General features: G+C 38.5%; 1 protein-coding gene and 1 long non-coding RNA gene across 5 annotated transcripts; both read left to right on the forward strand.

Annotated features, from left to right (window-relative positions):
- Positions 1-1,510: 1,510 nt before the first annotated feature.
- LOC148973760 (uncharacterized) lies at positions 1,511-14,447 on the forward strand. Of its 2 annotated transcripts, none has more exons than XR_016146577.1 (3): positions 1,511-1,905; positions 3,842-3,892; positions 8,653-10,388. XR_016146577.1 is itself a non-coding variant. In XM_089119917.1 (3 exons), the coding sequence occupies exons 1-3, from the start codon at positions 1,843-1,845 to the stop codon at positions 14,044-14,046; spliced, it is 429 nt and encodes a 142-aa protein (XP_088976043.1). In that variant the 5' UTR covers positions 1,514-1,842; the 3' UTR covers positions 14,047-14,447. The 2 variants fall into 2 exon arrangements, 1 of the variants encoding a protein (XP_088976043.1); XM_089119917.1 differs by lacking the exon at positions 8,653-10,388 and adding an exon at positions 13,732-14,447 and having other exon boundaries at positions 1,514-1,905.
- Positions 14,448-30,318: 15,871 nt separating this feature from the next.
- Positions 30,319-70,479, forward strand: LOC120479143 (uncharacterized). Of its 3 annotated transcripts, none has more exons than XR_016146579.1 (5): positions 30,319-30,430; positions 51,370-51,509; positions 60,697-60,938; positions 61,094-61,188; positions 70,302-70,479. It is a non-coding gene; the product is annotated as an uncharacterized LOC120479143 (long non-coding RNA). The 3 variants fall into 3 exon arrangements; XR_016146578.1 differs by lacking the exon at positions 70,302-70,479 and adding an exon at positions 68,485-70,257; XR_005622845.2 differs by lacking the exon at positions 70,302-70,479 and adding an exon at positions 68,485-70,257 and having other exon boundaries at positions 51,373-51,509.
- The last annotated feature ends 73,700 nt before the right edge of the window (positions 70,480-144,179 follow it).

The raw sequence follows: 144,179 nt of genomic DNA on the forward strand, positions 1-144,179 counted from the left end.
GAAGTCCATTATATGGAGAAAATCCTGGAATGTTTTCATCAAAAACCTTAATTTCTTTTCGACTGAGGAAAGAAAGACATGGACATCTTGGATGACATGGGGGTGAGTAAATTATCAGCAAAGTTTTTTCAAAAGTGAACTACTCCTTTAATTATCTCAGAATTACGTTGTGTGTTCCACCACATCCCAAAGATGCTCTATTGGGTTGAGATCTGGTGACTGTGGCGGCCATTTTAGTACAGTCAACTCATTGACATGTTCAAGAAACCAATTTGAAGCCCAATTTGAAGTTGTAGCCCATCCGCCTCAAGGTTGTGTGTGTTGTGTCTTCTTCACAAATGCGTTGCTGAATACCTCGGTTGTAACGAGTGGTTATTTCAGTCAAAGTCGCTCTTCTATCAGCTTGAATCAGTCGGCCCATTCTCCTCTGACCTTTCGCATCAACAAGGCATTTTCGCCCACAGGACTGACCCATACTGGATGTTTTTCCCTTTTCACTCCATTCTTTGTAAACCCTAGAAATGGTTGTGGGTGAAAATCCCAGTAACTGAGCAGATTGTGAAATAACAACCATGCCACAATTAAAAATTGCTTAAATCACCTTTCTTTCCCATTCTGACATTCAGTTTGGAGTTCAGGAGATTGTCTTGACCAGGACCACACCCCTAAATGCATTGAAGACACTGCCATGTGATTGGTTGATTAGATAATTGATTAGATAGATTTACATTTAGACATTTAGCAGATGCTTAAGCGACTTACAACTGAGGACTAAACCAAGCGAGTCATTGGATGGATGGATGAGTGTTGTGTCATTTCTATGCAGGTGTTGTTGTGGTTTCTTACTGTCTTATAGTAAAACTACAAAATAAAGGCTATAAGAGTGGCAAAGAACAGATAATCAGTTTAAAGTCTTCAGTGACAAATGAACCATAGATGCATTATCCAGAGCATTCAGTGAAAGAGAGATCGATGAAAGGCAGCAGCGTTCTGGAGAGCAGGTGGACACACACACCCTAGTGTGTGTTTGCGTGTGTGTTTGCGCCGCTGTGCTTTGACTGGTGTCAGCGGGGGATCTGGGGCCTTATGCGTACGCACAAAAACACAGCGTACGCCAGTTTTCACGTTCAAGGACCAGATGTACTAACAGTGAAATTAACGTAAGAATGTGCGTTCCTCCGAGTAAACTTCATGTCTGGCGTAAGTACATTTGCCTTAATTTTTATCCGTTGGCAATAAAGTGAAGTGGCAAACATTACACCACGAATTGTTCTATCGCACCACCAGCTGTCAGATATTGCTTAATAATATGTCAAAAAATTTATAAATTACAAATTATGTCACACGAGTCTTATTAAAATATTCTATAATGTGATTAAGTAAGAACATAAAGCATGTGCAAACCCGTCTAGCAATGGCAGCGTTGGCTTAACCAGGAATAAAAAATAAGCTTCATTAATTCGGTCAGAAAAGTAAAAAAAAAACTTTTTATTCAGCAAGGACGCGTTGAATTTGTTTAAAAGTGCCAGTAAATGCATTTATAATGTTACAAAAGATTAGAATATTTCTATATGTGTTTGATTATTATGCCCCTTTCACAAGATGTAAAATTAGTCTCTGATGTCCCCAGAATGTGTATGTGAAATTTCAGCTAAAAATACCCAACATATCATTTTTACAGCATTTTTTTGGGGCTCAGAAAAACGCGCTGTGTGAGTGAGTGCCCTTTAAATGCAAATGAGCTGCTGCTGCCGGCACAGGGGGCGGAGCTTCATGAGCTCGCGCTCAGTCTCTCTTTATCATCTCACGCTATGAAGATAATATCAGAAACTCTCAGTAACGATGTTCATCTCGAGTCGGACAATAATGCCTACAGAGTCAGAGTGCTGTATAGAGATGGAACAGGTATAGTTTAGTAGTTTAATTACAGTTATTATAACGTGTTTGTCATCTGCGCTTGTATCCATTATTTATTAATAGCCTACAAGTCTGCTGTTTCGGACCGAATGATGATCAAACATATACTGATGAGTTTAATAAAGTTTATTGTACATCACACAAAAGATGAAGCGTCAGTTTTACTTCAGAAAATCACCGTAAGAGCTGAGTAAACATTGTAAGTTATATTGAGGGAGTGTTTCTGTGGGCGGACGTTAGTCAGAAAACTGTTCTACTGACGTCATTAAAGAAGGACGTCGTAGAGGAATGTAGTCCAAACAGAAAAAAAAAAAATAAATGTAGTCCAAACAGGCCTTTCGATGTAGGCTACTTCTGTTAAATAAAATATCTCGCTTGGCATTGAACTTTGAGCTTTATAATTTTACAGATATTATTTTTACTCTGACAACAACATTACACACTAACTCAAGTTTGAAACATGGGATCACGAAGAACGGGACCTTTAAGTTTTTATTCTTTAAAAAATCCTGAAAATGCTATATCACGGTTTCCATGAAAAAATATGAAGCAGAAGCACAGCTGTTTTCAACACTGATTTATAATCATAAATGTGTCTTGATCATCATATAAGTGATTTCTGGAGGATCATGTGACACTGAAGACTGGAGTAATGATGCTGGAAATCACAGGAATAAATTGCGCTTTACTATATATTCACATAGAAAACATTTTCAGTGAAATTTGGTTTCTTGCTGGCTTTAGCCATATTCTTGCAGGTTTATTTTGGCCAAATTGGACTAATTACCATATTTAAATGTTTAAAGGCAATGCTTGTACATGTGCGCTCAATTTTACATTTTAGCATGTTTTTACATTGTTTTAGCATGAATTCAACGCAAGTCTTTGTACATGAGGCCCCAAGCCTCTTCTCTTCAGCTCTTGGAGGTTTTTTCTGCTTTTCTCGATGACAATTACAGACGTGGACTTCATCCCATTTGGACTGTCATGTCGAACCCGTCCACCTGTCCTCCTGCGCACAGAGCTTTACTGCGCCATACGAGCCGCCAAATGTTGGACGTGGATGCTGTGCCACACTGATGGAAACAGCAGGGACGACAGGACTGTCATAATAAAACCAATGCCTCTTCATTTCATGACACGCACACGTGCCCTTCTGTCGCTCGCGCTGCTTTAAAGGCCTACGGTGCGCTTTTGTCTCAGGACTCAACTTGTATCATTAGCTACTTCATTAAAGATGAAGAAACTCGCTTTCTTGTAAGTGGCTAGGCTAATTGGTAACACTCTGTTTTAATGGTCCCTTTTGACTATAAGTAACTTTGCAACTACATGTCAACTTATTCTAACCCTAACCCGACTAACACCCTAATGAGAATTACAACATAAATGGACCATCAGAATAAAGTAAAACCGGCTAGTTAAATGCCTGCCATTTACTTGCCGTTATACAGTTAAAGCAAACAAACAGTAATTTAGTTCATGTTTAAACAAGTTAAAAAGTTTGGGATCATTACAATTTTTTTATGTTTGATATAATGTAAGCAATTATGAAGTAAAATAGCCTAATTATGATTCTGTTCTATTTCTACAGCATGGGACTAATCAAATAAGTATTGATTGTGCGACAAATTACCTATTTTTGCAGCATTTAAGCATAAAATTTCAATATTATAACATTTTGCAAATATTATCATTTGTATTCATAATGTCAAATTTGAAACCCATCTCTACATGGACATTCTTTGTTTTTCCAACATTGAATGTACAGTAGTTTACTAAATACTAAATTACTTGGAAAATCTCCCATGATGCACTTCTCTATAATCCTACAGACAAACGAAGAGAATCAGTGGTGATTTCAGCATGACGTATGTGTTACACATCATCAATATCCAAACTAATAATTTTTTTCTCCTTGTTTTAGGCCTCACCGGAGCCGTTTTGCTGTGACGTATTGTTTGGAGATGATAAAGAGGTCAGTTTCAAGTTAAATTGTGTTAATGCATATACAGGTAAAGCTTGAAAATTAGAAAATGGTGCAAAAGTTAATTTTTTCAGTAATTCAACCTAAAGAAACTATTATATAATATAGACTCATTACATCATGCAAAGTGAGATATTTTAAGCCTTTATTTGTTATGATTTTGATAATTATGGCTTACAGATATGAAAACCTTTTCACAATATTCTAATTTTGAATTCGGGTTTTCATAAGTCATAATTAGAAAGTTTATTAATTACATAATCATCCAATCAAGTCACTGATAAAAAAAAAATGCATTTTTGGCTGAATCGTTCATTCAAGAGATTAAAAAGTTTAAGTTTTAAAAGCACAAATGCTCGTCCATGTCAAAGAAAGACATGGACATCTTGGATGACATGGGGGTGAGTAAATTATCAGCAAAAGTTTTTTTTTTTTTTTTTAAAGTGTACTTCTCCTTTAACATTTTGTCAGTAAATTTTTGTACATTTTTAATGCATCTTCTGTCAAAATGATCCAACTAGCACGTATTGTACTTATTTACTTTTTCTAACAAATTAATATCTATCAAGGATGCATAAAATTGATCAGAAAGTGACAGTAAAGACATTTATAATGTTTCAAAATATTCCATATCAAATGAACGCTTTTAAATCCCATTCATCATAAAATCCTGTATCAGTTTCCACAAAAAAATACGAACCATTTTCAACATTGATAATAATCATAAATGTTTCTCAAACTAATGATTTCTGAAGGATCATGTGACACTGATGATGCTGAAAATCACAGGAATAAATTACACTTTACTATATATTCACATAGAAAACAGCTGTTTACATTGTAATAATATTTTGCTGTTTTTACTGTTCAAGTAAATGCAGCCATGTGACATCTTTTTTAACGGTATAGTGTACGTGACATTAACCTTCCATCAGGACACAAACACAAAGCTGAACGCTGTATGAATGTGAGGCGTGTCATATTACAGTATTAGAGAGCGCTCGGCTCGCAGGTTTGGCTGAATCATCCGCTGGTCGTTTATCAGCCTCTCCTGGCCCCGATTCACATCTAAATCACCACGGCCGACTGCTCTCATCACACACACTAAACCCGCCAGCATATGTGAGCTCAGTCCTCCTGACTGGCAAATTCAGCTGTGATTGAGGAGATTTGCTTTACCCCCGGTGTGTTAAGTAGTTCTCTGCGGCGATATGACACCCGACTGACCCTGAACCAACATTAGAACGACCTTGAAGAGCTTCTCAGCGCTGAGGAGAGGACGGAGAAGATAAGGCATTCGACTGAAGAAGTGACAAATAAGACCCTGGACAAAATCACACTGCAGACGTTTTATAGATGTCTTATTTGTTTCATTTAAACTTGTAACTTGAAATGACTATATTTACAGCAACACTGAAGCCAAACAGGGATTGCAACTGAATGCTATTCTTTTATTGTAAACCCAGGCATTGTGTGTGTGTCCTTCACAGTGAAGCGAGCACAGAATGCATTGCAATGAAAAAAAAAAAACCCATTCAAGACAGAAGGCCAGTTGAGGTAAATGTTAATAAAAATATACTGAATTCAGCACTTTATGTTATAAATTATCAAATCTTAGTAAAAATGTCAGATTTATATCATCAAATGCATTATATTGCAAAAAAAAAAAGACATTATAATTATAATATATATTTGCTGATAATTTACTCACCCCCATGTCATCCAAGATGTCCATGTCTTTCTTTCTTCAGTTGAAAAGAAATGAAGGTTTTTGATGAAAACATTCCAGGATTTTCTCCATATAATGGACTTCAATGGGGACCAAACGGTCTGAGGTCCAAAAGACAGTTTCAGTGCAAACTGTTCAAAGGGATTTAAACGAGATCAGACGATGAATAAGGGTCTTATCAAGCGAAACGAGCGGTCATTTAAAAAAATAATAGCAAAGTTGAAGTTTTATAAGCTCAAATGCTCGCCTTGCTCTTGCTCTGTGATGCGCGTTCGTGACTCTCCTGTTTCAAAATGAACGAATATTTTTCCGAGTCAATTCGTTCGTTTTGTTTGTTGAATGAACCAAATGACTCGGGAAAAATATTCGTTCATCGCTTTCGACTCGATCATATGATCCGCTCTGTATATCGAGTCTCTGGACCATTTCTGCGACGGTTCGCGTGACACTAACGACTTCATTCGCCTCAATGAGAAGCATATTTACACCGTCTGAATCGTTCACTATCACCTATTTAGTGCACTATGTAGGAATTAGTAAATGTGTGAACGATTGACCGATTTCAGCAACTATTTATAGTGTAGGGGCGGAGCTTCAGATTCTAGGGAGCCTTTGATTGGACAGAAAATCTGATGAGAAGCTGAAGTGATGTCATCAAAATCACTGATCATATCGGCAGAAGTGAGACGAGAGACTGTAAGATCTTCAAAAATGTCAATTTTGTCATTGTTTGGGAGCACACTAGCTTATAGATATCAGTAAGACTAACATATTCACTCTAAAAGCCCAATATATTTGATTTCATGGGGACTTTAACCCGGCTGTGCCTAAAGAGGGGCATATGGAGATGCAGATCAGTCACTAATGAGGCTGCATGTTAGTTAGGATGTTGCCTATGTAGACAGCAGGGTGTGAGTGTAGTGTGTGTCGTGGATAGTTACCCTGAAGGTGTGTATTGGTCCGGCACTGTCCGTCATCCGTTGTCAAGGAAACGTCCCGTGGACGACACACGTGCTTCACACTGACTCACAGATCTGGGACCAGAAGACTGGAACAAATTCAATGCCAGTCCTGCATCGTCTCCATGGAGGTAACGCTTGAACACCGGTCAATCCTTTCTGCTGGACACTGACTCGCTTTAAAGGCCCCATCCAATCAAAATGGACTGCAGTATTTATTAGGGGTGTAACAAAATATCGTGCCGCGATATATCGCAATACAAAATGCAACAGTACGTATCGTGGATAGTGACAATATGTATCGTGGATAGTTCCCCCAAAATAAAAATGGTTTTCAGAGTTAGTGTTAGTACTACATTAACCCCTTAAGTGTCACCCCCCCCCCCCCCGTTTTTGAATATAGATGAAAATGCACATTTCGAACTTAAATGGTTGTAATTCAAGAATGCTCTGGAATATAGACGTAAAAAATGGTCTCGTTTTAAAGAAGACATTTGGCAGATTTTTGTAGAAGTGAAATAAATTAAGAATGTGAAACAGTTATAGAAGTTTGAGTTTATGAAAATGTACAATATAAAAATTTTAATTATTCATATTTTATATAAAATATATATTTTCAAAACCTTGCAGCTCTAAAAATCTGAATAAGTTGTGTTTCAAATTTTAGGTTGATATCTCAAAAAATGAGCTTTTAGTGAGATTTTGTTTGGGCGCAGTACCAAACTTTTTCACTAGGGCACAACCAGACTCCATTACTGCTCATATAAGGGCGCCTCCATTTCGATATGAAATAATAATAATTATAATTATAAAATAATTGAATGGAGGCTTTCTTTTGAACTTTTGGCATGAAAACAAACAGGTTTCTACCCTTCTTTCATGATTTTTCATGTTCATCACAATTTCAAAATAAAGGTTAGAGTATGAGTATGAAAGTATGAAAGAGTATGAAAATATTCTTGTTGCAAATTGATAAATTACGGCTCCTCTGTTATATATTTTGAAAATCATATATATTTAAAATTATATATAGTTTGTCAAGATTAGTTTAGGTTTAGTATAGGATAATACTGTTTTAAAAATGTAATGGATTTGGGCCCACCGGTGGGCCGTGACACTTAAGGGGTTAAAATACTATATATAATGTTGATTATAATGTATAATAATACAATGGGGGAATATTTGTGGGTCCTAATAATGCCAAATATCTTATGTTACCAGTTTTAATTTAAATATATCTAGTCAAGATCAAGCATATTCGTCTAAAATAATTCTGTATTTTCAGCTTCAGAATCATGAATATTGTTATTCTAGTGTCTCTATTGTCCTTGGGTTACAAGCCTATTCATTTAAACCCACAGTGTAATACCAAAGTAAGCATTTTAATCAGCAGTGCATTTTTTGTTAACCTTTTATCGTATTTGTTAGTGTATCGCAATAATATCGTATCGTGATATTCAGTATCGTGATATGTATCGAATCGTGACATGAGGGTATCGTTACATCCCTAGTATTTATATTAGAAATGATTATTATTAGTTAGTTTGTTAAATTCCTGTAGTAATCTTGAATCAGAATAAGTTCCTCTTGCAGCGTCTCTTCTCTGATGATGTGGGCGGGGCAACCTGTCACTCACATGAGATCAGCCAATAGCAAACCACAACCGTCCAATCAATTCCACACAGGCACAATCAAGCCCCGCCCACATTTGTTTCTCGTTCCAGAAGCGTTTCACAGGGATATACGGCATAATACAGGAGAAATGATTACATCCGTTTAAATAAAACCATAATTTCAAATAGATATTTAGATTTAGATGTTCAACTCTGATTCTACAGAATGATGCACACACACTCAACTTTAATTGTTTAGATTTTTTTATAATTGTCCTTTACTTTTATAATAAGGATATGAACGAAAGCAGCAGAGTCTATTCTCTCTACGGTCCTTCACTCTCATGGCCGGAAATTCACCTGAATTCACTTTTATCCCGTCAAGGGTCATCAGAGTGAATTGAAACAGCATGTGATTGTCGTGTCTGACCGTTGGCATTATATTCCCAGGAACAAAGACCTCCTGGAGCGCCGGCCGTGGTTTTGTACAGTAAATGAATTGATTGGACATTCCCACATCGTCGACTCGACTGCAAACAAAAGCTGGTCCTGTTGGAGCCGGTTTGTCCCTGAAGTATTTACGCCACTGCAGAACCTACACACACACACACACACACTCGTGTGAAGCGAGTCGCTGAGAAGCTCAACAGGCCATTAGCAGATGGAGGAGGAGATTGAGTTTGAACACAAGACTTTAAATTTACTAAAAACTCCTGGAATTTATACTTTCAGACCATACTGAGACTAATATTACACTCAATACGCCTTTTTCACGGCAGCGCCATCTTTGATTTTTAATGAGAATGAAAGCGAGGCTGTGAGGGATAGTCATGCATCTCTTCAATGGGCTGTACTGTTATTTAATGTGTTTTCGGACTGTTCTGCTCATGAAACACTGGAAAAATATCTTTCCAAGAAATTTCAGTTGACAAAAAAACTCCAGACAATGTAAGTTGTGTAAAATTGTAAGTAATCTAGGAGCTTTATTTACTTTTTACAGCGGATGCCATTGGAAACACGGTAAGTCTGTCCCTCACAGCCTCACTTTCATACCTGTCATGGCACTGCTCTGAATAAGGTTTATTATACTCTCTCTCTCTCTCTCTCTCTCTCTCACACACACACACACACACACACACACACACACACACTCACTCACACACACACTCATACACACACACAATCACTCACTCACTCACTCACTCTCACACACACACACACACACACACACTTGTATTTGTTTGGCACAGGATGGTGATACTCTATAACTGTTTTTAATTTTAATTTTTAATTTTGTTTAATTTAACTGTTTATTGTCTTGTAGTTGTTGAGCACATCGCTGCGTGTTTCTCGTCTTTTACAAGCTTTAACTCGATGATTTTGCATATTTGCATTTAGCAGATGCTTTTATTCAATAGAGGGACAAAAGCGTAAAGTCACAGAGTCAATACAGTAATATTAATATGCAATGGCAGGTTTATAGGAACACTGTCGATTGGACGCATGACTTCTGAACAATTCTGTTTATTTAATTTTGCATGATTATATACAGTGTGTTGCATTTATTATTTGCATTTGACTGCTTTTAGAAGAGTTGAGAATCGCTGATGTAAATGTGCATTTATTTAGCAGATGTTTTTCATAATATCAGTAGTATATCATGTTATGCAACTATCATTGTACCGTAATAATTAATGCTAGTCCATAAAATGTTCAGTAATGTAAACAGGGAGGATCAGAAGGCTGATCAAGTGAAAGCAAACAGCCCTTAATCATCCACTGCAGTGCTTTACCCGTCTCAAAGCCACAATTAAACTAATTACAGGGCAGCGAGCAGCATAATGTGAAGTCTATTTTTAGGCGATTATCGAATTATTCATTAGACGCCTCCAAAGTGCACAGTAGTTCGATTCAGTTAATGCAGTAATGCTCCGGAAAATAAGACGCACTGAACCTGGTCGTTTGTTTCAGATCCACAACCAACAGACTTAAAAAGTTGAAATGACGACAATTAAAATTATGACATACACATCGAAATTGAGATTAAAAGGTCGAAATGATGAGACAAAAAGTTGAAATTATGACATACTAATTCAAAATCAAAATAATGCTACAAGTCAAAGTTATGACATAAGTTTTAGTATGTCAAAATTATGACTTACTACGTTATAATTATGACATACAAAGTCATAATTATGACATACAAAGTCATAATTATGAATACAAAGTCATAACTGTGACATAAACTTGAAAATGAGGACATGAGTAATACGTATTATTATTAGAAGTCATAATTATTACTAAAATACAACCTAGTTATAATTATAACACACTAAGTAATAATTATGACTTTGTATGTGTAAATTCAGCTTTTTATGTCATAATTGTTACTTAGTATGTCATAATTATGACTCTTTCAACGCTACCTCACGACCAATCTCACAAGTGATTAAAATGTGGCTAATTCGTACGAATTCGTAAGAGTGATTAAAATATGGCTAATTCGTACGAGTGATTAAAATGTGGCTAATTCGTACAAGTGATTAAAACGTGGTTAATTTGTATGAATTCGTACGAGTGAATAAAATGTGGCTAATTCAAAAAAATTCGTACGAGTGATTAAAATGTGGCTAATTCGTACGAATTCATACGAGTGATTAAAATGTGGCTAATTCACACGAGTGTTTAAAATGTGCCTAATTTGTACGAATTCAAATGAGTGATTGAAATTTGTCTAACTCGTACGAGTGATTAAAATGGGGCTAATTCATACGAGTGACTAAAATGTGGCTAATTTGTACGAATTCGTAAGAGTGATTAAAATGTGGCTAATTCGTACGAGTGATTAAAATGTGGCTAAATTCATACAAGTGATTAAAACGTGGTTAATTTGTACGAATTCGTACGAGTGATTAAAATGTGGCTAATTCAAAAGAATTCGTACAAGTGATTAAATTTGCCTAATTCGTACAAGTGATTAAAACGTGGTTAATTTGTACGAATTCGTACGAGTGATTAAAATGTGGCTAATTCAAAAGAATTCGTACAAGTGATTAAATGTGGCTAATTCGTACAAGTGATTAAAATGTGGCTAATTTGTACGAATTCATACGAGTGATTAAAATGTGGCTAATTCGTACGAATTCATACGAGTGATTAAAATGTGGCTAATTCGTTCGAATTCCTACGAGTGATTAAAATTTGGCTAATTCATACGAATTTGAACGAATGATGAAAATATGGCTAATTCGTACAAATTTGTACGAGTGATTAAAATGTGGCTAGTGTGGCTAATTTTTACGACCTCACTCGTCCATTCGTATGTTTTGTCTAAACCCACGTGATGGGTAGGTTTAGGGGCGGGGTCAGGGGTAGGTAATTCGTACGAAATCGTATGAATTAGACGAATTAGTCACCTCGTAAAATTCGTACGAATTACCGTGAGATCGGGTTGGACTTTTTATGTCATTATGTCAGCATGTTTTTTCTCTTATGCGGCAGAAATGGGTTTCCATATACCGTAGGACATCTGCAGCGACTGCATGAATGCGTGGACTCGTCCTGTGACTGTGAGGTCACTTCATAACTCAGATGTTCTCCAGCACCGCTTGATTCTCTCAGTCTCTCCTGATCAGAGGTTTGAGATAAAGGTCTAAAGGAACCAGCTGTTTGCAGATCTGTTAGTTTGACGGGACACTTTGAACGACCTCTCAGAGTCTCACTTAGCCTGTGATCGCTCCATCTGTCCTCTGATGGCATATGCAATGCGATTTCATACAAATCTGCTCGTCTCAAGCGGGGTCAGCTTCGGGGTCCTGAGAAATAAATTGCTTTTAAAGCTGTGCTTGCAGATGGTGGCCATCTTGCTCGGCATCACAGTGGCCAGTTTTCTGGCTTTGGTTCTGGCCGGTGCCGACCCGACCGCAGGTGCAACGCTTCATTTACTGTCTCTCTGGCCCACTTTACCCCACATATCTGCGCTGAAATAGTTATCACTGATGACACCCAATGTAATTGCTAATTACACGCCTCGACAAACACATTTTCTTGCTCTCCACACTCTTCTCTCCTGTTTTCCGAGGCGAAATCTCGAGTTATTTATTTTTCCACTTTATTCTCTGTGCTCGGCTTCTGAGACTCGTGTCATCTGGAACTTCTCTGCATGTATAACACTGTCTCACTCCGTTTGAGTAAATTAAATTTTCAATTTGATAAATGTGGGAATGCTCTTCTCCTCATGGAAGTATGAATTCATTGCAGCTGCTGGGAGAAAATATTGCATAAGTGGAGTTGGCAGGGTTGTGAACATAATTTTGGCATTTCAAAACAAATGTAGGCTATCGCATATTTTGGGGGTCGTATCTCATTATGAGTATAAAAAGATTCTCGCATAAACGTTTTAATTTTTTTTTTTTGCAAAAAAAAAAATGTATGTCTCACAAATAGTTGTGTAGGAGTAGTGAGTTTTATATATATTTATGTAAATGTGACATGCATTTTATTTAAATTATATTTTCATGAAAAGTATTCATGTTCTGTAATTGTTATTTATTGATAAACAAGAACAGTCAAGAAATATGGCTTCAAAACATAATATGGCTTTAATACTGTATGATATTTTACCCCGTGACATCTCAAAATATTTCCATTTAATACTGTAAATAAGTGGTATTTTCCATCCCCCAAAAAGCAAGAAAAACCTTTTATAAATCCTCATATTAGAGTGATTTCTGAAGGATCATGTGACACTGAAGACTGGAGTAATGATGCTGAAAATCACAGGAATAAATTACACTTTACTATATATTCACATAGAAAACAGCTGATTTACATTGCAAAAATATTTCACTGTTTTTAATGTATTTTTGATCAAATATATATATATATATATATATATATATTAAGTTGAAATTATGATATAATAGAAATGATAACTTAAAAGGTTCAAATTGACTTCCTAAAATTGTCTTAGAATGTAAGACATTCTCATAAAAAATTCTAGGGGTGCCAATAATTATGGCCAGAGTGTTTTGGAGAAAAACATTTATTTCATAGTGTGATTTCACTTCTTTTGCTTCAATGAAAGGTTAGAATTTTGCCAATTTTTTGAATGGAATATCAAAGGGATAAACAATGCAGAATTATTTTTTACAGCCAGTTTTGATCATATTTACCAGGGGTGCCATTAATTCTGAGCACGACTGTATAATCACGATACATTTACCTGAGAGAAGTAAATTGCATAAGATATTAAAATCATTTATTTTTTATTTTTATAGAATTTCTCTTCTTTTTTTCAAGCATAAACCTGACTATATTTGGTCATAAAACTATCATCCCTGTTGCCCGTCACAAAACACACGAGAAAACGCATATAAACGGAATGGAACTATAATATAATCTTATAAACTGTAAAATAAAGCAGAAAACAGAAACCTAGATGAAATAACAGTGTGTTCGCAAAAAAAAAAAAAAAAAGAACAAATCCTCTCCGAGTGTAAACTGAAACCAAACATTTGTGCATTTCAGAGTCAAGACGCCCAACACCGAGCAGCTCCAACCGCAAGATTAATAGCCATATTCACAGTTTCTTCTCGGAGATGTGGTGTGTCCGTCGGCACGTCGTTATGTTCTCATCCATCAGTGTCGGCGAACATTGGAAGGTATTCAGTCGACACACGTGAACCGAATACACCCCATCCATCCGGCAAGGCCTTCCCAAGACGTATCTCCCTTTCTTCCCACCTGAACGGCATCAGTGATCGAGACGTAGCGGCAATCCGTGCGGGATATTCCCTGGGAAAAGGAGAGCATGTCAAGCTGGACTTCTGCTTAAAGAAATGATGATACGCTGATTCAACACAAACCCAGGGCACAGAGAGTGATGGGATAACGCATGTCTCCTGCAGCTGTGTAAATAGGATAATGGCCACTGTCATCTCTTTTATTTTAGAGATTTGTTACCAGGAATACAGACTTTGCAATAACGAGCCGCGGTTAAATAACTCAAATGGAGTTGTTCATGTGAGCCGGTGACTTATGATTGCACATCCTCGAAAGTTCATCCGTTTCTGTTCAACCCACAGTTTAATGACACGCATCATGTATTAATACATCACTGTAGCCTATTCTCAATGCATATGCATTATTGAGCGGCACACACGGACTCAGATCTAATCCCTCATGCAAACATCAACATCAAGCTGTTCTAATGATCAGAGAAATATATGCATATTAATGGTTAATCCAACCGTCCTCCTTTCATAATACACATGCATGCCTCAGGCATCGGTGTGAGTGCAAGAGTGTGTGTGCGCCGACAGCTCAAGATGATCTGGGTTTGACTGACTTGACCTGACTCTTTGACAATCGCTTAATAGCACTGAAGAATCTTTGAGTTTCACTGCAAATGTGACTCTGAGGTTTAAATAATTGGTAACACTTTACAATAAGGTTCAGTAGTTAACTAACATGAATGAACAATTATTCTTCAGCATTTAATATTTTTATTTAATCATATTTAATTTTAATTAATATTCTTTTAAATATTTACTAATACATTATTAAATTCAAATGTTCTATTTGTTAACATTAGTTAATGCACTGTTAGTGTGAACTAACACCAACACACAATAAACTAGGGCTGGGTATTGAGACAAATTTCACAATTCGATTCAGAAGCTTACGATTCAATTCAATATCGATTATTTTGGATATCATTTACAATAAATGGCAAATTTTCTCAGGGAATCAAATCTCTTAACTAATGCTGTAAACTATGGGAGTCTAGTTGTAGCCTGCTAGGCTTCATTAGCCTAATATGAAGGTAATAATGAACTGTTTTGTAGCTATACAAACACTTAAATTACACTTTTATTTATTTTTATAATAAGAAGATTATATGAAATATAAACATTTAAATGGTGGCTGTCATAAAAACTTGCCATATTTATTCAAATATGCATTAAATATTGAAGAACATTAAGATTATAATGCATATGTAATATGGTGTATATATTTAGCAAAATGCTCCTCTCTAGAGTTATTTTTTCTAGCTGACTAACGAGTTTATCTGGGTTTTCTGAGGTAAATATGACGATACATTGATTACAAGCTGTTTAACTGATGTCTTTCCACGGTTGAAACGCTGATTGAGCGAATCAATGTGACATGATCCGGATTTGGATAAGTTGTACACTATCTTTAACACACTTTCAGATGCTCATTCATGTTTATTTGGCGCTGTGACTGGTATTATTAAGCCAGAGCGATCTCACGCCACAGCGCCAAAACGCTATTTATGTTTTTAAATTTCTAACGAAAATGGACGTAATTTGAAAATTGAGACTTTGTTTCATATCAATAGTAACAAAGGACAAAGATTATTGAGATTTTTTTGGATGTGCACAGCCGCGATACAGTGATCCATTCATTCAGATGAAACAGGACGACTAATCGATTCTTGAGATTAAAGAATCGATATCGGTTCGTAAAAATGAGAATCGATTAATATCGAGAAATCGATATTTATTACCCAGTCCTACAATAAACAGCTGTATTTTTATTAACTAACATCAACAAAGATTAATAAGTAGGCCTACTTTAACAAATGTTCTGCTTATTTTTAGTTTATGTTAGATACATTAACTAATGTTAAAGGGGGGGTTCATTATGATTTCACTTTTCTAACTTTAGTTAGTGTGTAATGTTGCTGTTTGCGTTTTATTTTACAGAAATTGCTTTATATGGACTACAACAAACGCCTTGTAGAGACTACACAAAATTCCTCACAGGTTAGTGACATCACCAACCCTAGAACGTGATTTATAGATTATCATGAGAGAATATGCTCATCAATGTCTAGCCTACATAAATTCATCAACTAACCATTCAGAAGTGTCCTGTTGCTTCTACATGGTGTCACTTCTTCTTAAGTCTCCATCTTTGACAGTTTGAACATGAAAGTTTTTGAAATGTTCATGTGTGTGTGTGGGGGGTAAAACGACACGAGCTGTTGTAGCTCCGCCCCCCTGTGGCGGGAGCAGCAGCTCATTTGCATTTAAAGAGACAGACACAAAAACGGTGCGTTTTTTCCTCACCCTCAAAAAGTGACAATTTTAACATGCTATATAAAAATATCTGAGCTAAAACTTCACATATACACTCTGGGGACATCAGAGACGTATTACATCTTGTGAAAAGGGCATTATAGCACCCCTTTAACTAATGAACCTTATTGTAATGTGTTGCCAAATAAATAATATAGATCAGCAAAGAAAACTGCACAAGGAAAGTCGGTCATCTTGGCTTGACAAACCCTGTCTTTAGAAAGTCTTGACTTTTGAAGGTCATTAAAAAAAATTGTTTTGAAGAAAGATTAGATGTTTGTGCACTTGCATTTATTTATGATGTCACAAAATATTATATGTCAAATAAATGCTGTTCTTTTGAACGTTCTATTTATCAAAGAATGTTGAAACATTTGTACAATATTTTTAATATTAAGATTGAATATCAGAGATTTCCTTCAAAAACATAAAAAAAATATCTTACCGACCCCAAACCTTTAAATCGTACATCCATATAAACATGATTTTGCCTAATAATCCTTCATATGCATATATGAATGACTCATATAGCACTGAAATAGGTGTAGATGCCTCAAACATGCGACGTCACGTCAGCTACTTTATGAATATTCAGTGATTGAGATTGTGAAGTTTAACTGAGCAATTACAATGAACGATGACTTTCAGAATTGTCTTATAATCTTAATATCACCCACATGGCCAGGTTGAAATGACAGATAATTAGATTCATAATGAAAGTGAGAATGCGACTGGTTAATTAAGCACAAAAGGTAACTTGTCTGCGTAAACAAGCGCTGATATCTCATCCGTGATAAACGCACGCTTCACCGTTGATTAATCGGCTGGAAAATGACTTCAAGATGCAGATCTCGCAGAGCAGGCGGATATGAAGGTGACATCTGCACAGGACTATATATTGATTGTTTTGGCGTGGAAAACACCATATATGTGTGTTTAATGACACAAACGGGGTTTGCATTACATCTATAACTTTTCAACACATCTGGAAGAGAAAGAATGTCTCGATGCTCTATTTACGGGAAGTCTGGCTGTGTTTATGCTGGGTGTGTTTGCTATTATCTTTACGGTTGGCTTCAGACTACAGGGCGTCACGGGTGGGTCGCTCTCGGGGTCAGAGGTCGGCGGCGGACGAACTTGTCACGGTGGCAGTGAGAGGGTGAACGCGAGGTCTTTTCCCGTGTGCCGATGGACGTTCGGGTCCTGGGGGATTTCGCTCGGATGTGTCTGGCAGATGTTGCGCTCTTCTGGTTTTGCTGTGACCTTTGACCCGTGACGCGCCTCCTGGACCACCGTCACGCCGCCGGGCTTGTGTTTATGGACGAGCCACGCTATACTTTAATACAGCTCTGGGAACTGCATGTATTTTCATTTGAATACAAAGGCAAGTGAAAGTGACTCTCTTTGTCTTTCCCATGACAGTTTTCATTGGAAGAGCGTTTTATAAGAATTAATGGGTGTATCTTTGTGCAAAGATTACATTCCTGCATTGTTGATCTATGATCGCTGCGTTCAGTTCAGTTCAAAATCTCACATACTGAAAAACACGAGCGAATCATTTAGAGGATTCCTGTCACAGAAATGGATGAGATGCTGAAAATCATTATGTTCACTTGCCAACGCACTGTTATGTTTCTGTTATAGATCTATTCATCTGGAAAGTTTGACGCTGGTAAGGTTTTTTCATGCGTTTATTTGATCAAAAATAGCGTAAAATTTTAAAATATTATTACAATGTAAACAGCTGTTTTCTATGTGGATATATAGTAAAGTGTAATTTATTCCTGTGATTTTCAGCATCATTACTCCAGTCTTCAGTGTCACATGATCCTTCAGAAATCACTCTAATTTGATGATCAAGACACAGGTATGATTATTATGTTTGTGGAAACCGGGATACATAATGTTTTTCAGAGTTCTTTGATGAATATAGAGTTTTTTAACTCTTTTGTAACATTATTAACCCTCTGGGGTTGTTCGTTTCAGAGTCACACTCGGGGTGTTCGAGTCCAAATGGACCCAAAGGGCGGGATTCATATTTCATGATTTCATGATTAAATCATGATTTTTTTTTTTACTCGTTTTTTATAATATTTTTTCTTTTCTTTTTTGGTGTTTTGAGAAAATTTCAAAAATATTTTTTTTTTATAATTAGTATTAATGCAATAATTATGACAAAATTTCCCCCATTGAACATAATAGAAAAAATATAAAATATATATATATATATATATATATATATATATATTTTAAAGCTGTATTTCATTTTAGAGTCAAGCCTAGGCCTCATAAAAGCAAATTTTTTGAAATCAGATGGATGCCATCTGGTCGGACAAACTGAGCATTGTATAATCTGAATTTTTTGGCGTGTTTGTGTATAAAAGTGTGTTTGTGTGTGTGGATGTGTCTGTTTTGCACTCTTGATGTTTTATAGATTCACCCCTTTACTGTTGTGTGCTTTTTTTCAAGATCGTGGCTGATTTGTAGATTGTACGCACAAAAAAACTCACTATTTTCACATTTTTGCCAATTTCCCATTCATTTTCCATGCGGGTCGAACACCCCAAGTGTGACTGTTTTTTTTACAACCACTTAGACTATTCACATCCCGTCCCCAATTTTTTTGGGTGTTCAAATACCAAAAACCAACAAAGTCACCAAATTTCGGACCATTCCGAGGAAGCTGTGATTTTAAAAAAAAATGATTTACATTTTTCGGGTCCATTTGGGCCGAACAACCCCAGAGGGTTAATGTCTTTACTGTCACTTTTGATCAATTTAATTTGTCGAATAAGAGTACGCGACCCTCTGAGAACAGCATGTGTTTATCCGGAGTAAGATCCATGAAGGTTTAAGATCTCACCATCTGAAACAAATCCTCACTCTGAAAAATCTGTGTCTTCACAAGCTCACGGCTGTTTGACGGCACGTCCGGTTGATTTACACTGATTACCACAGTAAACATGCCGCGCACAAATCAGCAGAGCAAAGCCGTAATGTATTTGTGTATGTATTTGATCTGGCAGACTCATGAATCATGGCTATTGATTGAGATGAGTCTGACAGAGATGGAGACACTCAGACCTTATTTACACCAACTGCACGAATCATTAAATGTTCTCCGCTTGGTTTCTGAGCTATTGTATGAATCATTGCTCTGATCTGGGATTTCAGTGACCGTTACTGAAGATGACGCAATGATTCATGTGAGCTTGTCATTGCCATCTCTTTGGTTTATTTCTGTTGCTACCAATGCTGGGCAAACTGGATTCATTTGTGTTTGGAACTAATTATGAGGAATACAGATGGCCTGTAATGGTTTCTCCAGAATATGCTGTGTGCGTTTGCCAGTGAACAGTTTCGTGTGTTATTGTTTTCTTTGGGCTCAAACAGCAGAACTTGAAACAGTGTATTGTTTGAAGAACTCGTTCTGCTTCTGTCATTAGAGCAAGAGAGACCGGCTCAAATTTGTTTTTTTTAATTAAAGAAATATATATAATTAGAAATGTTAAATGTTGTGCTGATAGTATTTTTAATGGAAAAAGCCATTAGCCATTAATTAGAAAAATGTGAAATTAATGAGTTTCATTTGTAAACTTTTGATGGAAGGACAGAGGGATGGATGATGGATGGATGGATGGATGGACAAATTGATGGATGGATGGATGGACTGATGGATGGATAGATAGATACACGGACAGATGGATGGATGGACAAATGGATGGATGGATAGATAGATACACGGACAGATGGATGGATGGACAGATGGATAGATGATGGATGGATGGACGGGTGGATGATGATGGATGGATGGACAGATGGATGGATGGGCAGATGGATGGATGGATGGACAAATGGATGGATGGACTGATGGATGGATAGATAGATACACGGACAGATGGATGGATGGGCAGATGGATGGATGGACAAATGGATGGATGGATAGATAGATACACGGACAGATGGATGGATGGACAGATGGATAGATGATGGATGGATGCAAGAATGGATGAAAGGATGGACAGATGGATTGACAGGTGGATGGATGAATGGATGGATGGACGGATGAATAGATGGATTGACAGAAGATGGATGGACAGATGAATGGATGATGGATGGACTGATGAATGGATAGATGGATAGATGGACAGATGGATGCATGAATGGATGAAAGGATTGACAGATGGATTGACAGATAGATGGATTGGATGGATGGATTAACAGATGGATGGATGGATGGAGGAATAGATGGTTGGACAGATGGATGGATTGACAGATGGATCGATAGATGGATGGACGAAAGGATAGACTGATGGGCGGATAGATTGACTGATGGATGGATGGACGGATGGATGGACGGATGAATAGATGGATGGATTGACAGAAGATGGATGGACAGATGAATGGATGATGGATGGACTGATGAATGGATAGATGGACAGATGAATGCATGAATGGATGAAAGGATTGACAGATGGATTGACAGATGGATGGATTGGATGGATGGATGGATTAACAGATGGATGGATGGATGGAGGAATAGATGGTTGGACAGATGGATGGATTGATAGATGGATGGACGAAAGGATGGACGGATGGACGGATAGATTCACTGATGGATGGATTGATGGATAGATGGACGGATGGATAGATGGATGGAGGGATGTATTCTATTCAAATGTATGTAAACAGATCAGAATGCCTGATTCCAGCTAACAGAGCGAGCTCATCCGTATGAGGAACAGGACTGTAAAATAAACATTTGTCGAACATCGTTAAGAGGTTACTACTTGTTTCTGAACCTTCACAGAACATTCAAAAGTAATATTCCTATAATATTTGCTGATAAATGGACTGTTCCTTTAACAGATTCGCAATTAGAAAAACGTTCAAAAACTGGATGCTTTGAATCTCAAGAGAACATAACGTTTTCATAACCTTTCCAAAACGCTCTAAAGATATACATTTCTGTTCGCTGGGATCCTCTTGTATCTGTGATTTGACTCGCATCTAAAGGGAATCGCATGAAAAAGCATTTCTCACTCCTGAGGAAAAACATTACACGGAAAGTTAAGTTACTCTGCGCTGTGAAATGATTCCTGTTCTTGCTCACACACACACACACACATACACACACTCATCTGTCAGAAAGAGGCCAGTTTCTGCGTCTGTGCTCTGCCAGTCCAACTGAAATGTGTGGAGCTGGAAGAGTGATCTGGAGGTCTGGGAGTGAAGGACTGGGTTAATGGAGAGAGAGTCGCTCGCGTCCGCATGAGTGATGCGCTTCCTCTGACACTGTTGTTTTCCACTGAAATGCATGAGATTATAAAGATGAGGGAGATATTGGAATCTAGCCAGGTCAATTTCAGACATCTCTCTCTCTCTCTCTTTCTCGTTGATGATGATTTCTGTGACATTTGGAGTGGAGAGTCGCGGTGTAACATTAAAGTTCCTCAGTGAGACGGATCTGTGCAACCGTTCGGCCAAATCCCATTTTGTTGAGAGAAAATGACAGTCATTCCCAGCAGACTGACGCTTGAGTTGGACTCAGGTTAGAGAAACTGGCAGGAGTGTTTCCAAAAAAAACGTGATTTCAGAAGTGTGTGTTCGATAGAGCTATCAGAAACGTCCAAAGCGTTTCTCAGCAGTGTTTCTGTTCTCTGTCCTAAATTTCGGTCCCGGATCCGCTGGGAGGCCATTAGTGAAACGAGAGAGTTTGAATGATTTTCATGGTGTGTTTCTGAATGTTCTCAGAGCTCAGTTGAGAAGCGCTGGGGGGAATCTGACACAAACCTTGTTTTTGTAGATCAGAAATGCCATGATTTTTGGCTTTGTACAGCGGTTGTATCATGGCGTTTTTGAAAAGCTGTGCTTGAACTGTTGAAACGTGGTGAAAAACGGCAAAGTCACAATTTCAAATCCCAGTTAATCATGTAGACAACAACTTTATAGTTTAATGCACTGCGGCTCGCTTTGGAGAAAAGCTTCTGCCAAAAGCATATTTGGGGTTGGTGAGATCCATTCATCCATATTTTCATCCGTCCATCTATCCTTTAATCTGTCCATCCATCCATCCACATCCAAACAAACATCCTTTAAGTTTAATCAGTCCATCCATCCATCCATCCATCAATCCTTTATTCAGTCTATCCATCCATCCATCCATCCATCTATCCATCCTTTATTCAGTCCATCAATCCATCCATCCGTCTGTCAATCCATCCATTCATCCTTTATTCAGTCCATCCATCCATCCATCCTTCAATCAGTCCATCCATCCATCAATCCTTTATTCAGTCCATCCATCCATCCTTTATTCAGTCCATCCATCCATCCATCCTTCAATCAGTCCATCCATCCATCCATCCTTTATTCAGCCTATCCATCCATCCATCTATCCATCCTTTATTCAGTCCATCAATCCATCCGTCTGTCAATCAATCAATCCATCCATCCATCCATCCTTTATTCAGTCCATCCATCCATCCTTTAATCAGTCCATCCATCTATCCATCGTTTATCCATCCATCCACCCTTTAATCAGTCCATCCATCCTTTAATCAGTCCATTCATCCATCCATCCTTCAATCAGTCCATCCATCCATCCGTCCATCTGTCAATCCAGCCATCCTTTATTCAGTCCATCCATCCATCCATCTATCCATCCTTTATTCAGTCCATCCACCCACCCATCCATCCATCCATCCTTTATTCAGTCCATCAATCCATCCATCTGTCTGTCAATCCATCAATCCATCCTTTAATCAGTCCATCCATCTATCCATCCTTTATCCATACATCCATCCTTCAATCAGTCCATCCATCCATCTATCCATTCTTTATTCAGTCCATCCACCCACCCATCCATTCATCCATCCATCCTTTATTCAGTCCATCAATCCATCCATCTGTCTGTCAATCCATCCATCCATCCTTTATTCAGTCCATCCATCTATCCATCCTTTATCCATACATCCATCCTTCAATCAGTCCATCCACCCATCCATCCTTCAATCAGTCCATCCATTCGTCCATCTGTCAATCCATCCATCCTTTATTCAGTCCATGTTTTAAACCTTTAAACTTTCAGATTGAGTCTTGTTAAAATGTAAGGTTTGTCCTGAAAAACGTCTTGCATTCAAACTTGTATTGCAATTATGCACCCGCTTCATTTAACTGCAGGACTTTAATTGGAATTTATAAAGCATTGTCAGTTTGATTCAGAATGAAGCACAGCTGATGTTAATACCAATGCACATGATCTGCTGTGAGAGCGTAGCGCTGTGTTCTCCTCACAGGTGACACCCGATCAGATGCTCTTGTTGAGGTGGATATTGTGGCCGCTGAAGGCTAAACACGATATCTTTATACTCGGCTCTTTCTTCCCGGGGGCCGAATAGTGGATGTCAATCACAAACTCCACCAACCAAATCCTCTGTACCGCACATGTCACCGGGGGCCTTTCAGGAGCTCAGGCTCTTATTGGCTTTTCTTATCTCCACAGTCCAGTGAGGAATCGCATTTCATTTGTCATGTGTTTTCCCCTCTCGGATACCATGAGCAGCGGTGCTTAAAGCCGATATGGTTTCTGCTTCGTAATGACAGCACAAACACATGTGTTCATGAAAAAAAAACACCACATGGGTTGAGGAAATGGAAATAAATGAAATTATGTTGATGAATTCTGACTTACACAGAGCCATCAGTCTTCATTTGGTCACCAGATACGAGTTTTCTTGGTTCTCCTGAGTGAAATCTCCATGATGATGATGTGCAGGCGTCCCGGACCGCGGACTCTCCCAAACATCTCCTCGTCTCTTATGGATATCAGGGGATCGGATATCCTACATTTGCCCAAGAAGCCTGAACATTGCACATAGCTCTTTCTTAATTTCCTTAAATTCTTCTTTGTGATAGATGTGGGTCATATTTCGAGCGTTTTATGTCCTCTCTGGACACATAAACTAGATTTCAGTTGAAACCCGATGCTCGACTCTGAGGAACCCGATAGGAAATTCTCCAGGATATTGATGAGTTCAACCCGACGCTCTGAACACATCAGTCGTGATTACAGGCTCCAGTCGCCTCATTACGCTGGTGTGTGAACGGATGCTGAGAGCTTCACTGACGCGGAGGCTAACCGGACGCGAGCCGCACGACAGCGGAGAACCGGATGCTTTATTATCTCTGGTGGAAACCTAAAGTGCAGGTCCATGCACACTCAAACAGATCATTTTTCCCACAAGCCATGCTATTCAATTAGAACTACAAACACAAATAAAAAGTGTTAAAAAACTACAAACATTGTCCTGTAGACTTCAGTCACTTTAATGCAAATGCAGAAATGCTCATTGAGATAGAGAGATGATACGATTCATACTATTCCATCACTCACTAATACATGTATATATATATATATATACACTCACCTAAAGGATTATTAAGAACACCATACCAGTGTTTGACCCCCTTTCGCCTTCAGAACTGCCTTAATTCTCCGTGGCATTGATTCAACAAGGTGCTGAAAGCATTCTTTAGAAATGTTGGCCCATATTGATAGGATAGCATCTTGCAGTTGATGGAGATTTGTGGCACGAAGCTCCCGTTCCACCACATCCCAAAGATGCTCTATTGGGTTGAGATCTGGTGACTGTGGCGGCCATATTAGTACAGTCAACTCATTGACATGATCAAGAAACCAATTTGAAATGATTCCAGCTTTGTGACATGGTGCATTATCCTGCTGGAAGTAGCCATCGGAGGATGGGGACATGGTGGCCATAAAGGGATGGACATGGTCAGAAACAATGCTCAGGTAGGCCGTGGCATTTAAACGATGCCCAATTGGCACTAAGGGGCATAAAGCGTGCCAAGAAAACCATTACACCACCAGCCCAACAGTGGGAACAAGGCATGATGGATCCATGTCCTCATTCTGTTTACGCCAAATTCTCAACAGAAATCGAGACTCATCAGACCAGGCGACATTTTTCCAGTCTTCAACTGTCCAATTTTGCAAATTGTCGCCTCTTTTTCCTATTTGTAGTGGAGATGAGTGGTACCCGGTGGGGTCTTCTGCTGTTGTAGCCCATCCGCCTCAAGGTTGTGTGTGTTGTGTCTTTGCTGCATACCTCGGTTGTAACGAGTGGTTATTTCAGTCAAAGTTGCTCTTCTATCAGCTTGAATCAGTCGGCCCATTCTCCTCTGACCTCTCGCATCAACAAGGCATTTTCATTTTAATATTTAACAATATAACATGCTATACTCAATATAACAGTCATACTCAAAATCACCATTCTATAGTCTAATACTCTCATGTTTTGCGAGTACATTTTCTACAGAAATGTAATATGAAGATTGTGACATATGTAACATTTGCAATGCCGGTACAACCATAGATATCAATACAAGTTTATCCACCTGGCAAAATTTGGAGAAACATATGCGTTTTCAGTATAAAGACACTAATGATCCTGCACAAAGAGCCAATTAAAGGGTTTGTTCATCTCCAAATTAAGATTGAGTGATCATTTGCTCACCCTCATGTCTTTCTAAACCTGCTTGACTTTTATAAATGCTAAAATAATTTTCTTTTCCGTACAGTGCAAGCAGAGAGAGAGAGAGGGTCCAGGGGTTGACAAGCTCAGAAAGCACGAGAAACAGCGTCATACGTGTGTGAAAGAACATGAGGGTGAGTGAATGATAACACTTTTCATTTTTGGCTGAACTTTAAATTGTGCAGGAAAAACCAACAACCCTGTGAATGTGAGGAGTTTCTTAATGATTCCCATATTCTGAAGCGTTCAGATCTTCTTTCAGCTCTGACGTCTCCAGTGATGGGTTGCTGTTTTTCATAGTCGTGCCGTCTGGGAGGTTTCTCGCTGTTATCTCACAGATTGTGTTTTTGGCAGCTTGAACTTTTCTAATGACTTTAAAAAGTGTGTTCAGGTCTCCATTCAAAGCAGGATGTGTTATCAGAGACGAGGAGGCCGAAGACATTGTGATATCCGTGCCTGTCCAAAATAAACATTCTACTGATTGAGTCTCTAAGATCTAATTAGTGCAATAATATTTGTGCTTTTCTAAGGCAGCATGTGAACGAGCTGTTGTCAGATGGGGGTCTGTGACCCGTTTTGGGTTCCACACATAAGATCCATTTATCAAGACGGACTGAAGACGCTCTGTCTCGATCCCCGGCACATATTTTACAGCTGTTCTCAAATTGCGTGACCTCGCTCGTCTCCGTGTGCCAAATGCCCGCGTTGAGGAACCAGGGAAGTGCCGTGGAGTTTATCGTTGAATGTGTGCCAGAACCTTTCAGATAACAGGAGCTCTGCCTCCATGACATTTACAAAGTGTTCTTGAAATAGTGTCTCGATTTGAGTCTAGCTGTGAGAGAAGGGAATCAAAACAAGCGCTAAATTGCTATTATTTTACAGATGGCTTCTGCTGGAGTCAAACCACATTTTTGGTTTACTTACTGTGATGTCAAAATGTTTCTCGAATTTGATTGGAAAATTGAACTAGTTTATTCAAACTTGAATAAAAGCTCCTGAAAACACACGCACACACAATGTAATAGTTCTAATAATTACATTATGTATAAAATAAAATATTTGAATATTTGAATATAATCATTTTATCACATGCACACACAATGCAATTGTCCTAATAATTTTAATATTACATTATATATATAAAATAAAATATTTGAATATATTTACACTTGTAAATGTTTAAATTATATATGTATATATATAATCATTTTATCACATGCACACACAATGTAATTGTCCTAATAATTTTAATATTACACATATATATATATATATATATATATATAAAATAAAATATTTGAATATATTTACACTTGTAAATGTTTAAATTATATATATATATATATAATCATTTTATCACATGCACACACAATGTAATTGTCCTAATAATTTTAATATTACATTATATATATATAAAATAAAATATTTGAATTTATTTACACTTGTAAATATTTTAATTATATATACAGTATATATATATATATATATATATACTGTATATATATATATATATATAATCATTTTTATTATTAATTATATATATTTTCAGCATCATGAAAAAAATTAAACAACAATAAGATATTTTATTTTATATGATTTATTGTTTTGTGTTTTTTTTATTGTATTCAGTTTAATATATTAAAATGTATAAAGTTATCTGAAAACATAGTGGGGCTGTATGGCAAACTTAAACATTGTTCTTAATTTATTTAAAAATGTAGTATTTAGAGAGGGAAATGCATATTAAGGAAGAAATAGGCATAATTTTCATATTTATAGCTACATTAAAGAAAACATAAAATGAATAATGTAATCATTGTGTCGCAGATCTTCAACTAATTAATTAATTAAGAATTTTGCCCAACTCTGCCATAATTGAATTTTGATGCCATAATTTAATTAAAATGCTGCTCAAGGTCACAGATCAGCATCTGCTTTGTGGACTCCAGCTGAAAGTGTTCTCTCAATCCCAGCATTATAATATAATTGACATGAACAATATCAGATAGCAAATGCAGGAGATTGAAAATAAATGAGTAACAAACAGCCAAACGCCTTAATCAGCATGATGAGGAAAACACATGTTCCTGATTCGCCAGCGGCAGAGACGTTTGTGTCGGTGGACCACCAGCAGTGTTTACCATATCTGTCCACGTGAAGTCGATGAAGAAAAAAACGTTCGTCCTGAATCCTGACGTCGATGAAGAAGAAACGCTCGTCCTGATATCCTGCACTCACTTCCTCTGAAAGCTCATTTAATTTCTTATTTCAATTGGCTTTTTTCAAATTTTTTTATTCATGTTCCTTTCAAGTTTTAATACATTTATCAAAGCATAACAATGTTGCAGCACACATAAGACCAATGATTGTGATGATTTTATTACCCAAACTCTTTGATTTGCCTTTGATTTATTCAGGGCATTAAAATGTTTGCCTTCATTGGTTCAAGGTGAAATATTCTCCCCAAAGAGGGCCAAACCACGAAGGTCCTCCAAGGTCAGCGTCATCCGTCATATACTGCGGTTTATTGATGTTTCCTGCTTGCCTTTCCATTCGCTCCTTATTCATTCAGAAAGTGCTGTTGGTATCTAAAGTGTCACACTGCGCTAAGCTCTGCTAGCGTCTAAGCTGTTTTTCTCTGTGAGGATGAAAGCATCAGCACTGCTGGGGTTCGGGTCAGCAATCCTGTCACGACGGGTCAGGGAGACGGGACGTTCTGGCCTGATTTCAGCCCAAAACTTGCAGCCCTGTACGCTTGTCCTTCTCGAGGGAAAATCACTTGAGTGAAAATGTCACTAAACACCAAGCGAACACATCAGATCTCAGCAACATTCTTCATTTGATAACATGGTTATTTATTGCAGTCTGTGCGTGTTTGCATTTGAGGGTTTGGGAAATGAAATTAATACTTTAATTCAGCAGGGATGCATTAAATTGATCAAAAGTGACAGTAAAGGCATTTATAATGTTACTGATGATTTTTTTAAACTTCCTAGTCATCAAAGAATCCTTAAAAATAAAATATATCAGGGCTTTAACTATTTTCAACATTGATAATGATTAGAAATGTATGGAAGCTTGTTTCCACCAAATAAAAAATTAAAAAGGTTATTGGGACTTTATCTCAGAATTGCAAGATATAAAGTCGAACGTGTCATTGCAATTCTGAGAAATTGTATCATATTAGAGTGATTTCTGAAAGATCATGTGACACTGACTGGAGTAATGATGCTGGAAATCACAGGAATAAATTACACTTTACTATATATTCACATAGAAAATCACAATTTTATATCCTAATAATATTTAAAAATTGTTTTACTGTTATCTGATTAAATAAATGCAGCTTTGGTGAGCAGAAGAGACTTTCATTCTTGCATTTGGCAGATGCAGCTCATATTGAAATCAAGATACACATTAAATCAGTTCATGCACTCCTGGGAATCAAACCCATAACCTTGGCGTTGCAAGCACCATATTCAGAGGCAGTGTGAGCTAAATTCATTCAACGCTGTAAAAAAAATCCTGTTGTTTTTATGAAAAAAAAAAAAAAAAGCTGTGGTTACCAGAACTTTACCGTCAAAAATACGGTATCAATGTTATTGGTTTTACCAAAGACTAGTCCTTTTAGGCTAACGTTAGTCATGCCACTCGGGCACCAACTTGGCAACGCCTACGGGCAGCTATTTCGGACTAACAAGACCATGCAGGCTCCTATCTTGAAAGGGTCGAGTCAAAACTGCACTTTCACTGGTCACCAGGACATAAAAACTGGATTTATAGAAACAACAGTAAAATATGATAAAAATCGCTGAAAAAGTTTGATTACTTTGCCCCAAAATAAGGTTTAAAAACGCCTTTCCCCCCACAGGTTATACTACTGCGCATGCGCAAGGGTTCTCTCGCTCTGTCGCGCGCGCGCTGTACAGTTGTACGTGCGCACTCTTGCTCGCTCGCTCTAGATTCCGGGAGATTTGAACTAATTTGCGGTCATTAGGGAGCCGCTATCAATCTGCGGACCTCGGGAGACACCCGGAACTTCTGGGAGACTTGGGATGTCTGATATTTACACAACAGACACATACACAGCATATCAAATCTGCCGCCTTTTCAAACAGTAACATATTTTCCGCTTTCGCGAGCCTCAACCGTGCGCATGCGCCGTCGGTGGAACCAGACGATAGGCTTAAACAGAAAATTTCCTTACTATTTAGATCGAACTGTACATTTAATATACTTTTACTAAAATTATATTAAATGTACAGTTCGATCTAAATAATAAGGAAACTTTCTGTTGTTAACCAATCAACAGTTTTGCATCGTCTTTTACCGTTAAAATCACGATCATTATTTTACAGTGTACCTGTTGGCTATTTTAAAGCTTTATTTTAGACACCTCGAGGCCTTTAAGGTTTTTCCCAAGATTTGACGTTTTGTATATTTTCCTGGTGTCACAGTTTCAACCTAGTGAAGGCCATAATGAAGCGTTTTAACAGCCTGTCATCATCAGATCTGGAACCAGCATCAGCCGTGAACCCTCCGTCACCTCAGACCGACTGGCATGTGAGTATTATTTCGCTTCCATATGTCTAAACGCCGGCAGCTGGCACTTCAGTCCCGCTTTACAGACCAGCCTGTGGAAATAGTGTCTTAGCTCATGTAGTTTGAGTCCGAGCAGGTCATAATGTGCTGTTTCTGCACCCCAACGTTTGTAAACATGCAGTCAGGAACGCTTCATGCTTTTCTACACACGTTCTCCATCCGTCATGATATTCTGAGCTCGAGTGATATTCACGGACCGCTTGAATCGCGCTTAATTAAGCAGATGTGTTTGCTTTCCCGACATGCACATGACAGAACACAACAGGTCTGAGTTTGGTGCAAACAAGCCAACAAACAGACGTGTGTGTACAAACACGGCGAACATGAAGCAGATCTGCTTTCATAACAAGGTGCTCCTCATAAAGTGTGCACTAAACATTTTCAATCACACAGATGTGTGTTTACAGTGGAATATAAACGTGTTTATCTCACTGGATGCCACCAGCAGCCTGTCGAGTCGACTTTACCTGACGGGAATGAAAATGAGCTCCTTTCCCCTGTAAAGACTGACGGGGTGAAATAATAGTCTGATTTTTCTAAACGGAATGCTTTACTAAACCTATTGACAAAATGAATTATACATTTCACCTACGATGCATCAGGCTCTTATGGCTCATTTAGTAAGATATAGTGAGAATATGGAGGAAAAAACAGCTTGATTTCACTCAGAGCAAAAATTGAGTAAGATTTTCAGATGGCTACTGATATATTCATAACAGTGCAGCAGATAATTTCATAAAATGCATATAAATATCAATATCTGCCAATAAAATGATATTTAAATCCTTAGTTTGATGATCTGTAGTTTTAAAACATAATACAATGCAATACAAAAGCCTGATGATCATATTTAATGATTTTTCTATAAAATGATGATGACTGATGCTTCACTGTAAAAAATATTTTCAAGATTTGTTATCACAACATATTTTCTTTTGTCAAATCAAATTTATAATAATTTATTTAGTTGCGATAACTTATTATTTTGAGTTTCTGATGATTAAATTAATCTCCTTTATTCTATTAACTCACTTTTTCCAGTTCAATCAACTTAAAATTTTAAGGCAACCAGTTTACTTACTTTTTTAAGTTAAACCAACAATATTTTTTTTTACAGTGAAATCAAATTTTTTCTTTTGTCAAATCAACTTAAATAATTTGTTTATTTCACTTAACATATAATTTTGAGTTTCTGCTGGTTAAATCATTCTCCTTCATTGTATTAACTCACTTTTTCCAGTTCAATCAACTTAAAATTTTAAGGCAACCAGGTTACTTACTTTAAGTTAAACCATCAATATTTTTTACAGTGCAGTTGAAATATTACACTATCAAAGTTATTCTTATGTTTATTTGAATAAATCAGGTCAGATTTGACACAGAAAGACTCGTGAAGCTCGAGCTGAAAGAGGACGTTTGTACAATTACGCTAAAAGACTTTTACTTGATGAACAAAGTCTAGAGGCCTTAGAAACTGCATGCTTATCATAATGCGATGAAGTAGCTTCAATATGATACTGTTTTTATCGGGGTAAAATTACATATTGGCGTTTTCTGATATGCAAATACATTAAAATGACAGCCGGTTTCAAATAAACAAAATCTGATTCAAATATTATTTCAATAAGTATTTCTCTACAAATCAAAGTTTGTGATTCAACTTTTGTTCATGGATTGATTCGATCTATTTATTAAGGAATGTTTTTAAATACTCATGTTGAAGAAATTAAAATACTTCCATAGCCAGATCTCTGTGAAGGTGAGCGGTCACAGTCGAGGTGATATTCGCATTACTTCGGATGTTCTCCTTCTCGTTTCTTCACTGCAAAGAAACACAGGCCATAAATAAGGAACAAATTAAAGGAGAGAAAATCAATAGGACCACATTAGAGCCCTAATTTGGTGTCTTAAAAAAGTCTTCCTCACACTGAATGTATGGAGAAATTGGCCCCGGCACTGATTCATGGAGGACGAGTCCACTGCGTGAAGACATCGCCATAAAGACATGCACATTAAAAGCCACTAATAGGCCATTCAGAATTAATAAAGCAGCATCCTAGTCCTGCTTTTCATAACCCTCAAACATGATGATTTGAGCTCAAATAAAAGCATTAATCTGTACACACACACACACACACACACACACACACACACAGTTCAGTGTTTAATGCTGTTAGCTGAATGATTTAGGATGCTTGACTAATGCTGCCTCACTCTCATTTGTTCAAAGCAATATTTCCCTTCAAGCTCTTTTAAATATATAATATATATAATATATAAATATATATATATATTATCAAATTATTTTTATAAATAGGACCATTGTTTGCATGGCAACTGTTTTTTTTAGAATGATTTACATTTTAATACATTTATTTTGCTAATATTTGCTTTTATGTAGGCTGATTTAATTTAAAAAAAGGTCATTGTATTACAGTCTAATGAAATTAACCTTTGAGAATAATGAGAATTAAAATGTCCAAATGCATCACAGTAATGAGAATACAAGGGAAGACTTAATTGTCTTGAAAAACAATATTATATTATATTATATTATATTATATTATATTATATTATATTATATTATATTATATTATATTATTATATTATTATATTATTATGGAAGCGTATTGCATTCACTTGAGGAAAAAAATATACTCTGTTTTTCTGAAATAACAAGTTAATTATCTCAGAATTAAGAGATAGAAACAGAGCAAAAACTCTATTTCTGTCATAATTCTGAGATAATTAATTTGTTAATTCAGAGAAATAGAGTAAAACCTTTTTTTCCCCAAAAAAATATCCCGTAATTCTGAGATAATTAACTTGTTAGTTCAGAAAAACAGAGAAAAAATTTTTTTTATGAAAAAATATCTAATAATAATGAATAACTCGTTAATTCAGAAAAACAGAAAACTTTTTTTCATGAAAAAATATCTAATAATTGTGTGATAATTAATAACTCGTTAATTCAGAAAAACAGAGCAAAACTTTTTTCATGAAAAAATATCTAATAATTCTGAGATAATTAACTTGTTATTTCAGAAAAACAGAGTAGCAATATGCTTCCATATTTTATTTTATTGTAACAAATGCACATTTGAATGATTGCGTTTTGTTTTCGGGGTCATTATTCAGAAATGCTCGATCAGTCTCCATATATCCTGAAATGAGCTCTACCTTTTCCAAACACTGAAGTGCGTCTGACAGGTGCTTCTCCATCTTATAATTAAAGATAAAGTTGGAAACAGAGGTCACTGTGGTAATGTGAAAGACACATTTGTACGTTCATTAAGGCCTTCAGCATTAGTCTTGATTGTAAATGTTTGTAGCCGCTCCAGCTTCATATAAAAAGCATCATTTTTTGGCAGGAGCACGGAGCGTCCGGGACTGTTAGAGCTGATAAACCTTTGGCTCGACTCCCTCGTTTTATCATTATTATTCCTTCATGCCACAGTGAAAAAAAAACTAATTTCAGTGGTTCAATAATAACAAATGTGCTTAATGTGGACGTTTCATTTAGCGGTTTGAGGCCTTTGGTTCGACAGCTGTAAAAACTTTAGGAAACATTAGGAAATGCTTTAGTTATATATAACACCTTAGGGATTAGATATATTGGTTACATTTTACAGAGAACAGTACACAATGCAGGCTATACGCACAAAAGCTTCTCCTGACAGACGGAGCCATTCCCATTTTGTCAGGACTTTGACACTTGCATCTAGAATGTACATTTCCAGAAGAAAATGTGACGTGGTGCTTGCAGTGGCAAAACTCACCACCCGGTTGCTAGGGTGTTCTGGGTGGTTGCAAGGCTGTTGTTAGGGTATTCTGGGTGGTTGCTATGCGGTTGCTATGGTATTATGGGTGGTTGCTAGGGTGTTCTGGGTGGTTGCTAGGTGGTTGCTAGGGTGTTCTAGGTTTATGCTAGGGTGTTGCTTGGCAGTTGCTAGGGTGTTCTGGGTGGTTGCTAGGCTGTTGTTAGGGTATTCTGGGTGGTTGCTATGCGGTTGCTATGGTATTATGGGTGGTTGCTAAGGTGTTCTGGGTGGTTGCTAGGGTGTTCTGGGTGGTTGCTAGGTGGTTGCTAGGGTGTTCTAGGTTTATGCTAGGGTGTTGCTTGGCAGTTGCTAGGGTGTTCTGGGTGGTTGCTAGGCTGTTGTTAGGGTATTCTGGGTGGTTGGTATGCGGTTGCTATGGTATTATGGGTGGTTGCTAAGGTGTTCTGGGTGGTTGCTAGGGTGTTCTGGGTGGTTGCTAGGTGGTTGCTAGGGTGTTCTAGGTTTATGCTAGGGTGTTGCTTGGCAGTTGCTAGGGTGTTCTGGGTGGTTGCTAGGCTTTTGTTAGGGTATTCTGGGTGGTTGGTATGCGGTTGCTAGGGTATTATGGGTGGTTGCTAGGGTGTTCTGGGTGGTTGCTAGGGTGTTGCTAGGGTATTCTTGGTGGTTGCTAGGGTGTTCTAGGTTGATGCTAGGGTGTTGCTAGGCAGTTGCTATGGTGTTCTGGGTGATTGCTAGTTGCTTGGGTGTTCTGGGTGGTTGCTGGGGTGGGCACAGAGGACTTTGGTGTGATCCTAATTTTTATTTATTATACATGTTATATCACTGTCTTCGATAAAGTTTTGTCTATCCATTTATGGTGTAATTTTTTATTTTGGGGGTATTTTTGAATTTATTTACTTCAAAAAGTACCATATTTTCTATGTAAATTATGCTTATTTTTATATTTTATTTTTTAATTTTTTTTAACTACATTAAAATATCATTCCAATAAGTTCTTAGAGCTAAAACCTAAAGATGAAGTGACTTTGCTGTCTTATTTTGGCTTATTTTAGAATGCTCTAAATTACCGTTTTTCCCATTCATTTCTATGGGTGCCCATTTTTGACCCAAATACAAGATTAAGGAGTTTTTTCTTCACCCACTTAACATTGTAGAATTGAGTCAAAAAAAAAAAAATGTGTGTGTTCAGGAGGCAAACTTAGGAACAGTAGCCAAGTCTAGTACCGCTCATATCAAGGGAAGTATTTTTTTAAAAAATTAATCAACTATTTTGCCCACATATGTCATTGGCCAGGTTATACTAATTCCCACCTGCAGTCCCCGGGCAGGTATTTCTCCCACAGAACTGACGCTCACTGGATATTTCCTCTTTTTCGGAGTCGCTGGCCTGTGATTGGCCGATTCGATGTTGTACAGGTGTACCTAATAAAGTGGCCGTTATGGTCTTTACAGTGACATATGCTGTAAGCTTGTACTGGTTTAATTTAGCGTTTGCACTGGTCCATCACAGTCACTCATTATTCAATTAGACACACTTTAATTTGTTCAGGGGGCCAAAGAGTTTCAAAGCTCTTAGTGTTTAGTGGCTTATTAACTGTTCTACATGCTCCTTTATACCGCGGATCCCCCCGACGTAGCCCCCATCCATCAGCACTATATGAAATTACATTTGTTGCTATCTTTCCTATCAGACATACCTCACCCGACCACTAACTCCTTCCCCCCGCAGCTGCGCGAGTGCTTTTTATCTGATGTCTTACCAAAACCATGTTTTCTAAGCAGTTGCCGTGGCAGTATCGAATGTATTTCAGACGTTTGAGGCCAAAAGTGATTTTATGAAACATAATTCACCTTTGTGACGGTGTTAGTCGATTCCCGCCATGCGTTTGTGTTCGGTGGTTCTTATCTCGCTCTGGTTGGAAACAAAAATAAAAGAAAGCATGGTGTTTTTTGTGGCACGTCAACTCAGATTTATAAGCTCCAACATGTCTCCTCTCTCCACAGAACGGGAAATACTTTGGCTGAGAAAGTCTGGCTGTCATACCGTAAAGAAATATGATATTAAAATGCAGTAGTAGAGACAACACACTTGACCGGACACGGCAACCTCGGCTTATGAACTGATATATCAGCGTGTCATCGATCTTCAGCGAGGACAAAAAGTTATGGATTTATGTCAGAATGTGAAAAAGGAAAAGGGTGCAAACATATCCCCTCCTCTAGGGGGCGCCGAAGTGCTCTGAAAACACAGGCAGAACTTTATGTTCAAACTGTTGAAATATAGGCCTGGATCGATCACGTTATCCATGACAGGATGGTAAGGTGAGCTAAAACAAAACTTCAGTTAATAAACACTCATGCATGATGCCAGCCAGTATCAACAGGTGTGTTTTGTTGAGTCGCACAAAATAATGTCCTTGACTTGGAAGGAGCGAGTTACCGACCACAGCATATATTTCACTCCCTCAGTGGTCAAAAGCAACAAATCTGATCTTAAAATAATGAATCAGTTTATGTTTTTAGCCTGAGGAATAGCAGGAGCCCTGAATGTCTTGTTTTTCATGGAAACACCTTGAAATAACATATTTCTTTTCTTGCCATTCTTCTGTTTTTCTTCACATTTCTCTGGTGTTCATGAGGTGATGTTTATAATGATCAGGCCAGCGGGTCAGGGAGGTCACGGTCTCTCGTGTGATGGATGAAGATGTCTTTGCCGTTATCGCTTTGTAAAGCACATCCCTCAGCCCTCGTGCGTTTACTCGCATCGACCTTCTTCGCGTCGGCTCACGTGTGTGTTGGAGAGAAAAGCATCTTTTTAACTCGTCAACTAAAAACTATGGATTTACTTTGAAACCATTTGAAATTTTGTATTCATCAAGTTAATGAGCTAAATTATTTAAGATATTAAGGACAAATATCTGCCAGTGGGGTCAGAAAAATAAACTTTTCTTGACCCTTTTATTAGGTAATTGTTCTTGTTTAAACTCACTTCATCTGAATACAATTTTCATTAAACAAGTCTTAAAGGAGTAGTTCACTTTAAAAAAAAAAAAAAAAAACTTTTGCTGATAATTTACTCGCCCCCATGTCATCCAAGATGTCCATGTCTTTCTTTCTTCAGTCGAGAAGAAATTAAGTTTTTTGATGAAAACATTCCAGGATTTTCTCCATATAATGGACTTCAATGGGGTCCAAACGGTTCAAGGTCCAAAAGACAGTTTCAGTGCAGCTTCAAAGGTCTTTAAACGACACCAGACGATGAATAAGTGTCTTATCAAGCGAAACGATTGCTCATTTAAAAAATAAATAACAAAGTTTAAGTTTTATACCATTTGGTTCCCATTGAAGTCCATTATATGGAGAAAATCCTGGAATGTTTTCATCAAAAACCTTCATTTCTTTTCGACTGAAGAAAGAAAGACATGGACATCTTGGATGACATGGGGGTGAGTAAATTATCAGCAAAAGTTTTTTTTTTAAAAGTGAACTACTCTTTTAATATATTCGGTTAATTTGCTTCTTCTCCAGTAAATGTATCTTGATTTAATAATGCTGGAAAACGAGACAGAAACACTGAGTAAATACAAAAAAAATGGCAAGTAACACATTTTAATTGAACATAAAACGCTTAGTATTTTCTTTATAAACGTACTCCACTAATATTTAATCTTTTTTTTTTTTACAGTGTAACTGGTGCAGTTAAAGTGTTTTAATTTTTCTGTTTGCATGACCTTTTAAAAGCATAATTAAGCGTTCGAGGAGAAACCCGGTTTAATAGACGCTAAATATCATGCAAGCGTGGACTCATATTTTCAGGCTTTTGTGGAAGAAGAATAAGATTCCCCGGCTACTCACGTCTGCCGCTTCTGTCAGTATAATGATGACATTGTGCTAAATCTTCTGTTGACACACAAAAGTAGCTGATGAACATCGAAGGCTCTCGTATTGCATACAGTAATCCGCTCATTATTAAACAGATAAGCGTGATCCTTTAAAACAGGTTCAAGGGCACAACAGTTTCCAGTGTCCTGCGTTTCTCCAGCCCAGTGTGGAAATCACTGCAGTTTTAGGTTCGTTAGTTTAGATCGGGTCTGCCGGCCGGACTGTGGTTTCAGACTTCGGCTCCTGAAAGCACATGGGAGTTTTGTGCAAGCTAATTGCTAGATGGAGTGTGTTCAGCGCAGACTGCATGTGTTTGAGTAGATGCACATACTGTAAAAATGAATGCGCTTTATCTAATCAAAAAAGCAGATTACAAACAATATTATTAATTCAATTTAACACGTTGGAATTTAGTAAGAAGTAATTCCTTAAAAGTTAACCATTTAAAATGAGTAAAACGTTTGTAAAAACAACAACAACAAAAAAGTACATTTAAGTCACCATTATGGTGATCATTGTTTGTTTTAGGCTTCGTTAGGATCGCCGTTTCAGTTTACATGTGTGCATTTTGCATTTATGTTTAAAATTATGTTTTGTTTTTTTTTACTTTCATTGTATTAGTTCATGCATTCCCTGGAAACTCAAACCCGTGGCCTTACTGTAAAAAAAAAAAATATTTTCAAGATTTGTTATCACAACATTTTTTCTTTTGTCAAATCAACTTAAATAATTTATTTAGTTCAGATAACTTATTATTTTAAGTTTATGATAATTAAATTAATCACCTTCAATGTATTAACTCACTTTTTCCAGTTCAATCAACTTAAAATTTTAAGGCAACCCAGGTTACTTACGTTTTTAAGTTAAACCAACATTATTTTTTTACAGTTTAGTAATCACAACATTTTTTCTTTTGTCAAATCAACTTAAATAATTTATTTACTTCAGATAACTTATTATTTTAAGTTTATGATAATTAAATTAATCACCTTCAATGTATTAACTCATTTTTTCCAGTTCAATCAACTTAAAATTTTAAGGCAACCCAGGTTACTTACGTTTTTAAGTTAAACCAACATTATTTTTTTACAGTTTAGTAAACACAACATTTTTTCTTTTGTCAAATCAACTTAAATAATTTATTTACTTCAGATAACTTATTATTTTAAGTTTATGATAATTAAATTAATCACCTTCAATGTATTAACTCATTTTTTCCAGTTCAATCAACTTAAAATTTTAAGCTGGCAACCAGGTTACTTAATTTTTTAAGTTAAACCAAAAATATTTTTTTTACAGTGTTATGCTTCATGTTCTACTGTTTACTAAATACTAGGTAGATCTATATCGGGGATGCTTTGTTAGATTAATCAGTAACACTACTATACATTTTTACACATTAGTGAGTTCGTGAACTAACAATTAACAATAATTCTACAGTATTTATTAGCTAAGTTAATATTAATTGAAACATTTTGTAATGCATTTTTTTTAATTAAAAGTTGTATTTGTTGATATGAATGCATTGTGAATAAACTTGAACAAACAACATTGACGAAGATTATTAAATGTTGTACACAAAACTGCACTGAAAAAAATAATATGCTTTATCTAATCAATAAAATTGTGGCAACAGATTACAAGCAATATTATTTATTAAATTGTACTAATTAGAATTAATTAGAATGTTAATTTGATTACCTATTACTCAATTCTAATTTGTTCAATTTAATAAATAATATTGCTTGTAATCTGTTGCCACAATTTTATTGATTAGATAAAGCAAAATTCATTTTTACAGTGTGTTTTACTCCATAACGCCGATCCGGAAGACAATACAATAGTGAATAAAGTCACAGTTTTTGTTATTTTTGGACCAAATTGTATTTTCGATGCTTCAAAACATTGTAACTAACCCACTGATGTCACATGACTACTTTGATGATGTCTTTATTTCCTTTCTGGACAAGGACAGTATACCGTACACACATTTCCAATGGAGGGACAGAAAGCTCTCGGACTAAATCAAAAATTTCGGGAGAGTCATTAATGACATCATTTTAATTTTTGGGGGAACTAACCCTTTAAATAACCTCTATTGTCCGCCCACTAGGAAAGGCCGAGATTGAATGTTACTGAACATCTTTAAATTGTAGATTCTCAGCGGTGTCGCCGTGAACCGGGATAAAAACATGACCCTGTGGCTTGTGAACTTCGTGTGATTTCCCTGCGGTTCTTGTGATTTTCAGCCAGGAAGCGTAAATGCCACCGATTGCCAGAACAAAACAAACTAAACACGTCAAACAGCAAATGAATAAAGTGTTCATATCGTACTTTCTCTGGGGTTATTTTTAGCCGCCGGGCATTGCACATGTCTTGGCCAATGACCCGAGTCTTCATCAATATGTATGTACACAATGGACCCAAGAATAAAAAGCTCTCTCCTCTGTTTTTCCTCTCCCGAGTCCTGTCCCAGCGGGCCACTGATTACCCACAATCCCTTCCCTCAACCATGCAGCGAATGTGCTGAGTGTTTTAAACAAGTGCATCTCTTCTGCTTTAGTATTCAGAAGTATGATGGACGGATGCGTGCGTTGAAAGATCAGACTGAGATCGCCTTCCTGTATCTTACTTGTTAGCCTCTTTAATTAAGAGCGCATTGTTCTGTGGGAAAGAATTGAGCAGGAAAAGCTTCCTGACTCTCTGCCAAGTTAGATTGAGTTTCTCCGTTAAGCTCTGGGCCAGTAATGGAAGCAAGTCAAGCTTGTCAACAGATGCTGTGCCGCAGGATCCGTGTCTTGTCTGTTGGAGCACAAAAGCCATTTCCTGAGGCTTACAGAGGATAAGGTAAAGATACAGGCGTTTTTATATCAGCAGATGCTCGGGTGCGCAAATAATCGGGAAATTAGGCATTCGTTTGGGGAGACGGAGCAACCGTAGAAGGAATGAACTGCAAAAAATAAAATAATAATAAAAAAAAGTTACGTTTTTATCAAATTTTACCATTTAGAAATCATCGAAACAAGATTGGTTCACGTAATAAGCAGCACTACATAAGTGTTTGTGTTTTTGCCACAAGTTAAAGTGAAACAAACAAGGGAAAAATCTGTCAAAGAATAAATACACTTAAATTAAATTGTATTCATCTAAAAACAAGTCTTATTATAGCCATTGATGCTTCTCAAATTAATTATTCTTGTTTTTAAGGGAAAAGTTATTTTATTATCTTTGATAGGTTTAGTTCAAATATTTATTTGGGTTTTATTCTTAGTTTTTCTGTTTTCATTTTAATTTTAGCGATTTCTTTTTTTATTTAAACATGTCTATATCAAGTTAATTTTTAGTTTATTTAGTTTCAGTTATTTTTGTAATTCAGTTTAAACTAAACAAAAATGATCCTTCGCTTCTAGCTAAAATAATTGTAATTTTATTTGTTTTATTTCAGGTATTAAATTTGTTTTGGTTTTAGTTTTAGTGAATAAATCTGGTTAAAAAGACTAATTATTTTTGCAGTGTAGTTCACCCAAAAATGTAAATTCTGTTCTTATTTTCTCACCCACATGTTTTTTTTTTAAGTATACAAATATAGACCAATGTGACCACCGTGAAGAACCAAAACAGCACCATAAATTAATCATAACAGTATTTGTGCAATATATTACAATTAAAACAGTGTTTAATCTCAGTATTGATGAGAATTTTGTTGAATAGACTAGTGTCTTAAAAGTGAGTCTGTTTCATGAAGCATCAAATTACTTCAAAAGAATTGAAACAGAACACAAATCATGTATGGACTATAGATTATTGTATTTATTTGTTTGTTTGACAGACTTGGCAACTTGTTTTGTGGTAAATATGCATAAAGATTATTTAGAACATCTGATTTCATGAACAAATCCAAACCAACATGATTTTGTGAAATATCAACATGTGAGTTGTTTTTTTTTTGTTCCGATATCTTTTTGAATTCCGGATTTTAACAACAGGATGTAACAATAATGTGAAATGGAGGGATTGTGTCCCATCTGTTTTAGAGGAGCTGTAGTAGCTCTCATGACTCTGTTTCCCATTTTATTCACTCCCTGTCCAAAAATGTTCACCCAGCCGCGGTTTCTATGGTCAATTTACACCATAGAGGTTCTGTGATGGAGTCAGAATTACCTCACAGCCTGAACCTGAACTCAGTCCTGCCCTCATTAGATGTAGTGTGTCTTTGCGGTGGGTCCGATGGGAATAGCTCATGTTCGGCATTAAGATCCAGCGAGCCAAAGGTGTCGCGTCCCTTCACCTTGACTCTATTAATCATGGGCCACATGGAAGCCCACACAGATGTCGAGAGTCTCTTCATCCTCAGGGCGTCTGGAGATCCGCTTTCTCCAGATCTCGATAGGAACGCCGGCCTGCTCTAATGAAGGTGCGGTGCGAGGCCCGTTTCCATGTTTCTCTGAAGAAATGCCTCAAATATCTTCTTTTTCTCTCTCAATTCTCCATTTTTTTTCTCATTTCTTAATTATGACTTTCTCACGAATTCTGAGTTTACATCTCGCACTTCTGACTCTTTCTCGCAATTCTTTCTCGCGGAATTCTGTTTTTGCAGTATCTCGCTCTTCTGACTTTTTCTCAAAATTGTGAGTTTACATTTTACCAGTTTTAATTTTTCTCCGAATTCTTTCTCTCGGAATTCTGTTTATCTCACTCTTCCGACTTTTTACTTGGAATTCTGAGTTTACGTCTCACAATTTTAACTTTTTCGTGGAATTTTGAGTTTACATTTTCCAATTTTGACTTTTTCTCGGAAAATTGAATTTATATCTCGCTCTTCTGACTTTTTCCTCAGAATTCTGATTTACATTTTACAAATTTGACTTTTCTCGGAAATCTGAGTTTACATTTTGCAATTTTGACTTTTCTCGGAAATCTGAGTATACATTTTACAATTTTTACTTTTTCTCTGAATTTACATCTCAAAATTCTAACTTTTCCCCCCCAGAATTCTGAGTTTACATTTTACATTTTTGACTTTTTTTTCGAATATTGTAAGTTTGCATCTCAAAATTCTGACTTTTTCTCTCGGAATTCTGAGATTATATCTCGCACTTGTAACTTTTTCTATAACTTTTCTGAATTTACGTCTCACAATTCTGACTTTTTCTTGGAATTCTGAGTTTACATTTTGCAATATTTACTTTTTCTCGGAATTCTGAGTTTGTCTCGTCCCTCCAACTTTTTCTCAAAATTCAGATTTTACGTCTCACAATTCTGATTTTTTCTTGGAATTCTGAGTTTACATTTTGCAATATTTACTTTTTCTCGGAATTCTGAGTTTGTCTCGTCCCTCCAACTTTTTCTCAAAATTCAGATTTTACGTCTCACAATTTTGATTTTTTCTTGGAATTTTGAGTTTACATTTTCCAATTTTGACTTTCTCGGAAATCTGAATTTATATCTCGCTCTTCGGACTTTTTCCTCAGAATTCTGATTTACATTTTACAAATTTGACTTTTCTCGGAAATCTGAGTTTACATTTTGCAATTTTTACTTTTTTTCGGATATTCTAAGTTTGCGTCTCAAAATTCTGACTTTTTCTCTCGGAATTCTGAGTTTAAGTCTCACGATTCCGACCTTTTCTCCGAATTTTGAGTTTCTATCTCGCACTTCTAACTTTTTCTGAGTTTACGTCTCACAATTCTGACCTTTTCTCTGAGTTTCACTGAAGCCCACACAGATGTCCTTCCTCCCGCAGATGTCGGGAGTCTCTTCATCCTCAGTGTTGGATAAGGGTGTCTGGAGATCCGGTTTCTCCACCGATACGGAACGCCGGCCTGCTCTAATGAAGGTGCGGTGCGAGGCCCGTTTTGATGTGTTTCTCAGAATAAATGCCTCAAAAAAACGTCCCGGCAACAATAGCAGCTCGTGGCATGGGAGCTGAACCCCAGCTGCACTTCATTATTTGTGCTCTTTCCATATTTAGATCCGTGTGCATTCCGTCCCTCAGCAGAGAGTCGATCCTAAAAGCAGCTCACCGCATATTTGTGGCTCGGGAGTCATAGTGCACTTCTGAAGGACTTCCTGGGCCATTTTTCAATTGCACTAAAAAATTGGACACAGATCCTGCAGATGGGGGGAAAATCCATTGTATTAAGTAGGTGTCATGAAACGTTTTTTCCAGCCGAATGCAAAAATGGCTTGTTATTTTCTGCACTGGAAGATCAAGTGGTTGATCTCCGAGGGAAGCTTGTTTCCGCCTTGGAACGAAAAGTAAAAAAGTAATTGACTTTCATCTAACAATTTATATAAAACTTTTTTTTTTCCTCATAATTTTTGTGTTTACATCTTTTTCTCTTAAAAAAAAACATACTTTTTTCCACACGTTTACTTTTTCTCTCGAATTCCAAATTTACATCTCGCACTTCTGACCTTTTTATTGATTTTATATCTCGCACTCCCAACTTTTTCTCCGAGTTCTGAGTTTATATCTCACAATTATGACATTTTCTCTCGTAATTCTAAGTTTAAATGTCACAATTTTGACTTTTTTCCAATTTCCTTCTATATTTTTTTATTCCATGCAAGCTTCCATACTAATGCTAACAGCTCATTATATATTAGTAATGAGAGACTGAAAAATGATCAAGTATGCTACTTTTATGCATTTTGGATGCCACCTTGGAAGTCTTAAGCTGCCATAAACATGGAAAACTTGGCATTTATCTAGTGAAATATTCTTGAGGACTGACATTTAGAAGAGCGCTAATGATGTATAAAATAAACCATATTTACAATTTTATAATGCAAATTAAGTTGTTCGTTCACACGTTTAAGCGCCTTAATGACAGTTTCATGGATTCTCTGTCTGTCTGAATGCAAATTACGGGATCAGCGCTTGCAAATCATCAAGAAAAGTCATTAGAATATAATGTAGAAAAAGGCCATAATTTAGTGAATAAATGCACAGGTCCAGATTTGAGCTTTGGCTTTTATTTTGGAGCTTAATACGAATACACGTTTTTGTCCAGAAATTATTAGATATATGGAAATCAAGGACTAATGTTTGTCTTAAAGTCCAGAAACATGATTAGTTTGATCCTTTGCATGACCTAATATTCAGCTAACGTTGCAGAAATCATCGGGGTCACGTAGTTTGTGTTATTAATGGGCATCGGTCTCGGCGGAAACACTCACTTTGCTTTAGGCTGCTCTGTTCTTCCTCATTGTTAGAGGAGGTAAATAATCCCTGCTTTGCTTTGTTTCAAAGACGAGAGGATTGTTCTGCTTGATTTTGGGGAATTTGTGAGGAAACGTTCCCGCTGGTTTGCTTCATCCACCTGGAGAAGCATATGGCCACAGTGTGTTGTGCTCCATGTGAAATGAGCAGAACGCCAAAACATCCCGGTGAGGTGATGTAACGTGCCTTAGAAGAGTTTTGCAAGGTGATATTCAATCTTCACAGACGCCACAGGAGGGAGAACAGCAAACGAGCAGTTATACGATCCGATCGAGACAAAGACATCATCAGATGCATTAGCGTTCTGACAGGCAATGAGAAACATTTGACCAAAACTTGTGTAATTTATGAGTACACTTTTTAGTTATGTAATGCATTTAAGTGGCCCCAGTAGACTTAAGTGGACTTTTTTTAATGCATTAGATAACAAAATGCCAAAGCAAATGGCATTTATTTAAAAGACATGCAAGCAGTCTTTTGAAAAGGTGTGTTTGTTCACTTTGCCTTCAAATCCTTTATAACCTTTCTGATGCGTGTAAATGGACATTCTGTTATCATTTGCTCATCCTTGTGTTCTTGCAAACCTGATTAATCTGTCTATATTTCACACAAAGAGGCTGAATGTTCACTAAATCCTTATGGTTTTATTAGAAACCAACAATTACCAGCACTTTTCATCATGGGAAAGATCGACTCCTACATGTAAAATAAACTTTCAATGCCAAATCAGCCTAAAATTCCTTCTAATTTTCTATATTCATGCTCCTCTTTTCTATACAATGAAAGGTGATTGCAAAAAGCACCATAAAAGCTCAATAAAATTAGTGGTCTAAGTTTTCTTCCTCTTTTCATTGAGTTCAGTGCAATGAACTAAAATAAATGAACATATTTTTATTGAATAAAGTTAAAAAATTGTTAAGTTTCTCCTGGAGATATTGTATAGGGATTTTTAATGCATTTTTTATGGTGCTTTACTTTTATCCAGTGTCTTTGGATCGACATGAGCTTGAGTAAATGATGACAGAATTGTCTTGTATTTGCTGAGTTTGCGTTTCAGAAAAAGATGACGATAATGCATTATGCAACTTGAGGTTGAGATGTATTATTGAGATTGTTGTTAGTTGGCTTTGAAATGATATTTGTGTTTAGTGGATAGCTAATGTGATTTTCTGCTAAAGTTACGGTTAACTTGAGGAGAATTGATGTACATCTAATCTAATTTCATTAGAGTCAGCATGAAACAGAAGATGTGATGGTCTTTTCTCCTCTGTTATGCCGTATATCCGAGTTAAACGCTTCTGGAAGGGGAACACATGTGGGCGGGGCTTGATTTTGCCTGTTGGGACTTGATTGGATGGTTGTGGTTTGCTATTGGCTGATCTCATGTGAGTGACAGGTCGCCCCGCCCACATCATCAGAGAAGAGAAGAGACGCTGCGAAAGGAACTGATTCTGATTCAAGATTACATCAATTCAACAAATTAATGATGTGCACCGATAAATCATTTAGGATAAGTACCGCAATATTCAATCGAAAAACAAGAACGGTGTGTATGCATGTGCGGTCATCGTTCTGCCGGACACCTGCTCCTCGTGTCCTGGTGACTCTCGCCAAGAGCCAAACGTCTGCTTCTGAAAACACGGCAATATTTCCTAATAAACGCTGCAGAAGACCACCTGGGCAGGGTCTGAAATTAACACTCGCCACATGCCGTTAAAAATCAACTGTGTCGAATCACCAGCCAATTTGGCGGGTTATTTATTATGCTTACTCAATTTACTGGGGAAGTTTGTGTAAGACAGATCTTAGTACAAATACTCGTGAGTCATCATGATTTATTCAATACTGCGCATATCTGGTTTACTTTAAAGGAGTAGTTCACTTTTAAAAAAACTTTTGCTGATAATTTACTCGCCCCCATGTCATCCAAGATGTCCATGTCTTTCTTTCTTCAGTCGAAAAGAAATGAAGGTTTTTGATGAAAACATACCAAGATTTTCTCCATATAATGGACTTCAATGGGGTCCAAATGGTTTCAGGTCCAAATGAGAGTTTCAGTGCAGCTTCAAAGGGCTTTAAACGACACCAGATGATGAATAAGGGTCTTATCTAGCGAAACGATCGGTCATTTTATAAATAAATAACAAAGTTTAAGTTTTATAAGCTCAAATGCTCACCTTGCTCTGTTCTGTGATGCGCGTTCGTGACTCTCCTGTTCAAATTCGTTCATCAGAATGAACAAATCGAGTCATTTCGTTCGTTGAACCTTGACCTTGAACCGTTTGGACCCCATTGAAGTCCATTATATGGAGAAAAATCCTTAATTTCTTTTCGACTGAAGAAAGAAAGACATGGACATCTTGGATGACATGGGGGTGAGTAAATTATCAGCAAAAGTTTTTTTTTTTTTGCTAACTTGATTATTTTATTTTGTCCATCAAAGAAAAGGCAATTGATATGCCAAAGAAATTGGCAAAAATAAAGCTAACAAAAAATAATATTTCATTTCTTGTTAGCTTTATTTTATCTTAGTTTTTGGTGTCAGTTACACACACACACACACACACACACACACAACCCCATAAACCTACCCATCACACACAACTTTATACAGTTTTACATTTAATTACTTCATTTTTATACCAGATCTGCAAATGAGGACGTTTTTTTTTTTTTAGATTTAGTCTTTTCTGTGTACAAATTAGTCCCCTAAATATAGTTAAGTAGGTACACACACACACATTGAATTATTTTTTAATTTTTTGTAATGTTTTTATTTAATAACAACAGCTATTTCCTCCTGGAAATGCAAATCAAATAATTCTCTGCAAATCTGTTGGGTGCCACTTGAAACTTCATCTTTAAGGTCAAATCTTCCAAAGTTTCCCTCTCTCGTTTCCTCATCTTCGCCCCAGACAGGCGTCTTCAATCAAAGCACTCTTAATTTAAGTCTTGGCCTCTGAGGTAAAATGAGCTTCTAAAAAACAGCCACGCACAAACAAACACTTCTTGGGCCCTGACAACATTGATTCATTCCCTGATCACTTTTGCGAACTCGCCGTAAGTTCATTTGAAGGGTGATGTGCACATCAGAATTCAGAGAACAAGACGCGAGCGCTCGAGTTTGTCTCATCTGGATTCGACCTCGGTAAATGAGGTGGAAAGCTCTCAATTCAGTTCTGTCACGGATCACTCAAGAGTTGATGCATCATCTATTTGAGCTGAAGGATGAACCCGTGACAGGCTAAAGAGATGCTCAAACCCAGCTTAGTTAAAATCAAGCTGGTTACCTGAGGTTATCTAGAGAGTCACATGACCGTGTTGCTTGTAAATGCTTGACCCTGCGATGTAAGAACACGATGACAGCTCTCGTGTGTGTTGTCTCTGTTGCTTTGTTAGATTTGCGCCGCTGATCTCAGTCTCCTGGGCTTCAGACGTCCTTACTGATGGAACAACACATTTCTCATACGCCACTGGATAATTAGTGTGGCTGCAATTAGCTAGTTGTATAAGAGGCACAATTAACTGCAAAAAGTTTATGGTAACAATGTCACCAACAACTGTTTATATATTCAAGCTCTGCCGTGCTTTATAACCTTTAAAGTGCCCCTAGTGTGCTAATTTAAAACGTCCTAATTTTGTTTTTGGCGTCACATGCACGCTGTAAAAATGAATGCGCTTTTTCTAATCAAAAACATTGTTATCACAACATATTTTCTTTTGTCAAATCAACTTTATAATAATTTATTTAGTTGAGATAACTTATTATTTTGAGTTTCTGATGGTTAAATTAATCACCTTCATTGTATTAACTCACTTTTTCCAGTTCAATCAACTTAAAATTTTACTTACTTTTTTAAGTTAAACCAACAATATTTTTTACAGTGTAGTAATCACAACCTTTTTTTCTTTTGTCAAATCAACTTAAATAATTTATTTAGTTCAGATAACATATAATTTTGAGTTTCTGATGGTTAAATTAATCTCCTTCATTGTATTAACTCACTTTTTCCAGTTCAATGAACTTAAAATTTTAAGGCAACCAGGTTACTTACTTTTTTAAGTTAGACCATCAATATTTTTTTTACAGTGTTGTGGCAACAGATTACAAGCAATATTATTAATTGCATTTAAGAATAGAATTAAAATTAATTAATTACTTAAAAGTTAACCATTTGAAATGAGTAAAACGTTCCAAATAAAAGTACGTTAAGTCACCATTATGATCGGTGTTTGTTTTACACTGTAAAAAAATCTTTTCATGATTAGTAATCACAACATTTTTTCTTTTGTCAAATCAACTTAAATAATTTATTTAGTTCAGATAACATATAATTTTGAGTTTCTGATGGTTAAATTAATCTCCTTCATTGCATTAAAGGGTTAGTTCACCCAAAAATGAAAATTCTGTCAGTATTTACTCACCCCCATGTTGTTACAACCCCGTAAGACCTTCTTTCATCTTCGGAACACAAATTAAGATATTTAAGATATTAAGATCGCTCCTGCATACAGTCCATAGGCTTTTTTGAGGGACTGGCTCTTGCTGTCCCCGAAAAGTCATTAAAGACATCGTTAAAATAGTCCAAGTGACTACAGGGGCTCAATCTTAAGTTTATCAAACGACGAGAACACTTTTGTGCGCAAAAAAACAACAAAAATAACGACTTTATTTCAACTATTTGTTTATTTCTCCCTCTGCGTGAGTCAGGTTACTAGTTTAATAGCGTAAGCTTCTGTTATTGTACGTCACACGCATCACACACACATGACCAGCGTCGGCCAATAGTGAGCCTACGTGTGACGTAGCTCTACGCAATCACACTACGTTAACTGACTAGAGGCGCATAGAGAAGGAAGTGAATAGTTGAAATAAATCGTTATTTTTGTTGTTTTTTTTGCGCACAAAAGTGTTCTCGTCGTTTGATAAACTTAAGATTGAGCCCCTGTAGTCACTTGGACTATTTTAACAATGTCTTTAATGACTTTTCGGGGACAGCAAGAGCCAGTCCCTCAAGAAGCCTATGGACTGTATTCAGGAGCGATCTTAATATCTTAAATATCTTAATTTGTGTTCCGAAGATGAACGAAGGTCTTACGGGGTTGGAACAACATGAGGGTGAGTAAATACTGACAGAATTTTCATTTTTTCATTTTCAGAATTTTCAACCCAAGCCATTAATCCAGTATAAATGATTTCTCAACTATTTTTTGCTGTAAAAGCACACCTGAATCGATATCTAAACATCATTGAGACAAGATAAATTCTCCTGTAATTTGTCTTTTGCACTGGCAGAAGAATTAGAAAACAAAATACATTTATACAGAATCTTGATATATTCTTGGAAAACAAGCCTCTTGTGCAAATTTGATTTTCAGGTCAATTTATTTAGTTTTAAGGACGTGTAGACGTTTTTACTTTACTTTCAGAATTAAACTCCACAGTGTTTACACTTCAATAAACCTACAGCCATTCATTTCAGCTTTGCTCCGTCCACAGCACAATTAGATATAATTACGCCCCGAAAATGGATTAAACAATTGTCTTTGCATGAATAATGTAAATCCAATGTCTTTCTCTGGCAGTCTTAAATGGCCGCTGTTCTCGTATTGATTTCTGTCGAGTCCTGACCACCGCCTCTCATGTCTCAGATCACCAGCTTTCTGTCATGTATCCATTTCCCCTTCACTGGTCTGTCCTGTTCGCTCCAGCGGCGGATCCATCAAGACCGCTCTCGCCTCAATATGTATCACTTTAAAGCGCAGAATTGCACAGTATTGTGTGTGTCCTTGTGCTAAACACAAGAAAAGTGTACATTTACAGTACATGCATGCCATGAAAACAAGAAACTCCTCTTCTAACCACAGGTCGAGATCTAGATCTGTCGTTCCAAACACACAACTTTGCAATGCTATTTGCATAGATGGTTTCAGGAAACACTGAATCGATGAACTGCTGATAACAACAGAATTTGCGACCACAGTCGGCTAACAATGCTTCTTTTTTTTAGCAGTGATTGGAAAGCCATGCTTCTGAATGACAGATCCTAGTGATGTCATGTAGATGGAGAATGGAAGCGGTCCCAGCACCGAGCCCTGAGGCACTCCAGTAGCTAGATGTCGTGACTTACCCTGAAGGACCTACTGAGAGGTAAACGTCTCAAAAGTAAAGATTATTTACTACCATTGAAGGTTCCTTTCACATGGATAAAAAGTTTTTTAGTGAAAATGAGTGAAAATTAGAATAAAGCTAGCTAACTAAAAATAATATATATTTAATTTTGTGTAAGTTTTATTTTTATTTTATTTATTTTTTTGCCAAATTTTGGTGTAAGTTACACACACACAAAGAAATTTTTAATTTTTAGAACTGATCACTGCCAATTTTTATAATAATACTTTATAATAATTTACTTAGTTGAGAACTTATTATTTTGAGTTTCTGATGGTTAAATTAATCTACTTCGTTGTATTAACTCACTTTTTCCAGTTCAATCAACTTAAAAAAGTAACCTGGGTTGCCTTAAAATTTTAAGTTAAACCAACAATATTTTTTACAGAGTAGTAATCACAACATTTTTTCTTTTGTCAAATCAACTTAAATAATTTATTTAGTTCAGATAACATATAATTTTGAGTTTCTGATGGTTAAATTAATCTCCTTCAGTGTATTAACTCACTTTTTCCAGTTCAATGAACTTAAAATTTTAAGGCAACCAGGTTACTTACTTTAAGTTAAACCATCAATATTTTTTTACAGTGTTGTGTTACTAACATCAACCACTAGAGGCGTCTAAACGAACACAACTGATTGGTCCGTGTGCGAGAAAGACAAGGTGTTAAGCTAACCAGTAGATGTACACATTATTATAATACTTTGCCTTAATCTGATTTCCATGTAATGTGTGAGCTCTCTGTGTTCATTCTGAAGCTTTTAGCCGCTCTGAGATGAATCTGCTGCGTATCAGATTCTCTGCTCATTATTACTCTCTCTTTGTGTTCACTTTGGCTCTTGTGCTGAATTTAAACAGTATGGCAGATAAATATATTCATGTGAGGAAGCCAAACATCTGGATTTCCTCTTTCCTATACTGGCCGATTTAGACCGCCGTGCCGTCTCACTCCTGCCACATGTTGAATGATGCGGGGCTGGAAACATATTACAATCTCATTTAATTGATATGAGCATGAACTTCACCTTAAATGTCTGTTATATGTTTTTATCAGTGCAAGCGTGTCGTTGAATGAAAAAGAGCAGTTCAGACACAGACACCAATGCGTTTTGAACAACATGACGCTGAATGAAGGTTTGAGTCAAACATAAATAGCAACATTTGATGTTGTTTGCACACTTCAGACTGTGACTTTATGAATGTGGTGACATAAAACAAAGAAACACCCATAAAACAGACAGTAAATTCATTGTGGTTAAAGCAACACCGAGGAACTTTTCCTCTGCGGGCGCCCTACAGGTTGCAAGTGTAATTGTCCATTACCGCTGTCGTAAATAATTAAGCCTACCGTCGCACGCACGCTCGCTGTTCATCTGGCACCGGCTTTGGATGTCCACAGACAAGCTAGAGTACGGAGGCTTGTTTCCGCCACAGAATGAAAAATAAAAAAGGTAAACTCGCAATTGTGAGAAAAAAAAGTCAGAATTGTGAGTTAAAAAGTATTTTTTCTCGCAATTGTGACTTTATTTCTCAGAATTGCGACTTTATATCTCACAATTGAGACTTTATTTCTCAGAATTGTGACTTTATATCTCGCAATTGCGACGTTATTTCTCGCAATTGTGACTATTTCTCAGAATTGCGACTTTATTTCTCGTAATTGCTACTTTATTTCTCGCAATTGTGACTTTCTCAGAATTGCGACTTTATTTCTCGTAATTGCTACTTTATTTCTCAGAACTGTGACTTTATATCTCGCAATTGCAACTTTATTTCTCGGAATTGTGACTTTATCTCAAAGTTGCGACTTTATCTGAGAATTGCGACTTTATATCTCACAATTGTGACTTTATTTCTCAGAATTGTGACTATTTCTCACAATTACGACTTTATTTCTCACAATTGCGACTTTATTTCTCACAATTGCGACTTTATATCTCGCAATTGTGACTATTTCTCACAATTGCGACTTTATATCTCGCAATTAGGACTTTATTTCTCATAATTGCGACTTTATATCTCGCAATTGCAACTTTATTTCTCAGAATTGTGATTTTATATTTCACAATTGCGACTTTATTTCTCGCAATTCTTACTTCATATCTCGCAATTGCGACTTTATTTCTCAGAATTGCGACTTTATATCTCGCAATTGCGACTTTATTTCTCGCAATTAGGACTTTATTTCTCAGAATTGCGACTTCATATCTCGCAATTGTGAGATGAAAAGTTGCAATTATTATTATTTTTTTATTCAGTGGTGGAAACAAGCTTCCATAAGGTAGAGTATGTTGCATGATTTCATGAAAGTATGATGTTTTGCGACATCAGAAACGAAGAAAAACAAAATAATGACTATTGTAACGCTTGCCGTAAAGCAAGTCAAAGTTGTAGTTTTCTTATGTCTCATTAGAACTACAGAAACACGACCCGATCTGGCAATCTTACATTGTGGTTATAGCAGATATTGGACCGCAAAGCAGAGGCATAAGTGCCTTTCACCCTGTTACGACCTAATGAAACGATTTTGTAAACGTTATTTTAAGGTAAAAAATCTTACTTAGTGTTGCTTTAACCTGTACGTTTACTCTCTTTTTGGATCATTTTGGATATGATGCCATAGAAGAACCATTTTTGGTTCCTCAAAGTACCTTTAAGTGAACAGTTCTTTAAAAAAACATTTTATCTTAGTGTAAGAACATTTTAAGAACCTTATTTCATTATATGGAAACTTTTGTTCAGTAAAATGTTCAATGCATGTTAAAGATTCTTAATGGAACCTTCAATGCCAACAAAGATCCTTTATTTTTAAGAGTGTTGGACGTCGGGGAGAACAAAATGATTTCCAAGATAGTAGTAGCGGTTATTTGTTGCTAGGTTACTTTGCTCTGTGGATCCATTGTGACAAAAAGCCCCTCTTGAGATTAATCAGGATCAGAGCTCTGGATGGCTGGATCTGGAGATGGAAACACAAATGCCTGAGATTTTCTAGGACCAATTTAGCTAATGTTACTTGTTTTCTGACATCATGTACGAGTGCAATTAACCATGTTTCATTTTTAAAAAATAAAACTCATGTCATTTTATTAACAACATAAACTCTTTGAAAAAAATTATTTGAAATAGAACAGTTTATCAAACCTTTAGACAACATCTTACTTATTTTTTTTCATATATGTGTGTTTTTTGTTTTATTTTGAGGATTATATTTGACACTCGGGCTTTTATGGATATTATGATGTATTGAGAATATGGAGGAAAATCCTCCCTCAATTATATTCAGAGACCCAAACTGAGCAAAAATATGCAATTTGCTGCAGATGCTGATATTTATATAGACAATAAATAAGAAGAAATTCTGATGCTTGTAATATAAATAAATGAGTCATTTATAAAACAGATTCTTGCATATCAATAAAATGCATATCAATATCAATATCCACCAGTAAGATGGTATTTTAATGCTTAGTTTTAAAGCTCTAGTTTTGAAACATATAGGCTAATGCAATGCAATAAAATAATGACTGAGAGAACAAATACATCTTCCTCAAAAGCCAAGATTTGTCAAGTGAACCTGTGTCTTCAGTCCAGCAAATGTTCACCTTTAAATATTACTAACATCAAAGTTATACATTTAATTGTTTCATTTTATTATTATTTACAATATAAATCGGCAAAGATTTACCCTGGAAAAGATATGAGCAGAAGGAGCTTATTACTTGTTAAAAAAAAGTCTATCAATTAGACGACGTAAGGCATAAAGTAGCTACTAGATGATGTGCAACAGGTTTATCAGATCATTTTTGTGTATTTATTTGTGTTTCAGATTCATTTTTTAATATCAGTATTAATCTGTGGTTTCATAAGGGCGGTGCAGTATGGTGTTTTGGTGCATTTGCATTAAATCAGAAGTGAATCGCGAGCATAGAGAAAATCACCCGGGTGGAGCTAAGATGTGCAGTACAGTGATTTACTGTGTTCTTACAATGCATTAGCATGATAACCACGGCCGCGTAAATCTCACTCTGCTAATGCGAATGCGAGAATGCATTTGTGTGATTCATGGAAGGCATCTCTTCACTCACTCAGGTCTGCAAATCATTAGTGTGCAGACGTCATATTTCTGCGGTGCAAATGACAGCTCTAATGCATCTGCTGGTGGAAGATGCCGTTCTGTGGAGAACACACGGATGAGGCTTATTACTGCTGTAAACGCCCACAGAAAGCTCAACCTTTACAGGCTGAGCATGGAGGAACTAATACTGGGAATCTGCACAGATGTGCCTGTTGATCTTTTAGACAAATCAGATTTATGGCTTTGTAAAGTCGTGTTTGTTGCTTTAGGGTAAATGAGAAAAGCCTCTGAGGAACGGCGGGTGTAAACATATCCTGAGACTATTAGATATCTTTCTTTTTATTTTTAGAACATTTCGTAAAAATGAATGCGCTTTATCTAATAAAAAAAGTCAATTAATTCAATTTAACAAATCAAATGAATTTTTAAAAAGTTAACCATTTAAAATTAGAAAAAATTAACTTAAACTTAAAGGGATACTCCACTTTTTTTTTTTTTTGGAAATAGGCTCATTTTACAACTCCCCCAGAGTTAAACAGTTGGGCTTTACAGTTTTCTTATCCATTCAGCCGATACTCTGATATTTAGAAGAATATCAGTAACCAGTTTCTGGTCTCATTGACTTCCATAGTATTTTTTTTTCCTACTATAGAAGTCAATGAGACCAGAAACTGTCTGGTTGCTGATATTCTTCTAAATATCAGAGTATCGGCTGAATGGATTACACTGTAATAACCAATTAGTTCAGTTTACTTAATTTTATTATGCAAACTCGTTGCCTTAATTTCATTAAGTACGTACAACTTAATTGCATCAAGTTATCATTACTTGTCATTACTTATCATTACATCTGTGATCCGAGGAAGTGTACTCCCAGAGTGCGTTGCGGCATGAATAAATTAATTGCTTTGTTTGACTATTTTTGGCTTTATTTTACCATTACAATTTTATTTGATATCGTTATTGGGATTATACTGACAAGAGACAGCTAATAAAATTGTAATGTCTAGTTAATTAAATGATTTTTTTTTAAATGTTACCACTGTTGTGGCTTGCATGCTGAATGTTGAAATCTGTGTGTGACTCAAGCAAAATTGCAAGACATTGTCACAAATATAGAGGGATTATATCAACCCAATTAAAGATTTATCCCATAAGTGTTTGCAATATAATGTTAAAAGGCCATTATTATACATGATGTATATTTATGTTAAATATAATTAATAAATTATTTCAAAATATGTAATATATATATATATCAAATAATTGTGATTTTATGTTGCATCACTGCAATCAATTGGAAGAGAAATACAATAATATATATTAAGTTCCAACCAAAGGGAACATCAATCACAATAATGGTGAGAAAAGGGAAATCGACAAGTCAACTAAAGAATTTTGATGTTCTCACAAAATATGGTGTATTGACAATAACATTCAAGATGACTGGAAAATGAGCGAATGCAAATAAGAAGAATGATGACTGCAGAAGTGGAAGAAATTAGTGAAAAGTCTAATAAGAATTGCCCCTGCTTCATTAACCATTTACCCCGCCTGTTTTTTTTTGGGCAAAATGGTACTCAAACCAGTCAAGTAATGTTTACAAGGTTTTTCTGAGTAATGAAAGCATAGCATGCAAAAAGTACAGATTACTAAGAAATTTTAAGTAAGTTCAGCAAATTATTGGACATTAAGTAAAGTTAACAAAAAAATTCTTTTTTACAGTGTAGAAAATGGTAAAACTCAACTGTTTAACTCTGGGAGAGTTGTAAAATGAGCTTATTTCCAAAAAAAAAAGAAAAGTGGAGTATCCCTTTAAATTTATGTCACCATTATGGTGATCAGTGTTTGTTTTGTTTTAAAATGCCGGGTTTCTCCTTCAGTGATTATGCTTGTTAATATAAGATGTCTTCAATGTTGGCAACATAAAATAAAGAGTTCTTAATTAATCTTTGACGTCTGTCTGTTATTCAGATACTTTGGTGTAAACTTTACTCATTTTAAATGGTTAACTTTTAAGGAATAATTTGATTGATTACTCAATTCTAATTTGTTCAAAGTAATTAATAATGTTGATTGCACTCTTTTGCCACTGTTTTATTGATTAGATAAAGCGCATTAATTTTTACAGTGTATTAAGGGACATTCACAGGTCACTGCACATTTGAATTAAGTTTTAATTCTTTTTAAGGTCATGCATTGTGCTTATGTTAATATGTAAACACAACCTTATGACATGAAGGTTCAAAAGTTTGCCAAGATGTTTTAATGGTTTTGAAAGAGTCTCTTCTGCTCACCAAGGCTGCATTTATTTGAACATAAATACAGTAAAACTGAAACATTTATGCAACTTAAATAGCTTTTTATGTGAATATATTTCATTCCTGTGATCAACTCAATATTACTCCAGTCTTCAGTGTCACACGATCCTTCAGAAATCACTCTAATATGATGATAGAGAGATAGACAAATGATAATGGAAGTCAATGAGGACTCGGAGTGTTTGTTTATTCACATTCTTTAAAATATATTCAACTTGAGGATCCCTTTAATGTAACAAATGAATTTTGTCACGAGTTTAATCACCTTCATTGTATGTCCTTCTGCATCAAACACAACTTTACAATTAAAGCATTGGGTTAAAGGGTTAATTACAATTGTAAATCAATCATGCATTATGATGAAAATCTCATCAGAGTTTTGGAGCTCATTAGAGAAATAACATGATTTGTTTCGCTCCTTTTAAATCGTGACAATGGAAAGCAAAACAGCAATTTCCAACCGCTGTACTCATATTTGCATCAACATGTTTCAATGTAATTAAGGAACACTTTTCCACAGTTATAATTTGATGCTGATAAAATTACTTTCAATTTTTTTTAATGAAAAAAAAAAGGCATAAATCACTTTTTGTTTGTCTTTGTTCCTTCGATAACTGGAATATGAGCGTTTCATTAGAAGTTGGTTTGTTTTTCTCTGCTAAACTCTATCATCTAATTCAACACAGAATCTTTGTCACAAGGAATTTTCCATCTGTGCGTTCTCATCATCTGCAGCACAGAGGTTTTACTGAACGCTTCATATTTCAGCGGCTGATTTAAAACATTTTTCCTCTTGCTTGTGAGACTGGAATGAAATCAAGTTGCCAAACTCTTGCGGCTCGCTTTAAACGAACGACTTGTGTCATTAGATTCGTTTACACAGTCCTTATTTAAAAGGTAATTATAGACATCTGCAAAAATGTGTATCATCAGTATAATCAAACATTAGTGTAATTATTACTGTGCGGATATTTAAAATGATGATTGAAAAATGATAAACATAATGCTATTAATCTCTCTAGATAAACTTGCTCTCTCAGATTCATGGTGCGTCTGAAGCTCTTAGCAGATCCATCCATCCATCCATCCATCCATCCATCCATCCATCCATCCATCTGTCTGTCTGCCTGTCGGTCATTATATCCATACATGCAAACATACATACATACATACATGCAGACATAGAGACATACATACGTGTATACATACATGCATACAGACATACATACATGCATGCATTCATACGTGCATACATAAATACATGCATACATACATACATCCATACAAACGTGTGTGTATATATACAAACATGCAGACATACATACGTGCATACATACATGCATACATAAATATGTGCATACATACATGCATGCATACAAACATACATGAGTGTATACATGCATGCAGACATACATGCATGCATACATAAATACGTGCATACATACATGTAGACATACATACGTGGAGACAGACATACATACATACATACATAAATACATGCATATATATATATATATATATATATATATATACACACACACATACATGCATGCATACATACATACATACGTGCATACATGTAGACATGCATACGTGGAGACATACATACATACATACATACATGCATATATATATATATATATATACACGCATACATACATACGTGCATACATACATGCATACATAAATACATACATGCATACATACGTGCATACATACATAAATACGTGCATACATACGTGGAGACATACATACATACATGCATACATACATAAATACATGCATACATACATGCATACATACATAAATACGTGCATACATACGTGGAGACATACATACATACATGCATACATACATAAATACATGCATATATATATATATATATATATATATATACACACATACATACATACGTGCATACATACATGCATACATACGTGCATACATACATGCAGACATACATACGTGCATAAATGCATACATACATAAATACGTGGAGCCATAGAAACATGCATACATACATACATACGTGCATACATGCATACATACTTGGAGACATACATACATGCATACATAAATAAATACATGCAGACATAAAAATATATACACACATACATACATACATACATGCATACATACATACGTGCATACATGCATGCATACAAACAAATTCAACTGATATTCAGGAATCAGTGTGGATTCACACATACATGCATACGTGCATACACACATAAATACGTGGAGACATACATACATACATGCATACATAAATAAATACATGCATACATAAATAGACTTATACATACATACATATGTGCATACATGCGTGCATACAAACATACATACATATGTGCATACATGCGTGCATACATGCATACATACAAACAAATTCAACTGATATTCAGGAATCAGTGTGGATTCACACTTGGCAAGTAGGTCAACACTTTCTTCTCTACCAAGATAACGTACAATGACTTCTGTGCACTGACCCTGAAGGGAGAAAAGCGACTTTTGATTGATTTTACATCAGTTTTCACACTCTGATTTCTATGAATCTGATCATAGTTCAATCTGTCACAGTCTAACAGATTTGATTTCACTCACAACTTTGACTGAATGTGCATTTACAGTGTTTGTCTTTATTGAGTAATGTTTATCAAAGTATTACAGTCATAGAGGGTCTGGGATAAGGTAATGTCTGAAGCGTGCGGTGGGTGAAAACCCTTCAGCGTCTCTCACGGTTGTCATGGTTTGTTTCCACTCTCTCAGCAAACAATCCCGTCTTTGTTGTCCTGGTCTGGAGAGGATCCTTCAGTCCGCGCGTCGCCGCATTCACTGATTGCTCTCTTTTTCTGCTGTTACCTCACATATGATATTTAGAGGCTCATTTGAATGGTCCTGCATCTGATATCACACAACATAATAAGCCGAAGATGAGATGGCCAGTCTGAGGGACATGCAAATCATCTCGATAAATTGGATTTCGCCGTGTTAATATGAACACGCTGATTGTGAGTATATTGTCCAATCATGCTGCAGAATCACACAGGCTATTATCACAAATACATTCATCTAATGTCACACTTTGAGTCTGAACTTAAAATGTTATGATTCGTTTGATCCTTTGACGTTGATTTTTGACGTTAACGTTGGCTTTTCTCGTCAGTTCATGGCAGCCACAGAGCATTCTTGGGGAAATATGAGTCTGAAAACCGTCCCGAGATGCTGCCAGACGAGAGAGGTTTGGCTTTCCAGACAAGAGTGAGTGATTCCAAAATACACAATATTTCAGAAAACTAAAAGCTGAACATGAGAACGAATTAGTCTTTTCAGAGCTATGCTTTTTTTGCAGTTCTTCTTGGACACATCTCTAAAACAAATATGTTTTTATTTTTTTTTATGCAGTCTTAAATTAAATTAAAATTAAGTGCAATTTAATGTCAAGACTTTTATTTTCTGAAAAGGGTTTTGTGTGTGGTTACCATGATGTTACACTAGAAATACTTAAAAGTCCCCCTGTAATCCCTTAAAACTCATCTTTGATCACTAAAATGACATATTTAAACTTTTTTCCTTGAAAAAAAATCTTCATGCCTTAAAATATCTTGAATGTAACTCGACCCCCTTGCCTCATTTAGTGTGCACGGTTCTATGAATATGCAAATGAGCCCCGCCCCCACTCACTCAGAGATCGATCACACGTTGATCTGATTGGTTACTTGTGTTACTTGATAGGTGGTTTGTGACGTCAGAAACACCAGCGATTTCAAAGTGTGTTTTTGCTGCAGTTTTAAAGAGGAAATACTCAGCAATGCTGTCCACTTATCAACTTACACATGGTGTGTCTTAAAGGGACTCTGTGTAGATTTTTAGGTATTTTATTATCTGAAATCAATATTTTTATTCATAAATATGTCCTCAATGGTGTACAAATACCTCTGCAAATTATCTGACTTATCCTCGTAAATGAAGAATTTATTATCTTTATGTACATGGGACGGGTAGGTTCACGGAGGCTTCCATGTCCGTTCCGCCATCTTGAAAACTATAATAGCAGAGAGGGTCAAAAAGTACCAGCCAAACGCGTTTCCACAACGCGTTTTCGTTCAGACTCAGAGCCATCGTCACGTCACATTGAGAGGCGCATTCCCTGCAAGTTTAAACGGCACTCCTATGATTGCTGATTGCTCTTTTGCTCTATTATTTGTAATTGCGGACCATATGCCGAGTCACTCACAGGAGAATGCATCCTCCTCGCAAAAAAAGACCAGACTTGAACGAAAAAGGAAACGTGACCGGAGATTGCAAAAAACAAGGTCATTCATTTTTCCGTTTTAAAATTAATCGGATATGGTTCGATTTTCTGCGTTTTTCGCATCCAGAGCCAGCATTTTGAGAGGTCTTTTGACAATTCAGGGCCGGGGGGAGCTCGTCCTCAAATCATTGAACATTATGCGCGTGCTTTCAGTTTCGGTTTTCAATTCGATCAAGTGTTTATGTTCTCTTCTCTATATTGGATTATGAAATTAATAAACTTCCCCTTTCAATCAGATTGAAATTTAGGATCGAATAAAGCGTGATTGAGTAGCCTATTCTATAACTAATGTATTATTTGGGCACAATATACACAATACATACACAATAACAGCCTAGCTGTTCTGTCTGCCCAGCGCTTCCACAGGGCCGCGCGCGGGTGTGTGTGTGTTTGTGCGTGTCCATATACCTGGTCCATACCAGACACACTGCCAGTCTCCGTTCAGAATCGATTGGTTCACGGAAATTGGTGGTCTTGTTTTTAATATGTGGCTCCAGAATCGCTAGCAAAGCATCAAACTGTCCCACTGACATTCTGAGGTAAATGTTGAATCGCTCAGGATAAATTCGCAACTTCTTGATAATGAACTCCTTCCTCTCGGCGCAATTTCAGGATTGGATGGATATTTTCTATTTCTTCTCTTTTCAATATGAGAGAGGGCAAAAATCATCCTCACTGCTTGACGAATCCATTTGGTATTTTTGCGTTTTTTCCCCGCAAAGGTTTAATAAATACGCAACGGACTCGGTGTGCAAGGTTTCTATGCGTGACGAATTTTTAGGCTGACGTACAGGAAAATACGCATACGAAATTTTCGTACTCAGTGTGCAATGGCCTTAAATATCGGGATAGCGTTTTCAACCGTGGAAAGAGCTAATGCAGCAGAAAGATTTCAGAAGAGACGCTGAAGTTGCCTGCTTTCTCCTCGACAGGTTAGTCAATGTTACAGTCTGACTTAATTTTTTTGTCATTGCTTGGTTGTGTAGCCTACTTTAATATATAGACAGTATAACATTTATAGGTAAAAAAGTTAAACAAGGTCTTTGATGAATAGCAGCTATTGACTACTTTACTCGCAGCTATTGTGAAGGAAGGTGCTAAAAACAAGGTTTGTAAGTTAATTCTTTATAACCTATAAATTCAGTAAGAATATAGAGATAATGATTGTAAGAAAATATTGAAGAAAATATTGCTCTCTGTAAGATTTTCTATAGCTTTCTTTTTATATATATGATCAATTAGCTAAAATTGTGATTTTGCTATGTGGATAAGATTGTACAGAGAATTAAAATTAATTTATACAGCTAGACACATAAATTGTACTACACATAAGTTAACACATAAGTTGCTGGTTTTTTTTAAGTTACAAACCTGTTCACCCGGAGAAAAACTCGATGAAGTGTTACTACAAGACATCCTGTCATAGCATTTTTGGTACATAACGGCAACCGTAGATGCAATACGCACTTGAAAAAGCGAGGCGCTGGAGAGCAAAATTCGTTTGAATGCAAAATACTATTTAACCACTAGATGGGGGTATTTCCTACACAGAGTCCCTTTAAAGCGTAAACAACATTTAAAACTGGATTTTCACCACAGGGGGACTTCAAATACATGCATGGTTAAAAAAAACTAATTTACGTAAAATTTGTGTTTATGCTACAAATTATTACGTTCCTATAGCTCAATGTTTATCTTATTTAAAGGTACACTATGTAGGTTTTTTTTGGGTTCAAAATTAACAAAGTTTGAGTCAATAGATCAATCGTTCTTTCAATCCATGTTTTGTACTATGGTAAAGCCTATTATAAATGTTCATATTTTAGAGCGTTCGGTATGGTTTTTGCAGGACATTGCATTCGCCCGTGCGTGTCTCGTTCTATCAGTAAATAGAGACAAGTTGCTTTACTAACAGACATGGCCTGCATTTGAAAATGGCATACTTCCCTGTTACTGTACGTTCACACCAGACGCGAATAGCGCGTCAAATTCGCGTCTTGTTTGACGCATGGCCACTTTGTGTTAATTCGCGCGTCAAAAGTGTCAAAACTGATGCGTGTAAAAACAAAAGTTTGTTGCGAAATTTATGCGCCAGAATCGAAACCCGTTGGCGGCCATCTTTTTTATGTTGATCGTGCATTCATCGAGAGAGTCACCGCTCTGTATTTGCTCTGGAGAGCAGAACAGCGGCGTGGGGATCATTGTCGCCGTACTTATTTTTGTTTTGATGATAAATAGAGCCAGCCTCCAAAAGTTATTAAGATTTTCTTGCTCACGTCCAGACATGAATTTATGCACGCATGTTGGTTGTCTTTACATTGTATTAATATTCAACACTATCGCACGACCAATTCGTACGAATTCGACGCATGATTAAAAAGTGTCTAATTCGTACTAATTTGTACGACCTCACTCGTACTAATTCGTACGATTTGTCTAAACGAATTCATACGAATGGGCCAATTCGTAAAATATGTACGATTTAGCAAAATCGTATTAATTCGTACGAGTGAGGTCATATGAATTGTTACGAATTAGCCACTTTTTAATCATTCGGCGAATTCGTACGACTTGGTCGTGAGATCGGGTTGTAATATTTCATATAATCTAGATATGGAATAAATAACATTCAATACAAAATGAACATGTCTCGTATATATTGAAATAAAGTTTTAAGTGATAAAATATTTGATTTGACGCCAACGTTCAGATTTTTCAACTCGGGCGGCAGGCGTGAATTTGCGTCAAACGCGTGAATGCACAAACAGCACTAACTAAATCATTCGCGCGTATCGCACCTAACGTGCCAGACGCTCAATTCGCACCTTTCGTGCAAACTTTACGCGCGAATGAGGCGTATTCGCGTCTACCGCGCCGCAGGATTTTTTAAAACTACTTTGATGATGTCTTTATTTCCTTTCTGGACAAGGACAGTATACCGTACACACATGTCCAATGGAGGAACAGAAAGCTCTCGGACTAAATCTAAAATATCTTAAATTGTGTCCTGAAAATGAACGAGGTCTGACGGGCCTGAGAGTCATTTTCATTTTTGGGTGAACTAACCCTTTAAAATAAAGTTTTGCACAACCCTATAGTGTTTTGCAGGTCACGTTTATCATCAATACATGTGAAATGTGTGATATGAAGTTCTAGATCTTCTGCTGTCTGGTTTCCACATCTGAGTGTCACAGCAGAGTGTGTTTCTCACGGTGTGGCAGGAGAACAGAGCGGGCTGTGCCGCTTTCTGCCAGCGTCCTCCTCACCATCTCGCAGAGAGCCACAGAAATCTGCATAGCGCTTCATCTCACACATGCTTCATTATCTACCTCGGCTTCAGACCTGACAAACACACTCAGGAAAACAACCTGCAACTCATTACAAACCAAGCTTTAATATTGTTTACCAGCTGTTTTCTACCAGCTACTTTGAAAGGACAGTAACAAACTGCTTATAATTAGTATTTAAAACTTGTTAGCTGTGGGATGTTACGAACAAAAAGCACTTCAGTGTTTTGAAGCTACTTAAAAAGACAATAACTTTTAAACTTTTAATTATTTATTTAAGTATAAACATACTATCTGAAGGAAGGCTTTTGAATGAAAAATCGTGACGGCATTAAACGTGAACGGTTACACTATAAAATAAGGTTCATTAGCATTAGTTAATGTATTATCGTGAATAACAATACGCAATATTTGAAGAGTTCAGATGCAAAAGCCTCTAAATGCCATTTGAAATTTTCTTCTTTGATGATGATTTTGATCAAACTTGTATATTTAAGTTCAGTAATTTCACTTAAATAACAATTAATAGGTAATTATCATAGCCATTTAAGTGAAATTACTGAACTTAAATATACAAGTTTGATAAAAATCATCATTAAAAAAGAAAATTTCAAATGGCATTTAGAGGCTTTTGCATCTGAACTCTTCATTTATTAATCTTTGTCAATGTTAGTTCATTAAAATAAAAACGTTGTTCATGTTAGTTCACAGTGCATTAACTAATGTTAAACATTTGATTTAAATAACGTATTAGTAAATGTCAAAATTAATATTAACTACACTCTAAAAAATGCTAGGCTGTTTGAACCCAAATTTGGGTCAAATATGGACAAACCCAAATGTTGGGTTAAAAATGCAATTAAAAAATTTACAGTTGAAAGTCAAAGTTGAAGTTGGGTTACATTTTGAAATTGAATTTTTAACCCAACATTTGGGTTTGTCCATATTTGACCCAAATTTGGGTTCAAACAACCCAGCATTGTTTAGAGTGTAAGATTAAAAAATGTTGAGCTATTGTTCATTATTAGTTCATTTTAGTTCAAGTTAAATAATGAACCTTATTGTAAAGTGTTACCAATTAAACAAACTTAAAACAAACTAAAAACCTAAAACAACACTCTAATAAATGCTGGGTTATTTCAACCCAAATTTGGGTCAAATATGGACAAACCTGGACAAAAATTGGGTTAAAAATGTAATAAAAAAAAAGTTGAAAGTGAAAGTTGAAATGTTAAATTACTTTAACCCAACATTTGGGTTTGTCCATATTTGACCCAAATTTGGGTTAAAACAACCCAGCATCGTTTAGAGTGTAGACTACATGCATATTGCATCAGTGAAGCGATTCATTGACATTAACATTGCAAATGAACTGATTCACTGACAGCATTAAGTTAAACTAACTAATTTAAAAACTAAATCAACTAGAATACAGCCAAATTTGTCTTTGTCGAATGCATGGTAAAGCATATAAGCTTTTAATTAAACATTTGCTATAATGATTGAATGGAACTGAATCAGTGAATCTGTTCACTGACGTGAATCATCCAGATGAACTGATTCAATTAATTGATTTTTTTTTTTACATAAATAAATGTAAAGTTTCAATAGATGTCCTCCAAACAAGCTTGCACACAGCGTCTCTTTTGTTTCCCCACCGCTGGAGACATTTCTATTCCAAAATATCACAACGTATCGTCGCTTCGGTTCGCTATACTGAACTTTTAAAGGTTTTCCTGAAGAGCTCCTTCCACTCTCTCATTCCTCGCGCTGGAGGTTTTGGCTTCCCTCCATCAATTTTAACGCCAAACCCCTTCTGTAGATCACTTCAGTGCGGTGGAAATAATGAGTCCTAAAGGAAACCATACTGTCGACGGTTTCGGGCCAAAAGATAATTACGAAAGAATTAAGATTTTCCGAACGCTTATAATCCTCTCGTCTCGTCATTACAGCAGGGCTGAAAGTCACGGCATCAAAGCAAGCGATATTAATGCTGACTTCAAGGTCAGAACATCAATTCAGGCTGTTCTGACCCTCAAAGATCCCAGTGAAGGACAGACATGCGAACCGGATCATGTTCTTAATGAAAAGTCTCATAAGGAGAGTGTACTTTCTTTCTGAAGCCCGACGTAAGTTCGGTTCACTCTTAAAGCGGAAGTATTCATGTTTAAGCGTCATGTCAGCTTGTTTCAAGGCCCATTTGCATCATTTTCTGTTCCAGAAAACTGACAAAAAAATAAATAAAAAATCACACACACTTCCATTCAAGTCTCTTCAGCTCACTTGGTTTTTTTTTGCGACTTTTTTTTTTTATCTTGTGAGATATAAACTCACAATTCTAAGGAAAAAAATATGTTTTATAAAAAATAAGTTTATATCTCATAATTCTGACTTTATAACACACATTTGTGACTATTTTATACAATTCTGACTTCGTATCTCCCAATTGCGTGTTATAAATTGGGAGATAAACATGCAATTCGGAGAAACAAGTCAGTTTATATCTCACAATTCTGAATTTATATTACGCAATTCTTTCAATTAAATTTTTTCTTCTGTGGCATAAAACAAGCTTCCATAGTACACCAAGGCTACATTCATATGATCAAAAATACAATCAAAATTATTAAATATTATTACAATTTAAAATAACAATTTTCTATGTGAATATATAGTAAAGTATAATTTATTCCTGTGATTTCCAGCATCATTATTCCAGTCTTCAGTGTCACATGATCCTCCAGAAATCACTCTAATATGAGGATCTGATGCTCAAGACACATTTATGATTATTATCAATATTGAAAACATATTTTTGTAGAAATCAGATTCTTTTTAGGATTCTTTGATGGACAAAAAGTTCAAATAAACAGCATTTATACATTTAACTAAAGTCTTTATTGCCAACTTTGCTGAATAAACATAATAATGTAGTTGTCTGACCCCAAACTTTAGAGCGTTATCGTATGTCCAACAAGCCCTGATGTTTGCATGGACGTGCTTGTATTTGTTCAACGGAGCAGAACAGAAAATGCACAAATGGAAGAAACAGAGCTCAAAAGCTGAACGTCCAGAGCCTTTGTCTGGGATCGGGATCACGGCTGACCCGGAGTCTCCCGTCTCATCTCATTAGAGGAATGATTCAGCAAGCTGGAGGTTCTGGCGTGGGCCGGCGGGACAAAGTTAGACTGGTTGTGAGAGATACCGACGCGAGCGCGGTCTGGGGTTTGAGACCAACTGTCTTTCTTGGCCCGGATGCCATCCGTAATATTCAGCACATTTCATACACGGTTAATTTCAGCTGGACAGCTTCAGTGCCAATGAAAATACATTCGTTCTCTTCGCCTTCGACACTGGGAGCGTTCCAGGCCTCCCTCTCGATTCATGGAAAAGTGCACAGGAAGAGAAGGAGAGAAAGATTTAATTGCAAAGTGAGCCATTCATTTAAAAACCGTGGAAAGACACCATCTAACCTTTCGGTGTTATAAATCACAGGATTGATGAGGGGAATGGCTGCAGTTGAACACACGGAGAGCTGGATCTATTGTCCATATACGCTGGCTTCGGGAAGACCGAGTCTTGCTTTACAGACGCCTGTTATTTGATGACTCAATGGAGCCGAGGAACGTTTTTTTTTGCTTTGAGCGAAAGAATTATGGCTGGGGGAAAACAACCACATACTCAGATAAAACGTTCTGCCAGGGACTTTTATGAATACCATTAGATGTCCTGGTCCTTGATTTATACGTCTGCATTCCTTGGACGAAATAAATCATTTTCTCAAGGTAACATCCTAATTAGGCCAAACGCAAAGAACAAAAAGTGTCTTTCGTGAGGCTGCTTTACGAGACTTATCTCCTTAATCTTGCAATCTAAATCTGTGTTTTGAATCTGAAGGAATTCAAATCTTCAAAACAAGTACCAAAAGCAGAGGCCAAGAAATAGAAATCTGGTTTTGATTAGAAATAAAATCGATAAACAACCTGGTTACATTAAAAAAAGATTTCTAGATTTAAAAAAACAAAAACACGTTTGTATATGCCCGTGCGAACAAGAAAACGCCATTTTTATATATATATATAGATGTATATTTTCTGACCAGTTGGTGGCGCTATCATTCTCCCCCTGTGCTTGGCTCCTGGTTAAATGAAGAGATCCCTCTCCGATGATAGAAATCTTTCACAGTTTTGCACCAGAGACTGCAGCCGGTTTCAGGCTCTCATCCGCTGTTAATGACGATTGACATATTCTGGGAAAGCAAAAGCCAGCAGTGGAAGAAAGGTTCTCCGAAACCTCCTCGATACTGTCTCGGGATCGCAGGCGGTCCAGTTTCCATGAGTTCATGTCCTGCCCACAGCGGCCCGTGTTCTGTCTGATCCGCCTCAGATCTTGAATGTGCGACATGTAAACGTTATGATTATAGATATTACTGTATGACGGACTTCTCAGTCGTTGATGAGGCTGCAAACACTCGCGTGTGTTGACGTGTTGGCCGTCTAATCTCGTCACTCTCTTTGGTTGATATTCCTGATTTACAGTAAAATAGTTTCTCAATCTGAAGATTTTTTTTTGGGACAGAAAGTTTAAATTTAAAGATTTATATCTATTTATTTGTTTATTTACTTATTATTTAATAAATAAATTAATATTTTTATGTATTATCTATCTATCTATCTATCTATCTATCTATCTATCTATCTATCTATCTATCTATCTATCTATCTATCTATCTATCTATCTATCTATCTATCTATCTATCTATCTATCTACAGTATCCATCCATCCATATGTGCATACATACATACATACATCTATCCATCCATCCATCCATCCATCCATCCAACCATCTATCTACAGTCTCCATCCATCCATCCATCTACAGTATCCATCCATCCATCCATCCAACCATCCATCCACAGTATCCATCCATCCATCCATCCATCTATCTAGTCTCCATCCATCCAACCATCTATCTACAGTCTCCATCCATCCATCCATCTACAGTATCCATCCATCCAACCATCCATCCATCCATCCATCCAACCATCTATCTACAGTCTCCATCCATCCATCCATCTACAGTCTCCATCCAACCATCCATCCATCTATCTACAGTCTCCATCCATCCATCCATCTACAGTCTCCATCCATCCAGGTATCTAGTCTCCATCCATAATCCATCCATCCATGCATCCATCTATCTACAGTATCCATCCATCCATCCATGTTTACTTTTCCCTTTTCCTTGCCCGAGTCCTCGTTCCTTGTTTGTTTCCGTGGTTTCTAATTGAGTTTCAAACTCAATGAGTTCTCTGTTTAATAAATATTGAGTTTATTCGTTGTTCTGTGGCACGCATCTCTTTTGTATGGATTACACTAACCGAATATATATATATATATATGATTTATTTGTCCTTGAGAGGAAATTTGTTTCCACCATAGATGCGTGCATAATACAAACACACATGTATAACATATTAAGAACACGAACATATAAACATTTACAACAAACAACAGAGAAAAAAACCAACAAGAGAGCATACCTCACGTATCAATAGCAATATATACATATTGCAAACAAGATGATGTATATAATGTGTAATGCTGGAAGAGAAATTTTAATTTAAAGAACTTTTATTTGTTTGACATTTTTTAATTTATTTGCATAAGATTGTTTGCTTGTTTGTTTGCACTCGCATATAAATAAGCTCCAGACATGTGAAATTCTGATCTCATGCGCTCTATAACCGGTGTTTAAGGGACATCTGTGTTTCTACACAAACCGCTTGTCGCATTTCACATATTAAAGCGACAGCACGGGCTGGAGTGTGTTGGTCTCAGGTGAATAATGTCCTCAGGCCTGCAGATGTTTGGCTTTATAAGTGCAATCGAGGTGAACTCGTGTGATTATGCAGGGATTGTGTGACATTGCTGCAGAACGGCAAACGTCAGTAAGCGAAACTGTGAAATGCAATTTTTCAATTTCCTCATTGGTGGAGGTTCACGGCAGACGTGGAAATGGATAGTGTTGTCAAACGGTAAAACATATAGAATATGCTTTTGTTCCCTTAACCCCCTCAGACCTGAATTGTGTTTCAAGTTTCTGAAAAACATAAGTATATTTTCCCAGCTCATGAGGTTTCTATAAATGAAAAATAATAATTACTTTTTAAATAATTACTTTCATTGTGATTTTTTTTGTCCATTCCAATGGACATCTGGTCAAAACAGGTGTACTTCCCAAAAATGTACCAACATGAAATAAATTAATAAACATAAAATTTGTTGGTCTATACTTTAAGCTTTTTCTCAAGGTCAAAAAATTACAGCAGTATACCATTTCAACTATAGTTTTGAGGTTTTTGTTTTACAGATTGCACATTGTTTATAACAAACTAAATATATTCGAATCAATCAATATTAGAGTCATTTTCTGTGTGCATTTTGCTTATTTAAAGGTGCAATGTGTAAAAAAGTTGAGTATCTATTAACAGAAATGCAATATGACATCCATAAAGAACTTACTTAATTAACCATAATGTTTGTATTACCTTAGAATGAGACATTAATAGCTCCATAACCGCAGGAATCCCCTTCTATGAAGGTCGCCATGTTGTGACGTCATATTCCTACCGTAGCCGAACGCGAACAAACAGCGCTACAGAACGCGTTTCATCACTACCTTGAAAGATAAGTAGCGGAAAGCTGGAAGCTAGCCTTACACTCCGTGAGTAGTGACTTTTCCCTTGTGAGTGGTGTAAAATATGTAGTTGGGATTGTTTCATGTAACTTAGTTCTCCCTCGCTGTGTTATGGGTTTGTTATGTTGGGGATAGATGTGCTGTTACGTTCGTGAGACAGCTGATGATTAGTATTCATGTCATTGACCGTAAAACAGTACGTTACAGGAATCACTAGCCCGTCGATAGAGACTTTTAGATCACTAAAGTCGATCACGAAGAGTTTTCAAAATCAGAGAAAAAAGCCTATTGTGTGTAGTAAATAGTATCTATGGGATGCGGAGATGACATGATTGTAACAGCGCGCGCACTTCCGACCTTTGGACTCATGCGATGCCGACGCGTCCCAGCTCAGCCACAGCAACAGCTCATATTAGCCAGTTAAACTATCACTACCCTGTTAGAAAAAATATATAGCTGCTCCCTCGCTGTATTATGGGTTTGATACAGTATGTGTGGAGAAATGTGCTGCTGGTTACGTTTGTGAGACAATCAGCTGATTACTATTATTATATTAAATTATATATTAAAACCCTTGATCCTCACCTGACTATGGCTTTGTAAACAGTACTCTGGCTATTCTCTGCTGTCTCAGCCGACGAGATGTTTGTCTCGTTTTAGCAACCGTAGCTTCTTCGAAAGTGAGGGGTGAGCAGTGGGCTGAGCCCTTAGTGCAAACCTGGTGCAAACTCGCAACCGAACCACTAGATGTCGCTAAAAATCACACATTGCTCCTTTAAGAACAAAAACTTGAACATTTTAACATTACAACTTTAATCCTAAGGTTTTTCCTTTATATTGCACATTTGTTTAATCATAACAAAATGAACCTAGGAATCAATCAATGCATTCATGTTAGAGTCATTTCCTGTGTGCATCCTGTGTTTTCTTGTACTTTTACAGTACTGGCAGGACGGTTGCCAGCAAGTCACTGTATTTCGATTTCCAGTAACTCTAGCTAGTCCAAGGCCGAAAAAAAGGTCCATTCTGTCCTTGGGCTGTAGGCAAACGGACGTGGGTTGGCGGACGAGCGCGGATTTAGGCTTTACTGTATGTGCACGCAGTAAAAGACATCTCAGAGAGTGCGCAAGCACGGGATGGTTTAACATTGCTTGAATGTTAAAACTGGTAAAACCATTGATAAACGTTAGTTGCGGTGCAATGCTGTTAGTTGCGGTGCAAAAAAAAAACGAAAGGGGTAACACTGTCATTTTTTTTTTCAGGTCGAAATTTTGAATTTCGATATCTCAGCTCTGGAAGGGTCTAGAGCCTCCATTTTTGCACTCAGGTCAAAGTCTCGTGGCCCTCTATCATAATCCAGAGTTTCAAGAAGATCAGAGAAACTCAAAATTTCGACCCCCCAAAAAAACGACAGTGGTACCTCTTTTGTTTTTTTTCGGGTCGAAATTTTGAGTTTCGATATCTCAGCTCTGGAAGGGTCTAAAGCCTCCATTTTTGCACTCAGGTCAAAGGCTCGTGGCCCTCTATCAGAATCCAGAGTCTTGAGAAGATTGGAGAAACTTAATTTTTCGCCCGAAAACGAAAAAAAAAACGAAAGGGGTAACACTGTCGTTTTTTTTTTCGGGTCGAAATTTTGAATTTCGATATCTCAGCTCTGGAAGGGTCTAGAGCCTCCATTTTTGCACTCAGGTCAAAGTCTCACAGCCCTCTATCAGAATCCAGAGTTTTGAGAAGATTGGAGAAACTTAATTTTTCGACCGAAAAAAAAAACAATGAAAGGGGTAACCCTGTCGGGTTTTTTTTTTCGGGTCGAAATTTTGAATTTTTATATCTCAGCTCTGGAAGGGTCTAGAGCCTCCATTTTTGCACTCAAGTGAAAGTCTCATGGCCCTCTATCAGAATCCAGAGTTTTGAAAAGATTGGAGAAACTTAATTTTTCACTCGAAAAAAACCCCGAAAGGGGTAACACTGTCGTTTTTTTTTCGGGTCGAAATTTTGAGTTTCGATATCTCAGCTCTGGAAGGGTCTAGAGCCTCCATTTTTGCACTCAGGTCAAAGTCTCACAGCCCTCTATCATAATCCAGAGTTTTGAGAAGATTGGAGAAACTCAATTTTTCGCCCGAAAATGAAAAAAAAACGTAAGGGGTAACACTGTCGTTTTTTTTTCGGGTCGAAACTTTGAGTTTCGATATCTCAGCTCTGGAAGGGTCTAGAGCCTCCATTTTTGCACTCAGGTCAAAGTCTCACAGCCCTCTATCATAATCCAGAGTTTTGAGAAGATTGGAGAAACTCAATTTTTCGCCCGAAAATGAAAAAAAACGTAAGGGGTAACACTGTCGTTTTTTTTTCGGGTCGAAACTTTGAGTTTCGATATCTCAGCTCTGGAAGGGTCTAGAGCCTCCATTTTTGCACTCAGGTCAAAGTCTCACAGCCCTCTATCATAATCCAGAGTTTTGAGAAGATTGGAGAAACTCAATTTTTCGCCCGAAAATGAAAAAAAACGTAAGGGGTAACACTGTCGTTTTTTTTTCGGGTCGAAACTTTGAGTTTCGATATCTCAGCTCTGGAAGGGTCTAGAGCCTCCATTTTTGCACTCAGGTCAAAGTCTCACAGCCCTCTATCATAATCCAGAGTTTTGAGAAGATTGGAGAAACTCAATTTTTCGCCCGAAAATGAAAAAAAACGTAAGGGGTAACACTGTCGTTTTTTTTTCGGGTCGAAATTTTGAGTTTCGATATCTCAGCTCTGGAAGGGTCTAGAGCCTCCATTTTTGCACTCAGGTCAAAGTCTCACAGCCCTCTATCATAATCCAGAGTTTTGAGAAGATTGGAGAAACTCAATTTTTCGCCCAAAAATGAAAAAAAACGTAAGGGGTAACACTGTCGTTTTTTTTTCGGGTCGAAATTTTGAGTTTCGATATCTCAGCTCTGGAAGGGTCTAGAGCCTCCATTTTTGCACTCAGGTCAAAGTCTCACAGCCCTCTATCATAATCCAGAGTTTTGAGAAGATTGGAGAAACTCAATTTTTCGCCCAAAAATGAAAAAAAACGTAAGGGGTAACACTGTCGTTTTTTTTTCGGGTCGAAATTTTGAGTTTCGATATCTCAGCTCTGGAAGGGTCTAGAGCCTCCATTTTTGCACTCAGGTCAAAGTCTCACAGCCCTCTATCATAATCCAAAGTTTTGAGAAGATTGGAGAAACTCAATTTTTCGCCCAAAAATGAAAAAAAAAACGTAAGGGGTAACACTGTCGTTTTTTTTTCGGGTCGAAATTTTGAGTTTCGATATCTCAGCTCTGGAAGGGTCTAGAGCCTCCATTTTTGCACTCAGGTCAAAGTCTCACAGCCCTCTATCATAATCCAGAGTTTTGAGAAGATTGGAGAAACTCAATTTTTCGCCCAAAAATGAAAAAAAACGTAAGGGGTAACACTGTCGTTTTTTTTTCGGGTCGAAATTTTGAGTTTCGATATCTCAGCTCTGGAAGGGTCTAGAGCCTCCATTTTTGCACTCAGGTCAAAGTCTCACAGCCCTCTATCATAATCCAGAGTTTTGAGAAGATTGGAGAAACTCAATTTTTCGCCCGAAAATGAAAAAAAACGTAAGGGGTAACACTGTCGTTTTTTTTTCGGGTCGAAATTTTGAGTTTCGATATCTCAGCTCTGGAAGGGTCTAGAGCCTCCATTTTTGCACTCAGGTCAAAGTCTCACAGCCCTCTATCATAATCCAGAGTTTTGAGAAGATTGGAGAAACTCAATTTTTCGCCCGAAAATGAAAAAAACGTAAGGGGTAACACTGTCGTTTTTTTTTCGGGTCGAAACTTTGAGTTTCGATATCTCAGCTCTGGAAGGGTCTAGAGCCTCCATTTTTGCACTCAGGTCAAAGTCTCACAGCCCTCTATCATAATCCAGAGTTTTGAGAAGATTGGAGAAACTCAATTTTTCGCCCGAAAATGAAAAAAAAACGTAAGGGGTAACACTGTCGTTTTTTTTTCGGGTCGAAACTTTGAGTTTCGATATCTCAGCTCTGGAAGGGTCTAGAGCCTCCATTTTTGCACTCAGGTCAAAGTCTCACAGCCCTCTATCATAATCCAGAGTTTTGAGAAGATTGGAGAAACTCAATTTTTCGCCCGAAAATGAAAAAAAACGTAAGGGGTAACACTGTCGTTTTTTTTTTCGGGTCGAAACTTTGAGTTTCGATATCTCAGCTCTGGAAGGGTCTAGAGCCTCCATTTTTGCACTCAGGTCAAAGTCTCACAGCCCTCTATCATAATCCAGAGTTTTGAGAAGATTGGAGAAACTCAATTTTTCGCCCGAAAATGAAAAAAAACGTAAGGGGTAACACTGTCGTTTTTTTTTCGGGTCAAAATTTTGAGTTTCGATATCTCAGCTCTGGAAGGGTCTAGAGCCTCCATTTTTGCACTCAGGTCAAAGTCTCACAGCCCTCTATCATAATCCAGAGTTTTGAGAAGATTGGAGAAACTCAATTTTTCGCCCGAAAATGAAAAAAAACTTAAGGGGTAACACTGTCGTTTTTTTTTCGGGTCGAAATTTTGAGTTTCGATATCTCAGCTCTGGAAGGGTCTAGAGCCTCCATTTTTGCACTCAGGTCAAAGTCTCACAGCCCTCTATCATAATCCAGAGTTTTGAGAAGATTGGAGAAACTCAATTTTTCGCCCAAAAATGAAAAAAAACGTAAGGGGTAACACTGTCGTTTTTTTTTCGGGTCGAAATTTTGAGTTTCGATATCTCAGCTCTGGAAGGGTCTAGAGCCTCCATTTTTGCACTCAGGTCAAAGTCTCACAGCCCTCTATCATAATCCAGAGTTTTGAGAAGATTGGAGAAACTCAATTTTTCGCCCGAAAATGAAAAAAAACGTAAGGGGTAACACTGTCGTTTTTTTTTCGGGTCGAAATTTTGAGTTTCGATATCTCAGCTCTGGAAGGGTCTAGAGCCTCCATTTTTGCACTCAGGTCAAAGTCTCACAGCCCTCTATCATAATCCAGAGTTTTGAGAAGATTGGAGAAACTCAATTTTTCGCCCGAAAATGAAAAAAACGTAAGGGGTAACACTGTCGTTTTTTTTTCGGGTCGAAACTTTGAGTTTCGATATCTCAGCTCTGGAAGGGTCTAGAGCCTCCATTTTTGCACTCAGGTCAAAGTCTCACAGCCCTCTATCATAATCCAGAGTTTTGAGAAGATTGGAGAAACTCAATTTTTCGCCCGAAAATGAAAAAAAAACGTAAGGGGTAACACTGTCGTTTTTTTTTCGGGTCGAAACTTTGAGTTTCGATATCTCAGCTCTGGAAGGGTCTAGAGCCTCCATTTTTGCACTCAGGTCAAAGTCTCACAGCCCTCTATCATAATCCAGAGTTTTGAGAAGATTGGAGAAACTCAATTTTTCGCCCGAAAATGAAAAAAAACGTAAGGGGTAACACTGTCGTTTTTTTTTCGGGTCGAAACTTTGAGTTTCGATATCTCAGCTCTGGAAGGGTCTAGAGCCTCCATTTTTGCACTCAGGTCAAAGTCTCACAGCCCTCTATCATAATCCAGAGTTTTGAGAAGATTGGAGAAACTCAATTTTTCGCCCGAAAATGAAAAAAAACGTAAGGGGTAACACTGTCGTTTTTTTTTCGGGTCAAAATTTTGAGTTTCGATATCTCAGCTCTGGAAGGGTCTAGAGCCTCCATTTTTGCACTCAGGTCAAAGTCTCACAGCCCTCTATCATAATCCAGAGTTTTGAGAAGATTGGAGAAACTCAATTTTTCGCCCGAAAATGAAAAAAAACTTAAGGGGTAACACTGTCGTTTTTTTTTCGGGTCGAAATTTTGAGTTTCGATATCTCAGCTCTGGAAGGGTCTAGAGCCTCCATTTTTGCACTCAGGTCAAAGTCTCACAGCCCTCTATCATAATGCAGAGTTTTGAGAAGATTGGAGAAACTCAATTTTTCGCCCGAAAATGAAAAAAACGTAAGGGGTAACACTGTCGTTTTTTTTTTCGGGTCGAAACTTTGAGTTTCGATATCTCAGCTCTGGAAGGGTCTAGAGCCTCCATTTTTGCACTCAGGTCAAAGTCTCACAGCCCTCTATCATAATCCAGAGTTTTGAGAAGATTGGAGAAACTCAATTTTTCGCCCGAAAATGAAAAAAAACGTAAGGGGTAACACTGTCGTTTTTTTTTCGGGTCGAAATTTTGAGTTTCGATATCTCAGCTCTGGAAGGGTCTAGAGCCTCCATTTTTGCACTCAGGTCAAAGTCTCACAGCCCTCTATCATAATCCAGAGTTTTGAGAAGATTGGAGAAACTCAATTTTTCGCCCGAAAATGAAAAAAAACGTAAGGGGTAACACTGTCGTTTTTTTTTTCGGGTCGAAATTTTGAGTTTCGATATCTCAGCTCTGGAAGGGTCTAGAGCCTCCATTTTTGCACTCAGGTCAAAGTCTCACAGCCCTCTATCATAATCCAGAGTTTTGAGAAGATTGGAGAAACTCAATTTTTCGCCCGAAAATGAAAAAAAACGTAAGGGGTAACACTGTCGTTTTTTTTTCGGGTCGAAATTTTGAGTTTCGATATCTCAGCTCTGGAAGGGTCTAGAGCCTCCATTTTTGCACTCAGGTCAAAGTCTCACAGCCCTCTATCATAATCCAGAGTTTTGAGAAGATTGGAGAAACTCAATTTTTCGCCCGAAAATGAAAAAAAACGTAAGGGGTAACACTGTCGTTTTTTTTTCGGGTCGAAATTTTGAGTTTCGATATCTCAGCTCTGGAAGGGTCTAGAGCCTCCATTTTTGCACTCAGGTCAAAGTCTCACAGCCCTCTATCATAATCCAGAGTTTTGAGAAGATTGGAGAAACTCAATTTTTCGCCCGAAAATGAAAAAAAACGTAAAGGGTAACACTGTCGTTTTTTTTTCGGGTCGAAATTTTGAGTTTCGATATCTCAGCTCTGGAAGGGTCTAGAGCCTCCATTTTTGCACTCAGGTCAAAGTCTCACAGCCCTCTATCATAATCCAGAGTTTTGAGAAGATTGGAGAAACTCAATTTTTCGCCCAAAAATGAAAAAAAACGTAAGGGGTAACACTGTCGTTTTTTTTTCGGGTCGAAATTTTGAGTTTCGATATCTCAGCTCTGGAAGGGTCTAGAGCCTCCATTTTTGCACTCAGGTCAAAGTCTCACAGCCCTCTATCATAATCCAGAGTTTTGAGAAGATTGGAGAAACTCAATTTTTCGCCCGAAAATGAAAAAAACGTAAGGGGTAACACTGTCGTTTTTTTTTCGGGTCGAAACTTTGAGTTTCGATATCTCAGCTCTGGAAGGGTCTAGAGCCTCCATTTTTGCACTCAGGTCAAAGTCTCACAGCCCTCTATCATAATCCAGAGTTTTGAGAAGATTGGAGAAACTCAATTTTTCGCCCGAAAATGAAAAAAACGTAAGGGGTAACACTGTCGTTTTTTTTTCGGGTCGAAACTTTGAGTTTCGATATCTCAGCTCTGGAAGGGTCTAGAGCCTCCATTTTTGCACTCAGGTCAAAGTCTCACAGCCCTCTATCATAATCCAGAGTTTTGAGAAGATTGGAGAAACTCAATTTTTCGCCCGAAAATGAAAAAAAAAACGTAAGGGGTAACACTGTCGTTTTTTTTTCGGGTCGAAACTTTGAGTTTCGATATCTCAGCTCTGGAAGGGTCTAGAGCCTCCATTTTTGCACTCAGGTCAAAGTCTCACAGCCCTCTATCATAATCCAGAGTTTTGAGAAGATTGGAGAAACTCAATTTTTCGCCCGAAAATGAAAAAAAACGTAAGGGGTAACACTGTCGTTTTTTTTTCGGGTCGAAACTTTGAGTTTCGATATCTCAGCTCTGGAAGGGTCTAGAGCCTCCATTTTTGCACTCAGGTCAAAGTCTCACAGCCCTCTATCATAATCCAGAGTTTTGAGAAGATTGGAGAAACTCAATTTTTCGCCCGAAAATGAAAAAAAACGTAAGGGGTAACACTGTCGTTTTTTTTTCGGGTCGAAACTTTGAGTTTCGATATCTCAGCTCTGGAAGGGTCTAGAGCCTCCATTTTTGCACTCAGGTCAAAGTCTCACAGCCCTCTATCATAATCCAGAGTTTTGAGAAGATTGGAGAAACTCAATTTTTCGCCCGAAAATGAAAAAAAACGTAAGGGGTAACACTGTCGTTTTTTTTTCGGGTCGAAATTTTGAGTTTCGTTATCTCAGCTCTGGAAGGGTCTAGAGCCTCCATTTTTGCACTCAGGTCAAAGTCTCACAGCCCTCTATCATAATCCAGAGTTTTGAGAAGATTGGAGAAACTCAATTTTTCGCCCAAAAATGAAAAAAAACGTAAGGGGTAACACTGTCGTTTTTTTTTCGGGTCGAAATTTTGAGTTTCGATATCTCAGCTCTGGAAGGGTCTAGAGCCTCCATTTTTGCACTCAGGTCAAAGTCTCACAGCCCTCTATCATAATCCAGAGTTTTGAGAAGATTGGAGAAACTCAATTTTTCGCCCGAAAATAAAAAAAAAAGTAAGGGGTAACACTGTCGTTTTTTTTTCGGGTCGAAATTTTGAGTTTCGATATCTCAGCTCTGGAAGGGTCTAGAGCCTCCATTTTTGCACTCAGGTCAAAGTCTCACAGCCCTCTATCATAATCCAGAGTTTTGAGAAGATTGGAGAAACTCAATTTTTCGCCCGAAAATGAAAAAAAACGTAAGGGGTAACACTGTCGTTTTTTTTTCGGGTCGAAATTTTGAGTTTCGATATCTCAGCTCTGGAAGGGTCTAGAGCCTCCATTTTTGCACTCAGGTCAAAGTCTCACAGCCCTCTATCATAATCCAGAGTTTTGAGAAGATTGGAGAAACTCAATTTTTCGCCCGAAAATGAAAAAAAACGTAAGGGGTAACACTGTCGTTTTTTTTTCGGGTCGAAATTTTGAGTTTCGATATCTCAGCTCTGGAAGGGTCTAGAGCCTCCATTTTTGCACTCAGGTCAAAGTCTCACAGCCCTCTATCATAATCCAGAGTTTTGAGAAGATTGGAGAAACTCAATTTTTCGCCCGAAAATGAAAAAAAAACGTAAGGGGTAACACTGTCGTTTTTTTTTCGGCTCGAAATTTTGAGTTTCGATATCTCAGCTCTGGAAGGGTCTAGAGCCTCCATTTTTGCACTCAGGTCAAAGTCTCACAGCCCTCTATCATAATCCAGAGTTTTGAGAAGATTGGAGAAACTCAATTTTTCGCCCAAAAATGAAAAAAAACGTAAGGGGTAACACTGTCGTTTTTTTTTCGGGTCGAAATTTTGAGTTTCGATATCTCAGCTCTGGAAGGGTCTAGAGCCTCCATTTTTGCACTCAGGTCAAAGTCTCACAGCCCTCTATCATAATCCAGAGTTTTGAGAAGATTGGAGAATATCAATTTTTCGCCCAAAAATGAAAAAAAAAGTAAGGGGTAACACTGTCGTTTTTTTTTCGGGTCGAAATTTTGAGTTTCGATATCTCAGCTCTGGAAGGGTCTAGAGCCTCCATTTTTGCACTCAGGTCAAAGTCTCACAGCCCTCTATCATAATCCAGAGTTTTGAGAAGATTGGAGAAACTCAATTTTTCGCCCAAAAATGAAAAAAAACGTAAGGGGTAACACTGTCGTTTTTTTTTCGGGTCGAAATTTTGAGTTTCGATATCTCAGCTCTGGAAGGGTCTAGAGCCTCCATTTTTGCACTCAGGTCAAAGTCTCACAGCCCTCTATCATAATCCAGAGTTTTGAGAAGATTGGAGAAACTCAATTTTTCGCCCGAAAATGAAAAAAACGTAAGGGGTAACACTGTCGTTTTTTTTTCGGGTCGAAACTTTGAGTTTCGATATCTCAGCTCTGGAAGGGTCTAGAGCCTCCATTTTTGCACTCAGGTCAAAGTCTCACAGCCCTCTATCATAATCCAGAGTTTTGAGAAGATTGGAGAAACTCAATTTTTCGCCCGAAAATGAAAAAAAAACGTAAGGGGTAACACTGTCGTTTTTTTTTCGGGTCGAAACTTTGAGTTTCGATATCTCAGCTCTGGAAGGGTCTAGAGCCTCCATTTTTGCACTCAGGTCAAAGTCTCACAGCCCTCTATCATAATCCAGAGTTTTGAGAAGATTGGAGAAACTCAATTTTTCGCCCGAAAATGAAAAAAAACGTAAGGGGTAACACTGTCGTTTTTTTTTCGGGTCGAAACTTTGAGTTTCGATATCTCAGCTCTGGAAGGGTCTAGAGCCTCCATTTTTGCACTCAGGTCAAAGTCTCACAGCCCTCTATCATAATCCAGAGTTTTGAGAAGATTGGAGAAACTCAATTTTTCGCCCGAAAATGAAAAAAAACGTAAGGGGTAACACTGTCGTTTTTTTTTCGGGTCGAAATTTTGAGTTTCGATATCTCAGCTCTGGAAGGGTCTAGAGCCTCCATTTTTGCACTCAGGTCAAAGTCTCACAGCCCTCTATCATAATCCAGAGTTTTGAGAAGATTGGAGAAACTCAATTTTTCGCCCAAAAATGAAAAAAAAACGTAAGGGGTAACACTGTCGTTTTTTTTTCGGGTCGAAATTTTGAGTTTCGATATCTCAGCTCTGGAAGGGTCTAGAGCCTCCATTTTTGCACTCAGGTCAAAGTCTCACAGCCCTCTATCATAATCCAGAGTTTTGAGAAGATTGGAGAAACTCAATTTTTCGCCCAAAAATGAAAAAAAACGTAAGGGGTAACACTGTCGTTTTTTTTTCGGGTCGAAATTTTGAGTTTCGATATCTCAGCTCTGGAAGGGTCTAGAGCCTCCATTTTTGCACTCAGGTCAAAGTCTCACAGCCCTCTATCATAATCCAGAGTTTTGAGAAGATTGGAGAAACTCAATTTTTCGCCCAAAAATGAAAAAAAAACGTAAGGGGTAACACTGTCGTTTTTTTTTCGGGTCGAAATTTTGAGTTTCGATATCTCAGCTCTGGAAGGGTCTAGAGCCTCCATTTTTGCACTCAGGTCAAAGTCTCACAGCCCTCTATCATAATCCAGAGTTTTGAGAAGATTGGAGAAACTCAATTTTTCGCCCAAAAATGAAAAAAAACGTAAGGGGTAACACTGTCGTTTTTTTTTCGGGTCGAAATTTTGAGTTTCGATATCTCAGCTCTGGAAGGGTCTAGAGCCTCCATTTTTGCACTCAGGTCAAAGTCTCACAGCCCTCTATCATAATCCAGAGTTTTGAGAAGATTGGAGAAACTCAATTTTTCGCCCGAAAATGAAAAAAAACGTAAGGGGTAACACTGTCGTTTTTTTTTCGGGTCGAAATTTTGAGTTTCGATATCTCAGCTCTGGAAGGGTCTAGAGCCTCCATTTTTGCACTCAGGTCAAAGTCTCACAGCCCTCTATCATAATCCAGAGTTTTGAGAAGATTGGAGAAACTCAATTTTTCGCCCGAAAATGAAAAAAACGTAAGGGGTAACACTGTCGTTTTTTTTTCGGGTCGAAACTTTGAGTTTCGATATCTCAGCTCTGGAAGGGTCTAGAGCCTCCATTTTTGCACTCAGGTCAAAGTCTCACAGCCCTCTATCATAATCCAGAGTTTTGAGAAGATTGGAGAAACTAAATTTTTCGCCCGAAAATGAAAAAAAACGTAAGGGGTAACACTGTCGTTTTTTTTTCGGGTCGAAACTTTGAGTTTCGATATCTCAGCTCTGGAAGGGTCTAGAGCCTCCATTTTTGCACTCAGGTCAAAGTCTCACAGCCCTCTATCATAATCCAGAGTTTTGAGAAGATTGGAGAAACTCAATTTTTCGCCCGAAAATGAAAAAAAACTTAAGGGGTAACACTGTCGTTTTTTTTTCGGGTCGAAATTTTGAGTTTCGATATCTCAGCTCTGGAAGGGTCTAGAGCCTCCATTTTTGCACTCAGGTCAAAGTCTCACAGCCCTCTATCATAATCCAGAGTTTTGAGAAGATTGGAGAAACTCAATTTTTCGCCCGAAAATGAAAAAAACGTAAGGGGTAACACTGTCGTTTTTTTTTTCGGGTCGAAACTTTGAGTTTCGATATCTCAGCTCTGGAAGGGTCTAGAGCCTCCATTTTTGCACTCAGGTCAAAGTCTCACAGCCCTCTATCATAATCCAGAGTTTTGAGAAGATTGGAGAAACTCAATTTTTCGCCCGAAAATGAAAAAAAACGTAAGGGGTAACACTGTCGTTTTTTTTTCGGGTCGAAATTTTGAGTTTCGATATCTCAGCTCTGGAAGGGTCTAGAGCCTCCATTTTTGCACTCAGGTCAAAGTCTCACAGCCCTCTATCATAATCCAGAGTTTTGAGAAGATTGGAGAAACTCAATTTTTCGCCCGAAAATGAAAAAAAACGTAAGGGGTAACACTGTCGTTTTTTTTTCGGGTCGAAATTTTGAGTTTCGATATCTCAGCTCTGGAAGGGTCTAGAGCCTCCATTTTTGCACTCAGGTCAAAGTCTCACAGCCCTCTATCATAATCCAGAGTTTTGAGAAGATTGGAGAAACTCAATTTTTCGCCCGAAAATGAAAAAAAACGTAAGGGGTAACACTGTCGTTTTTTTTTCGGGTCGAAATTTTGAGTTTCGATATCTCAGCTCTGGAAGGGTCTAGAGCCTCCATTTTTGCACTCAGGTCAAAGTCTCACAGCGCTCTATCATAATCCAGAGTTTTGAGAAGATTGGAGAAACTCAATTTTTCGCCCAAAAATGAAAAAAAACGTAAGGGGTAACACTGTCGTTTTTTTTTCGGGTCGAAACTTTGAGTTTCGATATCTCAGCTCTGGAAGGGTCTAGAGCCTCCATTTTTGCACTCAGGTCAAAGTCTCACAGCCCTCTATCATAATCCAGAGTTTTGAGAAGATTGGAGAAACTCAATTTTTCGCCCGAAAATGAAAAAAAACGTAAGGGGTAACACTGTCGTTTTTTTTTCGGGTCGAAATTTTGAGTTTCGATATCTCAGCTCTGGAAGGGTCTAGAGCCTCCATTTTTGCACTCAGGTCAAAGTCTCACAGCCCTCTATCATAATCCAGAGTTTTGAGAAGATTGGAGAAACTCAATTTTTCGCCCGAAAATGAAAAAAACGTAAGGGGTAACACTGTCGTTTTTTTTTCGGGTCGAAACTTTGAGTTTCGATATCTCAGCTCTGGAAGGGTCTAGAGCCTCCATTTTTGCACTCAGGTCAAAGTCTCACAGCCCTCTATCATAATCCAGAGTTTTGAGAAGATTGGAGAAACTCAATTTTTCGCCCGAAAATGAAAAAAAAACGTAAGGGGTAACACTGTCGTTTTTTTTTCGGGTCGAAACTTTGAGTTTCGATATCTCAGCTCTGGAAGGGTCTAGAGCCTCCATTTTTGCACTCAGGTCAAAGTCTCACAGCCCTCTATCATAATCCAGAGTTTTGAGAAGATTGGAGAAACTCAATTTTTCGCCCGAAAATGAAAAAAAAACGTAAGGGGTAACACTGTCGTTTTTTTTTCGGGTCGAAACTTTGAGTTTCGATATCTCAGCTCTGGAAGGGTCTAGAGCCTCCATTTTTGCACTCAGGTCAAAGTCTCACAGCCCTCTATCATAATCCAGAGTTTTGAGAAGATTGGAGAAACTCAATTTTTCGCCCGAAAATGAAAAAAAACGTAAGGGGTAACACTGTCGTTTTTTTTTCGGGTCGAAACTTTGAGTTTCGATATCTCAGCTCTGGAAGGGTCTAGAGCCTCCATTTTTGCACTCAGGTCAAAGTCTCACAGCCCTCTATCATAATCCAGAGTTTTGAGAAGATTGGAGAAACTCAATTTTTCGCCCGAAAATGAAAAAAAAAACGTAAGGGGTAACACTGTCGTTTTTTTTTCGGGTCGAAATTTTGAGTTTCGATATCTCAGCTCTGGAAGGGTCTAGAGCCTCCATTTTTGCACTCAGGTCAAAGTCTCACAGCCCTCTATCATAATCCAGAGTTTTGAGAAGATTGGAGAAACTCAATTTTTCGCCCGAAAATGAAAAAAAAAACGTAAGGGGTAACACTGTCGTTTTTTTTTTCGGGTCGAAATTTTGAGTTTCGATATCTCAGCTCTGGAAGGGTCTAGAGCCTCCATTTTTGCACTCAGGTCAAAGTCTCACAGCCCTCTATCATAATCCAGAGTTTTGAGAAGATTGGAGAAACTCAATTTTTCGCCCGAAAATGAAAAAAAACGTAAGGGGTAACACTGTCGTTTTTTTTTCGGGTCGAAACTTTGAGTTTCGATATCTCAGCTCTGGATGGGTCTAGAGCCTCCATTTTTGCACTCAGGTCAAAGTCTCACAGCCCTCTATCATAATCCAGAGTTTTGAGAAGATTGGAGAAACTCAATTTTTCGCCCAAAAATGAAAAAAAACGTAAGGGGTAACACTGTCGTTTTTTTTTCGGGTCGAAATTTTGAGTTTCGATATCTCAGCTCTGGAAGGGTCTAGAGCCTCCATTTTTGCACTCAGGTCAAAGTCTCACAGCCCTCTATCATAATCCAGAGTTTTGAGAAGATCGGAGAAACTCAATTTTTCGCCCGAAAATGAAAAAAAACGTAAGGGGTAACACTGTCGTTTTTTTTCGGGTCGAAATTTTGAGTTTCGATATCTCAGCTCTGGAAGGGTCTAGAGCCTCCATTTTTGCACTCAGGTCAAAGTCTCACAGCCCTCTATCATAATCCAGAGTTTTGAGAAGATTGGAGAAACTCAATTTTTCGCCCGAAAATGAAAAAAAACGTAAGGGGTAACACTGTCGTTTTTTTTTCGGCTCGAAATTTTGAGTTTCGATATCTCAGCTCTGGAAGGGTCTAGAGCCTCCATTTTTGCACTCAGGTCAAAGTCTCACAGCCCTCTATCATAATCCAGAGTTTTGAGAAGATTGGAGAAACTCAATTTTTCGCCCGAAAATGAAAAAAAACGTAAGGGGTAACACTGTCGTTTTTTTTTCGGGTCGAAATTTTGAGTTTCGATATCTCAGCTCTGGATGGGTCTAGAGCCTCCATTTTTGCACTCAGGTCAAAGTCTCACAGCCCTCTATCATAATCCAGAGTTTTGAGAAGATTGGAGAAACTCAATTTTTCGCCCAAAAATGAAAAAAAACGTAAGGGGTAACACTGTCGTTTTTTTTTCGGGTCGAAATTTTGAGTTTCGATATCTCAGCTCTGGAAGGGTCTAGAGCCTCCATTTTTGCACTCAGGTCAAAGTCTCACAGCCCTCTATCATAATCCAGAGTTTTGAGAAGATTGGAGAAACTCAATTTTTCGCCCGAAAATGAAAAAAAACGTAAGGGGTAACACTGTCGTTTTTTTTTCGGGTCGAAATTTTGAGTTTCGATATCTCAGCTCTGGAAGGGTCTAGAGCCTCCATTTTTGCACTCAGGTCAAAGTCTCACAGCCCTCTATCATAATCCAGAGTTTTGAGAAGATTGGAGAAACTCAATTTTTCGCCCGAAAATGAAAAAAAAACGTAAGGGGTAACACTGTCGTTTTTTTTTCGGGTCGAAACTTTGAGTTTCGATATCTCAGCTCTGGAAGGGTCTAGAGCCTCCATTTTTGCACTCAGGTCAAAGTCTCACAGCCCTCTATCATAATCCAGAGTTTTGAGAAGATTGGAGAAACTAAATTTTTCGCCAGAAAATGAAAAAAAAACGCAAGGGGTAACACTGTCGTTTTTTTTCGGGTCGAAATTTTGAGTTGACAGCTCTGGAAGGGTCTAGAGCCTCCATTTTTGCACTCAGGTCAAAGTCTCACAGCCCTCTATCATAATCCAGAGTTTTGAGAAGATTGGAGAAACTCAATTTTTCGCCCGAAAATGAAAAAAAACGTAAGGGGTAACACTGTCGTTTTTTTTTTCGGGTCGAAATTTTGAGTTTAGATATTTCAGCTCTGGAAGGGTCTAGAGCCTCCATTTTTGCACTCAGGTCAAAGTCTCACAGCCCTCTATCATAATCCAGAGTTTTGAGAAGATTGGAGAAACTCAATTTTTCGACCGAAAATGGAAAAAAACGTAAGGGCTAACACTGTCGTTTTTTTTTCTGGTCGAAATTTGGAGTTTCGATATCTCAGCTCTGGAAGGGTCTAGAGCCTCCATTTTTGCACTCAGGTCAAAGTCTCACAGCCCTCTATCATAATCTAGAGTTTTGAGAAGATTGGAGAAACTCAATTTTTCGCCCGAAAATGAAAAAAAACGTAAGGGGTAACACTGTCGTTTTTTTTTCGGGTCGAAATTTTGAGTTTCGAAATCTCAGCTCTGGAAGGGTCTAGAGCCTCCATTTTTGCACTCAGGTCAAAGTCTCACAGCCCTCTATCATAATCCAGAGTTTTGAGAAGATTGGAGAAACTCAATTTTTCGCCCGAAAAAGAAAAAAAAAGTAAGGGGTAACACTGTCGTTTTTTTTTCGGGTCGAAACTTTGAGTTTCGATATCTCAGCTCTGGAAGGGTCTAGAGCCTCCATTTTTGCACTCAGGTCAAAGTCTCACAGCCCTCTATCATAATCCAGAGTTTTGAGAAGATTGGAGAAACTCAATTTTTCGCCCGAAAATGAAAAAAAAACGTAAGGGGTAACACTGTCGTTTTTTTTTCGGGTCGAAATTTTGAGTTTCGATATCTCAGCTCTGGAAGGGTCTAGAGCCTCCATTTTTGCACTCAGGTCAAAGTCTCACAGCCCTCTATCATAATCCAGAGTTTTGAGAAGATTGGAGAAACTAAATTTTTCGCCCGAAAATGAAAAAAAACGTAAGGGGTAACACTGTCGTTTTTTTTTCGGGTCGAAACTTTGAGTTTCGATATCTCAGCTCTGGAAGGGTCTAGAGCCTCCATTTTTGCACTCAGGTCAAAGTCTCACAGCCCTCTATCATAATCCAGAGTTTTTAGAAGATTGGAGAAACTCAATTTTTCGCCCGAAAATGAAAAAAAACGTAAGGGGTAACACTGTCGTTTTTTTTTCGGGTCGAAACTTTGAGTTTCGATATCTCAGCTCTGGAAGGGTCTAGAGCCTCCATTTTTGCACTCAGGTCAAAGTCTCACAGCCCTCTATCATAATCCAGAGTTTTGAGAAGATTGGAGAAACTCAATTTTTCACCCGAAAATGAAAAAAAACGTAAGGGGTAACACTGTCGTTTTTTTTTCGGGTCGAAATTTTGAGTTTCGATATCTCAGCTCTGGAAGGGTCTAGAGCCTCCATTTTTGCACTCAGGTCAAAGTCTCACAGCCCTCTATCATAATCCAGAGTTTTGAGAAGATTGGAGAAACTCAATTTTTCGCCCGAAAATGAAAAAAACGTAAGGGGTAACACTGTCGTTTTTTTTTTCGAGTCGAAACTTTGAGTTTCGATATCTCAGCTCTGGAAGGGTCTAGAGCCTCCATTTTTGCACTCAGGTCAAAGTCTCACAGCCCTCTATCATAATCCAGAGTTTTAAGAAGATTGGAGAAAATCAATTTTTCGCCCGAAAATGAAAAAAAACGTAAGGGGTAACACTGTCGTTTTTTTTTCGGGTCGAAATTTTGAGTTTCGAAATCTCAGCTCTGGAAGGGTCTAGAGCCTCCATTTTGCACTCAGGTCAAAGTCTCACAGCCCTCTATCATAATCCAGAGTTTTGAGAAGATTGGAGAAACTCAATTTTTCGCCCGAAAATGAAAAAAAAACATAAGGGGTAACACTGTCGTTTTTTTTTCGGGTCGAAACCTTGAGTTTCGATATCTCAGCTCTGGAAGGGTCTAGAGCCTCCATTTTTGCACTCAGGTCAAAGTCTCACAGCCCTCTATCATAATCCAGAGTTTTGAGAAGATTGGAGAAACTCAATTTTTCGCCCGAAAATGAAAAAAAACGTAAGGGGTAACACTGTCGTTTTTTTTTCGGGTCAAAATTTTGAGTTTCGATATCTCAGCTCTGGAAGGGTCTAGAGCCTCCATTTTTGCACTCAGGTCAAAGTCTCACAGCCCTCTATCATAATCCAGAGTTTTGAGAAGATTGGAGAAACTCAATTTTTCGCCCGAAAATGAAAAAAAACTTAAGGGGTAACACTGTCGTTTTTTTTTCGGGTCGAAATTTTGAGTTTCGATATCTCAGCTCTGGAAGGGTCTAGAGCCTCCATTTTTGCACTCAGGTCAAAGTCTCACAGCCCTCTATCATAATCCAGAGTTTTGAGAAGATTGGAGAAACTCAATTTTTCGCCCGAAAATGAAAAAAACGTAAGGGGTAACACTGTCGTTTTTTTTTTCGGGTCGAAACTTTGAGTTTCGATATCTCAGCTCTGGAAGGGTCTAGAGCCTCCATTTTTGCACTCAGGTCAAAGTCTCACAGCCCTCTATCATAATCCAGAGTTTTGAGAAGATTGGAGAAACTCAATTTTTCGCCCGAAAATGAAAAAAAACGTAAGGGGTAACACTGTCGTTTTTTTTTCGGGTCGAAATTTTGAGTTTCGATATCTCAGCTCTGGAAGGGTCTAGAGCCTCCATTTTTGCACTCAGGTCAAAGTCTCACAGCCCTCTATCATAATCCAGAGTTTTGAGAAGATTGGAGAAACTCAATTTTTCGCCCGAAAATGAAAAAAAACGTAAGGGGTAACACTGTCGTTTTTTTTTCGGGTCGAAATTTTGAGTTTCGATATCTCAGCTCTGGAAGGGTCTAGAGCCTCCATTTTTGCACTCAGGTCAAAGTCTCACAGCGCTCTATCATAATCCAGAGTTTTGAGAAGATTGGAGAAACTCAATTTTTCGCCCAAAAATGAAAAAAAACGTAAGGGGTAACACTGTCGTTTTTTTTTCGGGTCGAAACCTTGAGTTTCGATATCTCAGCTCTGGAAGGGTCTAGAGCCTCCATTTTTGCACTCAGGTCAAAGTCTCACAGCCCTCTATCATAATCCAGAGTTTTGAGAAGATTGGAGAAACTCAATTTTTCGCCCGAAAATGAAAAAAAAAACGTAAGGGGTAACACTGTCGTTTTTTTTTCGGGTCGAAACTTTGAGTTTCGATATCTCAGCTCTGGAAGGGTCTAGAGCCTCCATTTTTGCACTCAGGTCAAAGTCTCACAGCCCTCTATCATAATCCAGAGTTTTGAGAAGATTGGAGAAACTCAATTTTTCGCCCGAAAATGAAAAAAAACGTAAGGGGTAACACTGTCGTTTTTTTTTCGGGTCGAAATTTTGAGTTTCGATATCTCAGCTCTGGAAGGGTCTAGAGCCTCCATTTTTGCACTCAGGTCAAAGTCTCACAGCCCTCTATCATAATCCAGAGTTTTGAGAAGATTGGAGAAACTCAATTTTTCGCCCGAAAATGAAAAAAACGTAAGGGGTAACACTGTCGTTTTTTTTTCGGGTCGAAACTTTGAGTTTCGATATCTCAGCTCTGGAAGGGTCTAGAGCCTCCATTTTTGCACTCAGGTCAAAGTCTCACAGCCCTCTATCATAATCCAGAGTTTTGAGAAGATTGGAGAAACTCAATTTTTCGCCCGAAAATGAAAAAAAAAAACGTAAGGGGTAACACTGTCGTTTTTTTTTCGGGTCGAAACTTTGAGTTTCGATATCTCAGCTCTGGAAGGGTCTAGAGCCTCCATTTTTGCACTCAGGTCAAAGTCTCACAGCCCTCTATCATAATCCAGAGTTTTGAGAAGATTGGAGAAACTCAATTTTTCGCCCGAAAATGAAAAAAAACGTAAGGGGTAACACTGTCGTTTTTTTTTCGGGTCGAAACTTTGAGTTTCGATATCTCAGCTCTGGAAGGGTCTAGAGCCTCCATTTTTGCACTCAGGTCAAAGTCTCACAGCCCTCTATCATAATCCAGAGTTTTGAGAAGATTGGAGAAACTCAATTTTTCGCCCGAAAATGAAAAAAAACGTAAGGGGTAACACTGTCGTTTTTTTTTCGGGTCGAAACTTTGAGTTTCGATATCTCAGCTCTGGAAGGGTCTAGAGCCTCCATTTTTGCACTCAGGTCAAAGTCTCACAGCCCTCTATCATAATCCAGAGTTTTGAGAAGATTGGAGAAACTCAATTTTTCGCCCGAAAATGAAAAAAAACGTAAGGGGTAACACTGTCGTTTTTTTTTCGGGTCGAAACTTTGAGTTTCGATATCTCAGCTCTGGAAGGGTCTAGAGCCTCCATTTTTGCACTCAGGTCAAAGTCTCACAGCCCTCTATCATAATCCAGAGTTTTGAGAAGATTGGAGAAACTCAATTTTTCGCCCGAAAATGAAAAAAAAAACGTAAGGGGTAACACTGTCGTTTTTTTTTCGGGTCGAAATTTTGAGTTTCGATATCTCAGCTCTGGAAGGGTCTAGAGCCTCCATTTTTGCACTCAGGTCAAAGTCTCACAGCCCTCTATCATAATCCAGAGTTTTGAGAAGATTGGAGAAACTCAATTTTTCGCCCGAAAATGAAAAAAAAAACGTAAGGGGTAACACTGTCGTTTTTTTTTTCGGGTCGAAATTTTGAGTTTCGATATCTCAGCTCTGGAAGGGTCTAGAGCCTCCATTTTTGCACTCAGGTCAAAGTCTCACAGCCCTCTATCATAATCCAGAGTTTTGAGAAGATTGGAGAAACTCAATTTTTCGCCCGAAAATGAAAAAAAACGTAAGGGGTAACACTGTCGTTTTTTTTTCGGGTCGAAACTTTGAGTTTCGATATCTCAGCTCTGGATGGGTCTAGAGCCTCCATTTTTGCACTCAGGTCAAAGTCTCACAGCCCTCTATCATAATCCAGAGTTTTGAGAAGATTGGAGAAACTCAATTTTTCGCCCAAAAATGAAAAAAAACGTAAGGGGTAACACTGTCGTTTTTTTTTCGGGTCGAAATTTTGAGTTTCGATATCTCAGCTCTGGAAGGGTCTAGAGCCTCCATTTTTGCACTCAGGTCAAAGTCTCACAGCCCTCTATCATAATCCAGAGTTTTGAGAAGATCGGAGAAACTCAATTTTTCGCCCGAAAATGAAAAAAAACGTAAGGGGTAACACTGTCGTTTTTTTTTCGGGTCGAAATTTTGAGTTTCGATATCTCAGCTCTGGAAGGGTCTAGAGCCTCCATTTTTGCACTCAGGTCAAAGTCTCACAGCCCTCTATCATAATCCAGAGTTTTGAGAAGATTGGAGAAACTCAATTTTTCGCCCGAAAATGAAAAAAAACGTAAGGGGTAACACTGTCGTTTTTTTTTCGGCTCGAAATTTTGAGTTTCGATATCTCAGCTCTGGAAGGGTCTAGAGCCTCCATTTTTGCACTCAGGTCAAAGTCTCACAGCCCTCTATCATAATCCAGAGTTTTGAGAAGATTGGAGAAACTCAATTTTTCGCCCGAAAATGAAAAAAAACGTAAGGGGTAACACTGTCGTTTTTTTTTCGGGTCGAAATTTTGAGTTTCGATATCTCAGCTCTGGATGGGTCTAGAGCCTCCATTTTTGCACTCAGGTCAAAGTCTCACAGCCCTCTATCATAATCCAGAGTTTTGAGAAGATTGGAGAAACTCAATTTTTCGCCCAAAAATGAAAAAAAACGTAAGGGGTAACACTGTCGTTTTTTTTTCGGGTCGAAATTTTGAGTTTCGATATCTCAGCTCTGGAAGGGTCTAGAGCCTCCATTTTTGCACTCAGGTCAAAGTCTCACAGCCCTCTATCATAATCCAGAGTTTTGAGAAGATTGGAGAAACTCAATTTTTCGCCCGAAAATGAAAAAAAACGTAAGGGGTAACACTGTCGTTTTTTTTTTCGGCTCGAAATTTTGAGTTTCGATATCTCAGCTCTGGAAGGGTCTAGAGCCTCCATTTTTGCACTCAGGTCAAAGTCTCACAGCCCTCTATCATAATCCAGAGTTTTGAGAAGATTGGAGAAACTCAATTTTTCGCCCGAAAATGAAAAAAAACGTAAGGGGTAACACTGTCGTTTTTTTTTCGGGTCGAAATTTTGAGTTTCGATATCTCAGCTCTGGATGGGTCTAGAGCCTCCATTTTTGCACTCAGGTCAAAGTCTCACAGCCCTCTATCATAATCCAGAGTTTTGAGAAGATTGGAGAAACTCAATTTTTCGCCCGAAAATGAAAAAAAACGTAAGGGGTAACACTGTCGTTTTTTTTTCGGGTCGAAATTTTGAGTTTCGATATCTCAGCTCTGGAAGGGTCTAGAGCCTCCATTTTTGCACTCAGGTCAAAGTCTCACAGCCCTCTATCATAATCCAGAGTTTTGAGAAGATTGGAGAAACTCAATTTTTCGCCCGAAAATGAAAAAAAACGTAAGGGGTAACACTGTCGTTTTTTTTTCGGCTCGAAATTTTGAGTTTCGATATCTCAGCTCTGGAAGGGTCTAGAGCCTCCATTTTTGCACTCAGGTCAAAGTCTCACAGCCCTCTATCATAATCCAGAGTTTTGAGAAGATTGGAGAAACTCAATTTTTCGCCCAAAAATGAAAAAAAACGTAAGGGGTAACACTGTCGTTTTTTTTTCGGGTCGAAATTTTGAGTTTCGATATCTCAGCTCTGGAAGGGTCTAGAGCCTCCATTTTTGCACTCAGGTCAAAGTCTCACAGCCCTCTATCATAATCCAGAGTTTTGAGAAGATTGGAGAAACTCAATTTTTCGCCCGAAAATGAAAAAAAAACGTAAGGGGTAACACTGTCGTTTTTTTTTCGGGTCGAAATTTTGAGTTTCGATATCTCAGCTCTGGAAGGGTCTAGAGCCTCCATTTTTGCACTCAGGTCAAAGTCTCACAGCCCTCTATCATAATCCAGAGTTTTGAGAAGATTGGAGAAACTCAATTTTTCGCCCGAAAATGAAAAAAAAACGTAAGGGGTAACACTGTCGTTTCTTTTTCGGCTCGAAATTTTGAGTTTCGATATCTCAGCTCTGGAAGGGTCTAGAGCCTCCATTTTTGCACTCAGGTCAAAGTCTCACAGCCCTCTATCATAATCCAGAGTTTTGAGAAGATTGGAGAAACTCAATTTTTCGCCCAAAAATGAAAAAAAACGTAAGGGGTAACACTGTCGTTTTTTTTTCGGGTCGAAATTTTGAGTTTCGATATCTCAGCTCTGGAAGGGTCTAGAGCCTCCATTTTTGCACTCAGGTCAAAGTCTCACAGCCCTCTATCATAATCCAGAGTTTTGAGAAGATTGGAGAAACTCAATTTTTCGCCCGAAAATGAAAAAAACGTAAGGGGTAACACTGTCGTTTTTTTTTCGGGTCGAAACTTTGAGTTTCGATATCTCAGCTCTGGAAGGGTCTAGAGCCTCCATTTTTGCACTCAGGTCAAAGTCTCACAGCCCTCTATCATAATCCAGAGTTTTGAGAAGATTGGAGAAACTCAATTTTTCGCCCGAAAATGAAAAAAAAACGTAAGGGGTAACACTGTCGTTTTTTTTTCGGGTCGAAACTTTGAGTTTCGATATCTCAGCTCTGGAAGGGTCTAGAGCCTCCATTTTTGCACTCAGGTCAAAGTCTCACAGCCCTCTATCATAATCCAGAGTTTTGAGAAGATTGGAGAAACTAAATTTTTCGCCAGAAAATGAAAAAAAAACGCAAGGGGTAACACTGTCGTTTTTTTTTCGGGTCGAAATTTTGAGTTGACAGCTCTGGAATGGTCTAGAGCCTCCATTTTTGCACTCAGGTCAAAGTCTCACAGCCCTCTATCATAATCCAGAGTTTTGAGAAGATTGGAGAAACTCAATTTTTCGCCCGAAAATGAAAAAAAACGTAAGGGGTAACACTGTCGTTTTTTTTTTCGGGTCGAAATTTTGAGTTTAGATATTTCAGCTCTGGAAGGGTCTAGAGCCTCCATTTTTGCACTCAGGTCAAAGTCTCACAGCCCTCTATCATAATCCAGAGTTTTGAGAAGATTGGAGAAACTCAATTTTTCGACCGAAAATGGAAAAAAACGTAAGGGCTAACACTGTCGTTTTTTTTTCTGGTCGAAATTTGGAGTTTCGATATCTCAGCTCTGGAAGGGTCTAGAGCCTCCATTTTTGCACTCAGGTCAAAGTCTCACAGCCCTCTATCATAATCTAGAGTTTTGAGAAGATTGGAGAAACTCAATTTTTCGCCCGAAAATGAAAAAAAACGTAAGGGGTAACACTGTCGTTTTTTTTTCGGGTCGAAATTTTGAGTTTCGAAATCTCAGCTCTGGAAGGGTCTAGAGCCTCCATTTTTGCACTCAGGTCAAAGTCTCACAGCCCTCTATCATAATCCAGAGTTTTGAGAAGATTGGAGAAACTCAATTTTTCGCCCGAAAAAGAAAAAAAAAGTAAGGGGTAACACTGTCGTTTTTTTTTCGGGTCGAAACTTTGAGTTTCGATATCTCAGCTCTGGAAGGGTCTAGAGCCTCCATTTTTGCACTCAGGTCAAAGTCTCACAGCCCTCTATCATAATCCAGAGTTTTGAGAAGATTGGAGAAACTCAATTTTTCGCCCGAAAATGAAAAAAAACGTAAGGGGTAACACTGTCGTTTTTTTTTCGGGTCGAAATTTTGAGTTTCGATATCTCAGCTCTGGAAGGGTCTAGAGCCTCCATTTTTGCACTCAGGTCAAAGTCTCACAGCCCTCTATCATAATCCAGAGTTTTGAGAAGATTGGAGAAACTAAATTTTTCGCCCGAAAATGAAAAAAAACGTAAGGGGTAACACTGTCGTTTTTTTTTCGGGTCGAAACTTTGAGTTTCGATATCTCAGCTCTGGAAGGGTCTAGAGCCTCCATTTTTGCACTCAGGTCAAAGTCTCACAGCCCTCTATCATAATCCAGAGTTTTTAGAAGATTGGAGAAACTCAATTTTTCGCCCGAAAATGAAAAAAAACGTAAGGGGTAACACTGTCGTTTTTTTTTCGGGTCGAAACTTTGAGTTTCGATATCTCAGCTCTGGAAGGGTCTAGAGCCTCCATTTTTGCACTCAGGTCAAAGTCTCACAGCCCTCTATCATAATCCAGAGTTTTGAGAAGATTGGAGAAACTCAATTTTTCACCCGAAAATGAAAAAAAACGTAAGGGGTAACACTGTCGTTTTTTTTTCGGGTCGAAATTTTGAGTTTCGATATCTCAGCTCTGGAAGGGTCTAGAGCCTCCATTTTTGCACTCAGGTCAAAGTCTCACAGCCCTCTATCATAATCCAGAGTTTTGAGAAGATTGGAGAAACTCAATTTTTCGCCCGAAAATGAAAAAAACGTAAGGGGTAACACTGTCGTTTTTTTTTTCGAGTCGAAACTTTGAGTTTCGATATCTCAGCTCTGGAAGGGTCTAGAGCCTCCATTTTTGCACTCAGGTCAAAGTCTCACAGCCCTCTATCATAATCCAGAGTTTTAAGAAGATTGGAGAAAATCAATTTTTCGCCCGAAAATGAAAAAAAACGTAAGGGGTAACACTGTCGTTTTTTTTTCGGGTCGAAATTTTGAGTTTCGAAATCTCAGCTCTGGAAGGGTCTAGAGCCTCCATTTTGCACTCAGGTCAAAGTCTCACAGCCCTCTATCATAATCCAGAGTTTTGAGAAGATTGGAGAAACTCAATTTTTCGCCCGAAAATGAAAAAAAAACATAAGGGGTAACACTGTCGTTTTTTTTTCGGGTCGAAACCTTGAGTTTCGATATCTCAGCTCTGGAAGGGTCTAGAGCCTCCATTTTTGCACTCAGGTCAAAGTCTCACAGCCCTCTATCATAATCCAGAGTTTTGAGAAGATTGGAGAAACTCAATTTTTCGCCCGAAAATGAAAAAAAACGTAAGGGGTAACACTGTCGTTTTTTTTTCGGGTCGAAACTTTGAGTTTCGATATCTCAGCTCTGGAAGGGTCTAGAGCCTCCATTTTTGCACTCAGGTCAAAGTCTCACAGCCCTCTATCATAATCCAGAGTTTTGAGAAGATTGGAGAAACTCAATTTTTCGCCCGAAAATGAAAAAAAACGTAAGGGGTAACACTGTCGTTTTTTTTTCGGGTCGAAATTTTGAGTTTCGATATCTCAGCTCTGGAAGGGTCTAGAGCCTCCATTTTTGCACTCAGGTCAAAGTCTCACAGCCCTCTATCATAATCCAGAGTTTTGAGAAGATTGGAGAAACTCAATTTTTCGCCCAAAAATGAAAAAAAACGTAAGGGGTAACACTGTCGTTTTTTTTTCGGGTCGAAATTTTGAGTTTCGCTATCTCAGCTCTGGAAGGGTCTAGAGCCTCCATTTTTGCACTCAGGTCAAAGTCTCACAGCCCTCTATCATAATCCAGAGTTTTGAGAAGATTGGAGAAACTCAATTTTTCGCCCGAAAATGAAAAAAACGTAAGGGGTAACACTGTCGTTTTTTTTTCGGGTCGAAACTTTGAGTTTCGATATCTCAGCTCTGGAAGGGTCTAGAGCCTCCATTTTTGCACTCAGGTCAAAGTCTCACAGCCCTCTATCATAATCCAGAGTTTTGAGAAGATTGGAGAAACTCAATTTTTCGCCCGAAAATGAAAAAAAAACGTAAGGGGTAACACTGTCGTTTTTTTTTCGGGTCGAAACTTTGAGTTTCGATATCTCAGCTCTGGAAGGGTCTAGAGCCTCCATTTTTGCACTCAGGTCAAAGTCTCACAGCCCTCTATCATAATCCAGAGTTTTGAGAAGATTGGAGAAACTAAATTTTTCGCCAGAAAATGAAAAAAAAACGCAAGGGGTAACACTGTCGTTTTTTTTTCGGGTCGAAATTTTGAGTTGACAGCTCTGGAAGGGTCTAGAGCCTCCATTTTTGCACTCAGGTCAAAGTCTCACAGCCCTCTATCATAATCCAGAGTTTTGAGAAGATTGGAGAAACTCAATTTTTCGCCCGAAAATGAAAAAAAACGTAAGGGGTAACACTGTCGTTTTTTTTTTCGGGTCGAAATTTTGAGTTTAGATATTTCAGCTCTGGAAGGGTCTAGAGCCTCCATTTTTGCACTCAGGTCAAAGTCTCACAGCCCTCTATCATAATCCAGAGTTTTGAGAAGATTGGAGAAACTCAATTTTTCGACCGAAAATGGAAAAAAACGTAAGGGGTAACACTGTCGTTTTTTTTTTCGGGTCGAAATTTTGAGTTTAGATATTTCAGCTCTGGAAGGGTCTAGAGCCTCCATTTTTGCACTCAGGTCAAAGTCTCACAGCCCTCTATCATAATCCAGAGTTTTGAGAAGATTGGAGAAACTCAATTTTTCGACCGAAAATGGAAAAAAACGTAAGGGCTAACACTGTCGTTTTTTTTTCTGGTCGAAATTTGGAGTTTCGATATCTCAGCTCTGGAAGGGTCTAGAGCCTCCATTTTTGCACTCAGGTCAAAGTCTCACAGCCCTCTATCATAATCTAGAGTTTTGAGAAGATTGGAGAAACTCAATTTTTCGCCCGAAAATGAAAAAAAACGTAAGGGGTAACACTGTCGTTTTTTTTTCGGGTCGAAATTTTGAGTTTCGAAATCTCAGCTCTGGAAGGGTCTAGAGCCTCCATTTTTGCACTCAGGTCAAAGTCTCACAGCCCTCTATCATAATCCAGAGTTTTGAGAAGATTGGAGAAACTCAATTTTTCGCCCGAAAATGAAAAAAAACGTAAGGGGTAACACTGTCGTTTTTTTTTTCGGGTCGAAATTTTGAGTTTAGATATTTCAGCTCTGGAAGGGTCTAGAGCCTCCATTTTTGCACTCAGGTCAAAGTCTCACAGCCCTCTATCATAATCCAGAGTTTTGAGAAGATTGGAGAAACTCAATTTTTCGACCGAAAATGGAAAAAAACGTAAGGGCTAACACTGTCGTTTTTTTTTCTGGTCGAAATTTGGAGTTTCGATATCTCAGCTCTGGAAGGGTCTAGAGCCTCCATTTTTGCACTCAGGTCAAAGTCTCACAGCCCTCTATCATAATCTAGAGTTTTGAGAAGATTGGAGAAACTCAATTTTTCGCCCGAAAATGAAAAAAAACGTAAGGGGTAACACTGTCGTTTTTTTTTCGGGTCGAAATTTTGAGTTTCGAAATCTCAGCTCTGGAAGGGTCTAGAGCCTCCATTTTTGCACTCAGGTCAAAGTCTCACAGCCCTCTATCATAATCCAGAGTTTTGAGAAGATTGGAGAAACTCAATTTTTCGCCCGAAAAAGAAAAAAAAAGTAAGGGGTAACACTGTCGTTTTTTTTTCGGGTCGAAACTTTGAGTTTCGATATCTCAGCTCTGGAAGGGTCTAGAGCCTCCATTTTTGCACTCAGGTCAAAGTCTCACAGCCCTCTATCATAATCCAGAGTTTTGAGAAGATTGGAGAAACTCAATTTTTCGCCCGAAAATGAAAAAAAACGTAAGGGGTAACACTGTCGTTTTTTTTTCGGGTCGAAATTTTGAGTTTCGATATCTCAGCTCTGGAAGGGTCTAGAGCCTCCATTTTTGCACTCAGGTCAAAGTCTCACAGCCCTCTATCATAATCCAGAGTTTTGAGAAGATTGGAGAAACTAAATTTTTCGCCCGAAAATGAAAAAAAACGTAAGGGGTAACACTGTCGTTTTTTTTTCGGGTCGAAACTTTGAGTTTCGATATCTCAGCTCTGGAAGGGTCTAGAGCCTCCATTTTTGCACTCAGGTCAAAGTCTCACAGCCCTCTATCATAATCCAGAGTTTTTAGAAGATTGGAGAAACTCAATTTTTCGCCCGAAAATGAAAAAAAACGTAAGGGGTAACACTGTCGTTTTTTTTTCGGGTCGAAACTTTGAGTTTCGATATCTCAGCTCTGGAAGGGTCTAGAGCCTCCATTTTTGCACTCAGGTCAAAGTCTCACAGCCCTCTATCATAATCCAGAGTTTTGAGAAGATTGGAGAAACTCAATTTTTCACCCGAAAATGAAAAAAAACGTAAGGGGTAACACTGTCGTTTTTTTTTCGGGTCGAAATTTTGAGTTTCGATATCTCAGCTCTGGAAGGGTCTAGAGCCTCCATTTTTGCACTCAGGTCAAAGTCTCACAGCCCTCTATCATAATCCAGAGTTTTGAGAAGATTGGAGAAACTCAATTTTTCGCCCGAAAATGAAAAAAACGTAAGGGGTAACACTGTCGTTTTTTTTTTCGAGTCGAAACTTTGAGTTTCGATATCTCAGCTCTGGAAGGGTCTAGAGCCTCCATTTTTGCACTCAGGTCAAAGTCTCACAGCCCTCTATCATAATCCAGAGTTTTAAGAAGATTGGAGAAAATCAATTTTTCGCCCGAAAATGAAAAAAAACGTAAGGGGTAACACTGTCGTTTTTTTTTCGGGTCGAAATTTTGAGTTTCGAAATCTCAGCTCTGGAAGGGTCTAGAGCCTCCATTTTGCACTCAGGTCAAAGTCTCACAGCCCTCTATCATAATCCAGAGTTTTGAGAAGATTGGAGAAACTCAATTTTTCGCCCGAAAATGAAAAAAAAACATAAGGGGTAACACTGTCGTTTTTTTTTCGGGTCGAAACCTTGAGTTTCGATATCTCAGCTCTGGAAGGGTCTAGAGCCTCCATTTTTGCACTCAGGTCAAAGTCTCACAGCCCTCTATCATAATCCAGAGTTTTGAGAAGATTGGAGAAACTCAATTTTTCGCCCGAAAATGAAAAAAAACGTAAGGGGTAACACTGTCGTTTTTTTTTCGGGTCGAAACTTTGAGTTTCGATATCTCAGCTCTGGAAGGGTCTAGAGCCTCCATTTTTGCACTCAGGTCAAAGTCTCACAGCCCTCTATCATAATCCAGAGTTTTGAGAAGATTGGAGAAACTCAATTTTTCGCCCGAAAATGAAAAAAAACGTAAGGGGTAACACTGTCGTTTTTTTTTCGGGTCGAAATTTTGAGTTTCGATATCTCAGCTCTGGAAGGGTCTAGAGCCTCCATTTTTGCACTCAGGTCAAAGTCTCACAGCCCTCTATCATAATCCAGAGTTTTGAGAAGATTGGAGAAACTCAATTTTTCGCCCAAAAATGAAAAAAAACGTAAGGGGTAACACTGTCGTTTTTTTTTCGGGTCGAAATTTTGAGTTTCGATATCTCAGCTCTGGAAGGGTCTAGAGCCTCCATTTTTGCACTCAGGTCAAAGTCTCACAGCCCTCTATCATAATCCAGAGTTTTGAGAAGATTGGAGAAACTCAATTTTTCGCCCAAAAATGAAAAAAAACGTAAGGGGTAACACTGTCGTTTTTTTTTCGGGTCGAAATTTTGAGTTTCGATATCTCAGCTCTGGAAGGGTCTAGAGCCTCCATTTTTGCACTCAGGTCAAAGTCTCACAGCCCTCTATCATAATCCAGAGTTTTGAGAAGATTGGAGAAACTCAATTTTTCGCCCAAAAATGAAAAAAAAACGTAAGGGGTAACACTGTCGTTTTTTTTTCGGGTCGAAATTTTGAGTTTCGATATCTCAGCTCTGGAAGGGTCTAGAGCCTCCATTTTTGCACTCAGGTCAAAGTCTCACAGCCCTCTATCATAATCCAGAGTTTTGAGAAGATTGGAGAAACTCAATTTTTCGCCCAAAAATGAAAAAAAACGTAAGGGGTAACACTGTCGTTTTTTTTTCGGGTCGAAATTTTGAGTTTCGATATCTCAGCTCTGGAAGGGTCTAGAGCCTCCATTTTTGCACTCAGGTCAAAGTCTCACAGCCCTCTATCATAATCCAGAGTTTTGAGAAGATTGGAGAAACTCAATTTTTCGCCCGAAAATGAAAAAAAACGTAAGGGGTAACACTGTCGTTTTTTTTTCGGGTCGAAATTTTGAGTTTCGATATCTCAGCTCTGGAAGGGTCTAGAGCCTCCATTTTTGCACTCAGGTCAAAGTCTCACAGCCCTCTATCATAATCCAGAGTTTTGAGAAGTTTGGAGAAACTCAATTTTTCGCCCGAAAATGAAAAAAACGTAAGGGGTAACACTGTCGTTTTTTTTTCGGGTCGAAACTTTGAGTTTCGATATCTCAGCTCTGGAAGGGTCTAGAGCCTCCATTTTTGCACTCAGGTCAAAGTCTCACAGCCCTCTATCATAATCCAGAGTTTTGAGAAGATTGGAGAAACTCAATTTTTCGCCCGAAAATGAAAAAAAAACGTAAGGGGTAACACTGTCGTTTTTTTTTCGGGTCGAAACTTTGAGTTTCGATATCTCAGCTCTGGAAGGGTCTAGAGCCTCCATTTTTGCACTCAGGTCAAAGTCTCACAGCCCTCTATCATAATCCAGAGTTTTGAGAAGATTGGAGAAACTCAATTTTTCGCCCGAAAATGAAAAAAAACGTAAGGGGTAACACTGTCGTTTTTTTTTCGGGTCGAAACTTTGAGTTTCGATATCTCAGCTCTGGAAGGGTCTAGAGCCTCCATTTTTGCACTCAGGTCAAAGTCTCACAGCCCTCTATCATAATCCAGAGTTTTGAGAAGATTGGAGAAACTCAATTTTTCGCCCGAAAATGAAAAAAAACGTAAGGGGTAACACTGTCGTTTTTTTTTCGGGTCAAAATTTTGAGTTTCGATATCTCAGCTCTGGAAGGGTCTAGAGCCTCCATTTTTGCACTCAGGTCAAAGTCTCACAGCCCTCTATCATAATCCAGAGTTTTGAGAAGATTGGAGAAACTCAATTTTTCGCCCGAAAATGAAAAAAAACTTAAGGGGTAACACTGTCGTTTTTTTTTTCGGGTCGAAACTTTGAGTTTCGATATCTCAGCTCTGGAAGGGTCTAGAGCCTCCATTTTTGCACTCAGGTCAAAGTCTCACAGCCCTCTATCATAATCCAGAGTTTTGAGAAGATTGGAGAAACTCAATTTTTCGCCCGAAAATGAAAAAAAACGTAAGGGGTAACACTGTCGTTTTTTTTTCGGGTCGAAATTTTGAGTTTCGATATCTCAGCTCTGGAAGGGTCTAGAGCCTCCATTTTTGCACTCAGGTCAAAGTCTCACAGCCCTCTATCATAATCCAGAGTTTTGAGAAGATTGGAGAAACTCAATTTTTCGCCCGAAAATGAAAAAAAAAACGTAAGGTGTAACACTGTCGTTTTTTTTTCGGGTCGAAACTTTGAGTTTCGATATCTCAGCTCTGGAAGGGTCTAGAGCCTCCATTTTTGCACTCAGGTCAAAGTCTCACAGCCCTCTATCATAATCCAGAGTTTTGAGAAGATTGGAGAAACTCAATTTTTCGCCCGAAAATGAAAAAAAACGTAAGGGGTAACACTGTCGTTTTTTTTTCGGGTCGAAACTTTGAGTTTCGATATCTCAGCTCTGGAAGGGTCTAGAGCCTCCATTTTTGCACTCAGGTCAAAGTCTCACAGCCCTCTATCATAATCCAGAGTTTTGAGAAGATTGGAGAAACTCAATTTTTCACCCGAAAATGAAAAAAAACGTAAGGGGTAACACTGTCGTTTTTTTTTCGGGTCGAAATTTTGAGTTTCGATATCTCAGCTCTGGAAGGGTCTAGAGCCTCCATTTTTGCACTCAGGTCAAAGTCTCACAGCCCTCTATCATAATCCAGAGTTTTGAGAAGATTGGAGAAACTCAATTTTTCGCCCGAAAATGAAAAAAACGTAAGGGGTAACACTGTCGTTTTTTTTTTCGAGTCGAAACTTTGAGTTTCGATATCTCAGCTCTGGAAGGGTCTAGAGCCTCCATTTTTGCACTCAGGTCAAAGTCTCACAGCCCTCTATCATAATCCAGAGTTTTAAGAAGATTGGAGAAAATCAATTTTTCGCCCGAAAATGAAAAAAAACGTAAGGGGTAACACTGTCGTTTTTTTTTCGGGTCGAAATTTTGAGTTTCGAAATCTCAGCTCTGGAAGGGTCTAGAGCCTCCATTTTGCACTCAGGTCAAAGTCTCACAGCCCTCTATCATAATCCAGAGTTTTGAGAAGATTGGAGAAACTCAATTTTTCGCCCGAAAATGAAAAAAAAACATAAGGGGTAACACTGTCGTTTTTTTTTCGGGTCGAAACCTTGAGTTTCGATATCTCAGCTCTGGAAGGGTCTAGAGCCTCCATTTTTGCACTCAGGTCAAAGTCTCACAGCCCTCTATCATAATCCAGAGTTTTGAGAAGATTGGAGAAACTCAATTTTTCGCCCGAAAATGAAAAAAAAACGTAAGGGGTAACACTGTCGTTTTTTTTTCGGGTCGAAACTTTGAGTTTCGATATCTCAGCTCTGGAAGGGTCTAGAGCCTCCATTTTTGCACTCAGGTCAAAGTCTCACAGCCCTCTATCATAATCCAGAGTTTTGAGAAGATTGGAGAAACTCAATTTTTCGCCCAAAAATGAAAAAAAACGTAAGGGGTAACACTGTCGTTTTTTTTTCGGGTCGAAACTTTGAGTTTCGATATCTCAGCTCTGGAAGGGTCTAGAGCCTCCATTTTTGCACTCAGGTCAAAGTCTCACAGCCCTCTATCATAATCCAGAGTTTTGAGAAGATTGGAGAAACTCAATTTTTCGCCCGAAAATGAAAAAAAACGTAAGGGGTAACACTGTCGTTTTTTTTTCGGGTCAAAATTTTGAGTTTCGATATCTCAGCTCTGGAAGGGTCTAGAGCCTCCATTTTTGCACTCAGGTCAAAGTCTCACAGCCCTCTATCATAATCCAGAGTTTTGAGAAGATTGGAGAAACTCAATTTTTCGCCCGAAAATGAAAAAAAACGTAAGGGGTAACACTGTCGTTTTTTTTTCGGGTCAAAATTTTGAGTTTCGATATCTCAGCTCTGGAAGGGTCTAGAGCCTCCATTTTTGCACTCAGGTCAAAGTCTCACAGCCCTCTATCATAATCCAGAGTTTTGAGAAGATTGGAGAAACTCAATTTTTCGCCCGAAAATGAAAAAAAACGTAAGGGGTAACACTGTCGTTTTTTTTTCGGGTCGAAATTTTGAGTTTCGATATCTCAGCTCTGGAAGGGTCTAGAGCCTCCATTTTTGCACTCAGGTCAAAGTCTCACAGCCCTCTATCATAATCCAGAGTTTTGAGAAGATTGGAGAAACTCAATTTTTCGCCCGAAAATGAAAAAAAACGTAAGGGGTAACACTGTCGTTTTTTTTTCGGGTCGAAATTTTGAGTTTCGATATCTCAGCTCTGGAAGGGTCTAGAGCCTCCATTTTTGCACTCAGGTCAAAGTCTCACAGCCCTCTATCATAATCCAGAGTTTTGAGAAGATTGGAGAAACTCAATTTTTCGCCCGAAAATGAAAAAAAACGTAAGGGGTAACACTGTCGTTTTTTTTTCGGGTCGAAATTTTGAGTTTCGATATCTCAGCTCTGGAAGGGTCTAGAGCCTCCATTTTTGCACTCAGGTCAAAGTCTCACAGCCCTCTATCATAATCCAGAGTTTTGAGAAGATTGGAGAAACTCAATTTTTCGCCCGAAAATGAAAAAAACGTAAGGGGTAACACTGTCGTTTTTTTTTCGGGTCGAAACTTTGAGTTTCGATATCTCAGCTCTGGAAGGGTCTAGAGCCTCCATTTTTGCACTCAGGTCAAAGTCTCACAGCCCTCTATCATAATCCAGAGTTTTGAGAAGATTGGAGAAACTCAATTTTTCGCCCGAAAATGAAAAAAACGTAAGGGGTAACACTGTCGTTTTTTTTTCGGGTCGAAACTTTGAGTTTCGATATCTCAGCTCTGGAAGGGTCTAGAGCCTCCATTTTTGCACTCAGGTCAAAGTCTCACAGCCCTCTATCATAATCCAGAGTTTTGAGAAGATTGGAGAAACTCAATTTTTCGCCCGAAAATGAAAAAAAAAACGTAAGGGGTAACACTGTCGTTTTTTTTTCGGGTCGAAACTTTGAGTTTCGATATCTCAGCTCTGGAAGGGTCTAGAGCCTCCATTTTTGCACTCAGGTCAAAGTCTCACAGCCCTCTATCATAATCCAGAGTTTTGAGAAGATTGGAGAAACTCAATTTTTCGCCCGAAAATGAAAAAAAACGTAAGGGGTAACACTGTCGTTTTTTTTTCGGGTCGAAACTTTGAGTTTCGATATCTCAGCTCTGGAAGGGTCTAGAGCCTCCATTTTTGCACTCAGGTCAAAGTCTCACAGCCCTCTATCATAATCCAGAGTTTTGAGAAGATTGGAGAAACTCAATTTTTCGCCCGAAAATGAAAAAAAACGTAAGGGGTAGCACTGTCGTTTTTTTTTCGGGTCGAAACTTTGAGTTTCGATATCTCAGCTCTGGAAGGGTCTAGAGCCTCCATTTTTGCACTCAGGTCAAAGTCTCACAGCCCTCTATCATAATCCAGAGTTTTGAGAAGATTGGAGAAACTCAATTTTTCGCCCAAAAATGAAAAAAAACGTAAGGGGTAACACTGTCGTTTTTTTTTCGGGTCGAAATTTTGAGTTTCGATATCTCAGCTCTGGAAGGGTCTAGAGCCTCCATTTTTGCACTCAGGTCAAAGTCTCACAGCCCTCTATCATAATCCAGAGTTTTGAGAAGATTGGAGAAACTCAATTTTTCGCCCAAAAATGAAAAAAAACGTAAGGGGTAACACTGTCGTTTTTTTTTCGGGTCGAAATTTTGAGTTTCGATATCTCAGCTCTGGAAGGGTCTAGAGCCTCCATTTTTGCACTCAGGTCAAAGTCTCACAGCCCTCTATCATAATCCAGAGTTTTGAGAAGATTGGAGAAACTCAATTTTTCGCCCGAAAATAAAAAAAAAAGTAAGGGGTAACACTGTCGTTTTTTTTTCGGGTCGAAATTTTGAGTTTCGATATCTCAGCTCTGGAAGGGTCTAGAGCCTCCATTTTTGCACTCAGGTCAAAGTCTCACAGCCCTCTATCATAATCCAGAGTTTTGAGAAGATTGGAGAAACTCAATTTTTCGCCCGAAAATGAAAAAAAACGTAAGGGGTAACACTGTCGTTTTTTTTTCGGGTCGAAATTTTGAGTTTCGATATCTCAGCTCTGGAAGGGTCTAGAGCCTCCATTTTTGCACTCAGGTCAAAGTCTCACAGCCCTCTATCATAATCCAGAGTTTTGAGAAGATTGGAGAAACTCAATTTTTCGCCCGAAAATGAAAAAAAACGTAAGGGGTAACACTGTCGTTTTTTTTTCGGGTCGAAATTTTGAGTTTCGATATCTCAGCTCTGGAAGGGTCTAGAGCCTCCATTTTTGCACTCAGGTCAAAGTCTCACAGCCCTCTATCATAATCCAGAGTTTTGAGAAGATTGGAGAAACTCAATTTTTCGCCCGAAAATGAAAAAAAACGTAAGGGGTAACACTGTCGTTTTTTTTTCGGCTCGAAATTTTGAGTTTCGATATCTCAGCTCTGGAAGGGTCTAGAGCCTCCATTTTTGCACTCAGGTCAAAGTCTCACAGCCCTCTATCATAATCCAGAGTTTTGAGAAGATTGGAGAAACTCAATTTTTCGCCCAAAAATGAAAAAAAACGTAAGGGGTAACACTGTCGTTTTTTTTTCGGGTCGAAATTTTGAGTTTCGATATCTCAGCTCTGGAAGGGTCTAGAGCCTCCATTTTTGCACTCAGGTCAAAGTCTCACAGCCCTCTATCATAATCCAGAGTTTTGAGAAGATTGGAGAATATCAATTTTTCGCCCAAAAATGAAAAAAAAAGTAAGGGGTAACACTGTCGTTTTTTTTTCGGGTCGAAATTTTGAGTTTCGATATCTCAGCTCTGGAAGGGTCTAGAGCCTCCATTTTTGCACTCAGGTCAAAGTCTCACAGCCCTCTATCATAATCCAGAGTTTTGAGAAGATTGGAGAAACTCAATTTTTCGCCCAAAAATGAAAAAAAACGTAAGGGGTAACACTGTCGTTTTTTTTTCGGGTCGAAATTTTGAGTTTCGATATCTCAGCTCTGGAAGGGTCTAGAGCCTCCATTTTTGCACTCAGGTCAAAGTCTCACAGCCCTCTATCATAATCCAGAGTTTTGAGAAGATTGGAGAAACTCAATTTTTCGCCCGAAAATGAAAAAAAAAACGTAAGGGGTAACACTGTCGTTTTTTTTTCGGGTCGAAACTTTGAGTTTCGATATCTCAGCTCTGGAAGGGTCTAGAGCCTCCATTTTTGCACTCAGGTCAAAGTCTCACAGCCCTCTATCATAATCCAGAGTTTTGAGAAGATTGGAGAAACTCAATTTTTCGCCCGAAAATGAAAAAAAACGTAAGGGGTAACACTGTCGTTTTTTTTTCGGGTCGAAATTTTGAGTTTCGATATCTCAGCTCTGGAAGGGTCTAGAGCCTCCATTTTTGCACTCAGGTCAAAGTCTCACAGCCCTCTATCATAATCCAGAGTTTTGAGAAGATTGGAGAAACTCAATTTTTCGCCCGAAAATGAAAAAAACGTAAGGGGTAACACTGTCGTTTTTTTTTCGGGTCGAAACTTTGAGTTTCGATATCTCAGCTCTGGAAGGGTCTAGAGCCTCCATTTTTGCACTCAGGTCAAAGTCTCACAGCCCTCTATCATAATCCAGAGTTTTGAGAAGATTGGAGAAACTCAATTTTTCGCCCGAAAATGAAAAAAAAAACGTAAGGGGTAACACTGTCGTTTTTTTTTCGGGTCGAAACTTTGAGTTTCGATATCTCAGCTCTGGAAGGGTCTAGAGCCTCCATTTTTGCACTCAGGTCAAAGTCTCACAGCCCTCTATCATAATCCAGAGTTTTGAGAAGATTGGAGAAACTCAATTTTTCGCCCGAAAATGAAAAAAAACGTAAGGGGTAACACTGTCGTTTTTTTTTCGGGTCGAAACTTTGAGTTTCGATATCTCAGCTCTGGAAGGGTCTAGAGCCTCCATTTTTGCACTCAGGTCAAAGTCTCACAGCCCTCTATCATAATCCAGAGTTTTGAGAAGATTGGAGAAACTCAATTTTTCGCCCGAAAATGAAAAAAAACGTAAGGGGTAACACTGTCGTTTTTTTTCGGGTCGAAACTTTGAGTTTCGATATCTCAGCTCTGGAAGGGTCTAGAGCCTCCATTTTTGCACTCAGGTCAAAGTCTCACAGCCCTCTATCATAATCCAGAGTTTTGAGAAGATTGGAGAAACTCAATTTTTCGCCCGAAAATGAAAAAAAACGTAAGGGGTAACACTGTCGTTTTTTTTTCGGGTCGAAACTTTGAGTTTCGATATCTCAGCTCTGGAAGGGTCTAGAGCCTCCATTTTTGCACTCAGGTCAAAGTCTCACAGCCCTCTATCATAATCCAGAGTTTTGAGAAGATTGGAGAAACTCAATTTTTCGCCCGAAAATGAAAAAAAACGTAAGGGGTAACACTGTCGTTTTTTTTTCGGGTCGAAACTTTGAGTTTCGATATCTCAGCTCTGGAAGGGTCTAGAGCCTCCATTTTTGCACTCAGGTCAAAGTCTCACAGCCCTCTATCATAATCCAGAGTTTTGAGAAGATTGGAGAAACTCAATTTTTCGCCCGAAAATGAAAAAAAAAACGTAAGGGGTAACACTGTCGTTTTTTTTTCGGGTCGAAATTTTGAGTTTCGATATCTCAGCTCTGGAAGGGTCTAGAGCCTCCATTTTTGCACTCAGGTCAAAGTCTCACAGCCCTCTATCATAATCCAGAGTTTTGAGAAGATTGGAGAAACTCAATTTTTCGCCCGAAAATGAAAAAAAAAACGTAAGGGGTAACACTGTCGTTTTTTTTTTCGGGTCGAAATTTTGAGTTTCGATATCTCAGCTCTGGAAGGGTCTAGAGCCTCCATTTTTGCACTCAGGTCAAAGTCTCACAGCCCTCTATCATAATCCAGAGTTTTGAGAAGATTGGAGAAACTCAATTTTTCGCCCGAAAATGAAAAAAAACGTAAGGGGTAACACTGTCGTTTTTTTTTCGGGTCGAAACTTTGAGTTTCGATATCTCAGCTCTGGATGGGTCTAGAGCCTCCATTTTTGCACTCAGGTCAAAGTCTCACAGCCCTCTATCATAATCCAGAGTTTTGAGAAGATTGGAGAAACTCAATTTTTCGCCCAAAAATGAAAAAAAACGTAAGGGGTAACACTGTCGTTTTTTTTTCGGGTCGAAATTTTGAGTTTCGATATCTCAGCTCTGGAAGGGTCTAGAGCCTCCATTTTTGCACTCAGGTCAAAGTCTCACAGCCCTCTATCATAATCCAGAGTTTTGAGAAGATCGGAGAAACTCAATTTTTCGCCCAAAAATGAAAAAAAACGTAAGGGGTAACACTGTCGTTTTTTTTTCGGGTCGAAATTTTGAGTTTCGATATCTCAGCTCTGGAAGGGTCTAGAGCCTCCATTTTTGCACTCAGGTCAAAGTCTCACAGCCCTCTATCATAATCCAGAGTTTTGAGAAGATTGGAGAAACTCAATTTTTCGCCCGAAAATGAAAAAAAACGTAAGGGGTAACACTGTCGTTTTTTTTTCGGCTCGAAATTTTGAGTTTCGATATCTCAGCTCTGGAAGGGTCTAGAGCCTCCATTTTTGCACTCAGGTCAAAGTCTCACAGCCCTCTATCATAATCCAGAGTTTTGAGAAGATTGGAGAAACTCAATTTTTCGCCCGAAAATGAAAAAAAACGTAAGGGGTAACACTGTCGTTTTTTTTTCGGGTCGAAATTTTGAGTTTCGATATCTCAGCTCTGGATGGGTCTAGAGCCTCCATTTTTGCACTCAGGTCAAAGTCTCACAGCCCTCTATCATAATCCAGAGTTTTGAGAAGATTGGAGAAACTCAATTTTTCGCCCAAAAATGAAAAAAAACGTAAGGGGTAACACTGTCGTTTTTTTTTCGGGTCGAAATTTTGAGTTTCGATATCTCAGCTCTGGAAGGGTCTAGAGCCTCCATTTTTGCACTCAGGTCAAAGTCTCACAGCCCTCTATCATAATCCAGAGTTTTGAGAAGATTGGAGAAACTCAATTTTTCGCCCGAAAATGAAAAAAAACGTAAGGGGTAACACTGTCGTTTTTTTTTCGGGTCGAAATTTTGAGTTTCGATATCTCAGCTCTGGAAGGGTCTAGAGCCTCCATTTTTGCACTCAGGTCAAAGTCTCACAGCCCTCTATCATAATCCAGAGTTTTGAGAAGATTGGAGAAACTCAATTTTTCGCCCGAAAATGAAAAAAAACGTAAGGGGTAACACTGTCGTTTTTTTTTTCGGCTCGAAATTTTGAGTTTCGATATCTCAGCTCTGGAAGGGTCTAGAGCCTCCATTTTTGCACTCAGGTCAAAGTCTCACAGCCCTCTATCATAATCCAGAGTTTTGAGAAGATTGGAGAAACTCAATTTTTCGCCCGAAAATGAAAAAAAACGTAAGGGGTAACACTGTCGTTTTTTTTTCGGCTCGAAATTTTGAGTTTCGATATCTCAGCTCTGGAAGGGTCTAGAGCCTCCATTTTTGCACTCAGGTCAAAGTCTCACAGCCCTCTATCATAATCCAGAGTTTTGAGAAGATTGGAGAAACTCAATTTTTCGCCCAAAAATGAAAAAAAACGTAAGGGGTAACACTGTCGTTTTTTTTTCGGGTCGAAATTTTGAGTTTCGATATCTCAGCTCTGGAAGGGTCTAGAGCCTCCATTTTTGCACTCAGGTCAAAGTCTCACAGCCCTCTATCATAATCCAGAGTTTTGAGAAGATTGGAGAAACTCAATTTTTCGCCCGAAAATGAAAAAAACGTAAGGGGTAACACTGTCGTTTTTTTTTCGGGTCGAAACTTTGAGTTTCGATATCTCAGCTCTGGAAGGGTCTAGAGCCTCCATTTTTGCACTCAGGTCAAAGTCTCACAGCCCTCTATCATAATCCAGAGTTTTGAGAAGATTGGAGAAACTCAATTTTTCGCCCGAAAATGAAAAAAAAACGTAAGGGGTAACACTGTCGTTTTTTTTTCGGGTCGAAACTTTGAGTTTCGATATCTCAGCTCTGGAAGGGTCTAGAGCCTCCATTTTTGCACTCAGGTCAAAGTCTCACAGCCCTCTATCATAATCCAGAGTTTTGAGAAGATTGGAGAAACTAAATTTTTCGCCAGAAAATGAAAAAAAAACGCAAGGGGTAACACTGTCGTTTTTTTTTCGGGTCGAAATTTTGAGTTGACAGCTCTGGAAGGGTCTAGAGCCTCCATTTTTGCACTCAGGTCAAAGTCTCACAGCCCTCTATCATAATCCAGAGTTTTTAGAAGATTGGAGAAACTCAATTTTTCGCCCGAAAATGAAAAAAAACGTAAGGGGTAACACTGTCGTTTTTTTTTCGGGTCGAAACTTTGAGTTTCGATATCTCAGCTCTGGAAGGGTCTAGAGCCTCCATTTTTGCACTCAGGTCAAAGTCTCACAGCCCTCTATCATAATCCAGAGTTTTGAGAAGATTGGAGAAACTCAATTTTTCACCCGAAAATGAAAAAAAACGTAAGGGGTAACACTGTCGTTTTTTTTCGGGTCGAAATTTTGAGTTTCGATATCTCAGCTCTGGAAGGGTCTAGAGCCTCCATTTTTGCACTCAGGTCAAAGTCTCACAGCCCTCTATCATAATCCAGAGTTTTGAGAAGATTGGAGAAACTCAATTTTTCGCCCGAAAATGAAAAAAACGTAAGGGGTAACACTGTCGTTTTTTTTTTCGAGTCGAAACTTTGAGTTTCGATATCTCAGCTCTGGAAGGGTCTAGAGCCTCCATTTTTGCACTCAGGTCAAAGTCTCACAGCCCTCTATCATAATCCAGAGTTTTAAGAAGATTGGAGAAAATCAATTTTTCGCCCGAAAATGAAAAAAAACGTAAGGGGTAACACTGTCGTTTTTTTTTCGGGTCGAAATTTTGAGTTTCGAAATCTCAGCTCTGGAAGGGTCTAGAGCCTCCATTTTGCACTCAGGTCAAAGTCTCACAGCCCTCTATCATAATCCAGAGTTTTGAGAAGATTGGAGAAACTCAATTTTTCGCCCGAAAATGAAAAAAAAACATAAGGGGTAACACTGTCGTTTTTTTTTCGGGTCGAAACCTTGAGTTTCGATATCTCAGCTCTGGAAGGGTCTAGAGCCTCCATTTTTGCACTCAGGTCAAAGTCTCACAGCCCTCTATCATAATCCAGAGTTTTGAGAAGATTGGAGAAACTCAATTTTTCGCCCGAAAATGAAAAAAAACGTAAGGGGTAACACTGTCGTTTTTTTTTCGGGTCGAAACTTTGAGTTTCGATATCTCAGCTCTGGAAGGGTCTAGAGCCTCCATTTTTGCACTCAGGTCAAAGTCTCACAGCCCTCTATCATAATCCAGAGTTTTGAGAAGATTGGAGAAACTCAATTTTTCGCCCGAAAATGAAAAAAAACGTAAGGGGTAACACTGTCGTTTTTTTTTCGGGTCGAAATTTTGAGTTTCGATATCTCAGCTCTGGAAGGGTCTAGAGCCTCCATTTTTGCACTCAGGTCAAAGTCTCACAGCCCTCTATCATAATCCAGAGTTTTGAGAAGATTGGAGAAACTCAATTTTTCGCCCAAAAATGAAAAAAAACGTAAGGGGTAACACTGTCGTTTTTTTTTCGGGTCGAAATTTTGAGTTTCGATATCTCAGCTCTGGAAGGGTCTAGAGCCTCCATTTTTGCACTCAGGTCAAAGTCTCACAGCCCTCTATCATAATCCAGAGTTTTGAGAAGATTGGAGAAACTCAATTTTTCGCCCAAAAATGAAAAAAAACGTAAGGGGTAACACTGTCGTTTTTTTTTCGGGTCGAAATTTTGAGTTTCGATATCTCAGCTCTGGAAGGGTCTAGAGCCTCCATTTTTGCACTCAGGTCAAAGTCTCACAGCCCTCTATCATAATCCAGAGTTTTGAGAAGATTGGAGAAACTCAATTTTTCGCCCAAAAATGAAAAAAAAAACGTAAGGGGTAACACTGTCGTTTTTTTTTCGGGTCGAAATTTTGAGTTTCGATATCTCAGCTCTGGAAGGGTCTAGAGCCTCCATTTTTGCACTCAGGTCAAAGTCTCACAGCCCTCTATCATAATCCAGAGTTTTGAGAAGATTGGAGAAACTCAATTTTTCGCCCAAAAATGAAAAAAAACGTAAGGGGTAACACTGTCGTTTTTTTTTCGGGTCGAAATTTTGAGTTTCGATATCTCAGCTCTGGAAGGGTCTAGAGCCTCCATTTTTGCACTCAGGTCAAAGTCTCACAGCCCTCTATCATAATCCAGAGTTTTGAGAAGATTGGAGAAACTCAATTTTTCGCCCGAAAATGAAAAAAAACGTAAGGGGTAACACTGTCGTTTTTTTTTCGGGTCGAAATTTTGAGTTTCGATATCTCAGCTCTGGAAGGGTCTAGAGCCTCCATTTTTGCACTCAGGTCAAAGTCTCACAGCCCTCTATCATAATCCAGAGTTTTGAGAAGATTGGAGAAACTCAATTTTTCGCCCGAAAATGAAAAAAACGTAAGGGGTAACACTGTCGTTTTTTTTTCGGGTCGAAACTTTGAGTTTCGATATCTCAGCTCTGGAAGGGTCTAGAGCCTCCATTTTTGCACTCAGGTCAAAGTCTCACAGCCCTCTATCATAATCCAGAGTTTTGAGAAGATTGGAGAAACTCAATTTTTCGCCCGAAAATGAAAAAAAAACGTAAGGGGTAACACTGTCGTTTTTTTTTCGGGTCGAAACTTTGAGTTTCGATATCTCAGCTCTGGAAGGGTCTAGAGCCTCCATTTTTGCACTCAGGTCAAAGTCTCACAGCCCTCTATCATAATCCAGAGTTTTGAGAAGATTGGAGAAACTCAATTTTTCGCCCGAAAATGAAAAAAAAACGTAAGGGGTAACACTGTCGTTTTTTTTTCGGGTCGAAACTTTGAGTTTCGATATCTCAGCTCTGGAAGGGTCTAGAGCCTCCATTTTTGCACTCAGGTCAAAGTCTCACAGCCCTCTATCATAATCCAGAGTTTTGAGAAGATTGGAGAAACTCAATTTTTCGCCCGAAAATGAAAAAAAACGTAAGGGGTAACACTGTCGTTTTTTTTTCGGGTCGAAACTTTGAGTTTCGATATCTCAGCTCTGGAAGGGTCTAGAGCCTCCATTTTTGCACTCAGGTCAAAGTCTCACAGCCCTCTATCATAATCCAGAGTTTTGAGAAGATTGGAGAAACTCAATTTTTCGCCCGAAAATGAAAAAAAACGTAAGGGGTAACACTGTCGTTTTTTTTTCGGGTCAAAATTTTGAGTTTCGATATCTCAGCTCTGGAAGGGTCTAGAGCCTCCATTTTTGCACTCAGGTCAAAGTCTCACAGCCCTCTATCATAATCCAGAGTTTTGAGAAGATTGGAGAAACTCAATTTTTCGCCCGAAAATGAAAAAAAACTTAAGGGGTAACACTGTCGTTTTTTTTTTCGGGTCGAAACTTTGAGTTTCGATATCTCAGCTCTGGAAGGGTCTAGAGCCTCCATTTTTGCACTCAGGTCAAAGTCTCACAGCCCTCTATCATAATCCAGAGTTTTGAGAAGATTGGAGAAACTCAATTTTTCGCCCGAAAATGAAAAAAAACGTAAGGGGTAACACTGTCGTTTTTTTTTCGGGTCGAAATTTTGAGTTTCGATATCTCAGCTCTGGAAGGGTCTAGAGCCTCCATTTTTGCACTCAGGTCAAAGTCTCACAGCCCTCTATCATAATCCAGAGTTTTGAGAAGATTGGAGAAACTCAATTTTTCGCCCGAAAATGAAAAAAAAAACGTAAGGTGTAACACTGTCGTTTTTTTTTCGGGTCGAAACTTTGAGTTTCGATATCTCAGCTCTGGAAGGGTCTAGAGCCTCCATTTTTGCACTCAGGTCAAAGTCTCACAGCCCTCTATCATAATCCAGAGTTTTGAGAAGATTGGAGAAACTCAATTTTTCGCCCGAAAATGAAAAAAAACGTAAGGGGTAACACTGTCGTTTTTTTTTCGGGTCGAAACTTTGAGTTTCGATATCTCAGCTCTGGAAGGGTCTAGAGCCTCCATTTTTGCACTCAGGTCAAAGTCTCACAGCCCTCTATCATAATCCAGAGTTTTGAGAAGATTGGAGAAACTCAATTTTTCACCCGAAAATGAAAAAAAACGTAAGGGGTAACACTGTCGTTTTTTTTTCGGGTCGAAATTTTGAGTTTCGATATCTCAGCTCTGGAAGGGTCTAGAGCCTCCATTTTTGCACTCAGGTCAAAGTCTCACAGCCCTCTATCATAATCCAGAGTTTTGAGAAGATTGGAGAAACTCAATTTTTCGCCCGAAAATGAAAAAAACGTAAGGGGTAACACTGTCGTTTTTTTTTTCGAGTCGAAACTTTGAGTTTCGATATCTCAGCTCTGGAAGGGTCTAGAGCCTCCATTTTTGCACTCAGGTCAAAGTCTCACAGCCCTCTATCATAATCCAGAGTTTTAAGAAGATTGGAGAAAATCAATTTTTCGCCCGAAAATGAAAAAAAACGTAAGGGGTAACACTGTCGTTTTTTTTTCGGGTCGAAATTTTGAGTTTCGAAATCTCAGCTCTGGAAGGGTCTAGAGCCTCCATTTTGCACTCAGGTCAAAGTCTCACAGCCCTCTATCATAATCCAGAGTTTTGAGAAGATTGGAGAAACTCAATTTTTCGCCCGAAAATGAAAAAAAAACATAAGGGGTAACACTGTCGTTTTTTTTTCGGGTCGAAACCTTGAGTTTCGATATCTCAGCTCTGGAAGGGTCTAGAGCCTCCATTTTTGCACTCAGGTCAAAGTCTCACAGCCCTCTATCATAATCCAGAGTTTTGAGAAGATTGGAGAAACTCAATTTTTCGCCCGAAAATGAAAAAAAACGTAAGGGGTAACACTGTCGTTTTTTTTTCGGGTCGAAACTTTGAGTTTCGATATCTCAGCTCTGGAAGGGTCTAGAGCCTCCATTTTTGCACTCAGGTCAAAGTCTCACAGCCCTCTATCATAATCCAGAGTTTTGAGAAGATTGGAGAAACTCAATTTTCGCCCGAAAATGAAAAAAAACGTAAGGGGTAACACTGTCGTTTTTTTTTCGGGTCGAAATTTTGAGTTTCGATATCTCAGCTCTGGAAGGGTCTAGAGCCTCCATTTTTGCACTCAGGTCAAAGTCTCACAGCCCTCTATCATAATCCAGAGTTTTGAGAAGATTGGAGAAACTCAATTTTTCGCCCAAAAATGAAAAAAAACGTAAGGGGTAACACTGTCGTTTTTTTTTCGGGTCGAAATTTTGAGTTTCGATATCTCAGCTCTGGAAGGGTCTAGAGCCTCCATTTTTGCACTCAGGTCAAAGTCTCACAGCCCTCTATCATAATCCAGAGTTTTGAGAAGATTGGAGAAACTCAATTTTTCGCCCAAAAATGAAAAAAAACGTAAGGGGTAACACTGTCGTTTTTTTTTCGGGTCGAAACTTTGAGTTTCGATATCTCAGCTCTGGAAGGGTCTAGAGCCTCCATTTTTGCACTCAGGTCAAAGTCTCACAGCCCTCTATCATAATCCAGAGTTTTGAGAAGATTGGAGAAACTCAATTTTTCGCCCGAAAATGAAAAAAAACGTAAGGGGTAACACTGTCGTTTTTTTTTCGGGTCGAAATTTTGAGTTTCGATATCTCAGCTCTGGAAGGGTCTAGAGCCTCCATTTTTGCACTCAGGTCAAAGTCTCACAGCCCTCTATCATAATCCAGAGTTTTGAGAAGATTGGAGAAACTCAATTTTTCGCCCGAAAATGAAAAAAACGTAAGGGGTAACACTGTCGTTTTTTTTTTCGGGTCGAAACTTTGAGTTTCGATATCTCAGCTCTGGAAGGGTCTAGAGCCTCCATTTTTGCACTCAGGTCAAAGTCTCACAGCCCTCTATCATAATCCAGAGTTTTGAGAAGATTGGAGAAACTCAATTTTTCGCCCGAAAATGAAAAAAAAAACGTAAGGGGTAACACTGTCGTTTTTTTTTCGGGTCGAAACTTTGAGTTTCGATATCTCAGCTCTGGAAGGGTCTAGAGCCTCCATTTTTGCACTCAGGTCAAAGTCTCACAGCCCTCTATCATAATCCAGAGTTTTGAGAAGATTGGAGAAACTCAATTTTTCGCCCGAAAATGAAAAAAAACGTAAGGGGTAACACTGTCGTTTTTTTTTCGGGTCGAAACTTTGAGTTTCGATATCTCAGCTCTGGAAGGGTCTAGAGCCTCCATTTTTGCACTCAGGTCAAAGTCTCACAGCCCTCTATCATAATCCAGAGTTTTGAGAAGATTGGAGAAACTCAATTTTTCGCCCGAAAATGAAAAAAAACGTAAGGGGTAACACTGTCGTTTTTTTTTCGGGTCGAAACTTTGAGTTTCGATATCTCAGCTCTGGAAGGGTCTAGAGCCTCCATTTTTGCACTCAGGTCAAAGTCTCACAGCCCTCTATCATAATCCAGAGTTTTGAGAAGATTGGAGAAACTCAATTTTTCGCCCGAAAATGAAAAAAAACGTAAGGGGTAACACTGTCGTTTTTTTTTCGGGTCGAAACTTTGAGTTTCGATATCTCAGCTCTGGAAGGGTCTAGAGCCTCCATTTTTGCACTCAGGTCAAAGTCTCACAGCCCTCTATCATAATCCAGAGTTTTGAGAAGATTGGAGAAACTCAATTTTTCGCCCGAAAATGAAAAAAAAACGTAAGGGGTAACACTGTCGTTTTTTTTTCGGGTCGAAACTTTGAGTTTCGATATCTCAGCTCTGGAAGGGTCTAGAGCCTCCATTTTTGCACTCAGGTCAAAGTCTCACAGCCCTCTATCATAATCCAGAGTTTTGAGAAGATTGGAGAAACTCAATTTTTCGCCCGAAAATGAAAAAAAAAAACGTAAGGGGTAACACTGTCGTTTTTTTTTCGGGTCGAAATTTTGAGTTTCGATATCTCAGCTCTGGAAGGGTCTAGAGCCTCCATTTTTGCACTCAGGTCAAAGTCTCACAGCCCTCTATCATAATCCAGAGTTTTGAGAAGATTGGAGAAACTCAATTTTTCGCCCGAAAATGAAAAAAAAAACGTAAGGGGTAACACTGTCGTTTTTTTTTTTCGGGTCGAAATTTTGAGTTTCGATATCTCAGCTCTGGAAGGGTCTAGAGCCTCCATTTTTGCACTCAGGTCAAAGTCTCACAGCCCTCTATCATAATCCAGAGTTTTGAGAAGATTGGAGAAACTCAATTTTTCGCCCGAAAATGAAAAAAAACGTAAGGGGTAACACTGTCGTTTTTTTTTCGGGTCGAAACTTTGAGTTTCGATATCTCAGCTCTGGATGGGTCTAGAGCCTCCATTTTTGCACTCAGGTCAAAGTCTCACAGCCCTCTATCATAATCCAGAGTTTTGAGAAGATTGGAGAAACTCAATTTTTCGCCCAAAAATGAAAAAAAACGTAAGGGGTAACACTGTCGTTTTTTTTTCGGGTCGAAATTTTGAGTTTCGATATCTCAGCTCTGGAAGGGTCTAGAGCCTCCATTTTTGCACTCAGGTCAAAGTCTCACAGCCCTCTATCATAATCCAGAGTTTTGAGAAGATTGGAGAAACTCAATTTTTCGCCCGAAAATGAAAAAAAACGTAAGGGGTAACACTGTCGTTTTTTTTTCGGGTCGAAATTTTGAGTTTCGATATCTCAGCTCTGGAAGGGTCTAGAGCCTCCATTTTTGCACTCAGGTCAAAGTCTCACAGCCCTCTATCATAATCCAGAGTTTTGAGAAGATTGGAGAAACTCAATTTTTCGCCCGAAAATGAAAAAAAACGTAAGGGGTAACACTGTCGTTTTTTTTCGGCTCGAAATTTTGAGTTTCGATATCTCAGCTCTGGAAGGGTCTAGAGCCTCCATTTTTGCACTCAGGTCAAAGTCTCACAGCCCTCTATCATAATCCAGAGTTTTGAGAAGATTGGAGAAACTCAATTTTTCGCCCGAAAATGAAAAAAAACGTAAGGGGTAACACTGTCGTTTTTTTTTCGGGTCGAAATTTTGAGTTTCGATATCTCAGCTCTGGATGGGTCTAGAGCCTCCATTTTTGCACTCAGGTCAAAGTCTCACAGCCCTCTATCATAATCCAGAGTTTTGAGAAGATTGGAGAAACTCAATTTTTCGCCCAAAAATGAAAAAAAACGTAAGGGGTAACACTGTCGTTTTTTTTTCGGGTCGAAATTTTGAGTTTCGATATCTCAGCTCTGGAAGGGTCTAGAGCCTCCATTTTTGCACTCAGGTCAAAGTCTCACAGCCCTCTATCATAATCCAGAGTTTTGAGAAGATTGGAGAAACTCAATTTTTCGCCCGAAAATGAAAAAAAACGTAAGGGGTAACACTGTCGTTTTTTTTTCGGGTCGAAATTTTGAGTTTCGATATCTCAGCTCTGGAAGGGTCTAGAGCCTCCATTTTTGCACTCAGGTCAAAGTCTCACAGCCCTCTATCATAATCCAGAGTTTTGAGAAGATTGGAGAAACTCAATTTTTCGCCCGAAAATGAAAAAAAACGTAAGGGGTAACACTGTCGTTTTTTTTTCGGCTCGAAATTTTGAGTTTCGATATCTCAGCTCTGGAAGGGTCTAGAGCCTCCATTTTTGCACTCAGGTCAAAGTCTCACAGCCCTCTATCATAATCCAGAGTTTTGAGAAGATTGGAGAAACTCAATTTTTCGCCCGAAAATGAAAAAAAACGTAAGGGGTAACACTGTCGTTTTTTTTTCGGGTCGAAATTTTGAGTTTCGATATCTCAGCTCTGGATGGGTCTAGAGCCTCCATTTTTTGCACTCAGGTCAAAGTCTCACAGCCCTCTATCATAATCCAGAGTTTTGAGAAGATTGGAGAAACTCAATTTTTCGCCCGAAAATGAAAAAAAACGTAAGGGGTAACACTGTCGTTTTTTTTTCGGGTCGAAATTTTGAGTTTCGATATCTCAGCTCTGGAAGGGTCTAGAGCCTCCATTTTTGCACTCAGGTCAAAGTCTCACAGCCCTCTATCATAATCCAGAGTTTTGAGAAGATTGGAGAAACTCAATTTTTCGCCCGAAAATGAAAAAAAACGTAAGGGGTAACACTGTCGTTTTTTTTTCGGCTCGAAATTTTGAGTTTCGATATCTCAGCTCTGGAAGGGTCTAGAGCCTCCATTTTTGCACTCAGGTCAAAGTCTCACAGCCCTCTATCATAATCCAGAGTTTTGAGAAGATTGGAGAAACTCAATTTTTCGCCCAAAAATGAAAAAAAACGTAAGGGGTAACACTGTCGTTTTTTTTTCGGGTCGAAATTTTGAGTTTCGATATCTCAGCTCTGGAAGGGTCTAGAGCCTCCATTTTTGCACTCAGGTCAAAGTCTCACAGCCCTCTATCATAATCCAGAGTTTTGAGAAGATTGGAGAAACTCAATTTTTCGCCCGAAAATGAAAAAAAAACGTAAGGGGTAACACTGTCGTTTTTTTTTCGGGTCGAAATTTTGAGTTTCGATATCTCAGCTCTGGAAGGGTCTAGAGCCTCCATTTTTGCACTCAGGTCAAAGTCTCACAGCCCTCTATCATAATCCAGAGTTTTGAGAAGATTGGAGAAACTCAATTTTTCGCCCGAAAATGAAAAAAAACGTAAGGGGTAACACTGTCGTTTTTTTTTCGGCTCGAAATTTTGAGTTTCGATATCTCAGCTCTGGAAGGGTCTAGAGCCTCCATTTTTGCACTCAGGTCAAAGTCTCACAGCCCTCTATCATAATCCAGAGTTTTGAGAAGATTGGAGAAACTCAATTTTTCGCCCAAAAATGAAAAAAAAAGTAAGGGGTAACACTGTCGTTTTTTTTTCGGGTCGAAATTTTGAGTTTCGATATCTCAGCTCTGGAAGGGTCTAGAGCCTCCATTTTTGCACTCAGGTCAAAGTCTCACAGCCCTCTATCATAATCCAGAGTTTTGAGAAGATTGGAGAAACTCAATTTTTCGCCCGAAAATGAAAAAAAACGTAAGGGGTAACACTGTCGTTTTTTTTTCGGGTCGAAACTTTGAGTTTCGATATCTCAGCTCTGGAAGGGTCTAGAGCCTCCATTTTTGCACTCAGGTCAAAGTCTCACAGCCCTCTATCATAATCCAGAGTTTTGAGAAGATTGGAGAAACTCAATTTTTCGCCCGAAAATGAAAAAAAAACGTAAGGGGTAACACTGTCGTTTTTTTTTCGGCTCGAAACTTTGAGTTTCGATATCTCAGCTCTGGAAGGGTCTAGAGCCTCCATTTTTGCACTCAGGTCAAAGTCTCACAGCCCTCTATCATAATCCAGAGTTTTGAGAAGATTGGAGAAACTCAATTTTTCGCCCGAAAATGAAAAAAAACGTAAGGGGTAACACTGTCGTTTTTTTTTCGGGTCGAAATTTTGAGTTTCGATATCTCAGCTCTGGAAGGGTCTAGAGCCTCCATTTTTGCACTCAGGTCAAAGTCTCACAGCCCTCTATCATAATCCAGAGTTTTGAGAAGATTGGAGAAACTCAATTTTTCACCCGAAAATGAAAAAAAACGTAAGGGGTAACACTGTCGTTTTTTTTTTCGAGTCGAAACTTTGAGTTTCGATATCTCAGCTCTGGAAGGGTCTAGAGCCTCCATTTTTGCACTCAGGTCAAAGTCTCACAGCCCTCTATCATAATCCAGAGTTTTAAGAAGATTGGAGAAAATCAATTTTTCGCCCGAAAATGAAAAAAAACGTAAGGGGTAACACTGTCGTTTTTTTTTCGGGTCGAAATTTTGAGTTTCGAAATCTCAGCTCTGGAAGGGTCTAGAGCCTCCATTTTGCACTCAGGTCAAAGTCTCACAGCCCTCTATCATAATCCAGAGTTTTGAGAAGATTGGAGAAACTCAATTTTTCGCCCGAAAATGAAAAAAAAACGTAAGGGGTAACACTGTCGTTTTTTTTTCGGGTCGAAACCTTGAGTTTCGATATCTCAGCTCTGGAAGGGTCTAGAGCCTCCATTTTTGCACTCAGGTCAAAGTCTCACAGCCCTCTATCATAATCCAGAGTTTTTAGAAGATTGGAGAAACTAAATTTTTCGCCCGAAAATGAAAAAAAACGTAAGGGGTAACACTGTCGTTTTTTTTTCGGGTCGAAACTTTGAGTTTCGATATCTCAGCTCTGGAAGGGTCTAGAGCCTCCATTTTTGCACTCAGGTCAAAGTCTCACAGCCCTCTATCATAATCCAGAGTTTTGAGAAGATTGGAGAAACTAAATTTTTCGCCAGAAAATGAAAAAAAAACGCAAGGGGTAACACTGTCGTTTTTTTTTCGGGTCGAAACTTTGAGTTTCGATATCTCAGCTCTGGAAGGGTCTAGAGCCTCCATTTTTGCACTCAGGTCAAAGTCTCACAGCCCTCTATCATAATCCAGAGTTTTGAGAAGATTGGAGAAACTCAATTTTTCGCCCGAAAATGAAAAAAAACGTAAGGGGTAACACTGTCGTTTTTTTTTCGGGTCGAAATTTTGAGTTTCGATATCTCAGCTCTGGAAGGGTCTAGAGCCTCCATTTTTGCACTCAGGTCAAAGTCTCACAGCCCTCTATCATAATCCAGAGTTTTGAGAAGATTGGAGAAACTCAATTTTTCACCCGAAAATGAAAAAAAACGTAAGGGGTAACACTGTCGTTTTTTTTTTCGAGTCGAAACTTTGAGTTTCGATATCTCAGCTCTGGAAGGGTCTAGAGCCTCCATTTTTGCACTCAGGTCAAAGTCTCACAGCCCTCTATCATAATCCAGAGTTTTAAGAAGATTGGAGAAAATCAATTTTTCGCCCGAAAATGAAAAAAAACGTAAGGGGTAACACTGTCGTTTTTTTTTCGGGTCGAAATTTTGAGTTTCGAAATCTCAGCTCTGGAAGGGTCTAGAGCCTCCATTTTGCACTCAGGTCAAAGTCTCACAGCCCTCTATCATAATCCAGAGTTTTGAGAAGATTGGAGAAACTCAATTTTTCGCCCGAAAATGAAAAAAAAACGTAAGGGGTAACACTGTCGTTTTTTTTTCGGGTCGAAACCTTGAGTTTCGATATCTCAGCTCTGGAAGGGTCTAGAGCCTCCATTTTTGCACTCAGGTCAAAGTCTCACAGCCCTCTATCATAATCCAGAGTTTTTAGAAGATTGGAGAAACTAAATTTTTCGCCCGAAAATGAAAAAAAACGTAAGGGGTAACACTGTCGTTTTTTTTTCGGGTCGAAACTTTGAGTTTCGATATCTCAGCTCTGGAAGGGTCTAGAGCCTCCATTTTTGCACTCAGGTCAAAGTCTCACAGCCCTCTATCATAATCCAGAGTTTTGAGAAGATTGGAGAAACTAAATTTTTCGCCAGAAAATGAAAAAAAAACGCAAGGGGTAACACTGTCGTTTTTTTTTCGGGTCGAAATTTTGAGTTGACAGCTCTGGAAGGGTCTAGAGCCTCCATTTTTGCACTCAGGTCAAAGTCTCACAGCCCTCTATCATAATCCAGAGTTTTGAGAAGATTGGAGAAACTCAATTTTTCGCCCGAAAATGAAAAAAAACGTAAGGGGTAACACTGTCGTTTTTTTTTTCGGGTCGAAATTTTGAGTTTAGATATTTCAGCTCTGGAAGGGTCTAGAGCCTCCATTTTTGCACTCAGGTCAAAGTCTCACAGCCCTCTATCATAATCCAGAGTTTTGAGAAGATTGGAGAAACTCAATTTTTCGACCGAAAATGGAAAAAAACGTAAGGGCTAACACTGTCGTTTTTTTTTCTGGTCGAAATTTGGAGTTTCGATATCTCAGCTCTGGAAGGGTCTAGAGCCTCCATTTTTGCACTCAGGTCAAAGTCTCACAGCCCTCTATCATAATCTAGAGTTTTGAGAAGATTGGAGAAACTCAATTTTTCGCCCGAAAATGAAAAAAAACGTAAGGGGTAACACTGTCGTTTTTTTTTCGGGTCGAAATTTTGAGTTTCGAAATCTCAGCTCTGGAAGGGTCTAGAGCCTCCATTTTTGCACTCAGGTCAAAGTCTCACAGCCCTCTATCATAATCCAGAGTTTTGAGAAGATTGGAGAAACTCAATTTTTCGCCCGAAAAAGAAAAAAAAAGTAAGGGGTAACACTGTCGTTTTTTTTTCGGGTCGAAACTTTGAGTTTCGATATCTCAGCTCTGGAAGGGTCTAGAGCCTCCATTTTTGCACTCAGGTCAAAGTCTCACAGCCCTCTATCATAATCCAGAGTTTTGAGAAGATTGGAGAAACTCAATTTTTCGCCCGAAAATGAAAAAAAACGTAAGGGGTAACACTGTCGTTTTTTTTTCGGGTCGAAATTTTGAGTTTCGATATCTCAGCTCTGGAAGGGTCTAGAGCCTCCATTTTTGCACTCAGGTCAAAGTCTCACAGCCCTCTATCATAATCCAGAGTTTTGAGAAGATTGGAGAAACTAAATTTTTCGCCCGAAAATGAAAAAAAACGTAAGGGGTAACACTGTCGTTTTTTTTTCGGGTCGAAACTTTGAGTTTCGATATCTCAGCTCTGGAAGGGTCTAGAGCCTCCATTTTTGCACTCAGGTCAAAGTCTCACAGCCCTCTATCATAATCCAGAGTTTTTAGAAGATTGGAGAAACTCAATTTTTCGCCCGAAAATGAAAAAAAACGTAAGGGGTAACACTGTCGTTTTTTTTTCGGGTCGAAACTTTGAGTTTCGATATCTCAGCTCTGGAAGGGTCTAGAGCCTCCATTTTTGCACTCAGGTCAAAGTCTCACAGCCCTCTATCATAATCCAGAGTTTTGAGAAGATTGGAGAAACTCAATTTTTCACCCGAAAATGAAAAAAAACGTAAGGGGTAACACTGTCGTTTTTTTTTCGGGTCGAAATTTTGAGTTTCGATATCTCAGCTCTGGAAGGGTCTAGAGCCTCCATTTTTGCACTCAGGTCAAAGTCTCACAGCCCTCTATCATAATCCAGAGTTTTGAGAAGATTGGAGAAACTCAATTTTTCGCCCGAAAATGAAAAAAACGTAAGGGGTAACACTGTCGTTTTTTTTTTCGAGTCGAAACTTTGAGTTTCGATATCTCAGCTCTGGAAGGGTCTAGAGCCTCCATTTTTGCACTCAGGTCAAAGTCTCACAGCCCTCTATCATAATCCAGAGTTTTAAGAAGATTGGAGAAAATCAATTTTTCGCCCGAAAATGAAATAAAACGTAAGGGGTAACACTGTCGTTTTTTTTTCGGGTCGAAATTTTGAGTTTCGAAATCTCAGCTCTGGAAGGGTCTAGAGCCTCCATTTTGCACTCAGGTCAAAGTCTCACAGCCCTCTATCATAATCCAGAGTTTTGAGAAGATTGGAGAAACTCAATTTTTCGCCCGAAAATGAAAAAAAAACATAAGGGGTAACACTGTCGTTTTTTTTTCGGGTCGAAACCTTGAGTTTCGATATCTCAGCTCTGGAAGGGTCTAGAGCCTCCATTTTTGCACTCAGGTCAAAGTCTCACAGCCCTCTATCATAATCCAGAGTTTTTAGAAGATTGGAGAAACTAAATTTTTCGCCCGAAAATGAAAAAAAACGTAAGGGGTAACACTGTCGTTTTTTTTTCGGGTCGAAACTTTGAGTTTCGATATCTCAGCTCTGGAAGGGTCTAGAGCCTCCATTTTTGCACTCAGGTCAAAGTCTCACAGCCCTCTATCATAATCCAGAGTTTTGAGAAGATTGGAGAAACTCAATTTTTCGCCCGAAAATAAAAAAAAAAGTAAGGGGTAACACTGTTGTTTTTTTTTCGAGTCGAAACTTTGAGTTTCGATATCTCAGCTCTGGAAGGGTCTAGAGCCTCCATTTTTGCACTCAGGTCAAAGTCTCACAGCCCTCTATCATAATCCAGAGTTTTAAGAAGATTGGAGAAAATCAATTTTTCGCCCGAAAATGAAAAAAAACGTAAGGGGTAACACTGTCGTTTTTTTTTCGGGTCGAAATTTTGAGTTTCGAAATCTCAGCTCTGGAAGGGTCTAGAGCCTCCATTTTGCACTCAGGTCAAAGTCTCACAGCCCTCTATCATAATCCAGAGTTTTGAGAAGATTGGAGAAACTCAATTTTTCGCCCGAAAATGAAAAAAAAACGTAAGGGGTAACACTGTCGTTTTTTTTTCGGGTCGAAACCTTGAGTTTCGATATCTCAGCTCTGGAAGGGTCTAGAGCCTCCATTTTTGCACTCAGGTCAAAGTCTCACAGCCCTCTATCATAATCCAGAGTTTTTAGAAGATTGGAGAAACTAAATTTTTCGCCCGAAAATGAAAAAAAACGTAAGGGGTAACACTGTCGTTTTTTTTTCGGGTCAAAACTTTGAGTTTCGATATCTCAGCTCTGGAAGGGTCTAGAGCCTCCATTTTTGCACTCAGGTCAAAGTCTCACAGCCCTCTATCATAATCCAGAGTTTTGAGAAGATTGGAGAAACTAAATTTTTCGCCAGAAAATGAAAAAAAAACGCAAGGGGTAACACTGTCGTTTTTTTTTCGGGTCGAAACTTTGAGTTTCGATATCTCAGCTCTGGAAGGGTCTAGAGCCTCCATTTTTGCACTCAGGTCAAAGTCTCACAGCCCTCTATCATAATCCAGAGTTTTGAGAAGATTGGAGAAACTCAATTTTTCGCCCGAAAATGAAAAAAAACGTAAGGGGTAACACTGTCGTTTTTTTTTCGGGTCGAAATTTTGAGTTTCGATATCTCAGCTCTGGAAGGGTCTAGAGCCTCCATTTTTGCACTCAGGTCAAAGTCTCACAGCCCTCTATCATAATCCAGAGTTTTGAGAAGATTGGAGAAACTCAATTTTTCACCCGAAAATGAAAAAAAACGTAAGGGGTAACACTGTCGTTTTTTTTTTCGAGTCGAAACTTTGAGTTTCGATATCTCAGCTCTGGAAGGGTCTAGAGCCTCCATTTTTGCACTCAGGTCAAAGTCTCACAGCCCTCTATCATAATCCAGAGTTTTAAGAAGATTGGAGAAAATCAATTTTTCGCCCGAAAATGAAAAAAAACGTAAGGGGTAACACTGTCGTTTTTTTTTCGGGTCGAAATTTTGAGTTTCGAAATCTCAGCTCTGGAAGGGTCTAGAGCCTCCATTTTGCACTCAGGTCAAAGTCTCACAGCCCTCTATCATAATCCAGAGTTTTGAGAAGATTGGAGAAACTCAATTTTTCGCCCGAAAATGAAAAAAAAACGTAAGGGGTAACACTGTCGTTTTTTTTTCGGGTCGAAACCTTGAGTTTCGATATCTCAGCTCTGGAAGGGTCTAGAGCCTCCATTTTTGCACTCAGGTCAAAGTCTCACAGCCCTCTATCATAATCCAGAGTTTTTAGAAGATTGGAGAAACTAAATTTTTCGCCCGAAAATGAAAAAAAACGTAAGGGGTAACACTGTCGTTTTTTTTTCGGGTCGAAACTTTGAGTTTCGATATCTCAGCTCTGGAAGGGTCTAGAGCCTCCATTTTTGCACTCAGGTCAAAGTCTCACAGCCCTCTATCATAATCCAGAGTTTTGAGAAGATTGGAGAAACTAAATTTTTCGCCAGAAAATGAAAAAAAAACGCAAGGGGTAACACTGTCGTTTTTTTTTCGGGTCGAAATTTTGAGTTGACAGCTCTGGAAGGGTCTAGAGCCTCCATTTTTGCACTCAGGTCAAAGTCTCACAGCCCTCTATCATAATCCAGAGTTTTGAGAAGATTGGAGAAACTCAATTTTTCGCCCGAAAATGAAAAAAAACGTAAGGGGTAACACTGTCGTTTTTTTTTTCGGGTCGAAATTTTGAGTTTAGATATTTCAGCTCTGGAAGGGTCTAGAGCCTCCATTTTTGCACTCAGGTCAAAGTCTCACAGCCCTCTATCATAATCCAGAGTTTTGAGAAGATTGGAGAAACTCAATTTTTCGACCGAAAATGGAAAAAAACGTAAGGGCTAACACTGTCGTTTTTTTTTCTGGTCGAAATTTGGAGTTTCGATATCTCAGCTCTGGAAGGGTCTAGAGCCTCCATTTTTGCACTCAGGTCAAAGTCTCACAGCCCTCTATCATAATCTAGAGTTTTGAGAAGATTGGAGAAACTCAATTTTTCGCCCGAAAATGAAAAAAAACGTAAGGGGTAACACTGTCGTTTTTTTTTCGGGTCGAAATTTTGAGTTTCGAAATCTCAGCTCTGGAAGGGTCTAGAGCCTCCATTTTTGCACTCAGGTCAAAGTCTCACAGCCCTCTATCATAATCCAGAGTTTTGAGAAGATTGGAGAAACTCAATTTTTCGCCCGAAAAAGAAAAAAAAAGTAAGGGGTAACACTGTCGTTTTTTTTTCGGGTCGAAACTTTGAGTTTCGATATCTCAGCTCTGGAAGGGTCTAGAGCCTCCATTTTTGCACTCAGGTCAAAGTCTCACAGCCCTCTATCATAATCCAGAGTTTTGAGAAGATTGGAGAAACTCAATTTTTCGCCCGAAAATGAAAAAAAACGTAAGGGGTAACACTGTCGTTTTTTTTTCGGGTCGAAATTTTGAGTTTCGATATCTCAGCTCTGGAAGGGTCTAGAGCCTCCATTTTTGCACTCAGGTCAAAGTCTCACAGCCCTCTATCATAATCCAGAGTTTTGAGAAGATTGGAGAAACTAAATTTTTCGCCCGAAAATGAAAAAAAACGTAAGGGGTAACACTGTCGTTTTTTTTTCGGGTCGAAACTTTGAGTTTCGATATCTCAGCTCTGGAAGGGTCTAGAGCCTCCATTTTTGCACTCAGGTCAAAGTCTCACAGCCCTCTATCATAATCCAGAGTTTTTAGAAGATTGGAGAAACTCAATTTTTCGCCCGAAAATGAAAAAAAACGTAAGGGGTAACACTGTCGTTTTTTTTTCGGGTCGAAACTTTGAGTTTCGATATCTCAGCTCTGGAAGGGTCTAGAGCCTCCATTTTTGCACTCAGGTCAAAGTCTCACAGCCCTCTATCATAATCCAGAGTTTTGAGAAGATTGGAGAAACTCAATTTTTCACCCGAAAATGAAAAAAAACGTAAGGGGTAACACTGTCGTTTTTTTTTCGGGTCGAAATTTTGAGTTTCGATATCTCAGCTCTGGAAGGGTCTAGAGCCTCCATTTTTGCACTCAGGTCAAAGTCTCACAGCCCTCTATCATAATCCAGAGTTTTGAGAAGATTGGAGAAACTCAATTTTTCGCCCGAAAATGAAAAAAACGTAAGGGGTAACACTGTCGTTTTTTTTTTCGAGTCGAAACTTTGAGTTTCGATATCTCAGCTCTGGAAGGGTCTAGAGCCTCCATTTTTGCACTCAGGTCAAAGTCTCACAGCCCTCTATCATAATCCAGAGTTTTAAGAAGATTGGAGAAAATCAATTTTTCGCCCGAAAATGAAATAAAACGTAAGGGGTAACACTGTCGTTTTTTTTTCGGGTCGAAATTTTGAGTTTCGAAATCTCAGCTCTGGAAGGGTCTAGAGCCTCCATTTTGCACTCAGGTCAAAGTCTCACAGCCCTCTATCATAATCCAGAGTTTTGAGAAGATTGGAGAAACTCAATTTTTCGCCCGAAAATGAAAAAAAAACATAAGGGGTAACACTGTCGTTTTTTTTTCGGGTCGAAACCTTGAGTTTCGATATCTCAGCTCTGGAAGGGTCTAGAGCCTCCATTTTTGCACTCAGGTCAAAGTCTCACAGCCCTCTATCATAATCCAGAGTTTTTAGAAGATTGGAGAAACTAAATTTTTCGCCCGAAAATGAAAAAAAACGTAAGGGGTAACACTGTCGTTTTTTTTTCGGGTCGAAACTTTGAGTTTCGATATCTCAGCTCTGGAAGGGTCTAGAGCCTCCATTTTTGCACTCAGGTCAAAGTCTCACAGCCCTCTATCATAATCCAGAGTTTTGAGAAGATTGGAGAAACTCAATTTTTCGCCCGAAAATAAAAAAAAAAGTAAGGGGTAACACTGTTGTTTTTTTTTTCGGGTCGAAATTTTGAGTTTCGATATCTCAGCTCTGGAAGGGTCTAGAGCCTCCATTTTTGCACTCAGGTCAAAGTCTCACAGCCCTCTATCATAATCCAGAGTTTTGAGAAGATTGGAGAAACTCAATTTTTCGCCCGAAAATGAAAAAAAACGTAAGGGGTAACACTGTCGTTTTTTTTTCGGGTCGAAATTTTGAGTTTCGATATCTCAGCTCTGGAAGGGTCTAGAGCCTCCATTTTTGCACTCAGGTCAAAGTCTCACAGCCCTCTATCATAATCCAGAGTTTTGAGAAGATTGGAGAAACTCAATTTTTCGCCCAAAAATGAAAAAAAAACGTAAGGGGTAACACTGTCGTTTTTTTTTCGGGTCGAAATTTTGAGTTTCGATATCTCAGCTCTGGAAGGGTCTAGAGCCTCCATTTTTGCACTCAGGTCAAAGTCTCACAGCCCTCTATCATAATCCAGAGTTTTGAGAAGATTGGAGAAACTCAATTTTTCGCCCAAAAATGAAAAAAAACGTAAGGGGTAACACTGTCGTTTTTTTTTCGGGTCGAAATTTTGAGTTTCGATATCTCAGCTCTGGAAGGGTCTAGAGCCTCCATTTTTGCACTCAGGTCAAAGTCTCACAGCCCTCTATCATAATCCAGAGTTTTGAGAAGATTGGAGAAACTCAATTTTTCGCCCGAAAATGAAAAAAAACGTAAGGGGTAACACTGTCGTTTTTTTTTCGGGTCGAAATTTTGAGTTTCGATATCTCAGCTCTGGAAGGGTCTAGAGCCTCCATTTTTGCACTCAGGTCAAAGTCTCACAGCCCTCTATCATAATCCAGAGTTTTGAGAAGATTGGAGAAACTCAATTTTTCGCCCGAAAATGAAAAAAAAACGTAAGGGGTAACACTGTCGTTTTTTTTTCGGCTCGAAATTTTGAGTTTCGATATCTCAGCTCTGGAAGGGTCTAGAGCCTCCATTTTTGCACTCAGGTCAAAGTCTCACAGCCCTCTATCATAATCCAGAGTTTTGAGAAGATTGGAGAAACTCAATTTTTCGCCCGAAAATGAAAAAAACGTAAGGGGTAACACTGTCGTTTTTTTTTTCGGGTCGAAATTTTGAGTTTCGATATCTCAGCTCTGGAAGGGTCTAGAGCCTCCATTTTTGCACTCAGGTCAAAGTCTCACAGCCCTCTATCATAATCCAGAGTTTTGAGAAGATTGGAGAAACTCAATTTTTCGCCCGAAAATGAAAAAAAAACGTAAGGGGTAACACTGTCGTTTTTTTTTTCGGGTCGAAATTTTGAGTTTCGATATCTCAGCTCTGGAAGGGTCTAGAGCCTCCATTTTTGCACTCAGGTCAAAGTCTCACAGCCCTCTATCATAATCCAGAGTTTTGAGAAGATTGGAGAAACTCAATTTTTCGCCCGAAAATGAAAAAAAACGTAAGGGGTAACACTGTCGTTTTTTTTTTCGGGTCGAAATTTTGAGTTTCGATATCTCAGCTCTGGAAGGGTCTAGAGCCTCCATTTTTGCACTCAGGTCAAAGTCTCACAGCCCTCTATCATAATCCAGAGTTTTGAGAAGATTGGAGAAACTCAATTTTTCGCCCGAAAATGAAAAAAAACGTAAGGGGTAACACTGTTGTTTTTTTTTTCGGGTCGAAATTTTGAGTTTCGATATCTCAGCTCTGGAAGGGTCTAGAGCCTCCATTTTTGCACTCAGGTCAAAGTCTCACAGCCCTCTATCATAATCCAGAGTTTTGAGAAGATTGGAGAAACTCAATTTTTCGCCCGAAAATGAAAAAAAACGTAAGGGGTAACACTGTCGTTTTTTTTCGGGTCGAAATTTTGAGTTTCGATATCTCAGCTCTGGAAGGGTCTAGAGCCTCCATTTTTGCACTCAGGTCAAAGTCTCACAGCCCTCTATCATAATCTAGAGTTTTGAGAAGATTGGAGAAACTCAATTTTTCGCCCGAAAATGAAAAAAAACGTAAGGGGTAACACTGTCGTTTTTTTTTCGGGTCGAAATTTTGAGTTTCGATATCTCAGCTCTGGAAGGGTCTAGAGCCTCCATTTTTGCACTCAGGTCAAAGTCTCACAGCCCTCTATCATAATCCAGAGTTTTGAGAAGATTGGAGAAACTCAATTTTTCGCCCGAAAATGAAAAAAACGTAAGGGGTAACACTGTCGTTTTTTTTTTCGAGTCGAAACTTTGAGTTTCGATATCTCAGCTCTGGAAGGGTCTAGAGCCTCCATTTTTGCACTCAGGTCAAAGTCTCACAGCCCTCTATCATAATCCAGAGTTTTAAGAAGATTGGAGAAAATCAATTTTTCGCCCGAAAATGAAAAAAAACGTAAGGGGTAACACTGTCGTTTTTTTTTCGGGTCGAAATTTTGAGTTTCGAAATCTCAGCTCTGGAAGGGTCTAGAGCCTCCATTTTGCACTCAGGTCAAAGTCTCACAGCCCTCTATCATAATCCAGAGTTTTGAGAAGATTGGAGAAACTCAATTTTTCGCCCGAAAATGAAAAAAAAACATAAGGGGTAACACTGTCGTTTTTTTTTCGGGTCGAAACCTTGAGTTTCGATATCTCAGCTCTGGAAGGGTCTAGAGCCTCCATTTTTGCACTCAGGTCAAAGTCTCACAGCCCTCTATCATAATCCAGAGTTTTTAGAAGATTGGAGAAACTAAATTTTTCGCCCGAAAATGAAAAAAAACGTAAGGGGTAACACTGTCGTTTTTTTTTCGGGTCGAAACTTTGAGTTTCGATATCTCAGCTCTGGAAGGGTCTAGAGCCTCCATTTTTGCACTCAGGTCAAAGTCTCACAGCCCTCTATCATAATCCAGAGTTTTGAGAAGATTGGAGAAACTCAATTTTTCGCCCGAAAATAAAAAAAAAAGTAAGGGGTAACACTGTTGTTTTTTTTTTCGGGTCGAAATTTTGAGTTTCGATATCTCAGCTCTGGAAGGGTCTAGAGCCTCCATTTTTGCACTCAGGTCAAAGTCTCACAGCCCTCTATCATAATCCAGAGTTTTGAGAAGATTGGAGAAACTCAATTTTTCGCCCGAAAATGAAAAAAAACGTAAGGGGTAACACTGTCGTTTTTTTTTCGGGTCGAAATTTTGAGTTTCGATATCTCAGCTCTGGAAGGGTCTAGAGCCTCCATTTTTGCACTCAGGTCAAAGTCTCACAGCCCTCTATCATAATCCAGAGTTTTGAGAAGATTGGAGAAACTCAATTTTTCGCCCAAAAATGAAAAAAAAACGTAAGGGGTAACACTGTCGTTTTTTTTTCGGGTCGAAATTTTGAGTTTCGATATCTCAGCTCTGGAAGGGTCTAGAGCCTCCATTTTTGCACTCAGGTCAAAGTCTCACAGCCCTCTATCATAATCCAGAGTTTTGAGAAGATTGGAGAAACTCAATTTTTCGCCCAAAAATGAAAAAAAACGTAAGGGGTAACACTGTCGTTTTTTTTTCGGGTCGAAATTTTGAGTTTCGATATCTCAGCTCTGGAAGGGTCTAGAGCCTCCATTTTTGCACTCAGGTCAAAGTCTCACAGCCCTCTATCATAATCCAGAGTTTTGAGAAGATTGGAGAAACTCAATTTTTCGCCCGAAAATGAAAAAAAAACGTAAGGGGTAACACTGTCGTTTTTTTTTCGGGTCGAAATTTTGAGTTTCGATATCTCAGCTCTGGAAGGGTCTAGAGCCTCCATTTTTGCACTCAGGTCAAAGTCTCACAGCCCTCTATCATAATCCAGAGTTTTGAGAAGATTGGAGAAACTCAATTTTTCGCCCGAAAATGAAAAAAAAACGTAAGGGGTAACACTGTCGTTTTTTTTTCGGCTCGAAATTTTGAGTTTCGATATCTCAGCTCTGGAAGGGTCTAGAGCCTCCATTTTTGCACTCAGGTCAAAGTCTCACAGCCCTCTATCATAATCCAGAGTTTTGAGAAGATTGGAGAAACTCAATTTTTCGCCCGAAAATGAAAAAAACGTAAGGGGTAACACTGTCGTTTTTTTTTTCGGGTCGAAATTTTGAGTTTCGATATCTCAGCTCTGGAAGGGTCTAGAGCCTCCATTTTTGCACTCAGGTCAAAGTCTCACAGCCCTCTATCATAATCCAGAGTTTTGAGAAGATTGGAGAAACTCAATTTTTCGCCCGAAAATGAAAAAAAACGTAAGGGGTAACACTGTCGTTTTTTTTTTCGGGTCGAAATTTTGAGTTTCGATATCTCAGCTCTGGAAGGGTCTAGAGCCTCCATTTTTGCACTCAGGTCAAAGTCTCACAGCCCTCTATCATAATCCAGAGTTTTGAGAAGATTGGAGAAACTCAATTTTTCGCCCGAAAATGAAAAAAAACGTAAGGGGTAACACTGTCGTTTTTTTTTTCGGGTCGAAATTTTGAGTTTCGATATCTCAGCTCTGGAAGGGTCTAGAGCCTCCATTTTTGCACTCAGGTCAAAGTCTCACAGCCCTCTATCATAATCCAGAGTTTTGAGAAGATTGGAGAAACTCAATTTTTCGCCCGAAAATGAAAAAAAACGTAAGGGGTAACACTGTCGTTTTTTTTTCGGGTCGAAATTTTGAGTTTCGATATCTCAGCTCTGGAAGGGTCTAGAGCCTCCATTTTTGCACTCAGGTCAAAGTCTCACAGCCCTCTATCATAATCCAGAGTTTTGAGAAGATTGGAGAAACTCAATTTTTCGCCCGAAAATGAAAAAAAACGTAAGGGGTAACACTGTCGTTTTTTTTTCGGGTCGAAATTTTGAGTTTCGATATCTCAGCTCTGGATGGGTCTAGAGCCTCCATTTTTGCACTCAGGTCAAAGTCTCACAGCCCTCTATCATAATCCAGAGTTTTGAGAAGATTGGAGAAACTCAATTTTTCGCCCGAAAATGAAAAAAAACGTAAGGGGTAACACTGTCGTTTTTTTTTTCGGGTCGAAATTTTGAGTTTCGATATCTCAGCTCTGGAAGGGTCTAGAGCCTCCATTTTTGCACTCAGGTCAAAGTCTCACAGCCCTCTATCATAATCCAGAGTTTTGAGAAGATTGGAGAAACTCAATTTTTCGCCCGAAAATGAAAAAAAACGTAAGGGGTAACACTGTCGTTTTTTTTTCGGCTCGAAATTTTGAGTTTCGATATCTCAGCTCTGGAAGGGTCTAGAGCCTCCATTTTTGCACTCAGGTCAAAGTCTCACAGCCCTCTATCATAATCCAGAGTTTTGAGAAGATTGGAGAAACTCAATTTTTCGCCCAAAAATGAAAAAAAACGTAAGGGGTAACACTGTCGTTTTTTTTTCGGGTCGAAATTTTGAGTTTCGATATCTCAGCTCTGGAAGGGTCTAGAGCCTCCATTTTTGCACTCAGGTCAAAGTCTCACAGCCCTCTATCATAATCCAGAGTTTTGAGAAGATTGGAGAAACTCAATTTTTCGCCCGAAAATGAAAAAAAAACGTAAGGGGTAACACTGTCGTTTTTTTTTCGGGTCGAAATTTTGAGTTTCGATATCTCAGCTCTGGAAGGGTCTAGAGCCTCCATTTTTGCACTCAGGTCAAAGTCTCACAGCCCTCTATCATAATCCAGAGTTTTGAGAAGATTGGAGAAACTCAATTTTTCGCCCGAAAATGAAAAAAAACGTAAGGGGTAACACTGTCGTTTTTTTTTCGGCTCGAAATTTTGAGTTTCGATATCTCAGCTCTGGAAGGGTCTAGAGCCTCCATTTTTGCACTCAGGTCAAAGTCTCACAGCCCTCTATCATAATCCAGAGTTTTGAGAAGATTGGAGAAACTCAATTTTTCGCCCAAAAATGAAAAAAAACGTAAGGGGTAACACTGTCGTTTTTTTTTCGGGTCGAAATTTTGAGTTTCGATATCTCAGCTCTGGAAGGGCTGAGAGCCTCCATTTTTGCACTCAGGTCAAAGTCTCACAGCCCTCTATCATAATCCAGAGTTTTGAGAAGATTGGAGAAACTCAATTTTTCGCCCGAAAATGAAAAAAAAAACGTAAGGGGTAACACTGTCGTTTTTTTTTCGGCTCGAAACTTTGAGTTTCGATATCTCAGCTCTGGAAGGGTCTAGAGCCTCCATTTTTGCACTCAGGTCAAAGTCTCACAGCCCTCTATCATAATCCAGAGTTTTGAGAAGATTGGAGAAACTCAATTTTTCGCCCGAAAATGAAAAAAAACGTAAGGGGTAACACTGTCGTTTTTTTTTCGGGTCGAAACTTTGAGTTTCGATATCTCAGCTCTGGAAGGGTCTAGAGCCTCCATTTTTGCACTCAGGTCAAAGTCTCACAGCCCTCTATCATAATCCAGAGTTTTGAGAAGATTGGAGAAACTCAATTTTTCGCCCGAAAATTAAAAAAAACGTAAGGGGTAACACTGTCGTTTTTTTTTCGGGTCGAAATTTTGAGTTTCGATATCTCAGCTCTGGAAGGGTCTAGAGCCTCCATTTTTGCACTCAGGTCAAAGTCTCACAGCCCTCTATCATAATCCAGAGTTTTGAGAAGATTGGAGAAACTCAATTTTTCACCCGAAAATGAAAAAAAACGTAAGGGGTAACACTGTCGTTTTTTTTTTCGAGTCGAAACTTTGAGTTTCGATATCTCAGCTCTGGAAGGGTCTAGAGCCTCCATTTTTGCACTCAGGTCAAAGTCTCACAGCCCTCTATCATAATCCAGAGTTTTAAGAAGATTGGAGAAAATCAATTTTTCGCCCGAAAATGAAAAAAAACGTAAGGGGTAACACTGTCGTTTTTTTTTCGGGTCGAAATTTTGAGTTGACAGCTCTGGAAGGGTCTAGAGCCTCCATTTTTGCACTCAGGTCAAAGTCTCACAGCCCTCTATCATAATCCAGAGTTTTGAGAAGATTGGAGAAACTAAATTTTTCGCCAGAAAATGAAAAAAAAACGCAAGGGGTAACACTGTCGTTTTTTTTTCGGGTCGAAATTTTGAGTTGACAGCTCTGGAAGGGTCTAGAGCCTCCATTTTTGCACTCAGGTCAAAGTCTCACAGCCCTCTATCATAATCCAGAGTTTTGAGAAGATTGGAGAAACTCAATTTTTCGCCCGAAAATGAAAAAAAACGTAAGGGGTAACACTGTCGTTTTTTTTTTCGGGTCGAAATTTTGAGTTTAGATATTTCAGCTCTGGAAGGGTCTAGAGCCTCCATTTTTGCACTCAGGTCAAAGTCTCACAGCCCTCTATCATAATCCAGAGTTTTGAGAAGATTGGAGAAACTCAATTTTTCGACCGAAAATGGAAAAAAACGTAAGGGCTAACACTGTCGTTTTTTTTTCTGGTCGAAATTTGGAGTTTCGATATCTCAGCTCTGGAAGGGTCTAGAGCCTCCATTTTTGCACTCAGGTCAAAGTCTCACAGCCCTCTATCATAATCTAGAGTTTTGAGAAGATTGGAGAAACTCAATTTTTCGCCCGAAAATGAAAAAAAAACGTAAGGGGTAACACTGTCGTTTTTTTTTCGGGTCGAAATTTTGAGTTTCGAAATCTCAGCTCTGGAAGGGTCTAGAGCCTCCATTTTTGCACTCAGGTCAAAGTCTCACAGCCCTCTATCATAATCCAGAGTTTTGAGAAGATTGGAGAAACTCAATTTTTCGCCCGAAAAAGAAAAAAAAAGTAAGGGGTAACACTGTCGTTTTTTTTTCGGGTCGAAACTTTGAGTTTCGATATCTCAGCTCTGGAAGGGTCTAGAGCCTCCATTTTTGCACTCAGGTCAAAGTCTCACAGCCCTCTATCATAATCCAGAGTTTTGAGAAGATTGGAGAAACTCAATTTTTCGCCCGAAAATGAAAAAAAACGTAAGGGGTAACACTGTCGTTTTTTTTTCGGGTCGAAATTTTGAGTTTCGATATCTCAGCTCTGGAAGGGTCTAGAGCCTCCATTTTTGCACTCAGGTCAAAGTCTCACAGCCCTCTATCATAATCCAGAGTTTTGAGAAGATTGGAGAAACTAAATTTTTCGCCCGAAAATGAAAAAAAACGTAAGGGGTAACACTGTCGTTTTTTTTTCGGGTCGAAACTTTGAGTTTCGATATCTCAGCTCTGGAAGGGTCTAGAGCCTCCATTTTTGCACTCAGGTCAAAGTCTCACAGCCCTCTATCATAATCCAGAGTTTTTAGAAGATTGGAGAAACTAAATTTTTCGCCCGAAAATGAAAAAAAACGTAAGGGGTAACACTGTCGTTTTTTTTTCGGGTCGAAACTTTGAGTTTCGATATCTCAGCTCTGGAAGGGTCTAGAGCCTCCATTTTTGCACTCAGGTCAAAGTCTCACAGCCCTCTATCATAATCCAGAGTTTTGAGAAGATTGGAGAAACTCAATTTTTCACCCGAAAATGAAAAAAAACGTAAGGGGTAACACTGTCGTTTTTTTTTCGGGTCGAAATTTTGAGTTTCGATATCTCAGCTCTGGAAGGGTCTAGAGCCTCCATTTTTGCACTCAGGTCAAAGTCTCACAGCCCTCTATCATAATCCAGAGTTTTGAGAAGATTGGAGAAACTCAATTTTTCGCCCGAAAATGAAAAAAACGTAAGGGGTAACACTGTCGTTTTTTTTTCGAGTCGAAACTTTGAGTTTCGATATCTCAGCTCTGGAAGGGTCTAGAGCCTCCATTTTTGCACTCAGGTCAAAGTCTCACAGCCCTCTATCATAATCCAGAGTTTTAAGAAGATTGGAGAAAATCAATTTTTCGCCCGAAAATGAAAAAAAACGTAAGGGGTAACACTGTCGTTTTTTTTTCGGGTCGAAATTTTGAGTTTCGAAATCTCAGCTCTGGAAGGGTCTAGAGCCTCCATTTTGCACTCAGGTCAAAGTCTCACAGCCCTCTATCATAATCCAGAGTTTTGAGAAGATTGGAGAAACTCAATTTTTCGCCCGAAAATGAAAAAAAAACATAAGGGGTAACACTGTCGTTTTTTTTTCGGGTCGAAACCTTGAGTTTCGATATCTCAGCTCTGGAAGGGTCTAGAGCCTCCATTTTTGCACTCAGGTCAAAGTCTCACAGCCCTCTATCATAATCCAGAGTTTTTAGAAGATTGGAGAAACTAAATTTTTCGCCCGAAAATGAAAAAAAACGTAAGGGGTAACACTGTCGTTTTTTTTTCGGGTCGAAACTTTGAGTTTCGATATCTCAGCTCTGGAAGGGTCTAGAGCCTCCATTTTTGCACTCAGGTCAAAGTCTCACAGCCCTCTATCATAATCCAGAGTTTTGAGAAGATTGGAGAAACTCAATTTTTCGCCCGAAAATAAAAAAAAAGTAAGGGGTAACACTGTTGTTTTTTTTTTCGGGTCGAAATTTTGAGTTTCGATATCTCAGCTCTGGAAGGGTCTAGAGCCTCCATTTTTGCACTCAGGTCAAAGTCTCACAGCCCTCTATCATAATCCAGAGTTTTGAGAAGATTGGAGAAACTCAATTTTTCGCCCGAAAATGAAAAAAAACGTAAGGGGTAACACTGTCGTTTTTTTTTCGGGTCGAAATTTTGAGTTTCGATATCTCAGCTCTGGAAGGGTCTAGAGCCTCCATTTTTGCACTCAGGTCAAAGTCTCACAGCCCTCTATCATAATCCAGAGTTTTGAGAAGATTGGAGAAACTCAATTTTTCGCCCAAAAATGAAAAAAAAAACGTAAGGGGTAACACTGTCGTTTTTTTTTCGGGTCGAAATTTTGAGTTTCGATATCTCAGCTCTGGAAGGGTCTAGAGCCTCCATTTTTGCACTCAGGTCAAAGTCTCACAGCCCTCTATCATAATCCAGAGTTTTGAGAAGATTGGAGAAACTCAATTTTTCGCCCAAAAATGAAAAAAAACGTAAGGGGTAACACTGTCGTTTTTTTTTCGGGTCGAAATTTTGAGTTTCGATATCTCAGCTCTGGAAGGGTCTAGAGCCTCCATTTTTGCACTCAGGTCAAAGTCTCACAGCCCTCTATCATAATCCAGAGTTTTGAGAAGATTGGAGAAACTCAATTTTTCGCCCGAAAATGAAAAAAAACGTAAGGGGTAACACTGTCGTTTTTTTTTCGGGTCGAAATTTTGAGTTTCGATATCTCAGCTCTGGAAGGGTCTAGAGCCTCCATTTTTGCACTCAGGTCAAAGTCTCACAGCCCTCTATCATAATCCAGAGTTTTGAGAAGATTGGAGAAACTCAATTTTTCGCCCGAAAATGAAAAAAAAACGTAAGGGGTAACACTGTCGTTTTTTTTTCGGCTCGAAATTTTGAGTTTCGATATCTCAGCTCTGGAAGGGTCTAGAGCCTCCATTTTTGCACTCAGGTCAAAGTCTCACAGCCCTCTATCATAATCCAGAGTTTTGAGAAGATTGGAGAAACTCAATTTTTCGCCCGAAAATGAAAAAAACGTAAGGGGTAACACTGTCGTTTTTTTTTTCGGGTCGAAATTTTGAGTTTCGATATCTCAGCTCTGGAAGGGTCTAGAGCCTCCATTTTTGCACTCAGGTCAAAGTCTCACAGCCCTCTATCATAATCCAGAGTTTTGAGAAGATTGGAGAAACTCAATTTTTCGCCCGAAAATGAAAAAAAACGTAAGGGGTAACACTGTCGTTTTTTTTTTCGGGTCGAAATTTTGAGTTTCGATATCTCAGCTCTGGAAGGGTCTAGAGCCTCCATTTTTGCACTCAGGTCAAAGTCTCACAGCCCTCTATCATAATCCAGAGTTTTGAGAAGATTGGAGAAACTCAATTTTTCGCCCGAAAATGAAAAAAAACGTAAGGGGTAACACTGTCGTTTTTTTTTTCGGGTCGAAATTTTGAGTTTCGATATCTCAGCTCTGGAAGGGTCTAGAGCCTCCATTTTTGCACTCAGGTCAAAGTCTCACAGCCCTCTATCATAATCCAGAGTTTTGAGAAGATTGGAGAAACTCAATTTTTCGCCCGAAAATGAAAAAAAAACGTAAGGGGTAACACTGTCGTTTTTTTTTCGGGTCGAAACTTTGAGTTTCGATATCTCAGCTCTGGAAGGGTCTAGAGCCTCCATTTTTGCACTCAGGTCAAAGTCTCACAGCCCTCTATCATAATCCAGAGTTTTGAGAAGATTGGAGAAACTCAATTTTTCGCCCGAAAATGAAAAAAAACGTAAGGGGTAACACTGTCGTTTTTTTTTCGGGTCGAAACTTTGAGTTTCGATATCTCAGCTCTGGAAGGGTCTAGAGCCTCCATTTTTGCACTCAGGTCAAAGTCTCACAGCCCTCTATCATAATCCAGAGTTTTGAGAAGATTGGAGAAACTCAATTTTTCGCCCGAAAATGAAAAAAAACGTAAGGGGTAACACTGTCGTTTTTTTTTCGGGTCGAAATTTTGAGTTTCGATATCTCAGCTCTGGAAGGGTCTAGAGCCTCCATTTTTGCACTCAGGTCAAAGTCTCACAGCCCTCTATCATAATCCAGAGTTTTGAGAAGATTGGAGAAACTAAATTTTTCGCCCGAAAATGAAAAAAAACGTAAGGGGTAACACTGTCGTTTTTTTTTCGGGTCGAAACTTTGAGTTTCGATATCTCAGCTCTGGAAGGGTCTAGAGCCTCCATTTTTGCACTCAGGTCAAAGTCTCACAGCCCTCTATCATAATCCAGAGTTTTTAGAAGATTGGAGAAACTAAATTTTTCGCCCGAAAATGAAAAAAAACGTAAGGGGTAACACTGTCGTTTTTTTTTCGGGTCGAAACTTTGAGTTTCGATATCTCAGCTCTGGAAGGGTCTAGAGCCTCCATTTTTGCACTCAGGTCAAAGTCTCACAGCCCTCTATCATAATCCAGAGTTTTGAGAAGATTGGAGAAACTCAATTTTTCACCCGAAAATGAAAAAAAACGTAAGGGGTAACACTGTCGTTTTTTTTTCGGGTCGAAATTTTGAGTTTCGATATCTCAGCTCTGGAAGGGTCTAGAGCCTCCATTTTTGCACTCAGGTCAAAGTCTCACAGCCCTCTATCATAATCCAGAGTTTTGAGAAGATTGGAGAAACTCAATTTTTCGCCCGAAAATGAAAAAAACGTAAGGGGTAACACTGTCGTTTTTTTTTCGAGTCGAAACTTTGAGTTTCGATATCTCAGCTCTGGAAGGGTCTAGAGCCTCCATTTTTGCACTCAGGTCAAAGTCTCACAGCCCTCTATCATAATCCAGAGTTTTAAGAAGATTGGAGAAAATCAATTTTTCGCCCGAAAATGAAAAAAAACGTAAGGGGTAACACTGTCGTTTTTTTTTCGGGTCGAAATTTTGAGTTTCGAAATCTCAGCTCTGGAAGGGTCTAGAGCCTCCATTTTGCACTCAGGTCAAAGTCTCACAGCCCTCTATCATAATCCAGAGTTTTGAGAAGATTGGAGAAACTCAATTTTTCGCCCGAAAATGAAAAAAAAACATAAGGGGTAACACTGTCGTTTTTTTTTCGGGTCGAAACCTTGAGTTTCGATATCTCAGCTCTGGAA

This window comes from Pimephales promelas, chromosome 14 (assembly GCF_988280905.1).
Source record: "Pimephales promelas chromosome 14, fPimPro1.hap1.1, whole genome shotgun sequence".
Lineage (NCBI taxonomy): Eukaryota > Metazoa > Chordata > Actinopteri > Cypriniformes > Leuciscidae > Pimephales > Pimephales promelas.

Excerpts from the sequence above, each read along its gene's own strand:
- LOC148973760 (XM_089119917.1), top strand. The coding sequence starts at position 1,843 with ATGTTCATCTCGAGTCGGACAATAATGCCTACAGAGTCAGAGTGCTGT. Across the intron at positions 1,906-3,841 it reads GCTGTATAGAGATGGAACAG|GCCTCACCGGAGCCGTTTTG; the intron begins GTATAGTTTAGT and ends TCCTTGTTTTAG. Across the intron at positions 3,893-13,731 it reads TGTTTGGAGATGATAAAGAG|AGTCAAGACGCCCAACACCG; the intron begins GTCAGTTTCAAG and ends TGTGCATTTCAG.